Source organism: Notamacropus eugenii, chromosome 5 (assembly GCF_028372415.1).
Source record: "Notamacropus eugenii isolate mMacEug1 chromosome 5, mMacEug1.pri_v2, whole genome shotgun sequence".
NCBI lineage: Eukaryota > Metazoa > Chordata > Mammalia > Diprotodontia > Macropodidae > Notamacropus > Notamacropus eugenii.
The window spans coordinates 313970213-314114391 of NC_092876.1; the positions used below are offsets into that span (position 1 = coordinate 313970213).

The 144179-nt window shown below is 35.8% G+C and overlaps 1 long non-coding RNA gene and 1 pseudogene across 2 annotated transcripts; one reads left to right on the forward strand and one right to left on the reverse strand.

Moving 5' to 3' along the window:
- Positions 1-36870: 36870 nt before the first annotated feature.
- Positions 36871-86725, forward strand: LOC140506327 (heat shock cognate 71 kDa protein-like; annotated as a pseudogene).
- LOC140506329 (uncharacterized) lies at positions 37107-95341 on the reverse strand. 2 transcript variants are annotated; one of them, XR_011967888.1, is made up of 4 exons: positions 95260-95341; positions 80121-80198; positions 56376-56520; positions 37107-37385 (listed from the first exon to the last, which is right to left on the reverse strand). It is a non-coding gene; the product is annotated as an uncharacterized lncRNA (long non-coding RNA). The 2 variants fall into 2 exon arrangements; XR_011967889.1 differs by lacking the exon at positions 37107-37385 and adding an exon at positions 40003-40102.
- Between the last annotated feature and the right edge of the window lie 48838 nt (positions 95342-144179).

A 144179-nucleotide genomic window follows, 5' to 3' on the forward strand; every position in this document is an offset into this window, starting at 1 on the left:
GAACATCACAGAGGAAGTGACAACTGTCTTTGGAGTACAGAATGGGTAGCTTTAAAGCATATGGCTAAGTGTTAAGGAATGTCAAGGGGTACCCTGAATTTATCTTTACGAGTTGCCACATTTTCAAGAAACACTGGACATAGAGTATGTGTATTTGTCCATTTGTTGCCAAAGAAGACCCTGCCATCAGAGAAATGATGACATGACTTGCACTTGACTTTGTTTTGAGTGAAGGAGGGCTGTGCAGGTCACCAGCCTCACTTCTTCTCCAGAGCTATCTGAATCCAGTGACCAGATATTCATCAGGATGACTGGAGATGACCCAGGATGAGGAAATTGGGGTTGTGACTTGCCCAAGGTCACACAGCTAGTGAGTTTCAAGCATCTGAGGTGAGATTTGAACTCAGGTCCTCCTGACTCCTGCATTGGTGCTCTATCCACTGCACCACCTAGCTGCGCACTGAACCTAGAGTGTGAAGGGGACCTTGAACATGTCAAGGATTAAGCCCTGCCTAGGCTGGCATAATTTGTTATTTGTGTCCCAAACTGTACTTCTTATATGTCCTTTGGAGTAAAGGTAGGTGCCAATCAGTCTGCAGTAGGCTGAGAAATTACTTGTACAAAATGGGACCGTTATGGATAAGCAGGTGATCATGGGCTAACAGTTCACAAGGAGAAAGTATACCATTTTTGCCATCCCCTTCTTCCTTGCCTTTTCCCACTATTACTACCCCTTTTCACCTCTCATGCCACACCCCTTTAGGTAGAGATTTGAGTTTCTTCCCCCTTCATTTGTTCTGCTTTATAAATATACAAACCAGTATGAATTGTGAACTCTTCAGGTTCCATGTACATATTTATTCCTCTTATAATAAACCTAGTTTTTATGTAATTTCCTGAAGTTGTGATTGACTATTGTTGTAAGATATTAATAACTGGAGAAACGTTACTCATGGGTATATTGTACAGTATAATAAGAATGATAATTCTAGGCATTTTACTTATTTTACATCATACTAATAAAATTACTAAAAGAGTAGAGAGTGCAGAGCAAGATGGAATAATAAAATTCACCTGAAGAAGTCAAGACACATATGAGAAATAAGGATCAAGATGGGGGAGGGGAGGCAGGACTGCGAAAGAAGAGGACCTATAAGCATTCAACATCAAACTATACAACAAAGCAGCAGTTATAGCAATGATGTGAAACTATATAAAGGAATTGAAAAGTCAATAAGTGGAACAGAATAAATGTAAAATGACCAGAAGAAAATGTAAGCAATAAACTAATGCTTGATAAATCAGAAGATCTTAGCTACTGGAATAAGAATTCACTATTTGGCAAAAATTGTAGGGAAAACTGTAAAGCAGTCTAGTAGAAATTAAATTTATATTGATCCCATACTCTACACCAAGATAAACTTCCATTGGGTTTTCCATCATTATTATTATCATCATTATTATCATCACTATCCTGATCTCACCAGGCATCTACTCATTCCTTAGCTCAAGCAACATTTATAGAGCAATATAGGGCTGTACTGTTAAATGTTTAACTAGAGTTTCAAGGATGAATGAATGTACATGAACTTTTAAGTTTGATCTGTATTAACAAGACTTTTTAAGTCTCAACAATAAACAAAATAACTAAAAGTCCGAATTTGGAGCTATTGCCCAAGAAGCTATGATAAAAAAAAAAAAGACAAATAAAAGATTATATAATATACAAATTAGAGGATCAAGGACAAAACTACCTTTACTTTATTTTTATTTTATTTAGTATTTTATTTTCCCCAGTTACATGCAAAAATTTTTTTAAACATTTGTTTTTAAAACTTCAAGTTCCAAATTCTCTCCCTTTCTCCCTTCCCCCTACCTCCCTCATTCAGAAGGCAAACAACATGATATAGATTATACATGTGTAGTCATGCAAGACATTTACATAATAATCATGTTCTGAAAGAAAACTGTACACCCTGACAAAAAAAACTTCATGAAAAATGAAAAAAGTAAAAAAAAAATTGCTTTGATTTGTATTCAGCGACCATTAGTTTTTTCTCTGGGGATGGATAGCAGTTTTGAACATAAGTCCTTCAGAGTTGTCTTGGATTATTGTATGGCTGAGAACAGCTAAGTCATTTCTAACTGATCATCTTACAAAATTATTGTTACTTTGTACAATATTCTTCTATTTCTGCTCATTCCATTTTGCATTAGTTCATGTAAATTTTCCAGGTTTTTCTGAGAACATCCTGTTCATCATTTCTTACAGCACAACAGTATTGTATTATAATCACATACAATTTGTTCAGCCATTTCCCAATTGATAGGCATCTCCTCATCTTCCAATTCTTTGTTACCATAAAAAAGCTACTAATTTTTACACATGTGGATTCATTTCCTTTTGTTTTTTCATCTCTTTTGGGATACAGACATAGTAATAATAATGCTAAGTCAAAAGGTATGCATGATTTTGTAACTCTTTTGGCAGAGTTCACAACTGCTCTATAGAATAGTTGAATCAGTTCACAACTCCACCAGCAGTGCATTGTCTCATTTTCCCCACATCTCCTCCACTGTCTGTCATTTTTTTTCTGTCCTTTAGCCTATCTAATAGGTATGAAGTAAAACCTCAGAACTGTTTTAATTTGCATTTCTCTAATCAGCAGTGAGCTACAGCATTTTTCATATGGTTATATATAGTTTTGATTGCTTTACCTGAACACTGTTCATATCTTTTGGTAATTTATCAATTGGGGAATGGCTCTTATTTTTATAAATTTGACTCAGTTCTCTATCTGTATGAGAAATCAGGTCTTTATCAGAGAAACTTGCTTCAATTTTTTTTTCACAGTTATTATTGCTAATTGTATTTCCTTTGATGCTATTTCCCCCCATTTATTCTGTTCTCTCTCTCCCTTCACCCTGCCCATATTCAAAAGTTTTTTGCTTCTGACTACCCCATCCCCAAATATGCACTCCCTTCTATCACCTACCCCATCCCATTCTCTTATCCCCTTCTCCTCCTTCTTTCCTATAGGATAAGATAGATTTCCATACCCAATTGAATAAGCCAATTCTGATTAGAGTAAGGTTCAATTACTTCCCCTTATTCCTCCCTCTTCCCATCTCTGTAAAAGCATCTTGTTGCCTCTTTTATGTGAAATAATTGACTCCATTTTACCTCTTCCTTTAACTCTCTCCCAGTACATTCCTCTCTCACCTCTTAATTTTATTTCTTAGATATTATCCCTTCATATTCAACTCACACTTTTGCCCTCTGTCTATATACACTCCTAAGTGAACTAATAATAAGAAAGGTCTTATGAACAAAAAGTATCATCTTACCATGTACGAATATAAACAGTTTAACTTTATTAAATCCCTTTTGATTTCCCTTTCTTGTTTATCTTTTTATGCTTCTCCTGAGTCTTATATTTGAAAGTCAAAATTTCTATTAGCTATAGTCTTTTTCATCAAGAATGCTTAAAAGTTCTCTATTTTACTGAATGTCCATTTTTATCTCCTGAAGGATTATACTTAGTTTTGCTGGGAAGGTAATTCTTGGTTTTCCAATGGGATAGTTCACTATGTTTATTATTTTTTCATTCTTTTGGTTTTGTTTTGTTGTTTCCTGGTTTCTCATAAAATCATTAGATTCTATTTTCTCAATTTTAATTTTTTAAGAAAATATTTTCTCTAGTGAGCTTTAGTGCCTCCTTTTTCATTTTGCTAATTCAGCTATTTAAGGAGCTTTATTTTGTTTTCTTCAGTGAATTTTTGTACCTCTTTTACCATTTGGCTTAGTTTATTTTTTAACATATTATTTCCTTAGTACTGTGTGTGTGTGTGTGTGTGTGTCTCCTTTAACTAAGTTGTTGAAGCATTTCCCATGATTATCTTGCATCACTCTCATTTCTCTTCAAAATTTTCCTTGTACTTCTCTTATTTGTACTTCTCTTATTTTCAAAATCTTTTTTGAGTTCTTTCATGACCTGAGACCAATTCACGTTTTTTCCTGGAGACTGTGGATGTTGGAGCTTTGACTTTGTAATCTTCTGAGTGTGTTTTGATTTTCCTTTTCACCACAGTAACTTTTTTTGGTCAGAATGACTTTCTATTATTTGTTTGTTTTTCCAGTCTATTCCTTGAATTTTGACTCTTTGCTTTTAAGTAGGGCTCTTTTTCCAGGGTGGAAGGCACACTGTCCCAAGCTTGAGGGGTTTTGTGCAGCTGTTTTCAGAAATGCTTCTATGGACCTGTAAGTTTTCAATTCTTCTTAGGTAGTATGAGATAAGGAGAGGTGTTTATTCCTCTCCAGCCCTATGCTCTGATCTTTGAGGGACCATAGTCACTTTTTTGCTCCCCTGGAAGTATAAGAGGAGTACATAATCCACTGTGGCCAAGAGTTCTGGTGTGCTATTGCTCCTCCTCACCCTGGGACTGCCACCCAGAGCTGTGACCCAGATCTGAGTATGGGCAAAGTAAAAGAATCCTGCCTCAGTGCTAGGAAAGAGACCCCTATAATCTCATACTGACCAGTTTCATGACCCCCCTTTTTACTTTCTGTGGGCTGAGAACTCCAGAAGCAGACGCTATTACTGCTGATTCAGTCACTGCCAAGGCCTATTACTGGTTTGCTATGGCTGGGGCTGTGCTTGGGAGGCCTGTGCTGGACTGAGCTCTTCTCTCACCCTGGTGCAACAGACCTTTGCTGCTAATATTCTAAGTTTTCTTGGGCTAGAAAATTGTTAGACTCAATCTTTTTGTGGGTTCCGCTGTTCTAGAATGTGTTCAGAGCCATTATTTAAACATATTGGAAGGTATTTGTTGGAGAGCTCAAGTGAGTCCTTCTGTTTACTCCATCTTGGCTTGTTCTCCTCAAAATTACCTTTAACATCCATGGAAAGTATAACAGTTTATGATTAAACAAAGGATAAAGAGGATCACAGGAGAGAAAGTGGACAATTTTACTTTGGCAAGATTTGAAAAGCTTTTGTAAGAACAAGATGAATGCAGTTAAAATTTGAAGGGAAAAAGTTAACTAAGAAAATGTATTTGAACTTAGTTTCTCTGATAAAGTTTTTAAGTCCAAGACAAAAAAGAATTTATAAAGGAAAAAACCTGACTAAGGTAAAAGAATGTGAATAGGTAGTTTGAAAGGAAAAAAAAAGGAAATCTAAGGTACAAAGAATCACATAAAATTTCTCTAACTCATTAACAATTAAAGAAATGGAAATTAAAGATGGCAGAGTAAAAGCAGGGACCTGCCTGAGTTGTCCCCCCAAATCCTTCAAAATTGTGAAACAGATTTGCAGTCCAAGACAAATTGGAAGACTGAGAGGAAGGGTCACTGGGCTCAGAGAGGAGAGCAGCCCAGCATGGGCCACACTGGCACAGAAAGGACTGGAGCAGTTCACAGGATGCTGAATCACTGACAGCTATAGTGGTTTCCAGATTTCTCAACCCACATCACCAAAGACAGCTTCAAAGGTCAGTGGGAATGCTATCTCATCTAGGCAAGAGAGGAATGTGGTCCAGCTCAAAACCCAGCCCCAGTCTCAGGGTGGCAGCCACTGCTACAGTAGTGACTGCTTCTGGAACTTTTGACCTACAGATGGTGGGGGAATACAGCGGCTCATCTGGCTCCCAGTCCTGGGTGGCAGTTCTGGGGTGAGGAGCACTGGAGTGCCACATCTGGTGGCATTTGTGGAGAGGGAATCCTACATGCTATTCCATGGCAGAAAAGAGTGTTTGTGGTTGCTCACAGACCAGTGTTGGTCAGGAGAGGAGTAAGCACCTCTCCTTTGATCATACCACTTTGGAGGAACTGAGAATTTACAGATCCCTAAAGATATCTCAGAAAACAGGTACACAAAATCCCTGAAACATGCAACAGTACAATCTACATTTAACAAAGACCTCAAAAGTCAAGTAATTGACTAGGAAATAACCAAAAAGGTGAAAACATAAGACTATAGATGGTTACTTTCATGGTAAAAGGGTGTTTTCTTACAATAAGGTAGATCAAAGCATACAACTGGAGGAAGATCAAAGCATACCACCAGAGACAGACAGTAAGGTCAAGGTTCCTGCATCCCAAACCACCATAAACAATATGAAGTGGTTTTAGACCATGGAAAAGATAAAGAAGGAGTTTGAAAATCAAGTAAGAGGAAAAATTGGGAAGAGAAATGAGAGCGATGTAAGAAAATCATGAAAAACAAGTCAACAGCTTGCTAAAAGAGGCTCCCAAAAATGCTAAAGAAAATAACACCTTAAAAATAGACTAAACCAAATGCCAAGAGGTCCAAAAGGCCAATGAGGAGAAGAATGCTTTAAACAGCAGAATTGGCCAAATGGAAAAAGTGGTCTAAAAGCTCACTGAGGAAAGTAATACTTTAAAAATTAGAATGGAACAAAGTGAAAAATCAAGAAATTATAAATAAAAACCAAAAGAATGGAAAAAATAGCAGAAATGTGAAATATCTCATTGGAAAAAGCAACTGACCAGGAAACTAGATCTAGGAGAGATAATTAAAAAAAATATTTTTCTACCTCAAAATCATGATAAAAAAAAGAGCAAGAAATCCTCAAGGAAAACTGCCGTGATACTCTAGAACCAGAGAGCAAAATAGAACTGGAAATAATATACCAATCACCTTCTGAAAGGGATCCCCAAAGGAAAACTCCTAGGAATATTGTGACCAGATTCCAGAGTTCCTGGGTGAAGGGGAAAATATTATAAACAGCTATAAAGCAATAATTCAAGTATTGCGGAAACACAACCAGGATAACACAGGATTTAGCACTTTTTACACTGATGGATTAAAGGATTTGTAATATGATATGCCAGAGGTCAAACACTAAGAATCACCTACCCAGCAAAATTGAGTATAATGCTTCAGGGGGAAAAAATGGAATTTCAATGAAATAGAGGATTTCTAAGCATTTGGGTTGAAAAGACTGGAGCTGAATCGAAAATTTGACTTTCATATGCAAGAATCAATAGAAATATGAAAAGGTGAACAGTAAGGAGATATCATAAATTCATTAAAGTTGAACTGTTTATATTTCTACATGGAAACTCATGAGACCTTTCCCAGTATTAGGGTAGTTAGAGGGAATATAAAGGAATACACACATGTGTATATACATACATACACATACATACATACATATGTGTTATTTATTCATATGTGCATGCATATATGTGAATATTATATATGTATATGTATATGCATATATACATGTATATATTACACATGTATGTGTCTGCATATATAAGTTATATATGCAGACATATATATGCATATACATATGTGTGTATGCATATACACATACATTCATATATGTGGCACAGGATTAATTGAATCTGATGGGAGAATACCTAAAACATAAAATTAAGTATTGAGAGGAATATACTGGAAGAAAGAGAAAGGGAGAGATAAAGTGTAGTAAATTATCTCACATAAAAGAGGCAAGAAAGAGCTTTTAAAATAGAGGAGAAGAAGGGGGTAGGTGAGAGGGAATAAGCCAGATTTACTGTCATGGAATTTGGCTTAAGGAGGGAATAACACACATTCAATTGGGTATGGAAATCTATCATACCCTACAGGAAGACAGGGAGGTAGGGTATAGAAGAGGGAGGATAATAGAAGGGACAGCAGATTGAAGAAAGAGACAATCAGAAGCAAATACTATCGTAGGGGGACAGGTTAAGGGAGAAAATGGAATAAATGGAAGGCAGGACAAGATAGAGGGAAATGTGGTTAGTCTTTCACAGCACTATTGTTATGGAAGTGTTTTGCATGACTACACATGTATGACCTATATTGAATTGTTTGCTTTCTAAATGAAGGTGCATGGAAAGGGCAGAACAGAGAGAATGTGGAAATTAAAACTTTGAAAAAGAATGTTAAAAATTGTTTTTGCATGTAACTGGGAAATAAGTTGTATATGCAATGGAGTGTAGAAATTCATCCTGTCCCTACAGGAAAATAGAAGGGAGAGGGATATATGAAGGGTAGGGGGGTGATAGAGGGGAGGACAGATTGGGGAAAGTGGTGGTTGGGGTGCACATTGTCCTGGGGTGGGGGGAGGTGAGAGATAGGGAGAAAATTTAGAAGTCAAAATCTTGTGGAAGTGAATGTTGAAAACTGAAAATAAATAAGTTATATTAAAAAAATAAATGAAACATAACCAAAAAAAGGAAATTAAAGCATATGAGGTTCCAATTCATACCATCTAGACTGGCAAAGAAGACAACAAAAGAAAAATATAATTGTTGGAGTTATTGCAGGAAAATAGGCACATTAATGCATTGTTGGTTGAAGTGCGATTTGACCCATTTATTCTGGAAAGCAGTTTGGAACTATAACTCAAAAGTCACTAAACTAGGAATATTCTTTGAACTAGTGAAAATACTGACAGATCTATGTTACAAAAAAAATCAAAGAAAGAAAAAGGAATCATCAGTACAAAAAATATTTATAGCAGCTTTTTTTATAATAGGAAGAAAGCAGGGAGGGAAGTAGAAAGGGAAGGAGGACAGGAAAGGAAAAACAGGAAATAAGGAAGAACAGCAGGAAGGAGGGAGGGAAGGAAGGAAAGAAGGAACAAGAGGAGGAAAAGATATAGGGAGAGAAAAAAGAGGAAAAAAGGGAAAGACTGGAAAATACAGAGGCACGCCATCTGTTGAGGTAATAGCTAAACAAATTAAGTTATATGAACATAATAGAGTATTATGCAATAAAAGATGAAATGGATGATTTCAGAGAAAATAGTGAAAGTATGTATGAAACAATGTAGCAGAACATGAGTGGGCTGCAACCAGGTCTAATCAACTTTCAAGAGCCATTACTAAATTTTCAGTGGGAATATTTTCACCTTTTGGGGCAATATCTTAAAATCAGGGCGTTTTTTTTTTGTTGTTGTCTAGACATAAGAAAGTGAAAATAATATAGATTCAACTTAGAAATGTGCTTACATTCACCCATGTTAAACAGTTACTAGTACATTCTTGTATTGCTTGAGGCTGGTTGGTTGTTGTCAATCATTCTGCAAGAGGATCAAAATGATATCACTATGTTAGAATAAGGTACAGTGTGTCCAACTCTGGCTGCTCATACCAATATGATTTTGGGAGACTCTGTGACAAGTTGGGCACAAATAGTACATATTAACTTGCGTAGTGGAATTCTCTCAACTTGCATTCCTCACATTCCTTTTGAGCTATTGCAGTTCTGCTTGACTCATAGGGCACAGTGCCTTCTTTGAGACAGGCATGCCAATCTGGGTAGATCTTTACTAATGTCTCCCATATCTCACAAGTAATTGCAAAGTTCTTCAGAGAGACCTTGAAAGTGTCCCTGTTCTGATTACCATGTGAGCACCTTCTCTGTAAAATACTCTTTTAGGCAAGTATATACTTGATGTTCAAATCATGTCAACAGTCCAGTGGAGTTGTGCTCTCTATGGCAGAGTTAAATGCTTGGCAGTTCACTTAAGAAAGGATTTCAGTGACCAGTACCTTATTTTGCCAGGTAATTTTCAAATCTTCGTAAGACAGCTCAAATGGAAGCTAGTCAGTTTTTTCATAGTGTTAGTAGACTACCTTAAGTTTCAGAGGCATACAACAATGAAGTCAGCACAAAGTCTCTATAGACATTCAGTTTGGTAGATAGCACACTTTCCTTTGGAGCCTACCAAACACTGAGCTAGGTCTGGCAATGCATATATCAATCTCATCATTTTTACGTACATCCCTGGAAAGTATGTTGCCAAGTTAACTGAACTTATCATCTGTAGTCATTTTTTTTTCCATTTGCTGTGACCCGGGGGTAGAGCCAAGATGGCAGAGTAGAAAGATGCCCATACTCTAGCTCTTCCCCCACAGCCCATAAAATACCTGTAAAAAATGACTCTCAACCAATTCTAGAGCATCAGAAGCCATGGAACGACAGAGTGATAGAGATTTCCAGCCCAAGGCATCCTGGAAAGCCCATAGAAAAAGTCTATCACAGGGTGTGGAGTGGAGCACAGTCCAGCTTTGGCCATACAGCACCAGAAGGGGGAGGGCAGAAGCAGTCCTTGGGAGCAGAATCCTTAGCAGCAGCAGTAGTTCTCAGATGCCTCAGCCCACAAGCACCAAAGGCAGCTTCAAAGGTTAGTGAGAGGGCTTTTTCTTCTCAGTGACAAGGGAGCAGAGTTGTGGTAGCAGTAGGAGTGTACATTTGTGGAGCACTCAGCCTAAAGCCCCTGGGAGAATTCAGCAGTTGATCTAAATCTCACCTAGAAGCTTGGCCCAGGAGTAAACTCCTCTCCCTTGATTGTGCCACCTTGGAGGAACTGAGAACTTTCAGGTGCCTAGACCTTACTCTTTTCTTGCCAAAGGATTCAAAAGTCAAGTAACTGGCTGGGAAAATTCTCAACAATAGGGGAAAAATAAGCCTATAGAAGGTTACTTTTTTTGTGAACAAGTATTTTCTTCCATTCTTTTAAGTGAGGAAGAACAATCCATACTGTCAGAGGAAGTAAAGGTTTCTGCATCCAGCACTTCCAAAATAAATATGTAATGGTCTCAGGTCATGGAAGAGTTTGAAAAGCAAGTGAACAGCCTGCTAAAAAACACCCAAAAATGCTGAAGAAAACAACTCCTTTAAAAATAGGCTAACTCAATCAGCAAAAGAGGTCCAAAAAGCCAGTGAGGAGAAGAATGCTTTAAAAAGCAGAATTAACCAAATGGGAAAGAAGGTTCAAAAGCTCACTGAAGAAAATAGTTCTTTAAAAATTGGAATGGAGCAGATAGAAGCTAATGACTTTATGAGAAACCAAGAAATTACAAAACAAAACCAAAAGAATGAAAAATTGGAAGATAATGTGAAACATCTTACTGGAAAAATGACTGAAGTGGAAAAAATCCAGGAGAGACAATTTAAAAATTATGGGACTACCTGAAAGCTATGATCAAAAAAAGAGCCTAGACATTATCTTTCATGAATTTATCAAGGAAAACTGCCCTGATATTCTAGAACCAGAGGGCAAAATAAATATTGAAAGAATCCACTGATCACCTCCTGAAAGATATCCAAAAAATAAACTGCTAGGAATATTGCAGCCAAATTCCAGAGTTCCCAGATCAAGGAGAAAATATTGCAAGCAGCTAGAAATAAACAATTCAAGTATTGTGGAAATGCAATCATGATAATGCAAAGTCTAGCAGCTTCTACATTAAGGGCTTGAAGGACTTGGAATGATATTCCAGAAGTAAAAGGAACTAGGATTAAAACCAAGAATCACCTACCCAACAAAATTGAGTATAATACTTCAGAGCAAAAAATGGTCATTCAATAAAACAGAAAACTTTCGAGCATTCTTGATGAAAACACCAGAACTGAATAGAAAACTGGACTTTCAAACAGAAGAATCGAGAGAAGCATGGAAAGGTAAACAGGAAAGAGAATTCATAAGGGACTTTCTAAAGTTGAACTGTTTACTTTCCTACATGAAAAAATAATATTTTTAACTCCTGAGACATTTCTTAATATGTGGGTAGTTGGAGGAATTATAAACACACACTCATATACATGCACATATATATATGTATACATACATATATATGTATATATACACACACACACACACACATATATATATATGTATATACAGAGAGCACAGGGTGAGGTGAATAAGCAGGGATGATATTTACAAAAATAAAATTAAGGGATGAGAGAGGAATATACTGGGAGGAGAAAGGGAGAAATGGAATGGGGCAAATTATCTCTCAAAAAAGATGCAAGAAAAAGCTTTTTCAATGGAGGAGAAAAGGGAGGAGGTGAGAGAGGAAAAGAGAAGCTTACTCTCTTCACATTTGGCTTAAGGAGCGAATAATATGCTCACTCAATTTGTATGAAAATCTATCTTACACTATAGGAAAGTAGGGGAGAAGGGGACATGTGGGGTAGGGGGATGGTAGGAGGGAGTAACTAGAAGTAAGCACTTTTGCAGAGGGACAAGGTCAAAAGAGAGAGTATAATAAATGGGGGGCGGGATAGGATGGAGGGAAATATATTTAGTTTTATAAAACATGACTATTATGGAAATCTTGCAAAACTATACATGTACAGCCTGTGTTGAATTGCTTGCCTTCTCAGTGAGGATTGGTGGGGAGAGAGGGTAGGGGGATAAGTTGGAACTCAAAGTTTTAGGAGTAAATGTTGAGAATTGTTTTTGCATACATCTGGGAAATAAGAAATACAGGTAATGGTGTATAGAAATCAATCTTGCCATACCAGAAAAGAGAGAAGATGGGGATAAGGGAAGGGAGGGGTATGATAGAAGGGAGGGCATCGAGGGAAGGGTGTAATCAGAATGCAAGTCATTATGGGGAGGAGAGAGGGGAGAGATGGGGAGAAAAATTGGAATGCAAAATTTTGTGGAATGAATGATGAAAACTAAAAATAAATAAATAGACATTTGCTGTGACTCATGGTTCTACATAGGGAGAGTGTGGTGCTCATTGGTGGAGAACCTGTGTTTTCTTGGTATCAATTGTTTCTTGGTATTAATTGTTAGGACAAAGTTAGCACAGAGAATCAATCCATACTTTACTGCCCCTCAGCTTCAGAGGCTGCATTGAGCACACAACCATCTGGGAACAAAGAAGAAAACAAAACAAAACAAACAAACAAAAACGTGCCAGCTCTCCTTTCACTTAAGTCTTGCCTTGAAGTCTTATCAAGTTAAATAGCTACCATCAGTGCAGTAGCTGACCTTGATGCCAATTTAATCTCCATTGGAGGGTTCTGACAACATTGCTGAAAACATCATGCTAAAAAGCATAGGAACAATCACTCAGCCTTGCTTCACTCCATTGGTGACTGAGAAAGCACAAGAGCATCATCCATTATCCAAAAGTCAGCAAAGTTTTCCACCGTGACATACAGTACTGATAAATGTCTCTGGGCAACAACAGTTTGCCATAACTTTCCACAAGCCCTTATGACTGACAGTATCAAAGACCTTGATCATACTGATGAATGTTGTGTACAGACCTTTGTTCTGCTCTTGGCATTTCACCTGGAGTTGTCGGGTAACAAATAGAATATCAATGATTCCTTGGCTGTTTCTGAAGTCACACTAGCTCTCGGGTAGATGAATATTTTCCAGGTTAAGAATCAGGCTATTAAGGAGGACTCTGGCAAGAATCTTGGTAGCAATGACTAAGAAAGAGAACCCTCTCCCTTTCCATAGCTGTCAAAGGACAATCTATTTCCTTTACCTTTATAGAGGTAGACAATGAGGCATTCTTGAAATCCCAAGGATAATCACATAGTGTTTGAACCAGGGAATGAGTTTAGGTCTTGTAACTTCAGGCTAATGTTGATAACAATAATGATGATGATAAGAACAACTGGCAGTCATATGCACCATTAAGGTATGCAAAGATCTTTATAACAATTTTTTTTATTTAAAGCCTGCCCAGGATATGCTGATCACTTGAAATCTCATCACAATGGTGACTGATTCAGTTTTTGATACTCAATACCTTCTCAACTAGCAGCTAGGTGGTACAGTGGATAGAGTTCCAGGTCTGAAGTCAGGAAGTTCATTTTTCCCCCTTCTCTATTTTATTTTACAAATGAGGAAACTGAGGCAAGCAGGGTTAGATATCTGAGGCTGGATATGAACTCAGAAAGATGAGTCTTCACAATTTTATAGACCTTTCAGCATAGTTACAGATTACCCTCCAGAATGGTTAGATCAGCTCACAACTCCATCAACAATGTTTTAATGTCCCTGTTTTCTAATACCCCATCATTTTCCTCCATTTTCCTTTTTTTGTCATATTAGCCAATCTGACAGGTGTGAGATGACATCTTAGAATTGCTTTAATTTGCATTTCTCTAATCAAAAGTGTTTTAGGGCATTTTTTCATACAACTGTAGATACGTGTGATTTCTTTGTCTGAAAATTGCCTGTGTCATTTCCTTTGACCATTTATCAGTTGGGGAATGGCTTATATTTGTTACAAATTTGACTCAGTTCTCTATACACTTGAGAAATGAGAACTTCATCAGAGATACTTGTTGCATTTTTTTTTTCAGTTTTCTGCTTTCCTTATAATTTTGGCTGCATTGGTTTTGTTTATGGAAAAAATGTTTTAATTTTGTAAAACAAAAATTATCCATTTTGCATTTGGTAATGCTCTCTTTAACTTGTTTGGTCCTAAAATATTTCTTTATCCATAAATCTGACAGATAAACTATTCCATGCTCTTAATTTACTTATGGTATCAGCCTTTCTGTGTAGATCATGTACCAATATTGACCTTATCTTGTTATACAATGTGAGATATTGTTTTATACCTAGTTGCTGCCATTTTGTTTTGCAGTTTTCCCAGCAGTTTTTGTCAAATAATGCATTTTTTGCTCCAAAAGTTTGGATCTTTGGATTTGTCATATACTAGATAACTATGACCACCTTCTATAATGTAATTTGTACTTAATCTATTTCACTGATACACCACTATATTTATTAGCTAGTACCAGAATGTTTTTGACATTGATTACCTTTATATCCTTGACCTTTAGTTCTTCCAAATGAATTTTGTTACATTTTTCTAGCTCTATAATATAATTTCAATATTATTGGTATGGTACTGAATAAATGGATTAATTTAGGTAGAAATATTATTTTCCTTATATTGACTTCACTGATGAGTGAACAATTAATGTTTTTCCAGTTGTTTAGATCTTATTTTATTTATATGAAAAGTGTTTTGAAGTTGTATTTATATACTTCCTGGGTTTGTCTTGGCAGGTACACTCCCAAGTACTTTAATTTGTCTACAGTCATTTTAAATGAAATTTTTATTTCTTGCTGCTGGACTTTGTTGGCAATATATAGAAATGTTGATGATTTGCGTGGGTTTATTTTATATTCTGCAATTTTTTCAAAGTTGTTAGTAATATCAAATCTTTTTTGTATATTCTTTTGGATTTTCTAAGTATAGTATTGTATTATCTGCAAAAAGTCATAGTTTTTTTCCTTTTTGTCTATTCTAATACTGTCAATTTCTTTTTCTTCTGCTATTGATATAGCTAACATTTCTAGTACAACAGTAAATAATAGAGGAGATAATGGGCATCACTTCACCCTTGATTGCACTGGAAAGGCTTGTAACTTATCTCCATTGCAAATAATACTTGCTGATGGTTTTAAACAAATATCATTTGTCATTTAAGGTATGCTTATTTATTGCTATGCTTTCTAGCGTTTTTAATAGTAATGAGTGTTGTGTTTTGTCAAAGGCTTTTTCTGCATCTATTAAAATAATCATATGACTTCTGTTGGTTTGTTATTGATATGGTTAATTATGCTTTTTTAATTAATTAGCTTTTCTAATAGTAAACCAGACCTGCAATCCTGGTACAAATTCCACCTGATCATAGTGTATGAGCCATATTATGTATTGCTGTAATTTCTTTGCTAGTATTTTATTTGTTTTTTTTTTTTTTTTGCATCAATATTCATGGGAGAAATAGTGTATAATATTCTGCTTTGGCTCTTTTTGGTTTGGGTATGAGTACCGTATTTGTGCTATAAAAGGAATTTGATAGAACGCTGCCTATATTTCCAAATGGTTTATATAGAATTACAATTAATTGTTCTTTAAATATTTGTGAATCCATCTGGACCTGAGGATTTTTTTATTAGAAGTTCAATTTCTTTTTCTAAGATGTTATTTAAGTATTTTATTTCTTTTGTTAATCTGGATAATTAATATCTTTTCAGATATTCAATTTAGATTGTCAAATTTTTTGGAATATAATTAGGTAAAATAGCTTCTAATAATTGTTTTAATTTCTTTTTCAATGATGGTGAATTCACCTCTTTCTTTTTTGATACGAGTGATTTTTTTTTCTTCTTCTCTTTTTCTAATCCAATTAACCAGTTGGTTACTTATTTAATTGTTTTTTCATAAGATCATTTTATGGTATTATTTATTAGTTCAATGATTTTCTCACTTTCCATTTTATTAATTTCTTCTTTGATTTTCAGGATTCCCAATTTGCTATTTAAATGGAGATTTTAAATTTTTTCTTTCTCTAGTTATTTCTTTGTTTTTAGTTTCATGCACAATTCATTGATCTGCTTTTTCTGTATTTATTGATTTAAGCAATTAAAGATATAATTTTCCCCTAAATATCAGTTTGGCTGTATCCCACAAATTTTGGAAATTTTTCTCATTGTCATTTTCTTTAAAGAAATTATTAACTATTTCTATGATTTGTTCCTTGACCCACTAATTTTTTAGGATTAGATTATCTAGCTATGATTAATTTTTCATATATCTTTCCATTGTCCATTATTGGATTCAATTTTATTGTGGTATGACCTGAAAAAGGATACATTTACCATTTCTGCTTTTCTGTATTTGGTCGTGAGGCTTTTATGACCTACTACTTGGTAATTTTTGTGTGTGTGTGTAGGTGCCATGTGTTGCCAAAAAAATTTCTTTCCTATTACCATTCAGTTTTCTCCACTGAGTTATGATATCTAACTTTTTCAAAATCTTATTTGCCTCCATAACTTCTTTCTTATTTATTTTTGGTTAGATTTATCTAATTCTGAGAGGGGAAAGTTGAGGCTTCTCAGTAGTATAGTTTTATTTTCTATTTCCTCCTGTAACTCATTCAACTTCTTCAAAACTTTAGATGCTGTACCATTTGGCACATGTATGTTAGAATTGATATGACCTCATTGTCTATGGTACCTTTCAGCAAGATATAGTTTCCTTATATTTTTTAAAAAGATCTATTTTTGTTTTTGCTTTGTGTGAGATCATGATTGCCACCCTGCTTTTTTTGTTTAAATTGAAGCATAACTTTACCTTGTGTATGTTTCTCTGCTTCCAATGTACTAGACTCTGGTTTTTAATCGATTCTGCTATACACTTCCATTTTACAGATGAGTTCATCACATTCACATTTATACTTATGATAACTGTGTATTTCTCTCTCCCCAACCCTTTCCCTCCTTACAATTGTTTTCCTTCTGATTTCTGACTCCCCCACTCCACTCTCCCTTTTATCAATCTCCCTGCTTCAATTAATCCTGTCTCTTTTTACTTTCTTATAGGACATTTATCTGTGTCGAACTGAGTTATATGTATGTTATTTCCTCTTTCAGCTAATTTTGATGAGATTAAGGTTTAAACTTTGCCCATCACCCCCTCTTCATTTTCCCCTCTATTATAATAGTTCTCTCATGCTTCTTTTATGTGGGATAATTTACTCCATTCTATCTTCCCTCTCCTTTTTCCATTGCAATCTTCTTTCTCATCTTCCCTTACTTTATTTTGTTTCTTGGGGGGGGGGGGAATCATCTCAATCAAAGTCACCTCATATCCACACCCTCGGTCGACGTATATTCCTTTTAATTGCCATTATAGTAATAAATTTCTAAAAAGTTACAAATATGATCTTGCCCTATAGAAACATAAACAGTTTAACCTTGTTGAATCCCTTATGTTTTCTTTTTCTTGTTTCTTTATTACATTTTTATCTTTCCCTTGAGTCTTGTTTTTGGAGGTAAATTTCTTTTTTATTTATCTCTGGTCTTTTAATTAAGAATGCTTGAAAGGCTTCTATTTCATCAAATATCCTTTTGTTTTCTCATGAAAGATTATTTTCAGTTTTTCTAGGTAGGTGATTTCTTGGTTGTAATCCTAACTCCTTTGCATTTTGATATATCATATTCCACCCCCTTTGGTTGCTCTATATGGAAGCTGCCAAATACTGTGTTATCCTGATTGTAGTTATATGATATTTGAATTGTCTTGTTTTTTTTAGCATCTTAACACTTTTTCCTGGATCTGTGAGCTCTGCATTTTGGCTATGATGTTTCTGGGAATTTTCATTTTGAGATCTCTTTCAAGTGGTGACTAATTAATTCTTTCAATTTCTATTTTGTCTTCTGGTTCTAGAATACCATTGTTAACATCTTGGAAGATGGTGTCCAGGCTTTTTAAAAAAATTTTCATCATGGATTTCAGGTAGTATGCTAATTTTTAAATTATCTCTCTTAAGTGTATATTCTAGATCAGTTGTTTTTCAAATGAGAAATTTCACATTTAATTCTTTTATTTGCTCTTTTGATTTTGTTTTTATTACATGTTGATGTCTCATGGAGTCCATAACTTCCACTCACTCAATTCTATTTTTAAGGAGTTATTTTCTTTGGTAAATTTTTGTTTATCTTTTTCCATGTCATTGACTTGTTCTTGATTCTCTTGGATGACTCTCATTTCTTTTCCCAAATTTTCTTCTTTTTCTCAAATTTGTTTTTTTTAAATTTTTTAAGCTCTTCCAGTTCTTTTTGAGCTTGAGACAAAATGAAATTTTTCCTTGACATGTAGCAATTTTGATAGTTGTCCTCTTCTAAATTTGTGCTTTTATCATCCCTATTACCAGTGATTTTCTATACTCAAGTTCTTTTTTTTATTTGGCTCATTTTTTCTGCTTATTTAGTAACTTGGTGCTTTTATGTGATAGTTGGGCTCTGGTCCTACATTGTCCCAAGCTTTTTGCTAGGGTTCAGGGTATTGCTGTGGGCTTTCACTGGGCTTCATGAACTAGTTGTTTATTTATACTAGGGGGTAGGCTTTCCTTTTGGCTTATACTTGGGATTGAGCTTCCCTGTTGGCTTCCCCAGGGTGTGGATTTTCTCTGCTGACTTGTTCTGGGGTAGGGCCTCCCAGGTAGGTTGCTATGGAAGCAGTCTTTCTGGGGGACATCTGTGGGGATTTTGTTGCTGGTCTGCTCCAGGAGCAGGACCCATGTATTGGGTGGCTACAGAAAAGAGGTCTCTCTTCTGGAAGGCTCTATGGATGGAGTTTTGCTGCTGGAAGGCTTCAAGGGCAGGGAGGGTCAACCTTTTGGCTAGCCTCAAGGCAGGGCCTTATTACTGGTCAGTAATGGGGTGAAGGTGGTTTGTGCTAGGGGTGGGGTCACTGGGGTGGGGCCTTGCTGTTCTGCACTAACTGGTGGCTTTCCTAGGACACTGCTCTTTGCAGGAGGGTGGGGCCTTGCTGGTGGATTGCCCAAGGCTAGAAGTCTTTCTGCAGGCCCCTCGTGGTGAGTCTGCCTGCTATTGGTCTACAGCCTTACTCCCTATCTCACCCCAGTGAGACACATCATTCCTACTATGCCGATAAGCTGCTTCCCTTCTCCTAGATCAAGGTGGTTTTCCAGTTATTTGGGAGTGCTTCATAGGGTTCCTTCCTCACTCTGCCATTTTGGCACCTGAAGTCCAAAGTTGTTCTTAAAACAATAGTGCTGTTGCTGTTCTCCCTGGTTCTGTTCATTTAGCTCTTAATTATTTTATGGCTATTGAAGAAACGTGATTTTGTTTCGCCATCTATATTTATTAGGAAGGTTCTTTACTTCTTGTCTTCCATTCTTATTTTCTTTTTGTTTGATGAGAGAGGCAAGATGGAGGAAAAAATAAATGGTTAAAAAATAAATGTAAACCTATGTCATGATAGAAGAAATTTCTGGTGCAGGAAACCTTATGAAGAAAGATTTAAAAATGTGGAAAAGCACAGGGTATGTTTGAGACAGTTGCTATGATTTCAGCTTTATGAAGTCTTTGTGCTTAAAGAGGATTATTATTAGAAAACAGTTACATAAACATTGTTTAGAGGCAAAGCATTGAGCCCCTTGAACTCCATGATAAACCATTTGGACTTTACTTGGTGAATCTGGGACCATCTTCAGTACAATCAAAGTGTGTGTGTGTGTGTGTGCGTGTGTGTGTGTGTGTGTGTATGTGTAGAGTTAGGGGAGGTAGAGTTAGGGCAACAACTGAAAAAAAAATAACCCCAAAGAAAAAAGTAAACTATCCCACAAAGAGAACCTCTCCCAAAACAAGTCTTATTGACTCTACCTACAAACTAGAGTTGTAGTTAACCACAAAATATATTTTATAAGTAAAATTAACAAGACCTACAGGACAACAGTGAAGGGGAGTTCAGAGTTGATTTCAAAGTTTTTATCCTAAGTGGCTAGAAGGGTGACTGTGTCATATTTACTGTCTCCCATGCACCAAACTATGTTATTATCTTTTCCTCCTCATTCACCTCAGTTGTCATATTACATTGTTATTTTTAAAAGATGATAAGCTTCATGAGAGTAAGGATCCTGTTTTATCTGAACTTTCTATATTCTCCAGGAATTAGTACTACATATAGTAGAGTTTTAATAAATGTTTTTGAATTTAAGTTGAATTAAGAAAGACAAGAAGGATACAAGAAAAGAAGGTGATTTAGGCATTAATGGAATAGATTAGAATAATATGACTCCTCTTGGGTGATATTTGCGTTTTAATGAAATGCTGAAATGCTTTAACCCACAAGAGTGACTAATGGTCTTGGAATAACAGACTATTTGTTTTCAGTTTCTACTGCTCCATCTAAAATGCCCTGATTCGGTGCTAAACTTGAATTTAGGGAGACAGGTATTTAAATCTCACCTCTGATACTTACTAGTTCTGCAGTCATAACTTAACCCATATTTACCTCATTTCCTCATCTGTAAAATGGGAATAATAATACTGATAGCCCCTACATAAAGATTAAATGGTATAATATAGCTAAATCGTCTTACAAACTTGTAAGTGCTATATAAATATCAGCTAATATTAAATATTAAACAACCAACAAGCATCTATCAAGACAAGAATCAGTCTCTCTCTTCTCTGCTTACATTGTTATTATTGTTATAATGCTACATATTACATAATTAAATTTAATGAAATGCAATTCAATGTAATGATATAAGTATTACAATACAATAATTGCTTTCAAATTTTGTTTTTCAAGTATTTGGATCCCGTTTATTACACAGTATTAGTAGCATCAACTGAATGAGAAAATTTGCCGTAACAAAATACACTATAATATAACAAAACAAAATTATGAGTTTAGCAATACTTTCAAATGTTTTGTATTTTATTCAATAAATAAGCATCTATGTTTTGAGAATAATAATAGAAATAAAATTGAAATATTATTTATTCAGTCTAGACAGATAAGGTGGAACAATGGATAGAGTGCTAGGCTTCTTATCAGGAAGACCTGAACCCGAATCCCATGTCATACACCTACTAACTGTGTGACCCTGGGCAAGTTATTTAAACTTTACTTGCCTCATTTTTCTTATCTGTAAAATTTAGATAATAATTGCACTTATTCCCTAAGACTACTGTGAAGATAAAAAGGAAAAAAATTAATAAACTCCTTTGAAAATTTTAAAGCAATACATAAGTGCTAATGGTTATAATAATACTTATTTGTAATATTATTTATAGTTATATAATACTTAAAGTAATAATTATTAGTAGTATAATTTTCTACAAAACATTGACTAATAATTTATTATAGTGTGTAATTAAAAGAGTTTACTGGTACACACAGATTCTAAGATCCCTTGCAATAATTTCACTTTCCTCTAGGGATCCTGTGGACAAATGTTAGGAATCGTTATACTTTGGTACAATACAATAGAAAATAATCAAACCAAAATTTATTAAGTTCCCATGTTCGCGGAGAACTTGTATAGGGGCTAAGGGAAATACAAAATGAAAATAACTTGGTCCCTATACTGCAATAAATTATATGAAATGCAATGTAACAACTGAGGGTGAAACTAAATAAGATAAAATGACAATATGATAGTAAACTAATTATTATATCCATATGCAACTTAGCCAAATACATAGTCAGTTGAGAAGACTTTTAAAGAGCAACTCTAAAGATGGAGACATTTGACATTGAGGCAAATCAATTATTTTATCTCCCCGCCCCCCAAGGTTTATGTGCCTATTATTTTACATATATATGAAACTACCCTCCACTGATGCAGGTTGACCAGTCATATACAACTTAGTCTTATGCAACTTATAGTCTTAGAGAGTTGTTGGGCAAACTATTAGAGGAGATTAATTTGGGCAAGTAAGCCTTTAGGCTCACCTCAACTCACAGCATGTTGAGGGGCTACATACATTGTCACTCTCAAGACCACTCCTAAGACAGAGTATATTTCAAGAGAAGTTGCCAGAAATTAAACCATAGAATTCTCCTGTGATATAAAATCATGCATAAGAAAATTCATAATCCTTTTATTTTCCAAACCCATTAACAATGAAACCTCTGTCTCCAAAGGAAAGGGGAGAATTTATCCCTGTTTCATTCTATAGACAAATACTTCTGTCTCATTCCTTAGGTGCTATCATGAGAGCCACCCAAGAAATACATAGATGGATGAATGATTGATTATATATATAGACAGTTCCCCTGAGTGAATTAGGCAACTAACCAAACTGAACTCAACAGGAGTCCTGATGAATGCTAGGTATTAAAAATATGCACCTCCTTTCTTTGGCTGATTAATTTAACAACTGCCCAGAAATACAAAGTCTAATGACTGTCCAGAAACACAGACAGACAGACAGACAGACAAACAGATGAACAGACACAGACACACACACAGACACACAGACACACACACACACACACACAACAAAAACAAGAACTTAGTTTACTCAGAAGCTCAGACCAATCCATCCACTTATTTATTAAATCTGCATTACTTCTTCATATCCACTCATCTTCCTTTTGTGTGAGTTGACAATTTTCTACCAAGTCTCTAGCTGTGAAGGATGATAATTGGTAGAGATCCTAATATATAGTGCTTGTACAGATGGGAATTATTTGGGTGAGTGTCAATTTTCTTTTACTGAAAGCAATTGAATGACTGAGTCAGAAAGGTAACATTTATTTTGATCAGCACCAACTTCTAACAATGCAGCCCTGTCTCAAAAATAAGATATAGCCAAATTAACTTGAAACTATGTTTGATTTAATGTGTACAATCATGGTGTTTTAATCATAATTGTTGTCATTATTATTTATTGTTGTTGTTATTATTATCCACTGGTTTTCAAAGATTTATCTCCATGGGAGATAAGGCAGGAGGAATTTGACTGAACCAGCTTGGCTGTTTTAACAAGCCAGAAATCATCTAGTCTCAGAGAAAAAATCATTTGATTCAGTCAACTGGGACCTGTTGGAAGAAGAAACTGAAATTGATCAGTCAGTTCTATGAGGTAATTAAGATACTCGCAACTTGTTGGAATTGACTAAATTTTTCAGTTTTTACTCAGGCCCATTCTGTAGACATATCCACAGAGAGACGCTAATAAGATCCAGACCTAGTGGCTCCCACTGAAATGTCCTATTCACTCATTCATATTGCCCTATGCTAGGGAAATGGCTAACTGCTATAGTGAATGAACTTGAATGATAAGCTGAATCAAAGAATGAATTTTGATAGGGATAAATATAAAATCCCACACTTAGGTTCTAAAAATCAACTGCTCAAATATAAGACAAGGAATGCCTGTATAACAGTCTGCATGACTGATTTGGGTAAATTAGTGCTAGTGAGCTTGAGAAAGAGTTTTGAGATTTCTGATGACTGAGTCAACATTCATTCATTAAGATCCTACTCTGTGGCAGGTACTCTTCTAGGCAGAAGGGATTGAAAAACAAAAATAAAACCATCTTTGCCCTTAGGGAATTTACTTTATTGGGAGTGAAAAAAAACAATATGTATATAGATGAGTAAATATGAAAATATACAAAATAAATACAAAGTTGAATTAAGAATGTCTCTGTGTAGTCCATTGTGTTAGAATTAACTCTAAAAAACAAGGGAGGGAGGTAGGGAGGACAGTTTAAAAGTTGGTGGTAAGAGGTAAATGCATTCATGAAATGGAGACAACCTGGGAAAAGGAATGAGGGTAGGAGATAAAATAGAACACACAGGAAATAGCAAATAGTCCACTTTGTGCTTGGAGTGCAAAGAAGAGGCATGTATAATAACCCTGAAAACAGACTCCAGAACCATATAGTTAAGGGGTATTAAATGACTAATAGATGTTGGAGATTTTAACTTAGAGGCAATAGGAAATCGCTGGAATTTCTTAAGTAGAGGGGTGAAATGGTTAGATCTGTGCTTAAAAAATGCCAGATTGGTGGGAATATCCATTTTTAAATGAATTAGCATAAAAATGCTCATATTCACTGTTTAAGTCACTGCTAGCAGTACTACGTATATCAGTCAAAGATAGAGGAAATCACCAATAGGTGTGCCCTGCTGGTAGAACAGTTTTGGACTAGGAATGGAGAATGAAACATAACTTTTTCTTTTCTCCCCATAGCATCAATATGTTGGATTTTTTTTTCCTTGACATTTCTTATTTGTTAAAAAGGAGGGCTTTTGGGTATAAAAGTAGAGTTAGTGAGTAGTGAAATAATGAAATAGATGTGGGAAAAAATAGAACAGCAATAATGCATTTTAAAGGCACATAACATAAAACAGAAGTTCAGGAGACAAAAATAGAGTAATTTTGTTCCTGGGTACTAAATTTAATGTACACCTTTTAAAAAGCAAACTGTGTATAACAGAAGTCCACAGTTTCATTGCAATTGCTTTTTTTTGTTCTTCTTTGGATACTGACCCATTTGTTCCTGTTTAGTATTAAGTTTTTTATTTAAAGAGAAGATAAAATGAAATGAATTAGAGAGAGGAGAGACTGAAAACAGGGAAACCAATTTGGAGGCTATTGCAATGGTCTAGCTTAGAAGTGATAGAAGTCTATATTAGATTGGTGGCCACGTGAGTTGAGAAAAGGGATAGATGCAAGAAATGTGCCAAATATAAGGTTGGAAAACTTAACTTTTTCAGCACAGATAGTGAGACAATGTGAAGAGTCATCAATGAATCCTATTCTTCACTAAGCAGAACCTGTCAAATTTAAATTGTAACACCTTCTAAAATATAGAACTATATCTTAGATATAGTCTATATATTTCTATATACTTTTGGAGCTAACCCTAATAATATGCAATGTTGATGTCTTCTAACACAGTAATAAGCTCCCTATGAGCCAATGGCATGATATTGACAGTCAAAAAATGCTAACATAATCTTAACATTAACATAAACCCAATGTAGAAAGTGATGGAGGTGATAATTCCACCATTTTTTCTGTCAACCACAGTTGGAGTGTCATATCCACTTCTGGACAGGCATTATATTTAAAGAAAGGCATTCATGAGGAGATTAATTAGAAGGTGAAAGGATTCAAAATTGTGCAACATAAAGATTGACTAAATGGATGAGGCCTATTTAAATAGAAAAGGATGAGAATCAATGAGATGTGATAAAAGTATTCTAACATATGAAGGGCTGTCCTGACCTTCAAGAATAGAAGTGGGACTAGTGAGAGGGAGACCCAAAGAGGGAGATTTCTATTCAAAATGAAGAAAAGCTAACAAACAAAAAGAGATTTCTAAAAGTATAATGAAATGCTCAAGGAAGCATGAGAAATCCTTTCTTTCTGGAAATTTTCAAGCAGAGCTTAGATGATTCGTTATCAGAGTGGCGCACAGGAATTACCGATTTTTGTTCAGAACTGAAATTTATGCTGATTTGAAAGTCCTATAAATAGGTAATAGCTACTAGCAAATTCCTTGGATTAATGTTTATGCTGCTTTTGTCAATAAAATAATATGTTCCTTTAATCTGATGTCTGCTTGATTTACTATGACTAAGTTGGAGATAATAAGTTTGAATATTGAAATATATCTGAATTATAATGCCCTAGCTGGGCCAACTTCAGTGGATAGTCTTTTACGGTGGATGGCATTTGAAAAGAGCATTGTATTAGCAGTCAGGAAGACCTGAGTCCAGAGACTACCTAGGACACTTGACTGCCTAGGACACTTAACGAGCCATATGTTTTCAGTCATGTTGTCAATGCTTTCAATGAGGATGAACAAGGCATCAAGGTCAGCTACTGTACTGATGGTAAATTCTTCAGTTTGAAAAGCCTACAAAGCCAAGACCACAGTGGAGGGAGTGGTGGTGCATGATTTTCTGTTTGCAGCCTCTAAAGATGAGATGCAAAAAAGTATGGATCAATTCTCTGCTGCCTGTGCCAATTTTGGCCTAATAATTAACACTAAAAAAATACAGATAATCCATGAGCTATCACCACACCGTCCGTACATGGAACCATCTGTTACAACAAATGGAGAAATTTTGAATGCTGTGGATAAGTTCACTTACCTTGGTAGTGTACTTTCCAGGGATGTACACAATGACAATGAGGTTGATGTAAGCATTGCCAGAGCTAGCTCAGTGTTTGGGAGTCTCTGAAGAAAAGTTTGGGAGAAGAGAGGCATTAGACTGACTGCCACACAGAAGGTCTACAGAAGTGTTGTGCTGACTTCATTGTTGTATGCCTGTGAAACATGGACAGTCTACCAGTGCCATGCCAGGAAACTGAATCATTTCCATTTGAACTGTCTTAGGAAGATTCTGAAGATCACTTGTCAGGATCAGGTACCAGACACTGAGGTCTTTACTTGAACTGAACTGCCAAGCATTCAAACTATGCTTCAAAGAGCTCAACTCTTATGGGTTCTAATGGGTTATTCGAATGCAAAATGTATGCTTGACAAAAAGACTATTTTATGAAGAACTTGCATGGGGCAGGCAATCATATGGTGGTCATAAGAACAGATACAAAGACACTCTCAAGGTCTCTCTCAAAAACTTTGGATTTGAGGACCATTCAACATGGCATACCCACATCAGAAAGGGTACTGTGCTCTATGAGGAAAGGAGAATTGAGACAGCACAAAGGAAAATGTAGGATGTACAAATTTGGAGTATCCACCTCAAATGTTCACACAGACTATCTGTGCCCAGCCTGTGGTAGAGCATTCTGAGCTGGTGTTGGTCTGATTAGCCATGGCTGGACACACTGAAACTTGAGTTTATCATGGTGATGTCATTTTGATCCTCTTCGAGAATGAAGGACAACAACCAAACAACATTGGTTATGTGACACTGGGCAAGTCCCTTAAACATTCTCAGCCTAAATTTCATCATCTGTGAAACTGATATAATAATGCCACTTACATGATAATGTTGTTTGTAAAGTACTTTGTAAATCGTAAAACACTAAATGGGGTTATCAAGCTTTTGTCACATTACAAAAGAAAATGGAAAGAACACTATTGATTTAAGACAATAAATGGTGGTTCCTGATAAAAGGTTCCTAATCCTGAATTAAATCTATCAAGATCTTCCTCCTTTGTTCAGACTCTTGTGTCTATTAAGTATTCACCTAGTCCCTTACCATTAAATCATAATTTATTAATTTTATAATAGCCAACATCTATTGACAGGCATTAATCCAGTTACTTAATGGTAACACATATATAATTCAAGAAACATTTACTGAGCAATTACAATGCTACCCTATGAAATACTGGCATATATATATATGTATATGTTCAAATATTATATGTAACTATATGTGAATGCATTGTATATGTATGTGTATGATTCCTTGCATAGCACTGGTAAATTATATTATTTTTACTCAAAAGGGATCATATTACCTTCGAGTTTCCACAATTTGACACTTAAGCTATCCTGAAAAAAGTAAAAATTTGGATTAGTGTTGTTATGGATGTTAGCTAACTTTACAGGTTAGACATGGTATTCTATAGTATTCCACTAAAACAAGTGCATTTATCATACTTAAATAAGCTGCCATGTCTGATTTTTTAAATTATTTTTACAGAACAGCAAATGATTTGCAGTTCTCTGCAAGAGAACTCTCAAGAGTTAATAACTCAAACTGAGTGAGGCATACGGGTAATTTCATTTGAATAGTCTTTAATTTTTCTGTCTCCCTAAAACCCAGAAAGTGACATCCATTTGCTGGATTAACTGAAGAACTCTGGTTTACGAATAATGCTGACTAATGCTTACATGTGAGGAATCACTGATATAAGTTATTGTGGGATATATTTAGTATTTGGAACTATCAATAAAAAACACTCTTTGGGAAAGTGTGTAGATACTAACTGCTCACTCTTACCATCTAGAACTGTTTCAGGAATATAGCTTATGATCTCTTCGAAGATAGGGCCAATACTTTCTATGTCTTTTTATATGGTATGAGTTCAACAAATGCTTTCTGCAGAGGTAGTTTGTAAGTTGGAAAAGAGACTAATGAGGCTAACATTAAAATTTTACAAAGTGCTTTCCTTCCATCAACCTTGTGACAGAGAAGGGTAGGTATCATATTACTACACAGTTTAGAAGATCCCCTCACAATGAAGTACACAGGAAAAGAGGAATCAATTACCAGTTTCTATCTGTGTCTAGGATAAAGTATCCCATATATAACACAAAAATTATGAAGCAGGATGCAACAGTCTTTGAGCTTATAGTGGTTTGTCACCTTTTAAGGCAAGGGTGGTGATGGGGAGCGTAAGGAGAGAAGCACAATTATAAAAGAGGATATTGGTTCCAGATGATGACAAATACTTGGGTAGTTCTTGTCCCTGTGCTGAATGGCTAGTATTGTTTGACTATTTATCTGTCTTGTTTTACAAAGACATATTCTCTCTGTCTGTCTCTGTATCTGTCTCTGTTTCAGTGTTCTCTACCCATGGTCCCTACCTCTGAATAGAAGGCAGGAAAGCAGGGTGCTACATTTCTGATCAAGTGTCTGATAACAAACTAAAGGCCACATATTTCATATACAATCAACTCTAGCTATTCCTATACAAGCCTAAAGTATTCCAAAATATACATCACTCAAATAGAGAAATATGGTAACAAATCAAACAAATTTGATTTCACTTATATTAAGTTAAAGTTTATAAAGCACCTCTCTCACAACAATGATGTGAAATAGAGAGGTATTACCAGTATGATCATTCTTGTGCTACAGAAGAGGAAACTGAGATTCAGGGCATTTAAGTGATTTGTCTTGGATCATACAGTTCCTGATTGAGAAGGGATGTGAACACAAGAATACTAATGATGACTGAAAAAATAGAATTTTAAAAGTTTCATTTCTAAATTGAGCAGTAAACCTTATGTTGAGAAAGCTTCAGAGTGACTTTGGGAATTTTGGATGTTATTTTAAACTGTGAATATTCCTTTGTTTCCATTGCTCATGCAAAGTGTTATTTATCTACAAGTTTGTAAATAATTGTAGTGAGTGAACTGAAGCTACATCATTTTTGATATCTTTTTTGTCTGATTATAATTTAAATATTTCCCCACAGGCTATTAAAGGTGTTAATTGATAGTCTTTGTTCTTCTGAAGTATATAAAAATGCTTCTGTGAACTTTACTGTTTGGGAAAGACAATTCACTCAAAATTCTAGCTCAGGTCTCTTGTCCCTGAAATACTGCAATAAAGCTTTGTTCTTGAAAAATCTGTTGTTTTGAATTTATTTTTATAATAGTTTGGATTTATTTTCTTACTGCAATGTCATGTTGCTTTGCAGATAGGAGTTGTGCCTGAGGTCAGCAGACAAAGAAATGCCAGAGACCAGGTTTTTGTAGAGAAGGGGAGAGCAGCCTGTGGCTCAGAGCCAATACAGAGAACATAAGTGCATGTCATAATATGGCTTGATGAGATATGAGGTTTGTGCTGTACCCCTTGTAAACACTGTAAATTATATGACATGGTTATATTTGGCAGAACATTCATAATTTGAATGACTATTAGATGAGGACTGGTTTTGTGGATATGTGTGATAGAATCATCAATTTAGGACTAGAAAGCAACACAAAGGACGTTCAGTGATATGACTGTGAAAAGTGCTTTTTAGAACGAAGTTATATAAACATCAAAATGGAAGAAAAGCAAATTATTTGAATCTAACCTCAAAGGTATTATCAAAAATTGGGCACAGAATGGAGAAAATTGGGATATGCACTGGCTTTTGTCGTCTCTTTTCTCTGGTCAATAAGTCAACCTCTGCAGGTATTGTTTTCTTCATCATTAATAACTCCTTGTTCAAGGATGGTTTTGAAATTGAAATCCAAGAGCTCTTGATGTGTGTACATTTTCATGAATGTAGATAGCAAACCATCTATGTCTCCTTATGCTTTATGATTTTGTGTTTGTCTTCCCATAAATCATTTATTAAAAAAAATTCTACCCAATTCTCTGAAGATCATCTTGGAGCTCTTTTGATATATTTTATTTTAGATTCATTTCTATTGATATCATTTTTATAGTATCAGCATTTTACAATGTATCCTTCATTCTCTCCTTCTCAGAAAATTGTCCCTTATGATAAAGAATAAAAACAGAGGAAAAACCAATTCAGGAAATTTAACCCACAAATTAAAAAAAATCTGATATCATATTCAGAGTTCCATACACATAATCCCCAATCTTGACAAAAATTAGGAAGCAAGAGTGCCTTCTTATAGCTCTTCTTTGTGGCTAAACATGACGATTATTATTTGACAGCATTGTTTCAATTGTTTTACTATGTTTGATCTTTCCATTTATTGTCATTATTAATATTATTTCTCTACTTCTGTTTAATTCACATTGTATTAGTTCATGGAAGTTTTCCTCAGTTTCTTTCTATTCATTACATTCATCATTTCTTACATTCCAGTAACATTCTAATACATTAATGAACCATACTTTGGTAATTCATTCCCCAGTCAATAGGCATCTATAATCTTTGGCAACCAGTTTATCACAACTATCATTTAATATTTTATTAATACCAGTGTAGTCCTTAATATGACCTCACTTTTTGTTCAGTGTTTGGGCTACTTCTTTTTTGGTCCTACTTTCTTTTGTCAGTCCTTGATGTTTTTGTTACAATATTTGTATGAAAGGCAATGCTAACATAAACACAAATTGTCAAGGGTCTTTGCATAATGAGTTTTGGACATTTTCCTATTTCTCTGGATGATTTTGACGCTTTGACTGCTTTACAATGAATTGAAATGAAGATAGATTATTTCACAATAAGATATATGGGCCCTAGACTCAGGAATATTCTGAGAAAGAGGAGAATAGTTCTCAGTTGGTAAAAGCCTCATTTTATAAAAAAAGACCCTCCTAACACTTAGGGGACCATTATAAATAGTTATTGGGTAAGCAATCATACATGATAATCCCCGCCAAAGGAGTTGTTGTTCCCTTCTTGATAACAAGAATAATCAACGTTATTCCATTTTTTCCTCATACTATAAAGTGCAGCTAGTGTCACAAGTTAGTCAAAGTCTTAACACTCTTTAAATAGAATTTGAGGTGGAACTCATATTTTCACCAGGGAACCAAATGTTCCTTGCTAATACATAAGTAGCAGTTTCAAAATAATTTGAAGGCATTTCTCAATCTGTATGCTAATTTCTAATTTAGAAAGACAGAATTAAAGTTTTTAAAAAATTATTTTTTTTTATAGCAAAAGGCTATAACACTTATATTACATCCCAAGAGGTGATGTGCTGAAGGGTCCACTTGTTTAAAGACAATTGTGTGAGAAAAGCAGTAGAGTAGAACTGGAAGCGAAAAAGGTCTAAGTCTGAATTGTATCTCAGACTCTTGCTAGCTATGTGACTTTGGGCAAATCACTTAGCCTCTTTCAGCATCAGGTTTCTCACCTGTAAAATGGGGTTAATAATAGTACCTATTTAAGAGGATTGTCATGACAATCAAAGGAGATAAGATACAAGATACAGTAAACTCTGAAATCCTTAAAGCACTATGAATAATCAGATATTATTAATGTTTTTGTTGTGATTATTATCACTATTTTCTCTTTGGTTTATTAGTGTCTGAAATTTGCACTATTAGTGGCTTTGAGATAGGGCATTGAAGGCCTTACATGTTAATTATGTTGCGTTGGAGGACTACTACATGAAGTAGTTAGCCACTCTACTTTTGTATAGCTTGGTTGAACAGATTAGCCTTCCTGTAAAGAAGGTGCTAGGAATCTATTCAATAAGATGGCAAACTTTTAATGGAAAAGAAAGTAGCAAGAGAGATCTACAGTATGGATTGAAGCCTCAGGCAGAACACCATCCAAGGAGAACCTGAATAGAGTGAAAGCACTGTTTTCCTTGGAAATAGTAGGAATGTGGGAGTAGATTGCCAATTCTATGGGCTCATTGATTAGGAGTATGAGGATAGCAAAAAAAAGGAGTAGTCATAGATACAACCCAGGTAAAGACTGGAATTATACCTCTCTTAAGGGTAAAGTTTTAAAATATTTGTTGTTCATGACTAATGTGGAAATATGTTTAATATGATTGTACATGTATAGCCTACATCAGATTGCATGCCAGCTTGAGAAGGGAGGAGGAAAAATTTAGAATTCAAAATCTTGTAAAAGTGAATGTTTAAAATTAAAAATAAATTAATTAATCTAAAACATTTGCTGTTACATTCTTTTCTTGTGCCCTTAGTAGTTATCTACTTTCATTATTTCTAGTTCAGTCCTGTGGGTACCACAAAGAAATATTACACAAGCCATTTCTCTTTTTATATTTAATTTAATTTTTAATTTATGGAATAAAACAAACATTTCCCTAACAGTATAATTTTTAAAAAAGATGATTGTATGTGAAACTGCAAATCTAATAAACTTGCTAATCCTTTCCTACATATAATAAAGTTATCATGCAATTTTTTCCCCTTTTTTCTTCCCTCCTCCTTCACCTTTCCCCGAGAGATGTCCTTAGAAAAACATGGAGAGACTCGCACAAAATAATGAAGTTCAACCTAGTCATCCATGACTACCAGATGCCTAGTTTTGTGTGAATTACATAATGTGGGACTGTCTCATGCACAGAGCACCTCTGCTATCTCTCTGGGAGCAGAAGACTGTGCATAGCCAGAAGATGAAATATAATGGAAGTGCTTTGGAGAGATATTGAAGCATTTATAGGAATGCTGTGACTATTTCTAGTCTGCTAAGCTCATCATCAGGGGAAGCCTCTTTGATTAGCATGAGTGGAAATGGGGGTATTTTCACAAAGTACTAGTTGACGCAGAGCCTCTACCATGTCTCCTTACCTCTTCTGTTGATGGCTCTCTACTCTTGATTTGATTCCTTTACTGATGGTGTTCAGACATAGATCTCTTCTATTTTTGATATAAAACAATGCTTCAGAACCAATAGAGTACTATTTCAAGTACTATCCATTAGGAAGTTACACCTAACGGATATCCATATGAATCTGTTACTACCATGCAAAGGAGGTTGGCACAATTTCATTTGGATTGCCATAACCCCAGAAATGAGCATAAATTGATATTTAATCTTTAATATTGGCATAGAAAAAGTCAGTGAGAAAATTCCTGCTATCTTATGGGAATTTATTCAAAAAATGGGGAAAATGTGCTCCAGAGTATTGTAGATAATGCTGCTGATACTGCTAACACTTAGCTAATAACATGTCCCTTGGTGAACATGTGAGTGAACAAATTTATGAATAAGCATATAACCTCCAGGAACAAATACAAAATCCTCTGTTTGGCATTCAAAGTCTTTCATCATCTAGCCCCTTCATACCTTTCCAGTGTTCTTATACGTTGCTCCCCAACATGTACTCTGATCCAGTGACACTGGCCTTCTTGCTGTTCTTGAGCAAGACATTCCAACTCTCAGCTCTGAGGCAGTTTCTGTCTGTCCTTCATTCCTGGAATGTTCTCCCTTTTCATCCCCTCTTGTTTCTGACCACTGGCTTCCCTGGCTTTCTTTAAGGCCCAACTAAAATTCCTGGAAGACTTTCCCAACTTTTCTTAATTCTATTGTCTTTTTTCCTCTGATTTTACCCCATCTATCTTATTTTTGGCTTATTTGTACATAGTTGTCTGTATGTTGTCTCCCTCATTAGATAGTAAGATCCTTGAGGACAGGGATTGTATTTTCCTTCTTTTTGCAGTGTCTCCTGTATAGTCAGTGCTTAACACTTATTGACTGACTTTCCAGTAAAATCTGTAAGCTAAGTAACCGAATTAGAAATTTGGAGCTGGAAGGGAATTTAGTGAACACCAAAACCAAACTGGCTCGTTTTATACATGAGGAAAGTGAGGCTAATAGAAATTGAGAAATTTGTACAGGTCACAAAAGTAGTAAGAAGTGGATGTGGGACTTGAACCTATATCCCCTGACTACAAATTCATCACTCTACCCGCCTTGTTCTATTCTGCCTCTAGATTGTGATTGTGTGTGTGTGTGTGTGTGTGTGTGTTTTAGAGAGGAAGCAATGAGGGTTAAGTGACTTGTCCAGGGTCACACAACTAGTAAGTGTCTGAGACTAGATTTGAACTCGGGTCCCCTGACTCCAGGGCTGATGTTTTATCAGCTGCACCACTTAGCTGCCCCTTGTCTCTGGACTTTGGGAAGATTCCATCTAGAAAGTATAACCCATTAAGACTTAGTTCAGAAATTCAGTTCATTCTTCTCTTCATCTTGGTTCTCTCTATTCTTTCTTGAAAAGAAAAAAATATTTATGTTTTGAAAGACTTATAAGATGAACAAAGCAGAAGAGACTAGTAGAATGTGTCCCAGTCTAAAATTGAGTAGATGAAGCCCTAGTTCAGATTCTGCCACTTGTCATTGTGTCATTGTGGATATGCCTTTGATCTGATGACAGTGAGATCACTGATAATTGGCAGGGTCTTCAATATTATAAGATTCACCCAGAAGTTCCATGAAGCCAGCCATTTCTTAAAATTCACCTGAAACCCCAACCATTATATATTACTGGGCCCTATAGAATGGCTCAAGGAAGCCTACAAATTCTGACTATGGGATGAATTTCCAGGCTTAGCAATGAGTTTTACTTACCATGCAATGCAGAAAATAATGAGGGCCTCCAGAGGATCCACAACCGCTCCTTAACTACATAAAATACTAAATCATCATAAATACATACACTTCTACCTAGTACCAGGTTTCCCTAAGGAAGAGGGTGTTTTTGGAGCACTATAAACTTGTGTAACCTTGCATGTAGACAGCATTTTAATCCCCTTTGTTATGCTAGGAAAACTATACCATCTAACACAAGCTAAATCTGCAAGGTTTCTCATTTAATAGAGACCCAATAAGAGCCATTGGAGGTTTAACGGGGTAGCCCAGAAGGATAAATGTTGTGGTCAAATGAGTTGAACTGAAACATTGCACAAGAGAGAAGACAGCTCTTGGTTGGGATTTGTTTGTTTGTTTGTTTAATTATTATTGTTTTTCAATTCTTGTGGTTGCTTTGTTTTGTTTTGTTTTCCTAGAACTCTAACTGAACACTTTTTCAAATTTGTTGGCATACCAAATTGATGAACTGCGTTGTCTCCTATGATCTTTTGCACTATGATTTTGTCAATTTCTAATTCCCGAGGATGCCCAGTTCCCCTTTCCAACTGCCTATCATAAATGCTTCCTGACATCCTACCCATCCTTCAAAGTCTAACCCAAATCGTGTGTTTTTCATGAAGTCTTACCTGAATCTTTCATAGAAAACTTATCCCCCTTTGATTTCTTTCTTCCTCTTTATTTTAATTTACTTAAAGCTATTATTGTTGCCTTTCATTTTTATACCAATTTGTCCTCCAGTTCTACCCACCCTCCCTATCAAAGTCATTCATATCCAAGAAAAAAATATTTGGTAAACCTAGATATCACAGGGAGCATTTCTGGTGCCCTATAACTGCCCTACCTCACCCCCTCCCTCCATCTCTCTACATAAGACAGATGTGCTTTGTTATACATTATCCAAACTGATTGTTCAATATGATTGATGAAAGTTTAATTGCCTTTTTTGGTGTTGTTATAATGTACATCTTTGCAAATTTCATTTTCTTGGTTCTACTTTCTTCCCTGTATCACTTCATAAAAACCTTCTATTTTTTCTGAATTCCTTATATTTATCATTTCTTATATGTCAATAACATCCTATTATATTCATTTTATCACAATTTATTCAGTCATGCCTCAATTGTACACCCATTTTTGCAGCTTATTTTTGATATTGTTGTTACCACAAAGATTTCTACTATGAATTTTTTGTATTAATATGTGTATATACACATGTAGGTATTTGTATATTTGATCTACCTATAAAGGTGAATATGCATATCTAGGTATTATAACAGCAAGCACCCTGACACACATCCAGGATGACCTGCTGGCACAGGTTCTTAGATCTGCTTTTCTAAGGAAAATAATTTAAAAGGGGGTCAATAATCTGCTTTAATTCCATTCATCAACAGAGAAAATACAAGCAGAGAAATAAAGACCACCAGACAGAGCTTCTGTCTAACCATAAGCAATACAGACAGCACAGATCAACAGACAGATCCAACAGTCTGACCATAACATACATACATAGTTACCAGAAAGAGAGGCACCAACAACTGGATTTTCAAAGCGGGGTAAGGGGTTGGGGGGGACTCCTCAAAGCCTACCCAGAGTGTCATCTTGCACACTAATGCTCTTCCAAAGAGGAAACCTCAAAACAAAATCTCACCTCAGAGTACATACAGACTTTTCAGAGCCAGAAAGCTTCACGGTCCTCATGTTTCAGTGCCTAATTAACAAAAGGTGTGAAAACCTTCAAGCAAGAAAACCTGCCTATAAGCAAACTTTCCCTTTAAACAAATTCCTCCCCCAATGTGCTCCATGTGAGGTTTATTAACGGGCGGGGAAGATTAACTCCCATTAACATCAATGCCATTAACATTACAGGTATATATATACATGGAGATGTATAGATACACACACATATAGATATACATATATATATGTAAATACATACACATGCATTAAAATGTATACACACATTTCTTCTAATTGCTTCTCCACCTTTAAACAGGAGGCAGAAGAAAGGGGCATTTCTCCTCCCTCCTCTCCTCCTCCCCTTCCCTTGCCTCCCACCTCCAAAGCCTGGCATCCACCCAGCTGCTCTCACTGAATCACATCCTCTTTTACTGGAAGAAACAGTTTTTGATTGACCCAGGGCTCCTCAGGCCCTAATCCATAACTAGTAAGTATCTGAGACAGGATTTGAATTCATATACTTTAGAATCCAAGTCCTCTGCTTTATCTAGTATACCTCAAAGTATGATTTATCATAGCTCAAAGGGTATAAACAGTTTTGTGAATTTTCTCTCATAATCTTAAATTATCTCTATACCTGTTTGGATCAATTCATAGTTCTATCAAATATACATCATTAGTGGACCAGTATTCCCACAGTCCTGGTAATATTTTTAAAATGTTACCTTTTTATTATTTTTGCCAATTTGATGATGATTTTCTCTCATTTCTCCTAGCAATCCTCACAAATTATTCTGTATTATTCTTACTTGCATATACGCTTTCTCCTCGCTACTTGATTGAAATCTTCCCTGAGGTGAGGAATGATGTCCAATTTATCTTGTTATCATCCTCATGTTCTTACCTGTTGGATACATTTAAGAAAAAAAAGTATTGAGCAAACAATTTTTGAATGAAGACATTGAATAAGCCCCTAGTGTGTGCTAGGCTCGGTGCCAAGTGTTTTGCGGACTGTTCTCCACCCTTGGCAAGCTCACAACCTAGTAGAAGAAACAAAACTATCAGAGGTATAGCAATGAGAAAGCCACACAGGAAAATATCTTACAGGCAGCTTTGTAAGTGTCCAGAAAATGGATGGATCACTTGGAGGTGTGATGAAATAGACCTTTAAGAATGAGTACAGTGTAGTTAGATGTATAAGATGTGTAACTGCAAAAGCATTACAGATAAAAGAGAACAGTTTTCAATGAAGGTAGAGAGGACATTCTTTCTTTAGGATATTTGTGAAATAATGAGGAAATCACCTTTACTCTATTGAACAGTTGATTAAAAGCATATATGTGAGGATAGAGCGTTGAGAGGGGGTAGGTAAAAGTCTTGACTATCTAGTTTGACAACTTGCCTTTTATTTGGAAATAGGTGCTTCTCCACATAGAGTGAGGTGCTTTTGAAAGTCTGAGGAGCCAAATCTGTCTCCCTTAATACCTTGCCCAGTTATTCCTTTAAGTCCCTTTTACCTAAGAGGTCAAAAGGGTTGTCACCAGTTGTCCTGCTCTATCTAGTTTTGCCACAGGACTCCAAATGTCCCTTAAGAAGAGAGTGAGGCTGATGACTTTGCACAGGCCTGCCTCACTTAATTTCAATTCACTTGTAAGACTAGACATCACTTTCCCCATGTGATGTCATTTGTCCTTTTGGAGACTGAAGGATGAACAACAAGAGGCCAACATTAGTTTGGCACATTATTTTGTTAACACATCAGGTATTACTAGTTTATCTGATAGACCCCCTGCAACGAATGTCACTAGTAGAAAGCAGATCTCAAAGAGAGTAGAATGTTATGGGCCCATGGGGTGGAATGGGGGTAAAGGAGAAGAAGAATGCTATTTAATTGCAGCTGAAGTATTAAATCAATACGATAGGGATACCTAGGTTTCAGTGGATTAAGAGTGGGTTAAGCACCAGACTAGGAGTTAGGAAGAACTAAGCTTGAATCTTGCCTCAGCATTTTTTTTTATTTAATACAACTGGCCCATATAAGAATAAAACACTTTGTTAGCATTATGTTCTAATTCCCTGAAATGTTTCATATGGGAAGCCCTGAACCTGTGCAAGAAAACACAGAAGTGAGTAGTAATTTCCCAAGTCAAAACTGTGAAGGACAGCATTGTAAGGCTGAAGATAAATGTTAATAATGAAATTACTAAAGAAAGGTTATCAGGTGGGGCAAGGGTCAGAGTAAATAAGAATGCCAAGCCAAAGATAGGAAGGTGGTGGTATTCCCTGACATCAATCAAACTCAGTCTTTGTGATGGCAAGCAAAGTAGGATCTTCTGCTTTTTTTGTTGTTGTTTAGTGTGATGAAGTGCCTCTGACTGAATTTTGTGTTTATCAAACATGAGTCTTTACTAGGAGTAAAGTACAGAAACGAGTTTCTTTAAATAGAAACAGTATATGTATTTATATTGTTAATTATTTTAATGTGACTAAAGAAGATCTTCCCCACACATTAGTGGGCCTGGGAAGATTTGTAGGAAGGCCCAGGTTTCTGAAGAGGCTCTGGTTCTCAAGGGTTGTGATGCCTTTTGGCTCTAAAAAATGTATAAATACTCTAAGGGTGAAGTTTTACTTTGGAACTTATTCTTTGGAAGTGTCTGTTTGGCCAGGTGAGACGCTGGGAAGTCACTTAACAGCCTCTTAGACTCTGAAAACCCAGATGTTGGTGCTTCTCTCTCTGGTAACTATTTATGCATCTAATGGTTGGACAGTTGGATCTGTCTATTGATTTATGATGTATGTATTGCTTATGTCAGACAGTTGGATGCTTTGTATGTTGAGCTGTATTTCTCTGTGTTTTCTCTGAAGTTCAGGGTGCTGACTTTTTCCCCTGAATTCAATGAATGATACATGTGCTTGATTAAAGTGATTGTTGACCCTGTCAAAAGTTGCCTTTACTTTTAGAAAAGCAGATCTAAAAACCTATGATAGCAGGCCACCTGTGTATGTTGAGGTGCTTACTTTTACAGTCTTTAAGTATTAAATAGTATTTTTGATGACCAGAAGTGTAGGGCCAGAGTATCAGTAAGAGACAGGGTCATCCTTTCATACACATCTCAACTTCCCTCCCTCCAGGAAAGAAAACAATCTCATAACTCCCTTCATAAAAATTCAGACCTCTCTAGGCTGAAAAACAAATTATGTGTATAAGGAAACCAGTTCAGTCTCTGGTTGTTCCCCTTTCCATTGAGTCCCCTCTCAGATTAAAGGACAATTCTTTCCTTCTTGGCTGTCCACTCCATATCCTCTCTTATCTTTTTTGGAATTCCTTGCATCAAGCCATATACCACTTAGAAGATAAGCACTAAGGAGTTTTCAGATATTCTCAGTGTGAAGACTGCAATAGAGAATCAATTAGAGAGTAAAAGGATTGCCTTTATAAAGTCTAAATGACTTGCCCAGGGTTAGACAGCTAGTGTCAAAAGGGGAGTATGGAAGACAAATCATCCTGATGCTGGCATCATATTACCTCTTATAATTTGCTTCAACTACAAGCAGGCTTGCAGTCTCTCCTTAATTTTTCCAACATTGCTATCCAAGCCACTTAATCTCTTCAGCCTGAATCTGAAATGGAATAATAATAGCACTCATTCCTAGGGTTGTTGTGAAGATAAACTGAAATAATATTTGTAAAGTATTTCACAAACCTGAAGTCCTACATAGATGCTATCATCATCACACTGTTACTGTGACGATAGTGAGAGTGATGATGACAATCATGAACCCAGAATTCTAAGGGGAAAGAGGAAGTAACTGGCCACATACAGTGAGTCTAAAAAGGGGAAATATGAACATACTTAAGATGAATTTCATTTATTTCATAATTTTCATTTGATTGGCCATCTCTAAGACCTTCCAAACCTTCTTTCACTTGGAGTTAGAAAGTGGAGGTTTCATTTTCATTACCATTAAAAATACCTTTTGAAAGGAAATTACTTAATGCTTGGGGTTTGGATGGGGGAGTTCAAATAATGTTGATCAATAAGGATTACCTAATATTACAGGAACATAGATCTAAGAGTTGGATGGAATCCATTTAGTCTAACATTGTCATTTTATAGATAATGAAAATATGATCCAGAGAAGTGAGGTGAGTTGCCCACAGTTTTAGATATATTAAGTAGAAGGGATTCACTTTGCACTTACAACCTGTATTTCCAAATTCAGGAAACTCCATAGCATCAGATATGTATTCATAAGAAGTCACCTCCACATGAAGCATGTACTTCATCCTCTATTTCAAGATATCCATCGTGTATCCCATAATATTTTCAGTGTGGAGAGAAAAGAGAGTTTTCTCATATTTTAGAGAAAGATTATGTTGTGATATTAGTACTAATAATGTTTGATAATGCCTTAAATCATAGAATTTCAAACACCTTCTTATCAATTCCCTCACTGTCTTCTCAAAATCTCTGTAAGTCATCTAGAAAGGAAAGTATCATTGCCCTTATGTAACAGGTTTGAAAACTGAGACACATGGATATTAATTGATATTTCCAAGGTTGCATTGTGAGTCAGGATGAGATAAGAGAAAATATATAAAGAAATGAGGTATGTATGTTTTATAACATTAAGAATTAACCTCATTTCTTTACTTCCATCATGAATTATAATGAGAGGTACTAAAACGCATTAATTTAGAAATAAAATTTTTGAACCATTCATTCATCTTGAGGCAAAACAGCAAATAGTCACTTATGTCTCAGAGAATTTAAACTCTTTTAACATTACACACAGTTCTGAACATGGGTGGATACTTACAGGAAGGGAAAGAACTTTTAAGTGGGCTCTTTTCTTAATTCCACATAATAAGCATCTTGTAATAATCCAACTCTCCTGGAGTGGAAGGATTCTTTGATTTCATTTATTAAGAGCATTCATTAAAACAGTTTTCTCTACCCAATTGTCACAGAATTACTAGTCCTGATACCTAAAGCATTATAGTAGTTAACCAGACAGAAAGGTTGGGGGGTGGAAAGGAGAAGAAATTTTTTTTTTACATTCTGAGTTGGATCTTTGACTTCAAATTTCAGGTTAATGAGATCTTGGCTATGCGTGTGCAGGACTAATTTATGCTTCTGATTTGATTCAATCAGCTTGTGCCATACACAAAGAAGAGTCTACATGATCTACTAGGAGAGGGTAAAAAAAACAAAAAAAAATGCTAAGAACCAAGAGTCAATAGGTCTGGGCAGTAATTCCAACTCTGCTGCTAACTAGCTTTGCGATCTTAAGCTATTCAACCACTCTGCACTCAATTTTCTTATATGTCAAATAGGGTTAATAATAGAGTTGGAAATGACTCAGAGTTTTAAAGTTTGAAGGGACCTTAGCGGTATTCTCATCCAACTACCTCTGAAAGATTTTTTCCTGGTAGAAAACCTTTGAATGCATCCAGTGTTTGTTCTGAGGCCTGGCCAGGCTAACTGCATAGAAGTTCATAACTAGTGAATTTGTCCATTGGAGATTAATCATTTGGTCATAGCGACTTATAAAATAGTCAAAAGTAGAAAATCATCTTCATCCTCTGAAGCTCCCATCTACTTATACATTAATGATGGCAGCATGGAGAAAAAAAGAGAAGGGTATATTAAAAATCACAGTTTTAGTTTTCCTACAACCATTAACTTTAATATGCTAAATGTGAAATTTCTATCCAATGAGCTACATGACTGAAGGAAATAAGCCAAATAATATTGATCTTCTTAAGAGTAATTGAAATAAGGAACCACTATTTTAAATAGCCAATTAAAAATATTTATAGACCTTCTTCAGAATGACGAATAAACACATTGGTTATTTTAGATTCATCTTGCTCCCTAAGGCAACAAGAAAGATTACTTTATTTAGTGACCTTGAATTTTACTTCTTATGGGCAAAGACCTCATAAGAGTAGAGAATGTTTTGATCTTTGTTATTGTATCTGAAATACCTAACATATGGTAAGAGATTAACAAATGCTTCTTAATTAAGAACAATAGTTCTCAAACTTTATGGTCAAAGGACACCTTTATACTCTTTAACAATATTGATAACCCTCCCCCAGGAGTTTTTATATTGTATCTACTAATACTTATTTTATTAGAAAGCAAATTTTTTTTACTATTTTTATGAAAATAGTTTTGACCTTGTGCACTTCTCCGACAGGACCTTGGGCATCCTTGGACCACATTTTAAAAACCATTGCCCTAGAAGGTAATTGAAGTTTCTGTTTGTTTCTCTGTTTTGTTTTATTTTTGTCAATATTTGTTGCAAAGAATGGAGAGAAATAGATAAATCCTATAAAGAACTTCACAAATTCTTCTTACTTTAAAACTGATTAAACACATGCTTTGACACTTGCTAACTTCAACGAAAATGTGACATAAGGAAAGATCATAAAACTGGATGGAAAATATGATTTGAGATTAAGAGATAAAAGAGGACAAATGTCAATTTTTCAGAATACTTATATTTTACCTTCCAAGAAAACATATCAGGAAGAAAACTGGAAGACTCTAGAAACAGTAAGCACTAACAACATCAGAGAGGATGCAATTGAATATATAATAACAAGCAATCTATGTAGTATGGAGGCAGCTATGTGACCCAGTGGATAGAGCACTGGGCCTGGCATTAGGAACATCTTGCTGTGTGAACTTGAGCAAGTCTCTTAACTTCTGTTTGTTTTAATGCGTAAAAAAGAAGTGTCAAACCACTCCAGTATCTTTGCCAAGAAAAGAGTCTTATAATAGGTGGCACTTGAACTGAATCTTGAAGGAAACCATGGATTTCAAGAGGTAGATATTGGGAAGGAGTGCATGCTATGATTAAGGGGACAGACATGAATCATGATGTGTTAGAAATATGAAGGTCAGCTTGACTTCATTATATATGATATTGTGAGGAATAGCATGAAAAAAAAAGACTGAAAAGTAAGATATGAAATGATATTAAAAGTTTTCTTGTAGGTTTTTTGGGGAAAATATCCCTCAAGTTCAACAGATAGTTTTCCCTATGGAATTCCTTTTTTAGGACAATCAAATCAATTTGTAGCTCTTTCTATTTAATTCTGACATCATAACCCCAGTAAGTTCTATTACTTTACAAGCAGTGGACTTCACAGCTTTAGCTTGGGAGAGAAGCCATTCTTCTCTTCTCAACAGCTTTTGAAGCTCATTTTTAGTTTGGGCTTAACTCATTTTGTCCTAGTCAATCCATCAATCAACAAACAATTATTAAGAACCCACTATATGTCAGACACTGTGCTCAAAGGTAGAAACACAAAGATGAAAGGGAAATAGTACCTGCTCTTAAGGAGTTTATGTTCTAATGAGGAATACAACATGAACATACATACACAGAAATATAATATGTACAAATTTTTTTTAACATTAGCTTTTTTTTTTTTTTTTTTGAGTAGGCACACTAGTAACTGATGGTGGAGGGAAGGGAACCAGGACAAATAGATGAGAGAGAGAGAGAGAGAGAGAGAGAGAGAGAGAGAGAGAGAGAGAGAGAGAGAGAGAGAGAGAGAGAGAGAGAGAGAGGAGGGGAGAGGAGAGGGAAGGGGAGGGGAGGGGAGAGGAAGGGAGAGGAGAGGGGAGGGGAGGGGAGAGGAGAGGAGAGGAAGGGAGGGGAGAGGAGAGGAGAGGAAGGGAGAGGAGAGGAAGGGAGGGGAGGGGAGAGGAGAGGAGAGGAAGGGAGGGGAGAGGAGAGGAGAGGAAGGGAGAGGAGAGGAAAGGAGAAACATAGAGACAGAGACAGACACAGACAAAGATAGACAAGATGGCAGGCTAAGCTCTGTATTAAATGTTAAGGATACAAATATGTACAAGCAAGACAATTTTTACCCTCCAGGAATTTATAATCTAATGGAGGAAGACAAAACATAATAGCAACCTGAAAATAGAATGGGAGGGAAAGGATACACTTGAGAAACAAAGGAGTTGTTGAGGAGAGGAAGTCCATAAAGTCAAGTCATAAATAAAGTGAAAATTGTTGAAGATCCTCCTGAAATATTAATTTAGACAGACAATCACCCCCATGAGAACAGGGTCTCAGGAAAGAGGATTTTGTGTTGTAGTGTGTGTGTGTGTGTGTGTGTGTGTGTGTGTGTGTGTGTGTGTGTGTGTGTGTGTGTGTGTGTGTTCGTTCAGGATATAAAGACAACCAAAAAGATAGGCATCTGGATAGCTGACTTTTGAATAAAGTGGAGAAATATAGTTGCAGTGCTGCCTAAAAGAGTGGTTCAAGTAAACAGGCAGATAGAAAGGTTCCAAGTAGGTGGTGGTATCTGAGGTAGGCTGTAAGAGACTCTAGGGATTCTAAGAGGCTCCAGGCCTAAGTGACAAGCAGTCAGTACAAAGACAGTAGAGAAAGATGGAGAATCATGTGCACCAGTATGTATGCCAGTATAGCTGTACCAAAGCAAGTCTAGAAGAGAGGAATGTGTAAGAAGAATGAAAAAGTAGGAAAGGGTAATGTGAAAAGATGAAATGCCAAACAAAGGATGTTGTATTTATAGGGAGTCATGAAATTTATTTAATGAGAGATGGGGGTGAGGAAGTAGGAAATAACATGCCCAGACCTTCACTTTATTGTCTTTTGTAGAATTTCACTTTTTTCTAGTTCATTAAAAATATGATATATTGCTTTTAATTACTTATTCTTTACATTACTTCCTTTCCCATATTTTTCCAAACAAATTTTGAACCCCTCGTGGCCTAGGATTATGTATACTATTTCTCAGTCTTCCATGGACATTAGCTTTGTATTATACTTAGAATGAGTGTATAATATGTAACAAAGGACTGGTCAACTAGGGTCCAGTCCTTGGAGCATGCCTCTATTTGAACAGTCCCCCATTACACATGAACGTGTTGACTGATTCACTCAGGACCTATGGTCAATGTAGAATGTATAAGTTGTGAACCAGAAAATCACCCAACCTCTCTGAAGTGTAACCCACGTTCCCCAAACCTTATCTGCTATCAACTTTTTCACAGTCTGCACAGTGTGTCATCTTCATTACAACTGAAATTTTTGCCAAGTTTGGAGGTGTTCTCTGGCTTAAGTTAGAAGGTAAATAAAGCTGACATAAGTATGCTTTTCCTTCTTACCTAAAGGAGCATGAGACCCCCTATCTGGTTTCTTATAGTCAGGATCAAAAGTCCAATTCTTCCCAGTGTTTTGAATTATTTTGGTTTTCTTATTATGGTATTCTTGCATTCCCAAACAGAGGCCTGAAGCTCAAGGGCAAAGGCTCTAGCTGCAATTTTTCTTGTGTGCACTTGCATAGTTGTAGGCACTCACTATATACTTGTTAACTAATTGATTACCTGAAACTAACTGCATTACAAGATTCCTCATGGATCTCTCTGAATGAACTCAGCTTTCTGTAAGTTTATTGGTGGTTAGCACTTCAGTTTTCAAAGTTTCTTTTTACATTTTTTTTCCTTTTCAACTCCCCATCCCACAATTACTACAGCTGTTATGTATTACATTGATGGGACCTACGGTGGCTTTTCTGTTGAATATTGAGCCCTTCCCCCACACTATTATAATTATAACTATTATAATTATTATTTTTGCTTTGTCGTGATAGTAGGTATTGGCATTTTCCCAGTTTGCTAAACAGTCCAGGAGGGGTTTGAGAAATTGCTTTGTTCAATACCATGGCTGAATTATTCAGAGCTTCTGCCAGCACTAGGCTGTTTTTAGGAGATATTGCTTTTCTCCACCTTCCCTTTCCAATTCAGTCTTTTTCACCAGAAAAGCAAGAAGAACAGATGGGGTGGTGGTTCCACTGGCAATGCATCCTTCTCTCCCTCTATTTTGCTTCGGCTGATCTTGGAAGATCAGGAACAAGCAATTTGGGGGCCAAATTTCTCATTTGAAGTGTAATTTTATTGTTCAATCTCTTAACTTTGACCTTGTTACTATTTTTGGCCATGAGGCTGTGTGATTTGAGTTTGGATATGTGTAACTCTATCTGTCTGCCTGACTGGCTCCATCTCCGTCTATACATTTCTCTGTGTGTGTGTGTCTCTCATTCTCTCCTTTACTCCTTTCTTTTCCTCATCTTTCCGCTCCTCTCTCTTGAAATTAAATGACTGACTGACATACAAGAAATTGATGTTGGGGGAAGTAAGTTGGTGTGTTGTGATAGACTCAAATAAAACATGTGTGATTTAGGTAGACAGACCTGTCAAGGCAGAAAACTAGTTGGTAGAGATTTAATTGCTGTCAGGATGGAAGGAAAGATCTAAAATAAGCAGGCGTCGAACTGGCTTAGACATAGCATATTATTGCCTATATTGCCTGCTTTATGTGAAAAGTGGAGCATGGCCCAGTCAGTGGACTAAGAGACTGCCTTAAAAGTCAGAAGTTAATTATTAGAGACCTCGAAGTTGGAAAGCACTTTATACCAATCTACCCATCCATACTTGAAGTAGAATTCCTTTGACAATGTACTTGACAAGTCATCATCCTATCTTTAGCAAAGACCTTCAAGGAGGAGGGAACCTACACCTGATCAAGGCAATCCATTCTTACTATTGGATACTTCTGACTGTTAGGGAGTTTATTTTTACCTCAAGCTCAAATATGCCTCTTTTTCACCTTCAGCCAATTGATTCTACTTCTGACTTCTGAATCTACGTATAAAACAGGATAATCCCTAACCAAGGTGAAAGCCTGTCCGGTACCTGAAGAGAATCATCATGACCCCAATAAACTTGTTTTCTCCAAGTTACATATCTCCATTTGTTTCAATCGAGATATATCATATGAACCTGCATCCCATTGCTGTCCTTCTCTTGAGGTTCAATCAATCAATAACATTTATTAAGTAACTGTTATGGGCCAGACATAATGTTATGTGCTGCATATGATGATGATGATGATGATGATGATGATGATGCAAATAAAAAGATGAGGCCCTCATACTTGCAAGAAATTAATTTTCCTGGAAGTATGGGTAAGTGAGTATGAGTGTGGGGATAGATGATACAATATTTTCACAAATAAGTATATAGTATATATATATGTGTATATATATATATACATACATACATACATACAGATACATGCATACACACTGATGAAGGAGGGCACTAATAAATGGAGGAATCAGGAAAAGTCAAGAGAAGAAGTTGGCAGTCATATTAATTCAGCCTTGAAGGAAGCTGGGGGTTCCAAAAGGTAGATGTGAGGAGATCTAGCAACCTAGACATGGGAAATAGCCTGTGCAAGTGGAGGCAAGGGATAGAATGGCCTGTGCATACTAGGAACAATGAATAGTTAGATTTGACTGGCATTTATAGCATGTGATAGGCAGTAATATGTAATTAGTCAGAAAATAGAGGCTAGAGTCAAGTTGTGAAAGGCTTTAAATGCCAAGCCAAACAGTTTTATTCCTACCTAAGGATGAGAGTCAATGAAACTTCTTGAGCAGAGGAAGAATGCGGTCATATTAATAATTAGGATTTTTACTATCCAACTTATTAATGTCCTTCTCAAATGTCGTTCCCAGAGCTTAACACAATACTTCATAAGTGTCCTGACCAGGGCAGAATGAAGCAGGACTATCAACTCCATATTCCTAAATCCTATGCCTCTAAATGAAATCTAAGATCATTGAGAATGGCCAGTCAAGTGCTCAGTACACATGCAACTGGGAAAATCTAGTAGTGGGTCTTCCTCCTCTTTATAGGATGATGCAGCAACCATAACAATAACTTAAAAGGTTTTTACATATACATTTCTTCTCACTTTTGTATCTCTAAACCTACTGTGTTTGAAATAATCACCTATTTATATTTGGGAAAACTAGGTGGGAGAACGGATAGAGTGCCATGTCTGGAGTCAGGAAATCTGGCATTTTAACTGTGTGACTCTAGACAAGTTGCTTAACTCTATTTGCCTCAATTGCCTCATCAGTAAAATGAGCTAGAGAAGGAAATGGCAAACTACTGCAGTATCTTTATGAAGAAAACCCTAAATGGGGACATGAAGAGTTAGACACAACTGAACAACAACTCTGATTATATTTATTCCCTTTACAACAAGAATAACTAACATTTATAGAATGCTTTAAAATTTTCCAAGTACATTATATACGTTATCTTATTTGATACTTCCAACAACCCTGAGGGAAAGTTATAAAAGTGTTATTGTTATCTATGCTTTACAGATTGGGAACCTGAACTTCAGAGAGACTAGGGGATCTTTTCCATGTCCCTACAGCGAATAACATTTGGAGCCAGAATTAAAACCAGTGTGAGTCCTAACCTGACTCCAGTTTCAATATTCTTTCCTCTCTATCTCTCTGGAAATTTCTTGATCAAAGAGATGGTTTTTGGCCTGGATTTTGAAGGCTAGGTAGGCTTTGGATAAGTGGAGAGAAACAGGAAGGAAGAGAGCCTGAGAGACACAGATGTAGGGACACACATGAAATGAATCCCTTCAAGGTGTTTTGCATTTTGAAATTCAATGAGAATTTTCTGCTGGCTTGTATCCAGCCTGCTGATCCTCCTCTGTTCTCAGCATCTTTACACTCCCAATCATGTAGATGAAAACAGATACATTCTGTTTAGCTTTGTGCAGAGATTTTGTTCTTCAGCTGCTAGAGTTGTGCTTCCTGTTCTGACTCGGCAGTTGGAAGTTTTTTAGGAGAAAGAAGGGAGGAGAAAGGGGAATTAAAGAAGAAGAAGATGATGGAATAACTATTCCTGCCACTGTGTTTTCTCTTTCCACCTTCCTACAACACTTGACCTTGGGAACAGAGACACTATAACTTTTATTCTTTCTATTGCCCTACACAATCAATAATTGTTCAGTGTTGATGCATGTGGTGGTCAGAGTGACACTTTTGATATGGTGAAGGACATATATATATATATATATATATATATATATATATATATATATATACTTGGAGGTATTTGTAGCGCATGCTTACATACAAGTTAGTAATGACATATGGGTTTTAAGCACATATTTAAGGGAAGAAAAGGATAAACTAGAACACTTGTAGAGGAAACCAAAAACAATTTTGAAGGGAGTGACCAGTATATCTTTTGAGGATTGGTTGAAGGAACTAAGGATGATTGGTGTTAAAATAAAGAAGAGAAGGAAAACATGATAGCTGTCTTTGTAGGACACTTGTAGGACTGTCACATGAAAGAGAGATTAGATATTTTACTTGGCCCCAAAAGGCAGAACTAAGGTTAATGGAGTATGATGCTGACAAAAAGGCCCATTAGACACTTGGTACTGGTTATCTTGGGATATACTGACATCTTAAACTCAACATATCTAAAATTGAACTCAACATCTCTCCCCAAAAAACCTCTTCCTAAATTTCCTGTTACTGTCATAGCTACCACTATCCTCCCAGTCACTTAGGCTCACAACCATGGTGTCATCCTCAACTCTCACTCCCTTTCAGTAGTCATACAATCTGCTACCATTTCCTGTTGATTGTATCTTTCTAATACCTCTTGTATCTATCCCCTTCTCTTCTCTGACACTGCCACTACTGTAGTCCCAGACATCTCATTCTTGGGCTATTGCAACAATATTCTGATGTGTTTTCTTGCCCCAACTCTATTCCCATTCTAGTCTATTCTCCGCTCAGATGTCAAAACGATCTTTTTTTTTAATTTTTAAAAATTATTTTATTTGTTATCAGTTTTCTACAATCACTTCCATATATCTTAGATTTTTTCCCCTCTCTCCCCACTCCCTCCCCAAGATGGTGTGCAGTCTTATATAGATTCTACACATACATTCTTATTAAATACATTTTCACCTTAGTCATGTTGCACAGAAGAATTAAAATGAATGGGAGAAACCATAAAACAAAACAAAACAAAATATAACACAAGAGAAAATGGTCTGCTTCATTCTACGATCCAATTTCATAGTTCTGTCTCTGGATATGGAAGGCATTTGGCCTCAAGAATCCATTGGGAATTTTTTAGATCCTTGCATTGCTATGAAGGACTAAGTCTACCAGAAAAATTCCTTGCACACTGTGGCTGTTCCTGTGTACAAAGTTCTTTCTCCTGGTTCTACTCCTTTCACTCAGCATCAGTTCATATATGTCCTTCCCGGCCTCTCTGAAGTCTTCCTGTTCATCATTTCTTATATCATAATAGTATTCCATTACATTCATATACCATTATTTATTCAGCCATTCCCCAATTGATGGACATCCCCTTGATTTCCAGTTTTTGACCTCCACAAAGAGAGCTGCTATAAATATTTTTGTACATGTGGGACCCTTTCCCATTTTTATGATCTCTTTGGCATACAGATCTAGAAGTGATATTGCTGGGTCAAAGGATATGCACATTTTTGTAGCCCTTTGGGCATAGTTCCAAATTGCTATCCATAATGGTTGGATCAGTTCACAGCTCCACCAGCAATGAATTAGGATAATTTTTGATGAACTAATTAAAAGTAAAGTAAGCAGAGCCAGACAAACCATATACACAATTACTATGCTAATGTAAATGAAAAGAACAACAAAATTTGAAAACTAATGATATAAAACAATAATGACCAAACTTGACTCCAGACAACAGAATAAAAATGTACCTCCTCCATCTTTCAGAACCAGGGTACCACATAAAGTAGAATACTGCATATATTCTATGAACTCTTAAAACATATATTGCTTATTGTTAGGTATTTTATATTTTTATTTAATATAATATAATAAAATTTATACTATAATATTTAATGTTATAAATATATGTAAATAATATGTATGTATGTATTTATTTAATATGCTGCTTAGTTTTACTGAACTGGTTTTTTACCCTCTTTTTTATTCTCTCTTATTTATTCAAATCCAGCTATAAGAGCTATTTCTATGAAAGTTTGGAGGGGCGTGATAGATACATTGGGAAATGTAAGTTATATAAAACAACCAATAATAGTTATTTTTTTGTGAAATACAAAACGTTAATCCAGTTAAATTAGTGAAATTTTAGACAAGAGTTGAGCAGAGAAATATTTTATGGGAATATTGGTGGGGTCTTTTTTAGGCACTCCAGGATATCTAATGAAATTGTGCTGACCAAATTAGGATGTTCAGTATGCAGTGGAGTGGGTAGACTCATTAGCAAGCAAGGTATTAGAGACTGATCTCAGCAGTAGCAAATATAAAAGAGATCCAATGTAAGTCAACAAGTGTTCATGCAATCTGGTGATGCATGGCAAAATGGAGAGGTTAAAAGGGTCTAGCAGAGGGTAGTCAAACTCTCCTTAAAGGAACTGAAGTCTAAGATCAGAACTCTAAACCCATAATGATTGGGAGAAGAGAAAGAGTCAAGATCTAAGTCCTAGAAGAAAAGGGAATAATAAGCAAGGAATTGAATTAGAGATTCAGACATAAGGGGGTAAAGGCAGGGGCCCAATTACTGGAACAGGAGTTTAATCTCAGATGAATAACCAATACCCAGTTATTATTCCAGGTACAAAGTCAGATTAGTAGCTAGTATTTAGAGTGCCAAGAAAAGCAGAGCTTCCCAAGTTATAAATAGATTCAAGAATCCCTATAGCTCTCTTCTCTTAGCACTATTATTAGAGAAATACTTAGGAAGGACAAGAATTAAATGAAACATATTTAAACAATGACAATTATGGAATGGCCAGTGCAGAAGTGTGGGGAAGGTCAGATCCAGATGAATTCCCTGACTGATGAGGGTAAATTGTCTGAGTTTTCCTAGACATGTCCCTTACAAGGATGTTTTTCTGTATGCTTTTCTCATGGAAAGTAACCCCTGAGACCATGAAACACGTATATTAAGTTCTTGAATGATCATTAGATCCTAATGAGAAAAATGTCTTTCATGTATAGTTCGGCCTATGCTAGTAAATATTTAGCAACTGACTCTACTCTTCCCCAAAAAGACACATGATATACTTTAAAGTTGTCCTGCATTATCAATATTTTAACCACAATTTTCTTAAATCTACAAATCAATGAAACAGTAAATCAAGTCCTGATTGGTAGTATTTTCAAAGCATAAATGCTCACTTTGAAAATTTACAATAAGTTCAAGTCTGATTTAAGCTGGTTCTACCACACCCCTCTGTAGTCCAGGCTATATTTCTTTTTTTTTTTTTTTCTTTTGAATTCTCAGTTTTATTGGTATATAATCATTTACAGTGGTTTCTGATAATACTTTTTGTTTCTCCCAGGTTTGTTGTGATTTTATCTTGTTCATTTTCAATTTTGTTTTTTTTTAATTTTAATTATTTTTTAATGTTTAACGATCACTGCCATACAATTGAGATTTTATCTCCCCCACATCTATCCCCCGCTACTCCCCTCCCTCCCCACGACTGCATACAGTTCTGTATAGGTTCTACATATACTTTCCTATTGAGTACATTTTCACTATAGTCATGCTATGTAGTCGGACTAAAATAAATGAAAGAAATCATATAACAAATCAAAACATGATACACAAAAACATACACATACACAAATATGATCTGCTACATTCTGCGAATGACTTCCATATTTCTTTCTCTGAGTGTGGAAGGCATTTTGCCTTAGAGAACCACCATTGGGATTTTATTATTTTTTTTTAAGAGATTCTGCTTCATAATCCTAAGAGTGCTATGGTTTTTACTGATGTTTTTATTACTTTGAGAACCTCAAATATGATACTTTGTCCAGAGACTGGAATGGGGTTCTTGAGTCTGGTATGGAACTGTCTACTTGCAGTGGTTAAGAGACCCTAACATTATGAACTGAAGATTTTCAAGTAGAGGTAATTATATTACTGATTCCTTAAATTATCCATATGGGTGGCTATTTCCTATATCCCAAATGATTTATGATCTTAGTGGCTTGTGTGTTCACTCCAGGGATGCAGATGACAACTATCCATCCCTGCCCATACTGTGCATCTCTCACTTCTGTCCTCCCATTAATTGATGAGAGGAATTCCATTCAAAGTCCCAGAGATGTCCCTTTATTGCCCCTAACTTTCCAGGCTGCCCAGTTGCCGTCCATTACCCTGTAACCAACATGTCTTCCTTTCACATGCTTCTGAGATAATATCATTTAATTCTGTTCGCTTTCCAAGAGCCTCATCCATTATGTTGAAGTCTCCTCCCTTTCATCATAGACTTCCTTGTTTCTTCTGTGTTAGATTATTGTTTAATTCTTCACAAACTGATCTGCCATACAGAAATATTGGTAGGTTATAAGAAACTCCTATAAAAGTTTATGGAAGACTATCTGTTTTTTTTTTGTTTTATATACTCCAGCCAATCTCTTGAGCCTCACCTTATAGCTTTTCTAGCTTTCTTTCCTAAACTGAACTTCTATTTCTCTAAAACACCTTGTACTTTTTTATCTCCAAGCCTTTGCTCATGTTGTTCCTTCTGCCTCTTGAAATCCTACCCACCCATCCAGGCCTGTCAAATGTAATGTATTTCATGAACCCTTCCCTTAAAACCTTACCCAGAGTTTCCTTCCTTCTATGACCTCTCCTAACTGTATCTTCCTTGTGACACTTACAATTCATAACCTTGTTTATTTATTTATTAACGCATTTATTTATTTATTTATATTCTTGTCTTATTTCTCTTTATATTCTTTATATTTCTTTATATTCTTGTCTTATTTCTCTATTTATATTCTTGTATTTATATAAATTTATTTATTTTCTTGTCTTATTTTTCTACTAGATAATAAGATAAGAGACTAAGTTATTCATCACTTCAGCTCTTATAGTGACAAGAATAGTGTCTTGTTTATTGTAGACACCCATTAAATATTAGTGGAATGAGCATACGTATTTAGAAACGTCCTCCAGCTTTATTAACGTCTTTCTCTGTCTTCCTTTTCTAGATCAGTATTAAATGAGTAGTGATAGTATATTGCCAAGAGGAAAAGCAAATATTCACAGTACAGGAAAAAACAAGCAACTATTTAAAAAAAAAACTCATTCAAATTAAATTCAGCAGCATTTATTTAGTCCTTTTGACATATCTAGGTCCTAGGGAATTTTTAAAAAGTAACAATTCTTGATCTTAAAGAATTCATATTTTTTTAAGAGGAAACTACATTAATAAAAAATTAAATATATTCAATATATTTTCAGGAGAGATAATCCTAGCAATTGAGTACTCAGGATGGACTTCCTGTAGGAAGTGATACTTGAACTAAGCTTTGACTGAAATTGTGATTCTATGAGATAGAAGTAGAGAGAGAATGAATTCTAGACATGGGAGGACAACCTATGCAAAGATCCTTGGGTTCAATCCCTTTCTTAAATTTCAGAACTGAAAGATACAAGGGGGTTATCTAGTTCAAATTTCTCATTTTACAGATGAATAAACTGAGGTTCACACAGATTAAGTAACCTGTGCAATACCACTCAGCTAATTAGGGACAGAGACTCAGCATTATTCATCACTGTGTATTTTTAAGGAAACAGTCCCCACATGACCAGTTTTTAGAAGTTCAGATCAAAATATTTTAGAGTATCCTTCATTCATAAATGTTAAGCAAGATAAAAAGAATTATACTTAAAGATACTATTATAAGGGAATTGTTACTAAGGAAACTTCAAAATATGTAAATATACAAGGAGGGATATTTATAAACAAGGAATTATGACATTCTGGTCTGATATTTTTCATTAGATTTTTTCAAAAATGGAAGAATTTTATTAGAACCGACAATCTACCATTATTTTCAGTTTATAATAAATGATAACCTAGTATTGCAAGCCAACAGTTAATGATAAAGAGCCATTCTATGACCTTCATATGAAGGCAGAGATTGTATATATCAATCTTTTGTTTAAATAGGAGTGAAAAGTTTTCCTCCCCCTCATTATGCCCTAATTAGTAGCTGACTCCATTATGTGGGTTTCAAGAAATCTCTTGTTGGATCCCAAATGGAATAAGATTAGAACAGTTGTACCCAGTATTTCTATAGCAGTGTTATGTTCAGTAGAGCCTATACTTAAGTGAAAGACAATAAGGCATAGTGGATAGGAGACTGACTCTGAAGTAAGAAAAGTCTGAATTCTTCTGAACCATGACTCTGGGAAAGTCATTTAATCTTTTAATGTTCCCAGTCTTGCTAACAATGTAAGCAGTAGAGTAGATATTATTATGCATTGGTAGAGGGAGCTTCCTTCTGGGAGTTCCTTATAGCGATGAAAATACAGACCCAATCTCAAAAATTTATATAATACTTCATAGTTTCAAAGTTCTCTTCTGTTGTAATCTCCTTTTCCCATGACCTCCATTAAGTAAATTGGACAATTATTATCAATCCTTCTTTTACATGGGTAAACTGAGATTTGATGGCAAATCAGTAATGTAGTCAAAGATCTCCAATATTCAGACTTTTCATCAACTGTTCTTTCTATTACATATTTAAATATTTTATCTTTTTTCCTGACTTCTGTTATTATATAGACACAGTTTCAACAGTTCAATAATTAGGAATGTAAATGAGAGGTCCATAAAACTCTCAATACTGGTGCCATTAATAACTAAATTATTAATTCAAGAAAAGGTAAGGGAAAGAGAGAAACTGAAAATTCAGAGTAGGAAAATGTTATTTCAACTAACAGGCATTTCACATTTTCTCAAGGGTATCAAAAAAAACACAAAACTTTACCACAATTAACTTATTTTTGCTTTCCTCAAAGAATAAACAGAAAGACAATCACACCCATACTAATTCCTCTCCGATCAAGAACATATCATTTGCCATTTGGGAATCTTTCTGATTAACCTTGAGAAGAAAAACTAAAATGTAAATATGTGTCTCAAAATAAGATACACAACATTCGAAACTCACCCCCAAACAAAAGCTGGCATCCCAGTGGGAGTGGACATAGGTAGGTAGAGTTCTCTTTCACCATGACAACGACCTCTTGGCAGGTTACAGTCTGTCCTGAGGGAGCCACTCATTTTCTGGCAACCTGGTAGGCATCCATAGTGACCTGGGTGGTTGGTTATTTAATGGAAATTAGAAGATAACAGAGAAGTTATTCTTTTGAGAATTACTGTGCGTACCTGGAATCCCCATATGGCCAATGCTGAGGAGGGTCAGGCCAAGCTGAGAATTAGATGGAAGATCGCCAAATCCAGGTTTGGGCCCTCATAATTCAGTAGGTGGCACACTTAATCCTCTGTCTTGATTAAATACATAAATGATCTTTGAAGAAGTAATTTAAATTTACTATGGTCTATGATTCAGTAAGGTATTATCATTCTCAGTAACCAAAGTCTAACGTTTATTTTGTTTCTATATTGAGACATACTGCTTCTTCAAAAAAAAAAAAAAGAAAAAAAATTGTGCAAAAAATAGACCATTTGTCAACTGTCCAGATGTTTTATCCAGATGTTTGACAAGTATACTTTGTATATTTAACCATTTTTGTCAGTTTTCCTCTGGCAGTTGAGAGACATGTAGACATAACCAGAAAGCCATAATCTTACAATCTGTGGAATCTTTTAGACAGTACATCACCTCTTCCAAAATTGTTGCTTTGACTGCTTTAAACCTCAGTGATATTCACTTCTTTTTAACATTCTAGCTCACTTATTTTACGTACTACACAATTTAGCATAGAATTATACACTGTCATACTTTTTTTTTCTGTTGTTTCTCTAAGTCAAGTCTAATTTGCCCAAACTGTTCTTTAGGACTCTTAAGTTTAGGGACTATGTTTTATGTTCCTAGAGAAACATTTATTAAGTCCCTTTGTGTGTGTGTATGTATGTAGGTATATGTATGCATACACATATACATATATGTGTATACACAAATATATATACATATGTATATATACAATCTGATAAATTACAATGAATTAACAACTGGTTCATGTCAAAATGTTTAAATACTATTTTGCAAATGTTCTACAGTGCAATATAAAGGAAAGATGGGTGAGTTTGGAATCAGAGGAACTCCGTTATAAAATTAGAGGGTTCAACTAGAGGATCTCTACAATCCCTTCAGTCCCAAATTCAGTCTTTAATCTTATAAACACTGTAAATGAGACACATCACTCAATTTTTCAAACATTGCTGGCCACAAAATTCAACTTGGTTATTAGTAATAACTAAGCTGTGTGATATAGAAAATGAATGGACCTCTCAATGGATGAAAATCAAACAGATGGAGAAACACAAGGATAGCTGTGAGGATCTTGGCAAACTGAGCTTCTACCACATCTCTGACCTTGTAAAGGTATATTTGAATACATGACCCTGATTGCTATAGTTGAAAGCTCCCATGCTTATTGATGCTTGTATCCTTAGCACCATTACCAGAATCTATCTATTTTTATCTGAATCTATCTTTTCACCAGCTACCTATCTAATAGTGAACAGAAACTCGCTTCATCAGGGACACCCAAACTTGGGCACAGGGCCCTTTACATTGGTACTAGAGAGGAAACAAAAACAAACACGTATAGAGTGAAAGGAAGACACTAGAAGAGGAGAGATTGAGAACTGAGGAATTTTATTTCTCTACTTGAATTTTCCCTAACTTCTTTCTCTGGCTAAAATCTTTTATTATGGTTCCATCTATGCATTTTGCACACTGCCCTCAGATTAACTTTCCCAACACATGGAACTTTTGGTCTTCATTTTTTTTTTTCATAAAGGAACCCCTGAAGCAAGGGGTGACATCATCAAACTCCTTAACCTGATACTCAAGACCTTCTAATATTTAGCCTAAACTGCCTCTCTAAGTTGTTGTTGCTATTTTCCTCTGTTGTCTTGGTAGAATCCTTTCTTTCTCAAATTTGTCTATACTGGCCCTGAATATACCTAATAATTTCCTAAGTGTGCTTTTTATCTAAGTTATTCCCTGGGCCTGGAATGTTTTCTCCCTTCTTCCTATCTGAAGCTTATCCTTCATCTGTTTTGAAGCCTAATCTTTCATCTAAATATAGGACCCTAGTTCAAATCCTACTTCCCCTATGGAGTCTTTCCTGAACATCCCAGCCAAACTGATCTGTATATATCTACTGAACTCCCATTGCTCGTTATTTAGATTACCGTAGGCAGGAAATCATCAAGTAATATGAGGCACTTACTATGTGCCAGGGACTGATTAAGAGCTGGAGTTACAAAGCCAAGCAAAAAGAAATGGAATCTTTGTTCCCAATGAGCATACATTTTAATGGCGGAGGATAACATATAAAAGATGGTTTAAAAGTACTGGTCAGGGGAGAATGGGGTATAGTGGCTAAGTCCACTGAGCTGAACTGGAAATGGAATGAAGTTTGATCAGTCTGGTTCCCTAAAATAGAGGTCCTAGAAGGAACTCACCAATGAGAGAAGGGGGGACAACAAGATGGAAGGATATTCTAGAAGGCAGCTGAGTCTAAGATCTATGTCTAAGATCATATAATCAGAAGATTCAGGAGGGGAGTAAAATAATTTATCTTACATTAGTAGATAGAGCATCAGATGCAGACAGCAAAAATACATGAGCTTGGGTCCCAGTTAGGTCACTTACTAGCTATATATTCATGGGCAAATCACTTTACCCCTCTGTATCACCATTTACATCTATAAAATGGGAATATTAGTTCCTATGTATCTACATAAGCAAACATCTTCTGTAAACTGTATAGTGCCATGAGCTATTCTTAGCTTTTTAACATGTGTGATTCTTATCATATCAGCTAATTTGTGAACTCCTAGGGAACAGCGAACACAGCTTCCAGATTATATTCTCCATGGTACCCTGACCAGTGCTGGGCATAGAATAGGTATTCAATAAATGGTTATTGAGTTTATCTCAAAGAAAAAATAAACATGAGCCAGAAAAATGAAGGATGTTATAAGTATAAATACTGAAAGCAGCATTTCACTTGTATTGACAGCAATAACCCATTGCTTGTGAGTAGAGTAGCTGACAAAGTATGTGCCTATTAAGCCTTTGCCTATCACTGTTAGAGTGGCAAACTACCATTTTTGTGCACACTCTCTTTCCATGTTCCCTATGAAATGGTTCAGTGTTGTTCCCATTGTTTTACAAATGAGGAAATGGTGGCATTGACCAGAGCACTTGGGAAAAAAAATGTGCTCCCTATAATGCCCAAGGCGGTGAAAAGGCTAATACTTCATTTAAGTGTGTCAGAAGCTCCAGCTTAGCCCAGCGATGCAAGTTAGCCACAGACACTGCAGTGGAAGAAGTGTAGACTTGGAGTAGAAAGCTTGCCCTCAAAGAAATTATATTCTCTTTGATTGTACATGTATCTGCTAAATTATGACAAATTTATATTGAAAAATATTAAAATGGCGAATAAGCTGTCTGATGAGTTGTGTGGCCATGAACAAGTGACTTTTATAGGATGATAGAATTATAGATTTTGATTGGGAAAAGACCTGAAGACCTCATCTAGTTCATCCTGCTCCTTTTCCCAGATTTTACAGAAGAAACTAAGACCCAGAGAAGATAAGTGACTTGTTCAAAGACATACATGACTTGAAAAAGACAGAATTTGATCTGATGTCATATAACCCTTAACCAGCCCTGTTTTATTCTGTACCATATCCTGAAGTCTCTTATTATAGTTCCATCTCTCCATTTTGCACACTGGCACCAGATTAATATTCCTAACATGGAACTTTGGTCTTTGTTTCTCCTTAGAGGAAGGACAAGGTCAAATTCCTTAGCCTAGGACTCAAGGGTCTCTACTATTTGACCCAAACTAGCTTTCCAAGTTTATTTCACTGTATTGTTTCCTTATCTACAAAATGGACTGGTAACAATACCTGTCTCATGGGATTATGTTGAGGGCTAAATGAGATAATGTATGTTACGGGTATGAAAACCTTAAAACTCTATATAAATGGTTCCTATCTTTATTTTGATCTGTGTGTTGTTATAGAACATTGAAAGGCATGGAACCACATGATTGCTGTTTCTTGAACAAAGTTAAGAGGGGCTCTTATCTACCCCCTCCAGAGAGGCAGGGAAGGATTTTTAAAATCCCAGCTGATGTTCATGCATCCTTTCACTGAAAGCTCTCCAGGGATAGTGGCTCCATCAGTTCCCTTGGTACATATTTTACTGTCTCACAACTTTCCTAGCTTATTAGTTTTTCCTTTCACTGAAACTAACCCCCTTCTGAGGCAATCAAAACTCATTTTCTCTTCAGGTTCTCTGTTGGGAAAGGACTTGCTATGTATTATAATGGATTATGCAGTCAATGAAACATAAACGTTAAAAAATATATGTATATACATATATGTATGATATAAAAAACACCAGCACCAAGTAAGTAGAGTTTATGAAAAGCTAGAGCTCCAGAACAAAGCTCCCTGGTTTTGAAAATTAACTTTTCTTTCGTAGACATTAAAAGAAAGAAAGGAAAGTAACTGTCTCTAGGGAGGTTAGTGTGGGGTTCTCCATCATGACTTTCATTTTTCTGTATTGGCTTTTCTAAAATAAAGAAATAGGCCCTAGTAGAAAGAAGAAACGGATCAATGGAGAGAAATCACTTTTCAGTCTAGCTTCTGAATTAAAGACATTAGACCAAATCAGTAATACTATAAGCAAAGGGAATCTTCTCCATTCCCTTATAAGTGATAAAGTCAGTTGGAATTTTCTCTGGTTTCACATTTTTTTCAAGCTGTTAAAAGGTTAAACTTTTATTGGGAAAACTATATTTAATTCTAAACATGGAACATATATCTTTGACTCTGTTGCTTCCACAAAAATGAACTCCTTTTGCTGCTCTAAGCTTACAAGTAAAGCACTAGTTTTCGTCCAGTTTTTAGAAGCATAACACAGAGGAAAACACTTGCTGACTACAGTAAAGACTTACCACACTTCTATCACCTCCAATCAAGTAACCAATAGGGCACTAGACTTGGAGTCTATGAAGTCAGGAAGATCTTTTTATACACTGCAGAAGGTACTTACTAACTCTGTCTCCCTAGCTTAGGCACTTAATCTTAACTTGCCTCAATATTTCTTCATCTATAAAATGGGGTGGGGAGGACATTAAATTCAACAGACTCTAAGGTTCCCTCCAATTCTTAATTTATGATCCTAGGAGCTTTAAAATATATGGGGAGATTTTGCATTCAGTATAAAGTGAGGCACATAGAGTATAGAAAAAAAAATCTTCCACACAAACAAAACAAAACTCCAGATCCATGGCATTTAAATTTGATTTTGAATGAAACAAATCCTCACTCACTTTAATCTCTCAAATCAAATAGTAATGGCAGTGTCTACTGTTTGTAAAGCACTTTACAAACATTATCCCATTTTACTGTCACAACAAACCTGGAAGGTAAGTACTATTATGAAGCCCTTAACAGAGATGAGAAAACTGAAGGAGGCAGTGATTGACTTGTTCAGAGTCAACATGACAGCTAGATGGCATAGAGAACTGAGCCTGGAGCCAGGAAGACCCAAGTTCAAATCCAGCCTCAGACTAGCTGTCTGAACCTGGATAAGTCACTTAACCTTGTAGGTCTCAGTTTTCTCATGTATAAAATGAACTGAAGAAGAAAATGTCAAACTACTAAAGTATCTTTGTCAAGAAAATCCCAAATGGGATCACAAAGAATCAGACATGACTGAAATGATTGAACAACAAGCAGAGTCACACAGGTAAGAAGCTTCTTAGACCAGGTTTAAACTTAGATCTTTCTAGCATCAGATCTAGCACTCTATCTACCACAGTCACTAAAACTGAATATCTATCTAATATTCACTTAGTGGTCACCACAAAGTGAGATACTTCAAAGGGAAAAGAGAAAGTAATATTTTCATTCTGGAGGAATCTTTAATGAACTTAAAGAGGGGAGTTTAGGGACATGCTCCCCTTCACTATTACACTTGAATTGAAAATAGGGCATTTTGTTTCAACTTCTTTCTCCTATATTAACAAATTATGTAGAATTTTTATCATATTAAAGAACGATAAGAATATTCCTTTAAAAAGCAAGCATTGTAACATTGGGAATACATAATCACTTAGCAGTTCCACTACTCCCAGCAAACTAGTTCATCTCCTTCCCCAAACTATAACTACTCTCTCTGCTGCTCCCTCGACTGGTGTGTTAATAAGCATTTATTAAGTATTTAATATGTGCCAGGCATTGCACTAAGTATTGGGAGTACAAAGAATGGCAAAAGGCAGTTCTTGTCCTGGAGATCACATTCTGTAGGGAATGAGATCATACAAGCAACTCTGTACATACATGTTATATACAGTGTGAATAGTAGAAAAACTCAGAGGAAAGAAACCAGTATTGGGGGAAGGTAAAGAGCACTGAGAAAAACTTTTTGCAGAAGGAGTTTGAGCTGACTCTTGAAGGAAGCCAGGGAAACAGAAGGAAGAGGTAGGAAGGGATAGTATTCTAAGTGTGGGAGAACAATCAATAAAGAGGCACAAAATTGGGAGTGTGATCTCTCCCAACTTCTTGGGAAGGAGAAACGGGGCAGTCATTCAATATGGAGAGGGCACAATAATGTACAGCTATGCCTCTAGGGGCCTGGGCCGCAGTTTCTGGAGTTTACTGGCTTCTATTTTGCCTCAGTCTATTGCAGGAACTTGGGCTTCTCCAAACAGTAGTTGGAATATTGTCCTAACCACTGGGGCTCAGCAAGACAGAAGCAAAGCTAGTCTGGTCTTGCCAGTTTCCCACAGGTAGGGAAAAGATTACTGTCTCTCCATCCCTACCTAACCATAGTTCAGATACACTAGGTCTTCCTCAGTCACTTTAGTACCTACAACCTTTTCTTGCTTCTTTGCAGTGTTCTCTTTTTCTCCAGCTAACCACTCCAGTCTCCAGAAATATCAAATTAAATGTCATTATCTGGGAAATACTGCCTGGAGAAATCTGGGATTCAAATTCATTCAGGCCCCTCTTCCAGATGATAAGACAGCTACATAAGAAATTACTAGAGAAAAATACAAAGATAGACTATAATCAGGGTCAAAGTATATGGTACCAACTATATAAGGTATAGCAGCAGCTCAGGGAAGAGAGAGATTAATGTGGGGTGAAAAATTGGGGAAGTGTGCAGGGTGTCTATATGTGTGTAAGAAGAAGGGGCAGCGTGGAATACAGTTGCATTTGGACCTGAGAGAATGGGTAAGTTTTGAACCGGGGAGAGGAGGAAAAGGGGGGTAATTTAAATAGGAAGTACAACATAAGCAAAAGTACAAGAGAGTAAACAAATGGAATATGAATGGTTTGTATAGGGTACCTGATATATGTATAATATATATATATTTTTAAATTACTCTTCCTGAAGTAAAGGGTGCATTAGGAAGTCATGAAAAACTAATATAGAAAGGTATTGGGTAACGATTGTCTTATTTGTGCAGACTGGCACTGAGGCACTGTAGCTGGGCCAAGAGGGGATAGGACACTGAGCCACTACTGCTTTGGAGCTCTGGCATGAGATCTGGTCAGGTAATCTACCTCCAGGTAGAGTTATTAGTCTTCTTCACATCTTTAAGTACCCTATCCTTGCACCTTGCAGAATCATTTTACTTGTGTTTCAAAGCTAAGGCCTCTGTAAAAGGGGAAATTTAAAAAAAAGGCAAATACAGTATGGATTAGGCATGGGACATGTGATTTATTCCTACACACTCAAGAATAAGCAAAGAATTTATAAGCACATGTAGTAACTTAACTACTGGCATAATTTCCTAGGAAGATAATATTTAAACTTCATCAGGACATAAAACAGTTTGTAGGATCGTCAATGAGGCACTTTACATTTCTCCTCTACTCTATACCTTCAAACTACTTTGAAACCAAATCTTCTCCAAACCCTGTGAAATATTACAACTGTAATTGTAACAGTAATGTCAAAAGGAAAAAAAAAAAGTATTAAGAAACTAATATTACTTTACACATAATACTCTTCTATCCTGAACTTCTTTAAAATCACATTTTTTAAACTATTAGGAGTAAGATTATTATAATTTATTTACTGTTTATCATGTTTTAATATTTACAAAGCAAGAATAATATTGCTTTGGCCTCCCACCCTACTGGGCTTTTGATGTCTTGCATTCTTCTTTGACGGTCATTATCAATAAGTAGGCCATATGAGGGATTCATAGAAGAATACATGTTCTCTGCTCTCAAAGGTTTTGTAATTCTTTGGGGTTGAGAGAAATATATACATATAGCATATCTTCTGTGGTTACTATCCCAAATAGCAATCTGGGTCTCCTGAGCTCTTTTGCCACTTCTGCTCTCAAGGTTCCAGGGGATTCTGAGAGTACAGAGAATAATTTTTAATTCTATAACTCATGAGCCCCTACTGATGTACTTCCTGATTACCAGGTGAATTCAATTAATCAGTATGATATCTACCTTTTAGAATAGGGTATTTAGTAAGTTTGTTTATATGAAGACATGTTAAAAAAACAGTCTCCTCAAAATTCATGACATGTCCTCCCAAAAGTGAATAGACTCAAACTTAGAGTGGAAAAAGTGAGACTCATAGATCCATGTGGCTAATGTCCTTTTCTCCCTCGTGTGGGGTCCTCAAGAAATCTCTTTTAAATATAGTGTAACTTTCTGATGAAATCCTTGCAGTCCTGCAGAAATCTCTCTTAGTTCATCTAGGTTGTGCCTGACTTCTGATGCTGAAAGTGCCATCACCTGCTATTGTTCAAGGATGCTGTTAGGATATTGATTAAGCGGCAAATCATTTGACCTTCTAAAGTTCCCAAGGAGGTGGAGGAGAAAGAGGCTTTCTCCTGCCCTTCCTCCAAGGGATTTCCATTCAGAGTCTTGTCTGGGCTATTCATTCCTCTGTACTGCCAGATGTTGGAATCCCCTAGGCTCCAAACTCTTCTGCCATTTTATATAAAATGCTCAGGTCTTGACTGAGATTCTAGAGTCAATCCAAATCCATCTCCTTCACAGTATCACTCCATTTCATCCAATGGATTTCAAAGACTTCTTCCACCTACTGTAATGCTTTGATCAAATGACTCAAAAGAGATACCTAGTTAATACTTCAGATTGACTGACTGACAGAAAAGAACTCTCATCTGACAAAGGAAGATCTTTTTAGAGAAACAACAAAGAGAAGTAGAATGAGTGCTGGACATGAAGTCAACAGATACCTGTCCCCAAGACTTGTAAGTCATGGTTATAAACTCTATTTCTCTATCTGTAAAATGGCAACAGTTATCTCATAGGGTTGTTAGGAAGGTCAAATTAAATAATTCATATAAAGCATTATAAAAATGTCAATTATTTTTCTACGAAGATGAAATAACAGGAAAAAAATGTAGAAAGGAGGATAGCAAAGCAAACTTGAGAATCAGTAAGTTGGTAAGCTGAGGCAAAAAAAAATAATAATAAAAAGCAAGAAAGCACTGAATGATATGGTTCAAAAGGAACATAAAAGAATCCTCCCGGTGATTTTAGGGAGATAATCATAGAAGACGCTAAACTTTATTTGTACAAACTTAATCTTATAGGTATATTTAATCAAGTAGAATGTGTCCCATGCCACTATAATGAATCGAGACTATAATCTGAGAAATAAAATAAAAAATGATCATAACAATTGTTCGAAATTTGTGCGTGTGCGTGTGTGTGTGTGTGTATCTAAAGAGCTAAAAAAGGGGATAAATCGTTCAGATTTTAGGGTATATCATGATGCAATATTAGGTAATAATTGAAATTCTTTTAAACTTTACTACATCATTGAACTGATTCTCATGGTGCAGCAACTGGACAAAGTCAATTCAATAAGTGAGGCCAATCACCAAGCATTTGTTAAGTAACTACTATGTGCCAGGTATTGTGCCAAGAACTGGGGTTCTGTGTTAAAAGTGCTGAACTTGGAGTCAGGAAGACCTGAATGCACATCCTGTCTCTGACACTTTAAAGCTGTATGACTCTGGGCAAGTCATTGAATTTCTCTCAATATCAGCTTTTTCAACTGTAAAATAGACATTAAAAAATATAACTTAGCTCATAATGTTGTTGGGGTGATCAGATAAGATATCCTGTGTAAAGAGATTTTTAAACCTTGAAGCTCTGTATAAATGTCAGTTGCTGTTGCTTTTTTGACATGATATTGTACCTTCTGAAAGTAATGTGCTACAAGTAGACATTTTGTAACATGACAAAGGGACCCAGAATGTATATCTACACTTACTGCATTAGTCTTAAGTTTGAAACACAAAATGATTCAGCAGAAAATTGACCTTTGACACATTTTCCCTGGCTGCCACTCATGCCTGAAATGCTCTCCCTCCTCATCTCTATGTCCTGGCTTCCTTGATTCTCCTCAAAGCTCAGTTAAAATCCCACTTGCTACAGGAAGTTTTTCCTGATCCATCTCAGTTCCACTGCCTTTCTTCTGTTGATTATTTCAAATTTATCCTGTGTAAAGCTTGTCTGTATGTAGTTAATTGCATAATGTATCACCTACCATGAACTTCTTAAGAACAGGGACTATCATTTGCTTTTCTTTGTATCCTTAGCAATTGGCACAGTTCCTGGCACATAGTAGGTACTTAAGAAATGCTTACTGACTGACTGGCATATATCATTTATATACCAGTAGTCTAATGGTAATTTATAGAAACTGTAAAAGGTCAGAAAAATGTTATCTGATTATGATTTGGAGTGGCCAATAGGGGCTCTTAGGTTTTTAGCTACCAAAGCTTTGAAGACTTGCAACTCATAAATAAAACTCATAATAAAATATAATCTTTTACATTTCTATAATGTCTTGGTTATTTTGGCTTTATCACACAAACTAATTCACTTGAACTTTGGCAAATATCTCTATGTGATAAATAGGATTCGTATTTCACTATTATTTTTTTTTACCTCGTGATTCCACTGCTGTAGGGAGTTCCTCAACGAGGAAACTCCTTCCACCTATGCAAATAAATGATTCTTCTTCAATGCAGAATCTTAGCAAGTTACTTGAGGACAGGAATAGGTTAAATGGGTTGACTAGAATTGTATAGCCTTTATCTATCAGAAATAGGATTTGAAGGCAGTCCTTCTGACCCAAAGACCAGGTTTCTTTCCACTAGGTCATTTTGCATTGTATCATTTTATTACTGAGAAAGAAAACTCCAATATAAGCTAATATACTTGCCGAAGGTCACCTATTGTGTGAAGTGAATCCCAGATCCAGAAACTCATGGTTTCTCTTTACTGTCAGTTCAACTTGAATCTCAAAGTGCCTGTCAATGCATTTTTCTACCATGACAGGTAGAACCAGGCTTTCTATCCGCTCAGAAAAATCATAATTTTATAACCAGCAATGATTTGGAAACCAATTTCTATGCAGATTTATAATAATGAACTCTTTGTATGTGAACATTTTTCTCTGATAGCTCCACTATTGAAGACTAGTTTCCTTCCTCTTTCTCCCTCCCACCTCCATTGTTTTCACCTGAAAAGCAAAACACAGTTATTTTGGTTATTGGAAGACTCTTACATCTGAAATGATTTTTTTATCTGCAATTAACATTCTATGAATGCTAATGATTAAAAATATATTTAATTGTAATTAATGCCACATTGTGGACTGAACATCATAAGAAGTGTGTGTGAGTATGTGTGTGTGTAAATCATCATAAGGATTCATTTATAGAACTGAATATACTTGTTATTTTATATTTTGGGCTTATTATGTATATTTTGTTCAAATATATGAGAATCAAGCACTGTTTCATAGTTTTATAACTTCTGAAATTCTGTGCTTTTAGAGTCACTCATTTTTGGGGGGAAAGTTGGTCTAATATTGGTTTTCCCCTCAGCAATAACTCATTCTAATTTTATAATAATAACTGGCCCCAATTTCAATGAAAGATTACGATACATTTACCCTTTCCCAATTATGTTGCTTTCTTTCCGCTTCTTGGTATCTCTTTTTTGTTAATCAGTAACCTTTTATTAAATAGTTAATATTATTTTTTAAGCTGAAGCCTAATCCTACAATGATTACACTAACTCCAGTACTTGTATCTGTGCGGGATCAGAAGAAATTATACCTGCCTGGAGGAGTATGTCGTTCATCTGGACATACCCAAAGAAACTATGGGTAATATTCATAGCTGCTATCCATCCAAGACCCATCTGGCTATAGTTCATCCCTGTAGTAATTCATATATTTCAATTAATTCCACTAGAATGCATGGGTTTAACCTTTTGACTGCATAGTGGCGTAAAGATCATGTTTACATATTTTAACTGCTAAATAATGAAGGAGAAGGGGAGCTTCTCCACCTCTCTAAACTTTGGAATTAACCCTATGAACCAAAAGTACATTAAAACCATTGTAAAAAATGTAAAGCATACACTCTATTGAAGGTAAGTGAAGTAGGGTCATCTTTCTTCTACCTCTATGGTAGTCAGATTCAGTATTTTAAGCAGCAGAGAAAAAAAATCACTTAATTGAACATTTTGTTATTTTTTTCTAGCTTTATAAAATAAGTTTTTGGTAGTTTGATTGGTCTGGCACTGAAAAAGTAAATTAATTTAGATGAAATTGTCATTTTTATCATATTAGCTTGGCCTACTACTTGCAACTGAACTGATGTTTTTCTGATTATTTAGATCTTACTTTATTTGTGTGAAAAATGTTTTATAATTGTGTTCATATAGTTCCTGGGTTTGTTTTGGCAGATAGACTCCCAAATATTTTATAATGTCTATAGTACCTTTAAATGGATCTTTCTACCTTTCATGCAGATAGGCTGAAAATTATCACAACCTGGTGGAAACACACCTTAATTGATGGAAAAGTACTTAAAAGTTATTAGGACAAAAGGAGAATTTGAAACTTGATATTTAAAATTATAACATGGTAATAAATTATATTTGTGCAGATTGGATTCAAAATTAAAACATTTGAAAATTTTTTCTAATACTTCAGGTACTATCATTCTTCTTAATTATATATCATCAGCTATTTGACTTTCTCCAAATACTAAAGATATTTAAAAGAATATACTATATTTTTTCTTCCATTAACAATTTGTAATTTGTTATTATTTTCTTGTTGTGCTTTTAATTTTTTTTTTGCATCTACATTGACTTCTATGGACTTCAAGGCTTAAATACTAATAGATTTTGATCAATAACTAAACCAAGACATTGTCTATTCTAACTCTCTCATTTTACAGACTGCGATAAGGAGAGCCAGAAAAATTAAGTGTCTTGACCAAGGTCATATTAAAAATAAGTAATAGTCAAAATTTGAACATAACTTCTTTATCCATTCTCCTTAGCATATAAACAATCTACTTCTCAACAAAGTTAAAATATTACTGTCAGATAACTGTCAAGTTAAGTATGTCAGTTAAAAATAAATTTAGAGGCAACTAGGTGGCATAGCGGATAGAACACCAATTCCGGAATCAGGAGGACCTGACTTCAAATTTGGCCTTAGACACTTAGTAGCTGTGTGACCCTGGCAAAATCACTTATCCTCAATTAGCTCAAAAAATCATATTCAACTTTTAATTACTAGTAATTAGTCTAAACACATATTTATTCAGACTTTCGACATCTAATAGAAAGATTATTAATTTAGAAGTCCAAAGCTCTTTCTGTTTCCCCTTTTATTCTACTTCTAACTATGATTATATTACTTTGGGCAAATCACTACATATTTTTGAATATAAATTTCCTCATTGACACAATGGTTATCAATATCTGCTGTACTTAATTCATAAAATTGTTGCAAAGGTATCATTACTAAAAAATTGAAATATACTTTGAATTCCTATATCATCTGAATTAGTTCAATAATTATTGTATATTCTTTAATAACAGCAATAATCTGTTATACTTCATATTATCTCCCAAGCAAGGACAAAAATGTTACTCTCAATAAGCACTTATTTAATTAGTCAGTTAAAAATGGCTGAATAAATGCCTCCCAGAATGCCAGAACAATTTTTGTATATAGTAGACCATTTGTATTTAACGTTGTAGTTGAATTGAATTTAAGGGATTTGAATTTTAGAGAAGTCTAGAAAACTAAACTGTTATAATCCAAAGAAATAGATTGCTAATAATAACAGTTATATAATAATAACCATCATGGAAGATTAGTTGGTAATTTTGGCTAAGTAATGGGCTATGTTTCTTATAATATGAAGGATCATAGATATAGATTTAGAAGATATTTCAGAGACCATTTTCAATAGTGTGCTGATAAATATTAAAAAAAACAAAAACAACAGCTCCCTCCCCCCTGACAAAAGATTTATTAGGTATCTACTATGTGACTGACTCTCTGCTAAACTCTGGAAATACAAAGAAAGGTGTCTTACCATATGATGAATTTCTGGAGCTCATGAAATTTGTGGAATCAGGAAGTGATAAATAAGATTAACTCTCCAGAAAAGAAAAGGAAAAAATAAAAGGATTCTGGACACATTTTAAATTCAATCTGCATTAATTAATATTTTCTACATTACTTTCTTAAATCTAGACAATGAATGCAATAATAAATTAAGTTTCAGTTTGTAGCATTTGCTAATTTCTTAGATATGCATTCTCACACTGAAAATTTAACAAGCAGCTGTTCCAAACTAGTACAAACTAACTACAGAACACTGGTGTCTCTACTCCAATCCTGTTATTTTACAAATAACAAAATTGAAGTCTAGGGAAGGTAAATGAATTGTCCAAAGTCACTAGTAATATGCATCTGAAATAGTGTTTTAATATAGGTTTTGTGATTACTAAAGCAGTCCTCTTTTCACTCCAACATACTTCCTTCAAGTGTGTTTGGTATGGTACTGCGCAGGCAGTACCCTGAAAATTGCTGCCTATTCCACCTAAAGAGAAGTAAGGCTATAAGTCCATTGAACTTTTGTCATTTTTACAGGGTTTTAAGTATCAACAGTCAAAGTATCTTTCAAAAGGAACTTCATCCTTTCAGCTCATTCAGCTGAAAAGATCTTGTTCTTGCACTACAACAAGGCCAAGGTAATAAAAGATTATGAAGGATGCACAAAATTTCAGATTTGAAATGTGATACAGAGTGCCAACTGAGACCCCTTACTGCTGGAATGACTCTAGGTGAAAATGGCCATGTTTCAGAGGTAGGGAACCACTTTGAGTGCCACTGAAGTTAGTAGAGAAACATTTTCCATTTCCTTAACAGGAGAATTGCCGAAATGGATTTTCTTAAGTGAAAGACTGCCACCCCTAAATCCTTTTAAGTATGTCCTAGCTCCCAGAAGACAGGTTGGAAATTGCTCCCAGGAACCAGACACCTATTTCAAAGTATAATATTCAGTGAACCCTTCAGAATCTTCTTAATAATGAAACCCTTGTATGTTAACATGAAGCTAATAGAGGTGATATATTGATAATATTCCTACTGAAATATGAACTGATCTTCCTAACCAAGTGTCTCTAAGTAAAAAAATGCACAATCTCTGCCAAGGCTAATTAACAGAGGCATGAATTTAACTTGTTCTATTGTTTCCAAGTTAATCTTAATAGTAGAACTTAAACTGCCCACTGAATTTCTATTTTCTTGGCCTCCCCTTGTGGGTACTAAGAAAATTGGGTCCCCAAGTAATGGGAGAGTTGCTTGGGCAATAGTTTTACCTATGATTAGATTTCAAAGAAAAAATGCCAAAATAAAAGCAGCCCTAAGTTAAGACAAGCAACACTTTTTCAGACTAGTTGTAGGAAAAGGATGATTCAGACAGAGGCAGTAAAGACAGAAAAAAATATCCCTTAAATGAAGGAAAAAAATATCATTTGTGAGGAAAACAGAAAGGAAACAAAATGCAAAGGGAAAGAGAATAATAGGAATCTGTGCAGGAAGGTGGAGAAATATGTGACAACAAAAGTAAAGAAAAAGGGAGGGAATTTGGAATGCAAAATTTAAAAATGTATGTTAAAAATAAGCAAATAATAAACTTTTTTTTAAAGCAAGAAGTGAGGGTAGAAGGAACACTGATTCTATGTGGCTGGGATGCTTCTCACAATCCAAGGAATTAGAGAGAGAATTTATAACAGCCATTAGGAGAAGACATCTGAGTAAAGGAGAAAGAGACTAGTTCCTAGGGTTTGGAAATCCTTACAACCAGGGTAGAAATTGGCTAGTTTAGCAGGTATTTATCTGGACTGTGGTAGAAAATATCCCAAAAGTTATCAAACTGGATGACTGCTATCTACTTCTAATGTTTTATGTGGAAATTCATATCTACTTCAAAAAAAAAAATCCAGAATGGAACTCTGTGAATTTTTAAGAATTTAAAAGGTCAGTGAAGGTCTTAGGGAAGTAGTTGGTATTATCTTCACTGTTGTCAATTGAAGGTAAGGGTTTTATAAGCAAATTGAGGATATGGCAAGGAAATATGATTTTGGTGAAGAACATGTTAGATGAAAAGAATAGTTTTCCCAAACTATGTAATAAAATTCAATAATACTATATTCTTGACTAGATATGGTATGTCCCCAACATGGATTGGGAAATACATATTTGTACTTATCAGATGAAGAGGGCTATGTAGAATGGGAGTGGGATAACTGAGGTAGGGAGACTAATTAGGAGGCTATTACAATAGTCCAAGTGAGAGATGATATGGGACTGAACTCAGATAGTGGCCATGTGGGTGATTAGAAGAGAACAAATGGGAAAAACATTGGACATATAAACTTACAAAACAAAATGATTTGTAGGGAATTAGATTCCAAGATAAGTGATAAAATGGTAAAAAGCCACCTCCATTCCTACAGTGAGTTCAAATGATCAAGTCTGGACAAACTAAATAGTAAGTTACAGAAATAATCACGTCGTATGCATCCTGATGAACTATTGGTAATATTTGGAGGCAAAAATGTGTCAAATAGATAAAGAATAACAATATCTGATCTAGGTAAAAGTCCAAGTTTTCAGTTTCTGTCTTCAGTTCCTTACAAATTATTCAAAAATAGGGTATTATTGAATAAATAAAGTATGATTAAAATGATGGTTTGTGAACACTTAGAAAGTGAAACTATTGACAAAGAAGCAGAATAGGTTCTAAAAGGCCAATATAATCCAAACTTACCTCATTTCCTTTTTTGACAGCATTTCTAATTAACCAACCAACATTAATTAACTCCATGCTATATCCCAGAGACTGTGCAACATACTGAAGACACAAAGAAAGGAAATCAATCAATCAGTCAACCAGTAAATGAATAAATGGGTAGATAGATGAATAAATAGATAAATAGATGAATGAATTAATGAATAGTTAAATCAATAAATGGATGAATGAATGAATACATAAACAAAAATTTCAAAGACCCTGCTTTCAAAGAGCACACCATCAAATGGGGGAGACAACATACACATAGTTATGTAGAAATAAGCTACTTAAAAGATAGATTTTGAGTAGTATCAGACAGAAGGCACTAAGGTTAGAAGAACTGAGAAAGGCTTATTACAAAAATGAGCACTTTAAGACTTGAAGGAAAGCAGAGAAACAAGGGAGCAGAGATGAGGATGAAGACAATTCCAGGTGGGTGGGGTGGGGGGCAACCAGTTAAAATGCTCTGAGTTTTGTGTGAAGAACTAGAAGAAGTCCTATGTTATTATATTATAGAGTACATGTGGAAATTTAAGGTAAAGGAAGACTGGAAAGGAAGGAAGAGGAGAAGAGGACAAGTTTTGAATGACTTTCAAATTCACACCAAGATTTAACATTTTATTCTAAAAACAATAAGGAGCCACTGAATTTTATTGAATGAGGATGGGGGTTGACATGGTAAGATCTGCATATTAGGAAGATCAATTTGATAGCTGAATGAAGGTTAGATTTGAGTGGAAAGAAACTTAAGGCAGAGAGATCAATCTGCTTCTGCAACAGTCCAGGCATGAAGTGATAAAGGCCTATACCAAGGTGACTGTAATGTTAGAGGAGAAAAAGGATCATATACAAGAGATGTTAACCTAGTAGAAACTATAGGACTTAACAGCTGATTGTATATGGGCAAGTAAGAGAGTATGAGGAGTAAAACATTATGCCTAAATTGTAACAGGTTTATTGAGAGGATGATCATAGTCTTGAGAAGAATATGGAAGTTAGAAAGAAAAAAAAAGTTGAGAGGGAAAGATAATGAGTTTTGTTTTCGATGTGTTGAGTTTAAATGCCTACAGCACACACACAGTTTGACAAGTCAAATAGAAAACTGAAGATATGAAATGTGAGGTCTCCAAAGGAGTTAAGACTAGATAACTAGATGTGAAAATCATCAGATTACAGATAATAATAAAATCCAGAGGAACCAAATGAGATCATCAAGTGAAATAGTATAGATAGAGAAGAAAAGGAAAAGTCCTGAGGATCCCCCAGTTAGTGGGAATGATGTGTCCTCCAGAAAAGAAGACAAAGAAGTAGATAAGAAGTGAACCATTACTGAACAGTGTAATGAAGACCTAGAGGAGAGAGTACCAAGGTGAAGAAGGTGACTGACTTGAGAACTCAAGAAGGATGAGGATTGAGAAAATCCAATTAAATTTGGCTAATGACAACAGCTAACATTTATATGGTGACTACTGTATTCCAGGTATTATGCTAACCCCTTTACAAATATTAACTCATTTAACTTACATAAAAATCCTCAGAAGTGGCTGCTATTATTGTTCATATTTTATAGGTAAGGAAACTAAAGCAAATAGAGGTCAAATGACTTGCCTGGGGTCACAAAACTAGCAATCTTCTGGGACTTTGACTTGGGTCTTCCTTATTTCAGTCTTGACACTCTATCTGCTTCATCAGGTAGAGATCATTATCTTAGATTATAAAGTATCAGTCATCACCGCCATCTAATATTTGTTAAAAAGTAGAGGTAAGTCAATGGTACAAACTAGATCAGAGAGAATCAGAAAGAATGGATTTAATCACCAGTGTTTGATAAAGTGGTAAAAGCAAACTACTTAGAAAAGAACTCCCAATTTGACAAAACAAAGAAACAAAAAAGAACCTACTATTGGGAAAGATGGAAAGAAGTCGGGCAGAATCGTAATTCAAAACCATGTGGAAAAATACTCCAAATCAGTAAAAACAGAAAAAAGAAAAGAAAAAAAGAAATACCTCAAATTTCACCTCATGATGTGTAAATTGACATAGATTTAAAAAAATGAAAATAGTCAATGTGAGAGGAAGTGTGAAATGATAGGCACACTGGTACATTGGTGGTGAACTATCAATTAACACAACCACATTGTAAAGCAATTTGGAATCATGCAAACAAAGTGAGTAAAATGTTCATACTTTTTAACTGAGAGATTCCATTAAGAAGCTTATATCTCAAGGAGCCTATTGATAAGAACAAAGTCTCCATATACATCACAATATTTATAGCAACATTTTTCATGATATCAAAAAAATTGAAAAAAAAAATAGATGCCCACTAGTTAGGGAATAGCTAATAAATAAATTGTACATTAATAGAATAAAATATCACTGTGTTTTAATAAATGACAAAAGTAATGATTATAGAAATGCATGAATAAATCCATATAACAGAGTGAAGTAAGCATACCTATGAAAACAATTTACAAGAACAACCATAAAAAATAAATGTTTAAGAATTATAAAGAACAAGCATATTTTGAAAGAAATGACATGAGAAGACACTGTCACTTCACCTTTTTGCAGAGAGGGAAGTCTGTGAGAGTTACATATTGCATACATGTTTATACTTTCTCAATGTATCAATTGCTCATGTTGTTTTTTTCACTCTCTAAATTTTCCTTTTATTTTAAAAATTCTATTTGTTGTGGGAAATAGATCTTTGGGAAGAGGAAGAGGGTTAGGAATATTAGGAAAAATGGCAATTTAAAAATTCATCAATAAATATTTTAAAATTTTAAAACAGTGAGGTCATTGGTGAATTTGAAGAGTTCTAGTTCTTAAAAATCAGGAAAATTCCACAGTTAAGTGATATGAACCAGAAGATGTCCGAGTAATTTTTAAGTAACAATAAGGAGTCAGCAAATCAATGTATTTAAAAAAGCACATCTTTTGTTTAATGAATGTCTTGAACATGTTTTATCCCCCCCCCCCCCCAAAAAAAAAGAAAGAGAAATTGTTCTGATAAATTAGAAACTCATCTACATACATTATTAAAGACATGGTAGGTAGTTTTCACTTTTATGTTTTATTTCCAATCAAAGAACAGAAAAATAATTCTGGCTTATCATTTACTTAAGATGAGCACATCACATAACTAGTTAGAGTATGCAAAATGAAGCTGAAACATCATCTCTCACCCTCTTGTTAACTAGTTAGTTCCTGCTCTATTCACAAATTCCAGCTTGAGAAATCAGCTTTAGCTCTGACTTTTATTGCCTAGCATCCTGGTTTCTGTGATATAGATCTTCCCCTTCTTCTATCTGTTTTTTGATTTGTGAATCATTACCCTCACCATCTCCTTCTATAAAATTCCTATGAGTTTCTCTGAAAAACAACATTAAATCAAGACTCTAAATGAATTTTGGAGCAACAGAACACGCAAAAAATGGAGTGAAACAATTTTACAGCTTAAGAAAACTTAGAAGGATTTCAAGAACCTTTTACCTTACTTTGGTAAAAGGGGAGCACAATCCAGTGCAGAGGGTGTCCAGGAAAACCAGTGGGAAGTTCTTAGCCACAGTATAAATCAACAACTCAGTCATTGCTTAGCAGACCAGCTGTGAAGCTTCCAGACCCACTGCAGAAGGCAAATTGCTAGCCCTGGAACCCTAGCACAGTAGGCATGTCTAGGCTAGGCTACCCCAACCACAGAGGGCAAGCACTTAAGGTCTTGTAGCAGAAAGCCAGTGACCAGGTCAGTAGCCTGCAGCATAAGAAGTTTAGGACATTGTCCCCTGTACCACAGGAGCAGAGCTCAATTTTAAAAGCCACAAAAAAAGGCTGAAAAATGAGTGAGAAGAAGAAAAAAGCCCTGACCATAGAGAGTTACTGTGGCAACAGTGAAGACCAAAACAGTAACTCAGAAGAGGACAATGATGTCAAAATACATACTTGTTAAGCCTCAAAGGGGAATGTGAATTGATCTCAAGCCCAAAAGGTTCTCTTGGAAGAGCTGAAAAAGGATTTTAAAAATCATGTGAAAGAGATAGAAGTAAATTTTGGAAAAGAAATAAGAGTTATGAAAGAGACTTATGAAAAAAGAGTCAACAGTTTGGAAAAGGAAGCACAAAAATTGACTTAAGGAAACAATTCCTTAAAAAAAAATAAAATTGGCTCAATGGGGGAAAAGTCCACTGAAGAAAAGAATTCTTTTAAAAGTAGAATTCACCAAATAGAAAAGGAGGCAGGAAAGCTAACTGAAGAAAGTAATTCCTTAAAAATTAGAATTGTGGAAGTGGAAGCTAATGACTCTATGAAACATTCAGAATCAGTCAAACAAAATAGAAAGAATTTTAAAAAAAAGAAAATATGAAATACCTCATTGGAAAAACAACTGACCTGGAAAATAGATGCAGGAGAGATCATTTAAAAATTATTGGACTACCTGAAGGCCATGATCAAAAAGTATCTTTCAAAAATTATCAAGGAAAACTACCCTGAGGTGTTAGAACAAGAGGGTAAAATAGTCATTGAAAGAATCCATTGATCATCTCTATAAAGAGGTCTCAAAATGAAAACTCTGAAGAATATTGTAGCCAAATTCCTGAATTATCAGGTCAAAGAGGAAATACTGCAAGCAGCCAGGAAGAAACAATTCGAGTATTATGGAGCCACAGTCAGGATTACACAGGACTTAACAGTTTTTGCATTAAAGGATCAGAGAGCTTGGAATATGATATTCTGGAAGATAAAGGAGTTTGAATTACAGGCAAGAATAGACTATTCAGCAAAACTAAGCATAATTTTCCAGGGGAAAAATGTATGTTCAGCAAAATAGGGGACTTTCAAACTTTCCTGATGAAAAGGCCAGAGCTGAGCAGATAATTAGATCTTCAAATACAAGACACAAAAGAAGCATAAAAAGGGAAACAGGAAAGAAAAAGAAACACGTTATTCAATTAGAATAAACTGTTTATATCTCTACATGGGAAGATGATACTTATAACTTTTGAGAACTGTATCTCTATTAGGGCAATTAGAAAGAGTATACATAAAGGGTGTGGGTATAGGTTGACTTTGATGTACTGATATAAAAACACCAATTAAGGGTTAAAAATGATTGCACTGGGAGAAAGCGAAGGGAAGGTAGAATAGGGTAAATTATATCTCATGAAATGGGGCAAAATGCCTATTGTAGTAGGGGAAAAGAAGGGGGTGAACATTGTTTGAATATTCCTCTCAACAGATTTGGCCCAAAGAGTGAACACCATACACATTCAGTTAAGTATAGATATTTATCTTACCCTATAGGGAAGTAGGAGAGGAAAGGGTAAAAAAGAGAAGGGAGGATTGATAGAAGGGAGTGCAAGTTGAGGGAAGTAGGTGTCAGAAGTAAAATTCCTATGTACTCATTTAACATATGTAACTAAAACCTATATAAGATTGCTGAAATTACTATTTTGGGTTCACTGATTTGTTTACATACAGGGATGCCTATATCCTAAACATAATAAACCAATCTTTTACATGTTATGTGTCATTGGCTATATAATTGGTGGCAGTACTTATCAATGAAACAGGCAGTTTTTCCATTTTGGTCATATATAATCTAAGTGAACATTTTTTTGGGGGAGTTAGGAAAGAGTCCTCAGAATTTGGGAATCATTTCCACTCAGTATACATAAATATCAGCTAGGCTTTTGACAAGGTCTCTCATGATATATTTTTGAATATAATGTAGAGCCATAGTCTAGATGATGGGACAATTCAGAGAATTTAGAATTCTTTTAATAGCAGGACCCAATTTTAGGAGAAAATTTTTTTTTTTTTATATATCAACTGAGAAAGTTATCTCTCGTGGAATGAACCCAGACTCTTTCCTTGTCCATCTTTTGGTATGTGTGGGTTTGTGTGTATAAACACTTGTATATATAATAGGTGTATTTATGTACATATGTGTATGCAAATGTATGTACATATGAATAATTAGTATGCTAGGAAATCTTAATGACCTAAGCATATAGGTTGAAATTTAATAAGATGATATATAATAAAATGTAAATATTTAAAACTGCATTATTTGTTAAAAACCAACTTAAAATACACATAATGGGGAAGACATAATTAGACAAGATTTCATGTGAATAAATCATGGGTATTTCAGTGGACTCTAAGATCAATAAAAGTGAATATTATCACCAGGATGAAAAAATGTTTCTAGAGGAGAAGACTCAGCTAGTATAGCTGTACTGTACTCTATCTACAGTGTTGTGTTTAATTCTGGGTATCACATTTTATGAAGGATATTGATAAGATGAGGATAATTCAGGAGAGGGCAACTAGGTAGTAAGGAGACTCAAAATCATATTATATAAGAATTGACTCAAGAAGGAATATTTAGCCTAGAAAAAGGAGTTAATTGGGGATTTGTAGGAGGGGCTGGAAAAGTATATAGTCAACATCTTCAAGAATTTGAAGGCTTGTAATATGAAAGAGATAAGACTTACTGTGTTTGGCTATGATTCAATAAGCAAGTTTCATTACATGATCAATGATGTTCCTTCCAACTCCAGGATACTGTGATTCTGAAAAAAAAGAAAAATAATGAGTTTATCATCCTCTGTCCTCTCCCAGCATCTTTTGACAAATTGTTTTTTTTAGAACCTAAATTGTTTCTTCCTGTTACCTAGCAAGCTCTAAGGTTACCTCTCCTTCATTTCCAGTTGACATGTTCAGAGAATGCCAATTAACTCTAAAATTAGCATAAGCCAAACGTAATTAGAAAAATATAGCAATCAGAAACCAAAAGACGTTTCAGATTAGAAACAAATACAAATGAGCTTTGGGTTATCCATTTATTTGATTGAACCATACCAGTGCTGTACTCTATTAGCAGAGATAACCTACCGGCAATGATATACAACTTATTTATGTTCTTATTTACAGATTTCTGGATTCTCTCTTGTTATATGTACTGGAAAGGGATATAAGTTAGAGTTAGATGGGACTTTGGAGATTATTTAGTCTAACCCAAGTGGTTACATGACTTGCCTATGGTCAACTAGTTTATAAATTTGAAAGGTAGTATTTTAATTCAAGTACTCTACCTCTAATTAAATTACTTTATTTCATAGTATCTTTTCTCTCAGTACGGTTGTTGTTCAGGCATTTTCAGTTGTGTTCAACTCTTTGTGACCTTATTTGGAATTTTCTGGCCAAAGACACTGGAGTGGTTTGCCATTTTCTTCTCCAGCTCATGTTACAGATGAGGTGAGGGAGGTAGATAGGGTTAAGTGACTTGCCCAGGGTCACATAGCTAGTAACTGTCTGAGGCCCAATTTGAACTCAGGAAGATGAATCTTCCTAACTCCAGGTTTGTCCCTCTATCTACTGCACCAGTCATGTAACCTCTATGAGTCTTGGAGTGATCATATACAAATGTAATATGCACAATAATATTTTACTACCTTGCAAGGTTAAGAGAAGCAAATTAAATATTTATGCAAACTGTTGTAACAATACATTGCTATAATTTATTATTGCATGTTGTCTATATATGTACATGAGATGTGGACTGATATAGTAAGTGTAGACAAGAAGACCTGTATTCAGGTCCTACCTCTGACAAATACCGGATGTATGACCCTGGACTAATCAACGTCCTACTCAATACAGAAGTCAGGAAGTGTGTTTAGGAGGAAGGAAAATGAATTATGCTTTGGACACACTAAGCTTGAGGTATCTATAGAACACTCGGTTTGAAATAACTGACAGCAGTCTTTTGAGTTGGACTTAGAGTAGAGGAAAGAAATAAATGATGGATACACAGATCTGTGAGTCATCTGCACAAAGATGATAGTTTAATTCATGGAAACTGTTGAAAGAACTAAGAAAAAAGAGAGAAGAGGAGAGGACCCAGGACAGATCCCTGGATTAAATTCATGCGTAAAAATCAGGAAATGGAGGCTGATCCTACAAAGTAATCCAAGAAGGATCAGACTGAAAGGCAAGAAGAAAGTCATGACTGAAAAGTGTAATGAAAATCAGGGAAGAAGTATGCAGAAAGAAGGGTTTCATCAGTGAGGTCAGATGTACGGGTGTGTGTGTGGGGGGAGGTCAGGGAGTTTAGTAATAATCATCAGTTGATGACCTTGAATGGTACCATTTTAATCAAATATTGAATACAGAAACCAGAATACAGGTATTCAAGAAATGAACAGGAGTTGAGAAAATGGAGGGAAAAAAAATTAAACACACATTCGCACATTTTTCCCCTAAAAGTTAATATCCTAAAAGGAGGCTATTTATAGGATAATAGCTTGAAGGGATAGTAATGTCAAATAATTTTTAAATTATTATTATGAGGATATGTCAGCATGTTTGTAGGAAATAAAGAAACAGTCATTTAGCAATGAGAAGTTGAAAATTAGATACAGACTAGGATGACAGAAGGGAAAAACTCATAGAAGAGAAAATATAAGAAGTCATGGGATAAATATTACAAATAAAGGGATATTGCAGAGGAGAAGATACACATCATACCGAGTATAAAAATAAGAAGACTGTGTTGTGGTGATGCAGAAGGTAATTTCACAAATGGAATTGAGTGGTAGAGGTAGAAAGAGGAGGAAGGAAAGAGGAGCACTTAAAGCAAAGGAGAAATGAAGGTAAAAAGCAAGGGGAGCCAGATTTTTGCCTAATTTATGATCCTAGGATCATAGAATTTGGGATGGAGAGAAACCTTGAGATCATCTAGTCTAACATTCTTGTACTGTAGAAAAAGAAACTGAGACACAAAGAGATTAAAATCACACATGTACTAAGTATCAGAGAAAAGATTAGTTCTGTAACCCATGACATCAAATCCAGTGCTCCGTGTACTGAACCACATTACCTATCAAGATATTTATTTAAAATGGTTAGTTAATTTGGTACTTTTTTCTATTTCACAGTTCCCCAGGAATAAAGTACTCAATAACAATACAAGCAAACTCAATGTGCAAATTATTACAATATTAAAACATATATATATACATATATACCTGTGTATAGTTTTCCAGATCATTATATTATATCATGATAACTATGTCATCTATACACATTTCCTCACATTAATCTGCAAATATATACTATTAGGACATTGAATATCTTATAAATAATGCAACATAATTATTTAAATACTCACAAAATGATTAACTATTTAAAAAGGACTTGGTCCCAAGTTCCTCCATGATCTTAAGCTCAATCATTCTTTCAAAAGCCAGCTTCCAGATAGAATCTACACTTAACAGAGGCCAAGGTCATTATCATAGGATTATAGATCTGGATCTATTAGAGACCTTAGGGATCATCTAGCCCAAGGGCCTCATTTATCAAATGAAGAAAGTCCAGGGAGGTGTCAACCCAGTTAGTTCTGTGAATATGCCATCTTTCTCAGAGACAGGAGATAGAGTGTTTTTCAATTGGTTGGTAGAAGGGTTTCAGAGAAGTAAGCATATCTAAAGAGGGGAATGGGATTGTGAGTAGTAAGTAGTACTTCATTTTCTATTGGGTGAAAGGTGGACATCTGAAAGCTCCTCCTAAATTCTCCATTTAAGAAGGGTACTGAGGGCAGCAATCTCATCATTTCCCACTAGGTTGCACCCTTCCAGGTTTCATCAGACCCTATACCCACCATCCATATATGCACTGTTAGCTTCCTTTCTAGTGTAGCCTTTCCTCACTAGATTGTGAGCTTCTTGAGGGCAGGGACTATCTTTTTCCTTTCTCTGTATTTCCAGTGTTCAGCAGAGTGTTTTGCACAACGATGGAGTTTCAGAAATGTTTATTGATTGATTCAATTTCTTCATCTATAAAATGAGAATAACAATACTTACCTGTAAAGAGTTTCCATCACATAGCAAGTAGTTAATCAATGATTGCTGTGAGATCGTGTATTTGAAGCACTTTGCAAATCTTGAGATTACTTATTAGTTGATGTTGCTTCTGCTATTATCATTATCATAATCACTGCCATGACTATTTTACAGATGAGGACACATGAAAAATTCACTTATGTTTAATTGTATGGCTAGTAATGAATATAATGGAATTTAAGCTGTCATCTCCTGATAGCAAGTTTCACCCTCTGTTCTATTTATAGGATTCGGTCCTACATATAGGGTGGTTACCAGTAAAAACAAATTCATCATGCTTTAGGTTGAGATTGGACTAGATGACTTTGAAATTTTATTCAACTTTTAACTTCAAATCTTATGCTCTTGGACCTGAACCTTTACTTAGAAGCATAAGCATTTCAATTATAAGCTCCATTTATGTTTTTCATTTTTACATTCTCTCCCCTTTAAAAAAAAATCTGTACAAAAAGTATTCGGTCTATGTATGGACTGACTGGCTGTCTCAAAAACCGTATGACTTTTGTGTTCTTTTGCTTCTAGCTGCTGTGGCTTTCCAGGAAGTATAGATGTTACCTATGTCTGAAGTCTGGATAACTTAACATCTACCCACTCTGAGTCTGCATACCAGGTCTGTTGTCTCAAAACACAAGTGCCCATTTTCTTCATTATTTCACGTAAGACTTTCTATGTTTTTCTAAGAATATAAAGCTCATCATTTCTTATAGTGCAGTAGTATTCCATCGCAATCCCATAACACAACTTATTCAGCCATTCTCTAGTTGATGGGCATTCTTGCAGTTTCCAGTTTTTGCCACCACAAAGAGAGCTGCAATACATTTTAGAAAATATGTTTTTTTTGCTACTCAGCGTAGCAGCAGCCCTTCTTTCTCCACAGTGGTCAGCTACAACCCCAACTCCCTAGCAACCATGTCAAAGGGACCTACAGTTGGCATTGATCTTGGCACCACTTACTCCTGTATGGGAGTCTTCCAACATGGGAAAGTGGATATCATTGCTAATGACTAAGGAAACAGGACCACCCCCAACTATGTTGCCTTCACCGACAGAATGTTTAATTGGTGATGCTGCAAAGAATCAAGTTGCAATGAAACCCACCAACATAGTTTTTGATGCCAAACATATGATTGGGCACAGATTTGATGATGCAGTTGTACAGTCAGACATGAAGCACTGGCCTTTTATGGTGGTGAATGGCACAAGCAGGCCTAAGGTCCAAGTGGAGTACAAAGGAGAGACCAAAAGTTTCTATCCAGAAGAAGTGTCTTCTATGGTCTTGACCAAGATGAAAGAAATTGCTGAAGCTTACCTTGGGAAGACTGTCACAAATGCTGTTGTCACAGTACCAGCCTATTTCAATGATTCCCAACATCAGGCCACTAAAAATGCTGGAACCATCGCTGGTCTCAATGTGCTCCAAATCATCAATGAGCCAACTGCTGCAGCTATTGCTTATGACTTAGACAAAAAGATTGGTGCTGAGAGAAATGCGTTGATCTTTGACCTTGCAAGTGGTACTTCCTACGTCTCCATTCTTACCATTGAAGATAGCATCTTTGAGGTCAAGTCCACGGCTGGGGACACCCACTTGGGTGGGGAGGACTTTGACAACTGAATGGTCAACCATTTCATTGCGGGGTTCAAACGTAAGCATAAGAAGGATATCAGTGAGAACAAGAGGGCTGTTTGCCATCTTTGCACAGCTTGTGAACGTGCAAAACACACCCTCTCTTCTAGTACCCAGGCCAGTATTGAGATTGACTCCCTCTATGAAAGTATGGACTTCTGTACATCTATCACTCGAGCCAGTTTCTAAGAGCTGAATGCTGATATCTTCCATGGTACACTGGACCCTGTGGAAAAGGCCTTAAGAGATGCCAAGCTAGATAAATCATAGATTCATGACATTGTCCTGGTAGGTGGTTCCACTCGAATTCCCAAAAATCCAAAAGCTTTTGCAAGACTTCTTCGATGGCAAGGAACTCAACAAGAGTATCAATCCTGATGAGGCTGTTGCTTATGGTGCAGCTGTCCAGGCTGCCATTTTGTCTGGAGATAAATCTGAGAATGTGCAGGACTTGTTACTGTTGGATGCCACTCCTCTTTCCCTTGGAATTGAAACTGCTGGTGGAGTTATGACTCTTCTGATCAAATACAATACCACCATCCCTACCAAGCAGACCCAGACATTTACCACCTATTTGGACAACCAACCTGGTGTGCTTATTCAGGTTGATGAAGGTGAGAGGGCAATGACAAAGGATAACAACCTGCTTGGCAAATTTGAGCTCACAGGAACTCCCCCCGCCCCCCCCCAGCACCCAGAGGTGTTACTCAGATTGAAGTAACATTTGACATTGATGTAAATGGCATTCCCAATGTTTCTGCTGGGGATGAGATCACAGGCAAGGAGAACAAGAATACCATCACCAATGATAAAGAATGTCTGAGCAAGGAAGACACTGAACATATGGTCCAAGAGGCTGAGAAATACAAGGCTGAGGATGAGAAGCAGAGAGACAAGGTGTCTTCCAAGAATTCTCTTGAATCTTATGCTTTCAACATGAAGGCTACCATGGAGGATTAAAAACCACAAGGCAAAATTGATGATGAAGACAAACAGAGGATCCATGACAAATGTAATGGAATAATCAACCGGCTGGATGAGAACCGGACTTCTGAGAAGGAAGAATTTGAGAATCAGCAGAAGGAGTTGGAGAAGGTCTGCAACCCCATCATTACCAAGCTGTACCAGAGTGCAGGGGGCATGCCTGGTGGATTCCCAGGGGGTGGAGCAGCCCCAACTGGAGGTGCTTCTTCTGGGCCCACCATTGATGAGGTAGACTAAACAACAGAAGGAAGAGCATTCCACACAGCTTTTTCAAAAATTGAAGGACTCAAAATTTGTAGCCAAGGCAGTAGCAGTTTAAAAGTTACATTTAAGCTACTGTGTAAATCTGGACATTCTGAATACTTGAATGCATGCAGAGGGAGAGAAGTGAACATTGCACTTTATCAGTACTGTAAACAAGCAGAAATACAATTCTTGTCCTGGAGAATAAAAATTATTTAAAACTGGCACCATAAGAAAAAAAGAAAATATGTTTTTTCCCTTTTTTCCCCTAATATTCCCTGCAAATAGACTAAATGGTAGTATTGCTGAGTCAAAGGGTGTAGACAGTTAATTAACCCTTTGATCATAATTCTATATTGCTCTCCAAAATGGTTGGGTCAGTTCACAGTTAAGTTTGTATAGAGTACATATATATATATATATATATATATATATATATATATATATATATGTATGTATGTATATATGTATGTATATATATATAATATATACATACATACACACGTGTATATGTCTGTATATGTATGCATGTGGGGGGGTGGGCATGGGTGTGTTGTGTCCAATGGTACCCATTTAGGGTGGGGAGAAGGGAAGACAAAAAGAAATTTCCATGATAATTTTATTACATATTTAAAAGGAATAGCAAGTTGTACAAAATGGATTGGCAGTTTCATGTGTAATCATCCTTTTTTATTATACTGTATTATGTAAATGCTTGTTTTATTCCACAAATTAAAAATAAAGAAACCCCACAAGTTCCTTCTCCTGATCACAAGAAAATATCTACTTTATGTGACACTAAATATATGCAAGGTAGTGGTATATAAATACGAGGAGAATCACACACTTTTACATGGAACCAAATTATAAGAAAACCAAAAGGCAATGTTAAGATTTATAGTGAGTGTGAAATAGTATGCTATAGCATATTAGCAACAGTGACTCATACCTGAGAAGCAGCATACAAATCATTATAAAAGGCACAAGCAATAGGAAAATGATGTGCATTGCTCAATAATAAGGAAAGATAATAATAGATGGATGGTCTGAATGAGTTATTAAAAAGAACCAGAGGTAAATTTCCAGTACATTGGGTGGATTCTCTGGGAAGAATTCATTGAAGAAGAGTCAAAAATTATACAAAATGTAAAAGTCCAAAAGGACTTTTGGCTTTATGATGGAGAGAGCATATGCACTTCTGAAATCAGATATCCATTAAAGGGTCAGAGTGACATGACACTAAATCATTAGTGTGACATAGACTTTTTTTCACTGAATTTGTCAATTACTAAGTTAGTCAAATTAACCAATTTTAAGCAGCATGTAGATGCAGCTTTAGTTTAACACTTGTCAACATTTGGTTTACATTATATAGAGTGAAGAGGAAATTTAGAGAAAGCAGAAACTTAATTTTCCCAGGAACAGCAACAAAACACCTTCTGTTTTGTGAGAAATCCTTTGAAATAACAATTAAAAAATATTTGAAGTCTCCTGCCTTGTCATTCATAAGCAGTGGAAAACAGAGCACATGTTTGTGTTGGTTCACTTTTAAAAATTTCCTATGAGAGCACAATCTTAGAAAATATACCGATTTGTGATTGACTTTTTCTCAGGGTTTTTTCCCTGGATATGTGACATGATTTTGACACATGATGCTTAAAAATAGCACTATTTAAGTAACAATTCCTAGAACCATCATTTCTTAAAACAGTCAGATTCAATATTCAAAGAGACTTCTTGGAACTAAAATCAGAGTGATGAAAGGGGGAATGTGACATATGTGCCTTTCCTCAAAACAAGACACTAGATTCATACTAGCCAGAAATTATTCCTGTGAAGATCAACTTTCAAGGCTCCTCTCCTGACAACAACTGATAATACATGGCTAATTACCTTCTCCAGGATCAGTCTTAAGCAAAATCCTGAAGCCCTCAAAATTTGAATTTCAGAGTCTGCCAGGATCCTTCTTTCCTACCAACCCCATTCCCTCATTTTTGTTCATCTGAATTAACTAATAAGTGAATTCTTAGCTGATAAGAATTTAAGGTGAGATTTCTTTCTAAGGGAATTTGCATTCTATAAAGGATTTTGAAACATCTAAAAGTTTTAAAACAAAGTAGCTCACATCATAGAATACTACCTGATAGAGTGCTATTTGGGGGCAGAAATCCAATTGTTATAAAAATTCTCAAATCTACCTCAGCAATTTCTTTCATCTTTATTCCCACTGCTAGTGCAATATTTCATTACTTTTTCCTTATACTAACACAATTTCCTATTCATAGGTCTTCATAACATAAACCCTAGCAATAATAATAATAATTAATAATAATAATTATTATTATTTATATCTCATTTTCAGATATGTTTTGTGTATGCTAATTCATTCCTGGAATCTACCTAACTCTGTTTTGCCTCTCTGATGTAAGTCTTTCTCAAGGCATCATGATGCAGTGATTAGGACATGGATTTGGTCTGAACCGTAGCTCTGTTATTAACTCCCTGTGTGACTTTGGGTAAGTCACATGCCTTGTCTTGGTCTTTTTCCATATCTATAAAATAAGTAATTTGAACTAGAGGTTCCAGACCTAAATGTCTTCTAATCCATGCTACTTTTATAACTATCTTATCCTCATAGTTTGTCCATTCCCGGTACTTAATGTCTTCTGAAAAAGAAAAAAAAAAAAAAAAGAACAGAGGTCACTCAGAATGTGTAAGATTCAACTATCTTCCCTAAGGCAAAAGCTGGTCTTATAGTTCTATTATAGGTCTTTTTTTTTGCTGGTAAAAAATACTTCATGAGGTAAGGAGGGAATATTAGGATTTTACTTCAACATAGTATGTTAGACCAGGGCTTAATGCATAGTGAGCGTTAGTAGTTCTCTTTCTGTCTGTGTCTCTCTCTTTTTGTCTTTCTCTCTCTCATTGATCTACCACCCTTGACCCTATATACAAGAAACCCTTTTCTCTCATTACTGTTCTGTCCCTTTAGTCACTGACTATACAAAAACCCAGCTCTCTTTCCAAGTTCCTTCACTTACATACAGCCTCATCTTTCAACAGCAAATGATTAAACTGTAGCTCCAAGGCTACTTTAGAACACTTTTAAATTTTTTTTTATTGGATGTAAAACAAATATTTTCACAAGTTTTTGAGTCCCAAATTCTTTCTCCTTCTACTCACTCCTACTTGAGGAGGCAAGCAATTTGATACAGATTATACATGTGCAGTCATGCAAACATTTCCAAATTACCCACATTGCAAAAACAAAAAAAACACAAACCAAAAAAGATCAAAAAACCACACAAGAACAGTAAAGTAAAAAAAATGCATTCAAGCCTGATCAGTTGCTGAAAATAACTATCATTCACAGTTCATCATTATACAACATTGCTATTACTGTGTATAACATTTTCTTGGCTCTGCTCAGTTCACTTTGCATTAGTTCATGTAAATTTTCCCAGGTTTCTCTAAAAGTATCCTACTTGTCATTTCTTATTTCACAGTAGTATTCCATCATTTATTCATTCCCCAATTGATGAGCATGTCCTCGATTTCCAATTCTTTGGCATGACAAAAAGAACTGCATAAAAATTTTGTGTACCTATCGATCTTTTTTCCTTTTTCTTTGATCTTTTTGGGGTACAGACCCAGTAGTGATATTTTTGGATCAAAGAGTATTATGCACAGTTTTATAGTCCTTTGGCCATAGTTCCAAACTGTTCTCCAGAATGACTGAATCAGTTCACAACTCCACCAACAGTACATCAGTGTCCCTATTTTTCCATATCCCCTTCTTTTCTACCCTATTAGCCAATCTGATAGATGTGGGTTAGTGCCTCAGAATTGTTTTAGGACATTCTTTAAGATTCCAGTGAAATACCAAGCAGTTTTCTGACCCTGTAACCTCAAGTATGGAGATGATCCCATTTTGATTCCATATAATTCCCAGATCCTGGCACCAGTTAGCTACCTCCTCTTCAATTTTTTCCTAATATGACTCTTGTCCTTCTTTCTATGCCAAACAACAACAACAAAGAAAGGATGGAAGGAAAGAAATAAGGAAGACAAGAAAGAAAGGAGAGAACAATGAAGGGAGGAAGGAGAAAGAAAAAGGTAAAAAATATTTTTTGTAGAAGTTTTAAACTTTTAAATAAACAACAGCAAGACTTTTATGTTCAAGAAATTTATCAGTTCCTTTTAAAAATGTTGCTATAATATACATAATTTCAAGAGAATCCTGAGTTTTCTTATGTCATATTTTTTGACTACAGCATTTATACCTGGAAGGGATCTCAGAGGTTATCTAATCCAATTCTCTCATTTCACAGAGTAAGAAAAATAAGATCCAGGAGAAAAAATAAATCTCCAAGATCACATAGGTAGTAATTAGGAGAGCATAGGTTTGAACTTAAGTCATCTGAATCCAAATCTAGATCCCATTCTTCCTCAACCCTAGGATTTTAAGTAAATATTGAAAATAAGATTGTATGATTGTATGTAAGATATATTTGATATAAAAGTAACATTTTTATGTGAGGTGGTATTAAATAGAATAAAGAGCACTTGAATAGGGTGAAATAGGTGTCTATATTTCAATCCCCCCCATAGCTATTATGTATATAACCTTAAGTAAATCACTTAACTTCTATAAACCTCAGTTTCTTCATCTGAAATATGGGGATAATAAAAATACACAACTTTTGCAGGGCTCAAAATAGGTTATGTATGTAAGATATTTTTAAAACACATAGATATTTCAACTATTATTATTGTATCCAGGAATCCTTTTACTAAATTAGGAATAAACAGTCCAGTTCTTCTTTCTTGGTCTCACACACACACACACACACACACACACACACACACACACACACAAATATTCTGTCTCTACTTTTGATAGAGGGAATAAATCTTCTCCTTTATCCTCTATTCAGTTTTTGGTCTATAAAGACCTGACTTTTAACCTCATATCTGGAAACTTGAACAGCTGGCTTTCCACTGAAACTAGAAAAAAAAAATCCATTATTCTCAATTAATGGCATTACTTTTGGATTTCTTTTGGCTGTATTATGAATGGCTAGTCCCCTAGTCTCCAGACTGGTTGTTGACATACATGAGGAAGAAAAACGATTATCTATTCTATTATGACTGGGAATTCACAAAGAGGAGAGGTGTTTACCAACACCTGCACTCTGTAATTCTAGTGTTCAAAAGCAATTATGAATATTATTGTTATTTTGCATTTATATAGCACTTCCTTATTTGCCAAGAGCTTACAATTGTGTATTTTATTAGTTCTTTCTTCCAAGAGCCCTATGAAGTATGTGAGCATTATTGGCCTTATTTTACAGATTAAACATCTGAGGCAATTAAGAAGTTGAAGGAAGTTTCAATTTATTTTCAGCTTTGGAAGAAAAGTTGCCCATATGAAATAATTCCTTTTTTGAAAGAGTGAAAAGTTTCATTTTCTTGCCCCATCTGGAATTTTGTGGAAATAAAAATCAGCTAGGATTAGGAAGAGCTCAAAATGGGTGATAATCGGAGGGGTGCAAGAGAAAACAACCTCAAAGGTTGACCTTGTATCTTTTAAGTTAACAAAACTTATGAAGAAAAATAAACTTAGAAAAGATACATCTGGATGTGTCCACCGGGAAGTCTGGTGATCATTTCAAATTTAAGATGTTCAATGCACAACTCATCATCTCTCTCCCTCCACCACTAAAATTTCCCTTCCAAATAGCCCTGTTTACATTTAGAGATGTCATTTTCACAGCCTCTATGTCATCCCTGACTCTTAATTCTCCCTTTTCCCTCACAACTTACCACTTTCAGCAAGTGTTGTTAATTCTACCTTAAAAAAAGTTCTAGCATTTTGTCCCATTCTCTCCACACAGCTACTACCCTAATCTATATTATTGTAATAGCTTCCTAATTTGTCTCCCTCTTTCCAGTTTCTCTTCTCTAATTCAACCTTGACTCAGCTAATGAAATAATCTTTCTGAAGCACAGAATGGATCATGCTATTTCCTTATTTAAAAATAATCAGTGACTTTCTATTGCCTCAAAGACAAAATATAAATTTCTCAGTCCAGCCTTTGAAAACCCTTGAACAGTTTCATTCTAGTCTATCTTTTCAGAAGCTTCATATTGTTCCACTTTGTGAACTTCATGATTCAGTGAATCTGGACTACTGACTGTTTCTCAATCTTGGTTTTTCAAGTGCTGTTTCTGTACAGCATCTCTTACTCCTGGAATATTCTCCCTTCTCATCTGTCTTTTAAGGACCATTTCAGGTTCCGTTTCCTAGGGAAGGCTTTCCTAAGCCTATAAATTCTAAGTATTTTCTCCCTTCTAGAATGACACTTCTATTTACTTATCTGTTTATATGTTCTATCGCTGAATATAATGTAAGCATCCTGAGACCACAGACAATTTTGCATTTTTGCCTTTATCTGAAGCCATTGCATTGTGGATATATAGTAGTAGATCTGTAATATTTAATTTCAACTATAATTAAAGTGAAAATATCAAAGAAATAGGTATGTATATGTGTATACACACATGTGAAAATGTTGATTACTCTTTCCTCCTTCATACTCTTCTCTTAAAGTTTTCAGGATGTTATTTTGCCTGGTTTTCCTTCTATCTATTTGACTGTTCCTTCTCTTTCTCTCCTTTGTCATAGCCTCCTCTAGATCATGACCTCTAATCAAAGGTATCCCTCAGGGTTCCTTCCTGGGACTTTTCACCCTCTATACTACTTCATTTGGTGATCTCATCAGCTCCCTATGACGATGATTCTCAGATCTACCTTTCCTGTCTCAGTCTCTCTGTTGACCTTCAATCTCACATCTCCAACTGTCTTTCAGATATCTCAAACTAGATTTCCAGTAGAAATGTGAAACTCAATATGTCCCAAACAGAACTCATTATCTTAACCCAACTCCCCTCCTATCTTCCCTCTTACTGTAGAGGGAAACATCACAACCTAGTAGTCATCCTGGATTCCTCATCATCTCTTACCCCTTACATCCAAGCTGTTGCCAAGGACTATTGATTTAACCTTTGTATAATCTCTCAAATATTCCTTCTTCTCTCCTCTAACACTATCACAACTCTGGTGCAGGCCCTCATCATTGTCTGGATTTTTGCCACTGAATTCTGGTGGATCTGCCTGCTTCAAGTGTCTTCTTACTCTAATCCATTTATAGCCACTAAAATGATTTTGCAAAAGCACAGATCCTATCATGTCACTCCCTAATCAAAAACTCTAGTGACTTCCTATTGCCTCATGAACTGTATCAATAAGCACCCCAACATACACAGGGGGACCTGTAATCACAGGTTCTTAGATCTGCATTCATAAAAGGAAAGGCAACTCTTGAGGGGTTAACAATCACTTTAATCAAGCACATGTATCAATCCTTTAGTCATGCACATATATCACCTAGTTCAGGGCAGTAAACACCCTGAAACCCAAAGTAATCAACAGACATAGCTTCCTCTGTCTGACCATAATTCAATAGACAGGTACAGCTGTCTGACCAGTTACCATAGAGGGAAGCACTACATCTGGGTTCTCAAAGCCAGGGGGCTCCTTAAAGTGACTTCCCAGAGTCCTTATCTGGCCAAACAAACACTTCCAATCAGTAAACTCCAAGTGAAAACTCACCCTTAGAGTGTCTGTACACTTTTCAGAGCCAGAGGCATAACCCTCTGACCCAGGGCTTCAATAGAAAAAACAAAAGGTACTTGGCACCCTCCTACAAAACAACTCCCCTAGTCAAGCTTCCTGTAGTGGACAGGCCCATCAATGGGTGGGAAAGATCCTCCCAAATTGCATTATTCAATCAGAGCCACTTTTAATAAAACAAAAACAGCAAAAGATTCTTATTTGATTGTCATTAAATGAGCAAAAAAAATGCTCTATTTGTCATTCAAAGCCCTTTATAACTTAGCCTATTCCTGTCTTTTCAGCCTTCTTTCACCTTCATCTCTGAAGTATGGTTTTTTATCAAAGGATTCTTTGATCCTTGTTGTTCCAAGAATGAGACATTCTATCTCTTGGCTCTGAGCATTCTTTCTGACTATTCCCCATGCCTGGAATGTTATCCCTTCTCCACACTTACTACTGACCATCAAAAGTGACACTGGTGACCTTGCACAGCTCTCCCTCATTCAAAACAAAATCAAGTGCCAGTCATGTCATCATTTCTCTGATGTTATGGTCTTCTTTGAAAAGGAAGGAGGAGCACAATCTGTGAGCAGACCAAGCTTCCTGAGTGGGGACTCAGCTAGCTGGAAAGCTTAGTTCCTCCTCTCCCTTCTGTCTGTCTCTTCTCTTCCTTCTCCTCTTCAAAGGAAGGTAAATTTTGATGACCAGAGGCTGCCCAGTTAACTTGGGGTATACTGGCTAGATTTTTTCTTCCTTTCTTCCTTCCTTCCTTCCTTTCTATCTTTCTTCCTTCCTTCCTTTCTTTCTCTCTCTCTTTCTCTCTCTCTTTCTTTCTTTCTTTCTTTCTTTCTCCTTCTTTCTTTCTTTTCCTTCCTTCCTTCCTTCCTTCCTTCCTTCCTTCCTTCCTTCCTTCCTTCCTTCCTTCCTTCTTTCCCTCCTTCTTTCCTTTCTTTTCTTAAAACCATAAACCCAGTGCACTCTGAAGCCCACAGATTGGACAACAATAGGTCCCTGTCCAAGCTCTACTTAACGCCTGGCTTAGAGTGATTATCAATAGTAACAGTTTGTCTTTCCTTCCCAGCATGATTTAGTTTTTTTTTCTTTTGCTCAAAGGGGTCATTCCCTGACTACTTCTTAAAGAGGCCTATTCACTGAATCAGCGTTACCTCCCTCTAAGTGAGTACCTGAAAAGGCCTTACCCTAAAAAGGCCAAGGTCTCCCATTGCATCCTGGGCCATCTCTAGTCATCCTGATAAATATCTGGTCACTGGACCAGATGGCTCAGGAGGAGAAAGTGAGGCTGGTGACCTTGCACAGTCCTCCTCACTCAAAACAAAGTCAAGTGCAAGTCATGTCATCATTTCTCTGATGTCATAATCTTCTTTGAAAATGAAGGATGAACACAACTAACCATTCTGGTTTCCTTTAAGTCCCAACTAAAATCTTCCCTTCTATGCAAAGAACTCCCCTTGCCTTCCCTTTGTTAATTATTTACTATTTATCCTATGTGTAGCTCACTTTGTACATATTTGTTTGAATGTTGTTTCCCCCATCAGTTTGTAAGATCCTTGAGGACAGGGCTGCCTTTTGTCTTTTTTTTTTGTATCCCCAACATGTAGCACAGTGTCTGGCACATGGTATGTATTTGTTAAATATATAGATATATAGATATAGATATAGATATGGACAGATAGATGTAGATATTTATATTGATATGTGTGTTAGATATATATATGTCATAATATAATATGTAAAATGCATGTATGTATGTGTATGGATGTGTGTGTATATATGTATCTATCCATACATACATACATACACTCTGAATCAAAGGAAAACTGTTCAACATTATAGTAAAACAAGTCTATGTTTCAACCAGTGATGCTACAGAGGCCAAAGTTGATCAGTTCTATGAAGATCTATAACATCTTCTAGAAATTATGCCCCCAAAAGAGGTCACATTTTTCATAGGGGATAGAATGCTAAAGTAGAAAATTAAACAATAATTACAATAATAGGCAAGTTTGGCCTTTGGAGTACAAGAGGAAGCATGGGAGAGACTAATGGGATTTTGTCGAGGTAATTCACTGGTCATAGCAAACACTCTTCTTCAATAATCCAGAAGGCAACTCATGTATATCAACAGATGGTCAATCAGACCAATTATTTTGTAGCCAAAGGTGGATAAGCTCGATACAGTCAATTAAAGCAAGACTTAGAGCTGACTGTTGCTCAGAACATGAGCTTCTTATCATAAAAATCAGACTTAAATTGAAGAAAGCAGAGAAAACCATCAGACAATATGGGTATGATTTATGTAATATCCCTTGTAAGATAGAAGTGATGAATAGAAGGGCAGAGTCAAGATGATGGAGTAAAGGCAGAGACTCCCCTAACATCCTATAATTCCCCTCTAAAAAGCTTTAAAATAACACCAGCTAAAAGCTCTAAAGTGGCAGAACCAACAAAAAGACAAGTTGAAGTAGTTTTTCAACCCAAGACAACCTTATAGGTTGACAGGAAAGGTGTGTCTCATTGAGGTGAGAGTGAAGCTCAGCACAGCACAGGTCAATTCAAGCAAGCCAGCAGAAGGCATTGAAGATAACTGAATCAGTGGCAATGGCTTCCAGACCTCTTAGCCCAAAGCAGTAAAGGGGGAAGAGGAGTAACAACCTAACAACCAGCCAGAAAGAGAATACAGGTGACCATTTGCTGGCACTGGATACAGGATTCTCCTACAATGCATGTATGTGTTTCTGGGTTGCCATCTAAGGAAAAAGAGGAGTGCTAGCAAAGCAGGGCCCTAGTCACAGTTCCAAGGTAGAAAAGAGTGCATACAGCTGCTCATAAACCAAAGCACAGGCCAAGAGAGTAGTGACCACACCACTGCTTAGAGCATATCATCTTGAAAACCAAAACTCTGTAGACCCCCAGATATAGCTCTGTAAACAGAATATGAAAAACCTGAAGCTTGGGAAAGTGTTCCTTCCACCTAAGGAACAGAGCCCAACTTTAACACAAAGTTAAATGTCAGGAAATAGTTGCAAAAATAAACAAACAACAATAAAAGGAAGTTCACTTAGAACAATAAAAGAAAGTTGGACAGAGACAATGAGAGAGATGGTCAAAAGACAAACTCAGAAGACAACCAAATTGTCTTCAAAGACTCAAAGAAAATTTTGAATTAGCCTCAGTCCCCTAAAAGAAGAATTCCTGAAAGAAATATAAAAGGCTTTTTAAAATCAAATAAGAGTGATAGAGGAAAAAACAGGGTGGGAGAAGGATGAGAGAGATATAAGAAAATCATGAGAAAAGACTCAGCTTGGTAAAGGATACACACACACACACACACACACACACACACACACACAATATTGAAGAAAATAACACCTTAAAAAACTGAATTGTCCAAATGGCAAAGAGACACAAAAATCTACTGAAGAGAACTCAAAAAAAAAAAAAATACAAAAACTCACTGAAGAAAATAACTCCTTAAAAAGCAAAGGCCTATAAAATCTCACTGACAAAAAAAAATCCATTAAAAATTAGAATTGAGCAAATGGAAGCTAATGAGTCCATGAGACAACAAAAAACAGTCAAAGAAATCAAAACCATGAAAAGATAAAAGAAAATATGAAATATTTCATTGGTAAAACAACTGACCTGGAAAATAGAGAAAGGAGAGATAATTTAAGAGTTATTGGATTACTGAAACTCATAACAAAACAAAAGACTAGACATCATATTTCAAGTAATTATTATGATAAACTGCTCTGATATCCTAGAACCAGAGGGTACAACAGAAATTGACAGAGATCTTAAAATGAAAATTCCCAGGTCAAGAAGAAAACATCGCAAGAAGCCTAAAAGAAACAATTCAAAAATCGTGAAATCTCAGTCAGGTTAGTCCAAGATATAGCAACATACATTAAAAATATGATATTCTGGAGAACACAAGAGATAGAATTACAACTAAGAATCATTAACCCAGAAAAAAATTAATATAATCCTTCACAGAAAAAGGACATTTAATTAAATTGAGGGTTTCAAGGTCTTCATCACCTCTCATCAGGACTACTGCAATAACCTCCTAATTAGTCATCCTTCTGTTAGTGTCCTCTTTTTCCAGTCCACCTTCCATGTACTTTCCTATTTGAAGTTCCTAAAACATGAGTCTGATTATGCCATTTCTCTGCTCAAGAATCTTCAGTGGTTTCTTTTTCCACTAGGATAAAATACAAACCCCTCTCTTTGCTTTTTAAAGTAATATCTGGCTCCAACCTTATCTTTTCAGACTGATTTCACATTATGTCCTCTTCATGAGGTCTAGGATACACTGAAATTTACCTACTTGCTTTTTCCTGGGACATAGCTTTCATTTCTCCCACCTCTCTGTGTTTGAATGTTCCCTATGGCTGCAAAAAATTCCTTCATGCCTGCCTCATCTTAGAATCTGTATCTCCCTTTAAGATTCAATGTGACCTAATACATGTGACTTTTCCCAAACTCCTCTGTTCTTGGTAGTCAGGTACCCATGCTAAGACCATTCCTTTCCAGAGCTAAGGCCCAGCAAGTAAAGTATACCCTGAGCTTGGCATAACAACAATTATTTTTGTTCATCCTTTGGATGAATTTAGCCACAGTAAAATCCCAGAATTGTTTCACACTGGCATCAGGCAGTCCCAGATCTTGAATAAATACCTGGAGAAACCATGCTTTGGTCATGAAACCCTGCTATCAAACAAACTTGTCTGATTGTTGCTGTTACCACTCATTGTCAGGGCTCAGTTCACTGTGCAGCCATTGATATATATATATATATATATATATTAAGATTTGCCCACACTAAAAGTGGGTCTCCTCATTATCAAAGGAAGCCTCAACATGTTTATCTCGTTTCTCTCCTCCCAATGGAATAAAGAAAGCTTTTTGCTTATAATCAATGGTATATCTTTGGTTTTATTTTTATTTTTCAAAGTTAACTATGATTCTAATAACCTGTGTGAGTTTTTTGGTATTTTTTAGACTTAGTAATGGTTGCAAAACTTTTGTGTCTCTTTGGTCATTTGTTTTCAGGGTTGACAATACTTTCCCCAAAATTGTTTGTTTATTTAGTATATGTTTTGTATTAAATCATTAATGTATGGTCCCTATCAACTTTGAGTAAAATGATAGAACATAAGTTGTTTGAGGACAAGGACTCTTTTTGTCCTTGTATCCCTTGAACACAGTAAAGGTTTAATAAATGGCTATTAAAATGAATGAAATTGGAATGGAAAGTGACAGAGAAATAAGTGTTAATTTTTTATATGGTTTCAGTGAAAGTTAGGAATTTTTTAAAGACTGTTGATATCCTGCTTCTCCATCTAATATGCTACTACTTACGTATATGTGTATATACCTATATATGTATAGATATACACACATATATGCACATATACATGTACACATAGCTATATGCATGTATATATGTATATACATGTTTACATATATATATATATATATATTTCTATTAGCTTATTTTACTGAGAGTAGCACCTAGATTAAATTCATTGACATTCAATGTAGCATTGATATTCAAATTACGTAGGTGAGGAAAAACACAGTGGCTATCTTGGAAGAGCTTATAGAAAGACCAATATTGAGAAAAGGGACAGTTGTGTTGGGAACAGATATCTGAAACAATCTCCTTTTTGATAGTGACTTCATTTTGGACAGGCAATGTGGTACAGTAGCAAGCACATTGGCTCTGGGGCCAGAGGACCTAGGTTCAAATCCTTTCTCTGATGCTTAATATGTAATTGGCTTAGACCTGAGCCTAAGTTTTCTTACCTGTAAAACAGAAGTTTGGATGAGATGGACTCTGAAGTGAAGTTTACTCTCATCACATTTGGCTCAAGGAAGGAATAACATGCACCCTCAATTTGGTATGAAAACCTGTCTTACACTACAGGAAAGTAGAGAAGGGGATAAGCAGGGTTGGGGGATGATGGAAGGGAGGGCAAATGCGAGGAGGGAGCAATTAGAAGTAAATACTCTTGGGAAGGGGCAAGGTCAAAAGAGAGAATAGAAGAAATGGAGGGCAGGATAGGATGGAGAGAATTATAGTTAGTCTTATACAACATGACTCTTATGGAAGTCATTTGCAAAACTACACATATATGGCCTATATTGAATTATTTGCCTTCTCAGTGCAAATGGGTGGGGAGGGAGGAATGAAAAGAAGTTGGAACCCAAAGTTTTAGGAACAAATGTTGAGAATTGTTTTTGTACACAACTGGGAAATAAGAAATACAGGTAATGGGGTATAGAAATTTATCTTGTCCTACAAGACAAGAGAGAAGAAGGGGATAAGGGAAGGGAGGGGTGTTAGAAGGAGGGCAGATAGGTGGAAGGGATAATCAGAATGTTGGCATTTTGGGGTGGGGGAGGAGAGAGATTGGGAGAAAATTTGGAACTCAAAATTTTGTGGAAATGAATGTTGAAAACTTAAAAAAAAAACTTCCCATGGACTCTTGAAGAAAAACACCTTCCACATCCATAGAAAGAGCTATGGAATTGTATCTCAGACAGAAATAGAACATTTTCTTTTGTATTGTGATGTTTTCTTTTGTTTTTTGGTTTCTCCCATTCATTTTAATTCTTCTGTACAACATATATTTAATAAGAAAGTATGTGTAGAGCTTATGTAAGATTGTATGCCATCTCAGGGAGGGAGTGGGAAGGGAGGGAGAAATGAAGGGGAGGGAGAGGAAAAAATCTAAGATATATGAAAGTGATTGCCAAACACTGAAAACGCATAAAATAATTTAATTTAAAAAATAAATAAAATAAAATTCATTCCTGAAAAAAATCCCACTCCAAATTCCTCCCCCACCCTAAACACTTACATATTTACACAACACATATACATAAATCAATTTCTATTACTGAATTCCTTAGCACACCATCAAGAAATTTAAAATCATACTCCAATAGTTCCATCTGGCTTCCCCGTTTCTTTGTATTGCTTTCTAAATTGGTTTCTAATCAGTGAAATACATGTAAGGGATGCAAATCTGTCTCAGACTGGACCTGCTTTGGGGTGTAGTCTGTATAAGGATATTTTATATGGCTTCTTCAGTCCTTATCCCATCTTTGACAATGATGAGTTAGATTCCCAGAGTGTGACTTCTATGTCTCCCCCTAGGGATCTAAGAGTAGCCTTGGGATGGGTTAGTTTTTATTCTCTGCCTCTCAGTTTGAGCCCTTATTTGTCATGTCCTCCTCAATACTAATTTCTAGGGATTCAATGCCCAGTGTCATTTAATCTATTAACGTCTATTAAATTTTTCAAAATGATATTTTCTGAGGATATAAGGCAAGAACATAAGGACGATGATATCTCCTTTCTTCAGTGCTTTGAGAGATAGCATGGTATGGTGGAAAGAATCAAAGTATTTTGGTTTGTAAGTTGACTCATGCTTATGTGTTGCTGGATACTGGGCAAACCACTTAAATTATCTGAAGCCTCAGGTTTTTCATTTGTAAAATGGGATGGTTGAACTAGATATAAAAGGCCTTTCCTAGCTTATGAGAGATATAGGGACAAGGAGATGGAGAGAAACAGAAAGAGAGGTACATGGAAGGAACAGAGAGGAAGAGAGAGAGAAAGGGAGATATACAGAAAAACAGACAGACAGACACACACACACACACACACACAAACACAAATCAAAATAACACCTACCTAAAGTTTAAAAGTGTATGCACTGTTTCATAGATCTAACCTTTTGTTTCTGTGACTTCATAAGAAATAATTTTGATGCCCACTCATAAAAAAAGTGTTGCACTTCGTCTAAATTACTATTTTAAAGATAAATTAACTGTCAATACAAAGGAGCCTTTTTGGGTGGTATGTGGAGAACAACAAGCACAGAAAAGGAGAGCAGCAATGGCAGAACAGAAACACTGAGATAAAATGTTAGTGGAAAGAAGAAAAAATCATATTTTCTAGAGTCCCAAGCTCATGCATAGCCAAAGTTAATTGAAATTGAGTACAAATTTTAACTGAAGACATTCTGTCTTCACCAAATGGAACCCTCTGATACAGTATGTGCACAAGAAGTATGTGCACTTATTGAGGAATAAGTTCTCTAGCTCTTTTACCCCAAACTTAGCTAATTGAATTCACAATCCAAAGTTCACTTTAAGGTGTTATCAGTCAGGAAAGCAGCATGGTGGAGAGAAAAGAGGACTAGAATAAGAGTCAAGAAATTTGACTGTCATGTTAGCTATGCAATTATGAGGAAGCCATTCAAGTCATTGTGAATTTCAGCTTTCTCATCTGTCAAATTCAACTTAATTCAATAAGAATTTATTATGTGTTTACTATGTGCCCAGCACCTTCCTAAACCCTAGTGATACAAAGTCAAAATCAAAATCATACCTGTCCCTAAGAAACTTCTATTCTACAGAGTATTATGGTACTTGTTCTCCCTATACTAAAAGGCTTGTAAGAATCAAATGAAATAATGAATGCAGACATCATTTGTCAAGTATAATATGATGTTAAAATTTCTGACAAACCAGCCCATGTCAGACAACTTGTCTGAATGTGGATGGAAGGATCATATTAATTAGAGACATTCATTATCACGTGTTCACCAGGATTCATTATACCTGACATTTCTTTGACAACTGGGAGAAAACTGTATTGACAGACCTTCCTTGAGCATAATTACTCAAAAAGTACCATCCTAAATCAATTAGTGGTGGAGTTTAGCCTCACTTTTGTGGTAGTTTAATAATACTCAGAAAAGTAAATACCCAGAATACTTAGATGCTGATTGCAACAGTAATAGGAAGAGAAAAAAAACAGTAATACCTCCTTTAGATAGATGCTTGGGATAGAAACAGAGTGAACAAGAACTTGGAGATTGCTAATGGCATATTAATTTCATTTGATTGTTTCATTGCCCGTAGTGACAATAATTTGTACCCTCATAGGATAATTTTTATCTCTCTTTTGCATATCTATGCTAGATACTGATGGATACAATCTACCATGATGAAGGACACATCTACCTTGATGAGATCATAGATATATTTGAGTATCTAAGATTTGTATAAGCTTATATTATATACATACATATATATAGATACATAACATACATATACATATATATGTGTATATATATTTATAGGTATATATGTGTGCATATATGTATATACACACACATGCATACACATACATACATTCTTTGGTTATCTGAGCAAGGGTCTATTATAGAGTGAATGTGATGATTGCTAACCTGAATGGTATTATTTGTTAAGACTGCAGTAATTTTATATGAAAAGTATTTGGGGAACTGTATAAGAAAAAAAGTACTTTTCTAATCCTTTCTGTGATTAATCGCATGTGAATATACATATACCCATTTACATTGCACCCTTCCATTTTCTTAGGGTTCAGACTTCTATGAACTTGAGGCATATAGAACATAGCTAGAAAATGACTTACAGTGGCAAGTAGCTGTAATACATTTTGAGAACTTTATTCGCTTAATGAGGTAATGTTATTTTTAAGTTCTCACTAAGATAGTTATCACTTTTTAATGGTTAATTAAATAATTAAATGAATGATTAGATAGACAGATAGATGGAGAAATGGATAGATAGATAGATAGACAAATAAACAAAGCAGAGTTTGGCAGATGAACTCACCTTTATCTCAGAGCCTTTTTGCCTGTTTGCTCCCTTGTTCCCAGTTCAAAAGAAGAGCCCAAGTTGGGGTCCAGGCTCTACCTCCCTCAGCTTCCTCACGGTCAGAATCTAGAGGATCTAGTTGAGTCTAGGACCCTGGATAAATAGGTAATAATTAAATTAAGGAAGGCACAAGAATGAAAGGAATTGGGAAGGGCTTCCTTCAGAAGATGAAATTTTAGTTGGGACTTGCAGGAAGTCAAGGAAGCCAGTAGATGGAGATAAGGAGCGAGAGCATTCCAGACATGAGCGATAACCAGAGAAAATGTCAAGAGTTCTTGGCTAGATGGACAGATGTATCATCTTGTTTAAGGAACAGCAAAGAGCCAATGACAAGGATAGAGGATAAACAGGTAGTTAAGTGTAAGAAGACTAAGAAAGGGAATGTGGTGTGGCTAGACTATGAAGGGCTTTGAATGCTAAACAAGGGATTTTGTATTTGATCCTAGACTCATCCATCCAGTCCAACTATCCATTATTTCCCTCATTCACCCCCTCTCCACATCTTCCTCTTACCTCCTTCACTAGATTGCACCCTCACCCTAATGATTCCCTCTCTTCCCTCACTCACAAATCTTTTAAGTACTTAACTCGCATTCTCCATTCTTATACTTTCACACACTAACCTTATACAAACTTGTTGTCCTCACACATACATGAATAAGCACATACAGAGTGACTATATCACATCTGTATTGGTGTGGAAGTACACACACATAGGGTATAGGTACCCATTCAGACGTACACCTATAGTGGGACACTTCGAGAAAATGTGCTCATATGGAGGTCATACAAATAATGAGCATGCATGATAGAGGCAGCTGCATCTAAGAGTGACACACTCCTGATGTCTCAGGGCTACTCATTTTTCTGGTGCTCTCTTTGCACTGCTTAGTCATGTTGTCTCTGACAGGTGTAATTTGCATCATTTATGTTCTTATTATACATATACTTACCAAGTATTGCTTCTGGCTGGGCATTTGCAGAGCTGGAGCTGATACTTGGTGGTGCTATTCTAGGCCCATAGTCACTGCTGGCCTCTACCAGACATGGTTCTTCTGGGCATATGGTTGGAAAACTTCTCTCTGCTTTCAGATTCTGGCTTTAATTACAATATGCAGCTAAGATATTACAGTTATTCCTTCCACATCATGGGGGCTTAGGGACACAGTGCCCCATGATCTGGAAATTTTGGGCCCTAGCTTTGTAAAAGAGAAGTCTGAGTATTTTTTTTTCATTTTCTTTTATGGGATGTTTACAGTACCTTGTTGTAAAATTTAGGTTGATATTATGCAGTACTATACAGATACTTTATGTATTTCTGAGTTTCTAAGCTTTTTCCTGTATCATCTGCTGGCCTTTCCATATTGTCTGCGGCTTCCACAAAAATCTCCCCAAATTCCCATTTAATTTCTTATGCTGACATGTGATATATCAAAACAGTGAAGGGGAAAATCAGAATGTGGAAGTGATAATCTGTACAAGTTTTTCTTTTTTAAAACCTCTTCTCTACGACAAGAATGAAGTCTGCTGTCTCTCCTTTAAACTCAAACCCGGAGGTTTAAGGCTCATCTTAAAATTTTTTAGAATGGGAGACCTTACATGAACCCAGTTATCAGACTAAAGAAAAACAAACAAACAAATAAAAATAAATCCTTTGTTACTCCTCCTCCACGCCCCCAAAGAAGAGATTTTTCAGTTCTCAGAACTTTGGTCATGGTCAGCTGTTTTTATTGTAAACCTTTCCCTCTTTCTAAAAGAAAATTCTCTGACTCCAGCATCCAAGCCTTTTTGGATCACAGACATGACCAGCTGTCTCTGTAGTTCTATATGGTATTCAGTCTGAAATTCAACCTTTTTCTTCTTGCTCACCAGATGCAACCATCACTGATTTAAGGAAAAAAAGGTTTTATGTATCTCACTTAATAACTAGAGTTCCTTAAAACTGTTTTAGTGGCTACCTTTTTAAATAATTGCCAATTTTATCATTTACTTTCTGTGACTCAGGCTTCCTTGTTTTATCTACTCCAAAAAACTCTTTTGCCTCTCCAGCAAATGAATGGGAGAAGGAAAGGCAAATAACAACAAGAAAAGCCCAATCTGACAACTTTTGGGGTACCATCTTCACCTCAATCCTGTCTTGCAAATTACTGCTTTTATTATACGTATGTAACTTGCCAAAAGTAAAAAAAAAACCCAATAAAAACAAAACAAAACAAAACAACAAAAAACCCCCTCCCTACTGAAATCTACTAAGATTACTCTGTGATAGAGCATATTGTGTTTCTGACTAAAAAAAAAAAAAAAATCCTCAATCTCATTTGATTTTTAAAGTCTTTTTAAAGTTCTTTTATGAATTATTTTTAGGCAGATAACCATTTGATTTTACTCTTTGGGAAAGGAGAGGCCTTTTCTGCTTCAATATCCTCCTCTGAAGATGAACCCTAATCTTCTCTATTGCCATAGTAACTTTCTATGGTTGGGTTCTTTTTCCTTAGCCTGCTAGTTTTTTAAAAATTTTAACAGCTTATTATTGTAATTACCTCTAGTCCTGGAGTATGGGAAATGGTGCCTCTGGCCTCAGATCCTCCTTCTGTTCTCTCCTATAGCTTGGAATCAAAACCAAGAGCTATGTCCTGCTCTAAGTGCCCAGAGCCAGCGCCATCCCTGTCCCACTGCTACTATACTCACTGGATGTGTGCTGGTTCCTTCTCGCCCACGGCCACATCTCAGCAGCACAGCTGGGTTCCCATAATCTGCCCCTGTTCACACACCTGACTCCCCACATTGTCCAGGGAGTGTAAATTCTTGTGGCTGGGGACAAGGCTACATCCCAACCTAGGTAGCCCCAAGGTTCAGGGTTTGTTGTTTCAGTGGAATTAGCCTGGAGGTAAGCAAACTTCACAGGGATCAAATCCTCTGCATTGATCCCAAGGGAACCACTGTTCTGCCCCAACTTATGTTTATTTTTACTGCTCTACATTCACCCCAAGGGTCTATTTTGTCTTATTTGTGGAGGAAATCTGAAAAGGTTGGAATTTTCTGACCTATTCCACCATCTTCCTATAATTCGCTTTCTTGACATGTTTTAAAACACTTATTTCACCAGAAATTCAGTAAGAAAAATGCCTTTTTCTTTTTACAGTTTCCTGTTTACCACTTCTATAATCGTATTTGTTTGAATATATTTTCAAGAGTTTGGGAAAAGATATTTGAGCTGCAAAAGCTCTGTCATAATCTTTGACTTTAACTTAACAGAGGAAACCAAGGATCAAAATATCAAACTTATTTCCCCTCCAAAGTTTATTTAGCTGGTGTCCTTGCCTCAGGTTTCTGTACACTCATCTCTCTTACACAGAGCTGTCAAATCATCTTCCTCAAACTCTGTTCTCATCTTGTCTCTCTCACACCAGGGAACTTAAATGGCTTCCTATTCAACAAATCTAAACTCTTCAACCTGGCATCTCACAACTGGCACCTTCTTAGCTAATTACTGGAGTAACTCAAATGGAACCATTATTTGAATTCTTATTAATCTAAATGTCCATGGTGTGTCTCTGATAATGTTTCATTTGGTAACTATGAAGACATTATTTTTTTTTTAATTTGGAATGAAACAGTCTCTTTACTTTCTTAGCCAAACTACATATAGCTGCCAAAATAATCTTCCTTAGGCACAGGTGTGACCATGTTGCCCCCAGACTGATCAGAAATCTTCAGTGGCTCTTGATTAGTTCTACAACAAATATGAAAATATGTGTATGCACATATATGTATTATACGTATGTACATAATATGCATATATGTGTGTATATGTGTATATTTTTTCAATCTGACCTAACCAAGATGGTTTCCCAGATGTTCTCTCATATGAATGTCATTTCCTATCTCACTGCATTTGTGTAGACTGTCTTTTAAGCCTAGAATGAACTTTCTCCTTAGCTTTGTTTTTCACAATCCTGTATTGTGTCAAAAATCTACTCAGGGACTTCCTCCTTTATGTATCTTTCCCTGATCCCAAAGGAAAAAGATGCAGACATCTTAAACTCAACATATCCAAAAATGAATTTATCTTATCTATAAAGTCCTTCTCTTCCTAACTTTCCCATTGATAATGAGGGTATCACTATTCTCCCAGTCACCCAACCCCACAACTCAGGTGTCCTATTTGATTGCTCTCACTCTCCATATATATTTAATTGTCAGGTACTATTGTTATTTTATCTTTTAAATATCCCTGATGAATATAATCCTTTCTTCTCTGACTCTATAGCCACCTTAGTTTAGACCCTTAAAGCCTCCTGTCCTGATTATTTCAATAGACTGATAGTTGGTCTCTTTTCCTCAAATATTTTCCTACTCCAATCTATCCTACAATCAGCTGTCAAAATGGTCTTCCTGTAGGATAGGTCTTAGCATGTCATCATCCTGAACATATTCAATACATTCCAATGGCTTTCTTTCACCTTCAGCATCAAGCATAAAATTATCTGACTATTAAAATTTCAAAGCAAAGTACATGTCCATTAATTCATTTCATTCTCCCAATAATGTGAAATCACTGGATCCAGTATTTGCTGTTTCTTTTGTAGTATAGTAGAAAGAATGTTAACTTCAGAGTCAGAGCACCTGAGTTGAAATTCTGCCTTTGTGATACCTCTGGGACTTTGGGCAAGTTTTTTGGGTCTCAGTTCCTCATTAGCAAAAAAGAGAGGGGGAAAAGTGTAAAAGGAGGGTTGGACTCAAGATAGCTAAGGTTCCTTTTAATTCTAAATCTATGACCCTATGAACCTCTGATTTAGATATGGGGAGTCAATTATCTTACTATGTTCAAGCAGCTGGAAATGTGAGGACCAGATAATACTACCCAAAGAAACTCAGTGTTGTCAAAGTATTTATTTTTGTAAGGAATTTGTAAATGAAGTTTCCTAATAAGTTTGATCTATTTATTGTGGGATGTGACTTGATTTGGAATTTTTTATTGCCAAAACCTTTCTTCTTATAGAGGATAGAGAGACCTAATGGGACATTGTTAATATGATGAAAGACATCTGTTGTTTAAGTTTCTTCAAATAAGATTATCCCCATGGTGATTTAATTGACTGCAACTACTGGAAAAAAAATATATTGTCTTCTTTTATTAAATTAAAATTTTAATGTCTTTTTTATTGCCTAAAATTATCTTTAAATTCTTCCTCTTCACAATCCCAAAGAATTCTCTTATATAAAACAAATTTTAAACAGAGGAAGAGAAAAAAAAGAAAACTGATTAATATTTTAAAAAACAAACAAACTCTGATACTAAATTCAGTGTTCCACATCTGTAGACCCCAGCACCAGCACCTCTGCAAAGGTATAGGGAAAATGTCTTCTCATATGTCCTTTTTGAGACTAATATTGTTTTTTGTAATTTTGCAATGTGCAGGAACAAAGGAGCTAGCTCACCTATAAAAGAGAGCCAAGAGAGCATTCTCATTCTTTTCCCTTTTTTATTCAAGCTTTCTAATCTATCTTCTCTTCTATCCCATCATCATCTCCACAGCTATATTAGAGGATTTTTCCCTTTCTCCAAGAAGGAAGAACTTTATGGGGGCTATGTATGCTTTCTTAACACAGGTCAGAGACCAGGGACTTGAGGGTGGACTTTTCCAGTTCTGAAGATGATAGTACCCAAGGTGATGCCATATCAGTCAAGGGCACTCATACCCTTGATATAGCCCATGGAATAGTTGGATATATGCTTGAACTTGTGGTTCTAAGGGGAGTTTATGGATAGTGCTTCTGAAACCTAACCCCATAATAGAGGAAGGAAGATTTTTATTCTGCAATGCCAGGATCTAGCACTTTTGTCAAAGAAGGGCTATTTCTTGGGAAGCACTAATCTTAGGGGTTGCTTAGTGATCAATTCCAAATTCAAAAGTTTCACAGTCTATTGCTTTTTTTTTTCTTTTCAGGGCAGGGGGGTGTTCCTAGATATTATGCTTTTTGGAAAGAAGAAAGTATTGTATGGGAACCTGTAGCAGGGCTAGAGATTCATCAGAAAATCAAGCTACTGCCCTAATCCTTAAGTTCAGTTTGCTTTTGAAGGGAATCTAAGACATGGACTGGCACAGAGTTGGAAGAACTTTAAGATGGTGGAAAAGTAGGACCCAACTGAGAAGAATTGCTTTAATTCTTTTTGATTTACTGTGAGTGTTTTATGTATTTTGCAAATATGAGTCCTGTCTATATCTTCTATATTTTCTATGAGATGAAATACAATCAGTCAATCAGTTAACAAGTTTGTTGAATACCTACTATGTGCCAAGCATTGTACTAAGTACTTGATATGCAAATACAAACAAAAAGAAAGACTCCCTGTTCTCAAGGTACATTCTACTGAGGAAAGATTTTGATCCTTTGGGGAAAAAAGGGGAAATCTAAAGGGAGAAAAAACCAAATAATTTTAATATATAATATTTTCTAACAACTCTCAGAGGACAGATATGTCAGCACACACACAAAAAAAGTCTTAAAACCTCATGTGTACTTGCCGCAGACAGCCCTTACCCTGAATGTTCCTTTAGTGCTTCTTAATTCCTCCTCACAGCTAACAGGATGTGACATTTTTTTCAAAATATGTATCTGATTGCTGTGACTGTGGGATATGAATTGGAAGAGTTTCCATGAGAACTATTAAACAGGCTAAGAAAGGTGCTCAATTCAGCAAGCCAACATCACTTGGGCTTGCCCAGTGATGCCATTAACTACAATGACAAGAGAAAGAAAGTCTCATTATGTCCTTAGTTATGTAATTACTTCAGGCCATATGTAAAAGGTGGAAAAAAAAGAGCAAGTCACACATTCCATGTTGGGATTTTGTTTCATTTTGGGGGTTTGTTTTCTCCAAATTGATTTCAGTTATGCCTATAGAGAGATACTGAGTTAAATGTCTTAGATAGGACCTTCTAGGTCCTTGGGTGTAGCCTTTTGACTCAGTCCAAGTTTTATTTGTGGAATTTGAATTTAGTTAAAGGGCCATACTTGAGGACCTAGAGGACCACATGTGGCCTAAAGGCCTCAGGTTCCCCACTTCTGTTTTATCCAAATGCATGTTTTTTACACTAATCAATACAGCAACAATTTTTAAACTGTTTTTGAAATCTTTGTTGAATGTCTTCCAAATTTCTGGGCACTGAGGAAATCAGAGAATCCTGTAGAGTAGAAGGCTTAGGGACAGGGCTTTGGAAGTAAAGAGGGGTGTGCCTAGGGCATGGGACATATGAATATGGAAACATAATCATTAATAGAAGACATGAATTTGTTTAGCCACCAAGTGTCTTTATAAAGGATTAATTCAGTTGCTGGTTTTTGTTTTAGTGAACATATTGTAGCACCAACATGCTAGGAATATGTCCACATAATTCTGAATCACAAAACATAGCAGACTGTCCAGATGGAAGACAGAACCAAAACATTTATTTAAATACCAGAAAACCAAATCCATCATAGTAACAAAAAAATCTATACACAATAACTATGCAGGGGGCACCACCAACCCCAAGCCTTCCCATTACTAGGGCTTTCCCACAAATGAACAATCATAGCTCCCTTTCTGCTTCCTCTTTCCCTCAGCTGTAACTGCTGTGTCCAATTTCCTCTCATCTCTGCTCCACCCTTCCTGCTCCACTCCCATGCTCCATCAATTTGGAAAGCTCCTCCCACTACAGACTCATGTGTCTCAGGCTTCCAGGTGACTCAAGCAGGTCACATGGGTCTATCAAGAGATGGGAAAAATTTTCCCATTATGCAAAACTACATTAACAATATGCATATAAATTAGCTTCAATCTCAAGCCTAGAGCAACGGCTTTCATATAGATAGATATGTGTGTATGTATGTTCATATACATGCATATTGTGTGTGTATATATAAATATGAATATATATGTATATATAAAACATGTACATGATACATACAATTTGATATGACTGTCCAGTGATATTATGGAATCATACATGCCAGCTTCATAGGCTGTCAAGGTTAGAGGTGGTTTCTGAGATAATCTAACTTTGGGTTCTTCAATTTTGGGGGCATCATAGATTCCTTTGTCTGAAGATGCTTATGGACCTCTTTCAGAATGTTTTAAAATGCATAAAGTGAAATCCATAGCATTGCAAAAGAAATAAATTGTATTGAAAGCTATTTTTTTTTTAAAATTCAAAGACAGTAAATTAAGAACATCTGTTCTATGCTAACCTCTTCATTTTCTGGATCAAGACACTGAGATCTTGAGGGCGTAAATCACTTGTCTGAAGTCACATAGTGTTGGTACTAGTATTCAAATACAGGTACTATGCTTTCCAGGCTGGTGTTTCTCTCATTTTATTTAAAAAAAATGGAATTGGAGGTGAATTCATTACGGAGATGAATAACATTAAGTAAACAATTTGACTTGAATTTTTCACATTTTAATATGTTTGAGGAGCTTTTGGTTGTAACCATATCCAACAAAAGTTTTAAATTGCTTCAGTATATAAATGTAATGCATTGTTTTATCTAGGCTAGAAAATGACTTTAAAGGTCAGCCACACTTTTGGAAAAGTAGCATTAATAAAACAGCAACACCTTTTTTTATCTTATGAATGTCTCATTCTTTAATCTCTGCCAAATGACCCTTCCTTTATTTTTCATCTAAGGCAAAAGCAAACTTTCAAACCATCCTGTCAGACTAATCATAAATTCTGAGAAAATAGGGTCCAATTCATGAACAATTTCCAGCACTCCCAAGGGAGTAGCAGATTTAATTGTGAGCCAAGCAATGGCAGCCTCTTCTCAAAAACCATCCAAACACAATGAGGCTGCAGCAGGAAGCTCAGGCAACTTTATTAATCAGTGCCGTTTCTGCTTAATGCGCCGTTAAGTGTCTTTGTTAAATAACATTGCCTCTCTGGTGCTCATCATGATCTTAGATGATTAAAAAGCATTTGGATAATATCTGTAATAAAATTAGGCTCCCTGAATTATGAATACCACTGAGTACTGGGGACCTAAATGAGACAGAAGTTTCCAACTGTCAAATTAAGTAGAGAAAATAAAAGGAAAATAAAGTCGAGTTGCCCCAGAGAAATGCAGTAGACATATTCCATCTTGTCATTTCTTCAAGCTTCTTACTTTATCTCTACAGACAGATGTTGACAACTGCCCTTTGTTGGCAACCTTTGAAATGTATCTTGGGAGTGTTGTTGAGTGGAAGGGATAGTTAAAGAGCATGTATCCATCGAAAACTGAATTTTCCATTTTGCCTAATTTATCATGACAATAATCTCATGGGAGATGATTGGACTTTGGCCTATTATGTGTGCTTTTCATTTAGCTGATTCACAAAGGATACTTTCTTTGAGCAAGTAGGCCTTCACCTTGTTGGAATAACAGCTCCATAAACACAAAGTAGCTTTTCCTTTAGTAATGTAGTCTATTCATTCCACTGGACAATGTCTAGGGTGATACCTGCAATTAGTTGTTGGAGACCTCATTTTCTCATGTCTGGGAAGTATTCTTTCTAATAATAGTTACTGAACTCAGGGTCAAATTCAGTCAGATCTGCTTCCTTAATGATGTAGAACTTGCCATCCTAGCCATTGCTGGAATACAAAGAAATTTTGAAACCTACAAAACTCCAGTTACTTCTTGTTTTGCTTTGATGGCACCATATTGGTGAGGTAACTGAGGATGAAGAATAAGAGAGGTCTAAAGAAGGTAGAGTATTAATGCTATGGTCATTTTCATTGTCCTTTATTTTCACATCTCTCAGAGGCCCAAACCTGGATTTCCTTTAGTTCTGGTGCTAATTTACAAGGCCTGTTTATTTACTGTACTAGACCAGAGATTCATGTTCTAATATTGTTTTTTGCCACAGATTTACCAAAGACCTTGAACATGTTGCTTAGTCTATCTCCATCTACATTTCTTCTCTAATTTGGTGGTATGATACAGTGGAGTGTAAGAATCAGGAAAACATGAGTTTCAAGATACAACTTTGACATAAATTGGTTGTGTGGCACAGTGGACAGAGCACTGGGCCTGGGGTCAGAAGGATGAGTTAAAATCTGGCCTCAGATAGAAACCATGTGACTCTGTGCAATTAATTTCACTTCTACCCCAGTTTCCTTGACTGCCACACGAAGATAATAATAGCACCTATTTCCTGGGGCTATTGTGAGAATCAAATGAGATAGCATTGAAAATGTTTAGCACAGTGCCTCACTTGTAGTGGGTACTATTACTAAATGCTTCTGTGTCCTTTTTTTTTTTTTTTTAATATGACAACAAGCAAGTCTAAATGATCCAAGTAACTCACAAAAACTATGAATTTCAAAGTAGGTGCTGATTTTCATTGGTTGAGGGATCTTCTTCACTGGGAGTCTATTAAACAAACAAAAAAATTACCAATCTAGTAAAAGAAAAATAATAAAATTATTCCTACCCTAGCTACCTCATTGGAGTTTTTGTGACAATCAAATGAGATATACCTAGATGTGCAAATATGAATTATGGGTATTTTAAAACTAAAATTAATATCTCACATTTTATGTCATTGTAAGATTCTTTCTTCACAACATTTGAGAAATATTTGTTGACTAACACTTAACTTGATTTGACAACATCTCTTCTAGGTAACTAATGAAAAATATTTATTTTCCCATTTTATAGAAGATATAATTGAGGCTGAGAAAAGAAGGAATTTTTGTTTATTTATTTGTTTTGCAAGAGTCACACAATCAGTAAATATCAGAAATTATATTGAAGTTCAGGTTTCTTCCAAAGACAAGTCAAAAGACTTGCACTAAAATTTAACTGAATAAAATTCCAAAAAAAAAAGAATATTATTGATTTATAAATCAACATCAAAGTTAAGGGATACCTTTAGTGGGAGTCACAAGGCTTGGTTCTCAGCCCTGTTCCTTTCAATATTTTATCAATGATTTGAATAAAAAAAAATTCAGAGAGAGCATATCTATGAAAAATTTGGATCGTGTAAACATAGGATAAACAACTAAAACAGTGCATGATGACTCAGTATCAAACAAACCAGGGTTGCCATTAAACTAGCACAGTGAATGAAGGCTACAGATAAAATTTCAATCTAATTCAATTAAGCAAACATTTATTGAGTACATAAGTCTTCTATTGAGTACACACAGTAGGGTGGGAGAGACATGATTGGACAAAATTTCACCTGAGAAAAAAGTGAGGATTTTAGTTCTCTACAAGTTAATGTTAGCTTTGAAAAATATGTGGTTGTCAAAGAGACTAAGGTGATCTTAAATTGAATGTTTTCCACCTCTATAACTCTGTAGCTGTAGTGAACTCCATGCATGGAAACTCATTTCAGTGCTATAGATTGACAAACCACCTACAATTTAGTCTTATAGTTCCTAGGTGGGATTAAGAGATTATCTGGCTTTCCCATGGTCACACAGCTGTCATGTATCAAATCGGGACTTAAACACATATCTTTCTGACTCTCTAGTAACATACATTTTGTATTTTGTGATTTCAGGTTACATTAATACAAGAACAATGTCTAGAATGATGTAGGTGATTGTCCCATTTTACTCTGCCATGATCAGAACATTGTAAAATAATGTATTGTACTTTACACATCATATTTTATGTTGTAGTTTCTTTCTTTTCTTTTTTTTTTTTTTTTGAGGAGGGGAAGGGGGAATCACTTAATTTTCAGCTTCTTCCACAAATATAAAAATGTCAAGAAATACTTAATTAGATTTCTGAATAAAATCATTTCACTTTCCATTTTTCCATTTCACTTGGAAGAAGGGCCAAGAAGGGGAAAACTTTGTTCTTCCACTCCCTTGGTGGCTCCTCACCCCCCCAATCTCATACCTTTCTCCCTATATGAGTATGAGAAAAGCCTAGAACAAAGAGGTGTGGGTGGGGAGAAATAGGGTTTGTGCTGGGACAATATCCTACTCTAGATACTAGGATTTCAGAATGAGTGGGTTTCTGCTGCAGGGTAAAAAAGGGCACCAAGATTCCCCTTCTTTGTTCCTAAGGCTTGCTCTGGTCCCTATTCTTTTGCAGAAGAGAAATCAAGAAAACCATTAAAAAAAAAAAAAACCAACAAAAAAAACCTTTCAAAAACATCCAGGAGAAACAGGACCATGTGAGTAGGAGGGAGAGATAACTATGGGTCCTTGCCATTTATTTCCTCCCCTGCTGCTTCCTGGAAGAGAGAATGGGCAGCAGTTCTGGGTCCCTGTCTTCACTTTTACCCTCTTCTGAGAGTTTATTGTCCTCCATAGGAATAATCTGGTGCCTCCCAGTGACAGGCACAATGGTCAGTGTGACACTTCAGGTAGAAGTCCCTGGAGGCTGAACTGGGAAGTCACCTAGCCTGAGTATGGGCTGACAGGACAGTTTCAAGTTGGCCAGTAGCATAGCAATTTCATGTCATGGTTTCAGGCCACTATTTCCACAACATTGTACTCCTCCTTAGCATATGATGTAGTTTCATTTATTTCATTTCTTGAAACAGGACTCTGGAAAACTAGCTTTGATCAAGCTCACTGTGGTTCAAAAGGAGCTACTTGACCAGGCCTTAAACTCAAATCATTCTGGCTCTCAAAGATTGCCCAATAATAGGTCCCAGCCCAAGCTTCGCTCAGCCATTGTTTGGGTTTTGATGGCTCAGAGTGAGAGTACATAGCAATTATTTCTGTTCTGGGCAGAAATCCTGAGGGTCTTCCCCTCCCAGATTTTTTTTTTTTTTTTAGTAGAAAAACTAGAATATCTTTTGTCTCATTTCTTACCTAGACTTAAATCAATGAATCACTGAAAGGGTGTTGCCTCAGACAAACTGAAACCCTAAAATGGGTTTCAGTGAATCCGGGGACATTGCTAGTTGTCTTATATCTTGCTATTAGACTCAGATGACTCTGGAGTAGAGTGGAGTTGATGACTTTGCACATCCCTGCCTCACTTAAATCCAATTAACTTGCAAGACATCACCTTCCTATGCTATTAGTCATCCTTGAGAATGAACAACAAACAACAAACAGATAAGGGACATTAACAAGGTAGACTACATTCAGAAAAAAATATATTATGGAGTGGACTAAAAGAAGACATAAGAAGATCATCTGGAATAAATTAAAGGACTGTTATTAATGAATGCTTATGCCAAAGAAGATTTTGAGAATGAAAGTAGGAACTGATTGCTATGCTCAACTATTTGAAATGACATCTGGAAGATATAGGCTTCAAAAAGAAAAAGAACTAGAAACATAGTAGAAATAATTGGAAAGTAGATAAATGTTACATAAAAGAAATAACTTTTTTATTTATTAGAATGATCTGATAATGTAACAGTCTTAGGTTGTCATGAGTTCCCTAACATTGAAGGTGCTTGGTTAAAGCTGTTTGATCACATTTATAATGTTGTACTGAGGAGCTTAATCTCCTCAATTGATAAGACAACCAATGAAATTAAATAACTTTTGAAGTGTCTTCTAGCTCTAGAATTATTTAAGCACATTATTTGAGAAGTATTCCTTTACTTTTCAAATTTCTTTCTTTCAGAAGAATCATAGAATTATTAACTTCAGGTTGGAAGAAAGCTTATAATATATCTCATCCAACTCCCTCTTTATACAGATGAGGAAAGAGTTACACATTAGAGCTATTAGGAGCCATTCACAGTTTAGTGGAAAATTTCTTTTCCAGTAGGAATGCTAACTTGAAGAAAGGCACTGAAGTAATGGGAATTTTTATGGAAAAGAAGAGAGATGGATAAAGATGAAAAATTTGCATTTGACTTAGGGAAGAGGGGGCCTTTTTATTCTTGTGTTCTCAGCATGAGAATAATAGATTTGTAACTGCAATGGTTTGGGTTCCAGAATTAAACTATTGAATGCAGAATGAAGAATTAAGAGATTTCCAAAGACATAATTTGCCATTGTCAAAGTTGTGCTAAAGGTCACTCATGTTGAGACAGTTCAACACCTATCTAGGAAATGAAGAGCAGGGAGGGTCTTGGCTATGCCCCTGATTTCCCAGGCTCTGGGTTCTGCCTATAAAAGTGTATATATCATCATTAATCTCACTGAGATTATGAAAAATCCTAGCAGATAGATTGTTTGCAGGATTCGTATATCAGATGTTATAATCAGTAACATATATATATGGATATATATACATATATACATATACATACACATATATATACACGTAAATACATACATATACATATATATATATACATATGTATATATGGATGCAAGCCCTAAACTTACTCCTACAAGGAATCTGAGAATAACCACTGATAACACACACCACTATATTGGGGAAGATTTATAATATTTAAAGCATAACTAAATAAGGAAGTCAGGTTAGGACAAAACTTGGAATGATTTAAGGGAGAAAACGCCTAGTTACATCATCTGATTCAGTCCTTGTTTACATCTTGGGATTATTGAAATCCTTTCCATCTCCACATATGTATATCTCATCTCAACAACAGAATTATAATCTTCTTGAAGGCAGGAAATAAATCTATAATCCAAACTGCAAACCCATGACTGGAGTGGTTTTCTTGAAAGATAGATCTGTGATCTGCACTGTGACTTTTTCTGTATAATATGATGACTGATCATATATAGCTGAGTGCTAAATCATATGTGATTGATAGATAGATAGTAGATAAAAAGACAAATAGAATATTTATTGATACTTTACTATGTGCCAGGCACTGTGCTAAGTGTTAGGAATTAAAATACAAAGAAAAAGAAAGCCCTTAATGAAAACACACACACACACACACACACACACACACACACACACACACACACACACACATATATATATATATATATGCACACATATAAAGTCCTTAATTAACATATATTCTATTGGGGTGAAGAAAAATGCATAAAAGGGAACTGAGGGGTGAGGGAACTATTACTGTGAGGAAAATGTCAAGAATTATTCCTGATAGTCATGGACTGAGCCAGATTTAGAATGAGAATGACTGGCACTTCATCAAACAGATGTTCTTGAAGAGACTATGGAGGTGGAGGTATTGCTTATGTGATAAAGCTCCTGGGGCAGAAGTAGAGTAGCCTAGGGAATACAAATTGAGTCAGTTTTTGGAGGGAGAATGACTGACAGAGGCCCTTCATCAAATGGAGTTTCCAGAAATGAATTCACCAATTAGAGGAGGAGACTGAAGTGATTGGGATATTGCCAACGTGAAAAAGCTGTTGGTGGAGGCTGTCTTAGAATGAAGATCTCAAGAGGTATTGACTGAGAGAAAGGTAAGGTGAAGATTTTAAATGAAATCAAGTCTCAAACACAAAAACTTCCCCATCATGTTTCCTTGACTTCCAGTACTTCCAGTCTTGGAAATTTCTGAGAATTGATTCCTCCTTGGTAAGATTGTCTGTCACCTCTCTCCTTGGTCAAGATGAAATCTTATCTTGCTCTCTGTTTGAGAGTTAATTTACCCTTGTGTATTCTTGAACATATTCAAATCTGTATAACTTCTCCAATTTCTGTTTGCTTCTTGAAGAGTTTTACTTGCTGTTCTGATGGTCTTTTGTGTAACCAGATTTTGGTGAGAAGCTAATCTGTTGAGTTTACTAGGGACTACTCTCTTCCTTAAGTGAGATCAGGGGAACAGATTCATTGAGAATTCAAACTCATAGTCTCAGACTACAGATAAGTGAATAGTAACAAATCAGATAGATCTAAGTCTATCCCTAGTATAGTTCTTTTCAATGAAGCTTATGTTTTCATTATGAAGAAAAAATTTATAAAACTTCTGAAAGAAATTATATTGGATATTTCAATATAGAATTAAAGCTCCTTTCTTGGAGACAGGCTAAATTCCATAGCCTCACTGATCCTGGATCCTCCTTGCCCATCCTTCTGGCTGTGTCCACAGAACCTTCAAATGTTCATGGCTCCCCTTGCTCTTGATTTGTCTCTCAAAGTTTTCATTCAAAGTGTGACTTCAACAAACTGAAGTAAGTCCCTTTTCTAATCACACAGTATTCAGGCTCAATGTTCTCAGGTCCCCTCACCTATACACAGCATAGTTCACAGGGCTGTTCCTGAGGAGAACTGCCCCAGGCTTGGAAATCAGTGGCATTCTATGTTTTCTACTTATTTATATTCTACATAATATTGAGTATAACATTAAGCACAAAGCAAATACTTAATGACAGCTTCTCGGTGTATTTGAGGTTGGCTGATGTGAACTGATTCTGCTCCTTACCAGCTGTGTGACCTCTTGCAAGTGACTTCATCTATGTGAGTCATTTTCTTCAGCTGAAAAAGGAGATCCTGTGCCTTCATTGGAAAAATCTAAGGGCAAAAATCAGGACTCCAGCATTTCTAACTGAATAAACTACTTAATATTTCAAATTATTTAGGAATCCTTCTGCTGATCAGCTGTTTAGCATTTAAAACCTTAGTTTTTGATAAAGGAGAAAAAAAGAACACAAGATGAAAATACCCCAGGTGTAGGTCCTTCCACCCGTTATAAAATGCAAGAAATTGGAAGAAAACAAGCCATAGAAGTTTATTATTTCCAGATGCTTTTCTGTATTCTTGCATCTTGAAATTACTTTCATTTTCAAATGCCAAGGTGCCAAATGATCAGCAGCATAATACCAACTAGATATTTTATTGAATGTTTCTTTAAAATGAAACTTTAAGTTTGAACATCCAAGCTGTTTCTGTTTGAAACTATTCCACCAGTTTATGAGCAATGGATAAACAGCAGGATTTTGTTTTCTTCTTTTTTTCTTTCTTTCTCATTAAGAAAAAACCCACCAAATACCAAACTTTCTAAATATACAACTGGAGAGATGCAATTGAACAATTTCCCTTCTTTTCAAAGATAATAATTCCAGATAGATGTGCATTGTGAATATAAGTGTTTATGACATTCAGAATAATCTACTTGTTTCATAAAATTTCAATTGCTTGTCAGGGAACATATTTATCTAATCATATAATTTATTAAGAAAGTAGAAAACAAAAGAGAACTGCTATTTGCTTACATAAAAAGCAGAAATATCTCTCTGCATCAAGACCATAATCACTTCAGACCAGGAATCTCTCTCTAATGGAGTAGCTGGGCTATGCGTTATGAGAGAGAAAAATTATCTTTCATGCTGTCATCTTAAGCCAGTTCACAAATATATACTGAATGCCTTCTATGTGCTGAGCAATATGCTAAGGGCTGATTAAGCTTCAGAGGTTAAACTTTATTAAATATCTTTTCTGAAATGTTCATCCACTGTATGAATGAATCTACATCCTTATATTACCATGTTGTACCACTGTATGAATGAATCTACATCCTTATATTACCATGTTGTACCACTGTATGAATGAATCTACATCCTTATATTACCATGTTGTACCACTGTATGAATGAATCTACATCCTTATATTACCATGTTGTACCACTTCTTTGAGGAAAAGTTTTCATGTTTTTACTCTTTGGTCAAAGTCCATTGTCCATTACTTCATATTTGACTTATCTCCAAACCTTTTGCTAAATACTCCACTGTCCTCTGCATTCTTCCATTGGTTTTAAAAACAAACAAACAAGGATTCTGAGGGTGCTTTAAGGGACCCTGAGGATCACTTATTCAATCCCTTCATTTTAATAATAGAGCAAATTGATGACTACAAAGGTTACGGGACTTGTCCAAAGCCATAGTGTCCTTTGGATTAGAACTAGCAGGGTATAAAATTTGTGACATGGAATCCTTGACGCCATACCACACTACCTACCCTAGTTCTCCAGAAAGAAGGAACAGCTAGACTTTTGTTTTTGTTTGAGGCCAAATAAACACTCAGTTGGAAGCTAATTTACATTTGAATTGTTTAGTGTTATGAATCTTCTCAGAAGAATTGTTAGATACTAGATAGAGAGATGGATTTGGAGACAGGAAAAAATGGCTCATCTTACCTCTGACATATACTGGCTATGTGACCTTGGACAAATCATTTCATTTCTCAGTGGCTCAAGATTATAAGTTTCAAAAAAGCTGTGGATTCACATTGTCAGAGTTTCCAACTCATGAAATCATAGCTCATAAAGGGAACTGATGAGGTCTATAAAACGTAGAATATTGAGAGTAAAGAGAAGAGGATTCATGACAAAAACCTTATGCAACATTGAAAGCTGAGAGAACAACATAGAGAAGTAGGAAAAAGCATTAATATAGCACATGCTAAGTACCAGGCACTTTACTAAGTGTTTTATAAATATTATCATATGTTATGTTCAACCCTGTGAAGTGGGTGCTGTTATTATCTCTGATTTTACAGCTGAGGAACTAAGGAAATAGGGATTAAATGATTTGCCAGTGTTATACAGGCAGTGCCTAGTGTCTGACACTGGATTTGAACTTAGATTTTTCTGACTCTAGGCTCAATACTTTATCTACATATAGCTGCCTTCAATAAATAGATGGCATAATATAGATGATGCTCAAGAAGAGGAGACAGGAGCAGCCAGACACGTAAGAGAGAGACATAACAAAGTAATGTTTTAGAGACTGAAAGAAGATATTAGGGTGGTCAAAAGAGCCTAATAACTTCAGAAAGCTCCAGAAAGATTGCTAATAAGAAAAAAAATCATCAGATTTGAAATTAAAAGATAACTGATAACTTTGGAAATATTTGAGTGATGAAATTGAAAGCAATTCATAAAGGTTTGAAGAAGTCAATGACAGAAGTAGAAGTAATGTGAGTTAACAAATGTCTTTGTGTTGAGGTTTGGGTTCTTGGGACCCTAAAATGCCCCTCTAATATAGGCTGGGTCCTGCCCTAATGAATTTGACTCAAGCCTTCTTTCAGCCAAAGAAAAACAAAATTTATTAAAGATCCACCATATTGGCCATACTCTTAAGAAATCTGAGCATTTGTAATGCTAATGCCAGTGGGCCAGACTGAATCTGATCATTTTCATGGAGGCAAGATAGATCTTATATACAAAAAGATTGTGGGAGGGATCTAGGGTTGGTCATAGTCTGAGGTAACTGGAGGAGGGATTTAGGAAGAATCTTGATGGGAATGGTCTGTAGACTGGGGTAAGTGGAGTAGATACTCCAGGAACCAAGAGAATTGGATTAAGGGTGGGAAGTAGCTGAAGGCTACCTGGAGATAACAGAGAATGGAAGGCTAGGCTAGGTTAAAGAAAACAGAGATTAGGGTTTATTGCAAATGGAAGGTTTATGGCCAGATTCAAGGAGAGTTCAAGGGGGCTCCCAGAGCCTATACCCCATTGCTTGTACTTTGACTATGAAAAGGAGGAGAGAGAAATAGCTTTAGGGGACAGTAGTATCAAATGAGCTTTGTGTGTATGTGTTTACAAGTCTGTGCATGTGTTTGTGTTTGTGTGTGTGTTTGTGTGTGTGTTTACGAGAGTGTTTCATGAAGGGAATAGCTTAGCTATGTTTGTTAGCATCAGGGAAGGAGCCTGAAAAGATTGAAAATGAAAGACAGAAATGACTGTAGGCACAATATGTTGGGTGTAATAGGAAGATCAAACATATAAGTAGAGAGGTCTACCCTTATGAAGGGAAAGGCCTCCAAGACTGGAGCAAAGGTGTACTGGCTGTGTGAGAATATAAATATATTGAGATGTGGAGCAGTGGAAATGAGCATATTCATACTAGAGAGTCCCAATTTCTTGGTATAATGTGGAGTGAGGTCATTTGCTAAGAGTAATAGGGTACTGGGGCAGAGGATCCTAAGTAGCTTTAGTGGACAGTTAAAGTTTCGGGGATTATTAAGAAAATCAGGCAGGAAAGAGTCAAAAGACAACAGTGTAATAATGAGAAATTCAGTTGAGGTTAGATAACATGAATTTGTTATTCAACTAGAAGGCATGGTTTGTAACTCTTTCAATTATATTTTACCTTTGGATTAGGGCTAGAAAAGGTAGGTTTTAGGAATGAACAAGGTTTCATAGGATAACAGATGTAGAACTAGAAGAGGCTTTAAAGGCCAATGGGTGAAAGCCTTTCATTTGACAGATGAGGAAATGGAGGTAGAGAGAGTTTAATTGACTTATTCAGGGTCAAGGAGATAGTGTCTGAGGCAGTATTTGAACTCAGATATGACAAGGGACAAGGGATTCAAAACAAAGAGAAAAATGTATAGGATAAGGTCTCTGAAGAGAGGAAAGTGAGGAAAGACTATAAGTGATAAATTGTGAAAATCAAGAGAGATGAAGGGTTTAGAAATCTTAGAGAGGACAAAGAATCAGTGTAATAGAAGTAAGGGACAGTAAGAAAAGGGAGGTTGGGCTTCATAATATCAGAAGCTTGTTGATCACGAAATCAGCAATTTAAAGTTATAGTTAAGAAGGTGGTAGTTATGGGTGATAATGTCATCTAAGATATGACTACCCCATGAATGGCCAAGGAGAAATGAAGATGTAAGTCATAGGAGTTGAGGATATTGGTGAAGTGGTTGGTGAAAATATTTGGGGGAATATCAAAAAGATGATCTCATGCATGCAAAGAAGTGTCATATAAAAGGAATAGTGTGAACCAGCTGCTGAATGAACTCACTGAAAAAGATTGGAGAGTGAAGTAGATGCAAATATATCAAATCAATTAGATCCTTAACATGATAATAGAGAAAGATGAAATGAACCTGAAAGAAGAATTTGTAGAGTAATAATAGCAGGACATCTGGAAGTGGATATAGAAACTAATGAACAAGACAACTCTTTATGCTGACCCAACATTTCAGAGACATGAAAAACAGACCAATTCATACTGGAGATGGTGACCAGTGATTCAGTATCTTTCAGGAGAGACAGGTTTCTATTAATGACAGTGCTAAAAAGAAAAATTCACTATTTTGGAACAAGTTCAAGACCCACATAACAGATGAAATTTGCCTACAGTGCTCCAATTATCTATTTCTTAACTCTTCCCCTTTTCTTTTTCTTTTCCTTAGGATACCTCATAGCCTCTTGCATTGCAAGCCTTTTTTTTTTAACCTTTTGCCTCTCAGCTCTAGTACCATTCATTCATTTCCAGGCATTGTTCAGTAAATCACTGTGGTCCATCTCCCAAGAGCACTAAATGGTATGTATTATAATGGACTGGGAATTGAAACATTTTGCTCTATGTGAAAGAGAATTCAGGTATTGCGGAGTAGTGAGAGATTTTTGTTTGCCTTTTTCTATGAGAACAGTTGGCCTTCTCAGATCTGTTGAAATCACAACATGGTAGGGACTCATCTACTCTGTCTTCACATAAAAATAGACAGGAATGCTTTTTCAAAGACAAAATTTCTGTTCACTCACCATGGTTAGACTTAGGTTATTTTCAATGCAATGTGAAAGATACTGGGTTATCATTAATTATTTTTAAAGAAATTATTTTTAAAAATATTTGTTCTTTATAATTAATTAGTTCTTTTTTCTTCAGAACTCTTAAATCCTCAGAACTCCAAGTTTATTGCTGTTCCTTTTGGTTCTTTTTACCCCCTTGAAACTAATAACTACATTATCCAAATGAAAAAGAAACATGACACCACAAGTAGCCAATTCTGACTGTGCTGACATTCTTCAGAAAACAATGATAATGCACATCCCTTCAAAAATTTTTCCCCCACTACTGGAAAATAATATTAACTCCATTTTTGTGTAACCTGAAAAGATAGTCTCTATCAGTGCTACAGGACCAAAAACATGGATCCAATTAGCTAATTAGTGAACTGAGAATTGTGGTACTTGACAACGAAGAAAAGAATATAGTGTAAGACAGGGAGAAAGTTCAGAGAAATGCCTTCATACTATGGGGAATAAAAGTACTTTGGAAGGAGGGCTTGTGTTTTTGTTTCCAGTTAAGAGTTAAGTTAAAATGCCAACTATTCCCAAAGGTTGTCTAACATTTCTATTAACTTATTTTAATCTTATTTAATATTTTACTTTTCATCAATTACATGTAAAAAAAGTTTTAGCATTCTTCCCCACCAAATATTGAGTTTCAAATTCTCTCCCTCTCCCCCCACCATTGAGAAGGCAAGCAATTTGACATTAGACATACATGTGAACTCATGCAAAACACATTTCCATGTAAGACATTCTGTGAAAGAAAATATAAGACAAAAAAACATAAGAAAGATAATGTAAAGAAAAAGTATATTTGATCTGCATTCAGGCTCTACCTGTTCTTTCTCTGGGGATGGACAGCACCTTTCATCATAAGTCACACAGAATTGTTTTAGATTATTGTTTTGCTGAGAATAGCTAAGTGATTCGTGGTAGATCATCATACAATATTGCTGTTAACATGTACAATATTCTTCTGGTTCTGCTCATTTCACTTTGCGTCAGTTCATGTAAGTTCTTTGCATGTTTTTCTGAGAGCATCCTGCTCATCATTTCTTCAATGGAATAGTATTCCATCACAATCATATGCAACATCTTATTCAATCACTTTTAAATTGGTGGACATCTCTCAATTTCCAATCTGTTGCCACCACTAAAAGAGCTGCTAGACATACATACATACATACATACATGCATGCATGCATGCATGCATACATACATACATACATACATACATATATATATATATGTATATATATATATATATATATATATATATATATATATATATATATATATATATATATATATATATATTTAGTACACATAGGTCCTTTTCCTTTTTTTTAATCTCTTTGGGATACAGACCTAGCAATGGTAATGCTTGGTCAAAGGGTATGCATGGTTTTGTACCTTTTTGGGCATAGTTCTGAAATACTCTCCAAAATGGTTGAATCACTATTATAACTTCACCAATAGTAATTAGTGTTTTAATTTTCCCAAAATTCGTCATTTTCCTTTTCTGTTGTATTAACCAATCTGACACCTGTGAAGTAGTAGCTCATAGCTGCTTTAATTTGTACTTCTCTCATCAACAGTGTTTTATAGCATGTTTATATGCCTATAGATAGCTTTGATAACTTTATTTGAAAACTTCCTTTTGATCATTTATCAGCTGAGGGATAGCTCTTATTTCTACAAATTTGACTCAGTTTTCTACGTGTTTGAGAAATAAAGTCTTAATCAAAGAAACTATAAAAAGTTTTTCACAGTAATAATTACCAACTATGTACTTGCTCCATCCTATTTTCCCCATTTATTGTACTCTTTCCTTTGACTCTGTCCATCCTCAAAAGTGTTTTGCTTCTGACTTTTACCTCCCCCAAACTGTCCTTTCTTCTATCAGCTCCACCTCCCTACTTCTCTTTTGGTCTTCCCTTCCTACTTTCCTGTACACTTAGTTGTGTGTAGAAATCTATCTTATCTTTCCTGTATGATAAGATAGATTTCTACAGACAGCTAAGTGTACATGTTATACCTTCTCTGAGCCAATCCTGATGAAAGTAAGCCTCATGTGGACCCCTCTCTACTTCCTCCATTTCCCTTTCCACTGTAAAATCTCCTTCAGGTCTCTTTTATGTCATATAATTTATCCCATTCTACCTCTCCCTTCCTTTTTCTCCCAGTGCATTCTTATTTCTCATCTCATAATTTAATTTTTTTTACATAATCATACCATCAGATTTAACTCACATCTCTGCTTTCTATCTATGTATATATTCCTTCTGACCGTCCAATTAATGAGATAGTATTTAGGAGTTAAAATATCATTTTCCCATGTAGGAATATAAACAGTTTTACCTTATGGATTCCCTTATGATTTCTCTTTGTTATTTACCTTTCTTATGTATCTTTTTCCATCTTGTTTTTGAAAATCAAAGTTTTTATTCAGCTGTGATTTTTTCATCAGGAATGCTTGAAAGTTCTCCATTTCATTGACTATCCATTTTCCCCCCAAAAGATGATTTTCAGTTTTGCTGGGTAGGTAATTCTTTCAGGAGGTGATTAGTGGATTCTTTCAATTTCTATTTTACCCTCTAGTTCTAGAATACCAGAACAGTTTTCCTTGATAATTTCTTGAAAATATCTAGTTTTCTTGTTTGTTTATTTTTTTTTTAATCATAACTTCTAGGTAGTCCAGTAATTCTTAAATTATCTCTCCTGGGCCTATTTTAAAGGCCAGTTGTTTTTTCAAGGAGCTACTGTATTTTGTCTTCATTTGGCTTTGTTTAATTATTTCTTGATTCCTCATAAAGTCATTAGCTTCTACTTGCCCAATTTTAACTTTTAAGGAATTATTTTTTTCAGTGAGCTTTTGTACTTCCTTTTCCAATTGACCAATTCTACTATTTAAGGAATTCTCTTCACTTAATTTTTGTTTTTTTTTTTTTTTTTCATTTGACCAGTTCTGCTTTTCACGGCATTCTTCACTTTATTGGATTGTTTGCCTCTTTTACCATTTGACCTATTCTGTTTTGGAAGGTGTTATTTTCTTCTTTATTGTCTGTGTGTGTGTGTGTGTGGGGGAGGGGTCTCCTTTTCCAAACTCGACTCATTTGTCATGATTTTCTTGCATCATTCTCATTTTCCTTCCCAGTTTTCCCTCTACCTGTGTAACTTGGCTTTCAACATCCTTTTTAAGCTCTTACATGACCTGAGACTAATTCATATTTTTCTTGGAGACTTTGGATGTAGGAGCTCTGAATTTTTCATCTTCTTTTGAGTGTGTTCTTTGATCTTCCCTATCACCATTGTAACTTTCTATGGTCAGAATTTTTTCTGTTGTTTGCTCATTTTCCAGCCTATTTCTTGACTTTTAACTTTATGCTAAGATGGGGCTCTGCTCTCCAATTGGAGGGGGCACTGTCCCAAGCTTCAGGTTTTTTTTTTTTTTATTTTTAAATTTTTTTGTGTAGCTCCCTTCAGAAGTAATTTTGGAAATCTGTAAGTCTTTGGCTTTTTCAAGGTGATATGATCTAGGGACAGGTGTGTTTATTACTTGCCTATACTGTACATGACTTTGTGGGCAACAACACTCTTTTCAATCATGGAAGTGTGAAAATCATCCCTGTTCACCTGTGGCCACAAGCTCTGTTGTACTAGTGCTCTTCCTCACATTGAGACTAAGACCAAGCACTGTGTCCCAGATCCAAGTATAGGCAATGCAACAGGGACCTGGTCCTGGTACCAGCAAAAGAATCCTTGTAAATCACCTTCTGACCCGTTGTCTGATCCACTTAAGTCTGTGGGCTGAGAGGTCTGGAAATCACCACTGCTGCCACTGATTCAGTTGCCCCAAGGTCTGCCCCTGGTATGACCAGGCCCTGTCAGAGCTGGTGCAGCCTGAGCTGGATTGTACTGCTCTCTCACACTGGTGCAACAGATCTTTCCCATGCACATTCTAATTTATCTTGAATGAGAAAATGGTTTCATTCCATCTTTTTGTGGGTTCTGTCACTCTAGAATTTGTTTTCAGTCATTAATTAAAGGTATTTGGAGGAATTTAGGAGAGAATTCAAGTGAGTTCCTGCCTTTACTTGTCATCATTGCTCTACCTCTATTGATGCTTCAAAGCAAGAATTGACAACCTAAGCTGTACATATAAAATATGGCCAGTAGGATGATAGGTAATGATTTACAGAGTGGTTCCTACTATCACATCCTACTATAGTTTGTTTTTAAAGTTATGCCCATCTCATGTGCACACAAATACACATCATTGTGCAAGTCAATGGGGTTCATGTTTACTCTCCTCCAGTAGGAGAACCTTAATACTCCATTTTTAAAAGTTATGGATACCTAATTTGAAGGGGCAAGTTTGCAGAGGTGGCAAGAAAGCATATATTAAAATATGTCCAAATCCTGCTTCAAGATGAATGTGGCCAACCACATTTATAGGCTGACAGATTGAGTTTTGGAATATAATAAAAGTAACATATATACATAATATATATTAAATATGATATATAATAATATAATATAAGTAAATATAATAATATAATAAAAGTAATTTATCCCAGATTTAGTTAGCATAACATTAGAAGATAAGGATAAAATTTGTGTTAAAGGTTTTTCAAATTAGACTGAAAGAGGTGCTCTGGCAATTAGCATGGTACATGAAAAGACATGAAATTAAAAGATACTTGCTCCTTGGAGGGAAATATATGACTAATCTGGCAAACATACTAAAAACCAGAGATGTCACCTTGGCAACAAAGTCCCATATAGTCAAAGCTATGTTTTTTCCAGTAGCAATGTATGACTGTGAGAGTTGAACTATAAGGAAAGCTGAGTATCACAGAGGTGATACTTTCTAATTGTGGTGCTAGAGAAAATATTTGAGAGTCCTTTGATCAGCAAGGACATCAAATCTGTCAATACTTAATGCAATTAATTCAGACTATTTAACTGAAGGTCAAATACTGAAGCTAAAGCCTAAATATTTTCACTACATAAGGAGAAGATGAAACTTATTGGATAAGAGCCTGATTGAAGGCAAAAATAAAAAGGGATAACAGAAGATCTTATGGATAGATAGTGTCATGGAAGCAATGAACATGTACTTGGACATTCTGGAGATAGTGGAGGATAGAAGAATCTGGTGTGCTATATGGTCCAAGAGGATCATGGAAAGTTGGACTCAATGACTGAACAACTAGGAAAACAACATGAAAAACAATTTCTAGGTCTGGATTCAGAGGACTATGCTAAGGTTCTGTTTTTGCCACTTTTTACCTGTGTGACCTTAGAAAAGTTGCTTCACCTCTCTGGTTTTATCCATAAAGGAATGGGTTTGGAATCAGTGATTTCTAAGGTTTCCTCTAGTTCTAGATTAGCCTTATGAATCTTAGGTTCATAACACTATGTAAGTCAGAATATAATTTCATCAAAAATATTACCACATGGGTTTATAAGGGACTTTGTATCAGAATAGTACCAAAGCACTTGGACAAACACAATAAACATACGTTACATGTCTGCTATATTATAGGCCTCACACTTTGTCATGTAATTGCAAATTACCAATTAAAAATGAAAAAAAAAAGAAATATTAAAAAAACAAACAAAAAAAGGGGTATATAACTCCACAGGAAGCTTTTTCTGTGAAAAGAAACAAACAAGTAAATGAGTAGGTTAATGTGTTATCTATGAAGGTAGAAACATGGTACAAGAAATCATTTAGGTGTCACAGTGGATAGACTACTAGTTCTGGAGTCAGGAACACCTGAGCTCAATTTGAACTTCAAACATTTAATAGCCGTGTGACTCTAGAAAAGTCACTTAGCTTCTGTCTGCCCCAGTTTCCTTTTATGTAAATTGGAATAATAATAGTACCTACACCCAGGGTTGATGTGATAATGAAATGAGATATTAACAAATTATAAAACCTTAAAATATCATATAAATGCTAGTTATTGTTATTTCTTTTGTGTTTAATTGCACACACATATGATAATTGAATGAGTAAGATTAATAATTAAAAAAAACAAACCTTAATTCGAGTCCTGAGTCTCTCACTAGCTATGTGATCTTGGGCTAAAATTTTCCCTTTATAAGTCATAACTTCCTTATTCATTAAATGGAAATAATATGAATACTATATATCTTACAGGGCACAAAGCACAGAACAGTCATTTGTAATTCTTTAAACAAAGAAACAAACACAGCAAGCAAATCTTTCAAGTCAATACACATAAGCTATTTTATGTATGGAACAATACTAAACACTATATAGATGGAATTAAATAGTGTCTGTCTTTAAGAAATTCAAATTCAACAGAATTTTTTCATGCTCTACTATATGCAAGTGTAAAGGTAATTTAAATGGGAAAATCTTTCCCATTCATTAATAGGCCCATGTGACCTGTCTGGGTGACATGGAAGTCTGAGTCACATGGAGCTTGTGGTGGGAGGAGTTTGCTGAACTGGTGGAGCAGGAAGGGTAGAACAGGAAGAGGTGGAGCTAGAGCAGAGCTGAGGGGAAATTAGTGACAGAGCAGTCAGAACTGAACTATGTAGGCAAGCCCGCACCTGGTTATGAGAGAGTAGGGTTTTTTTTAATTTTTTATTTAAGGGACCTGTTTGTGATTTGTTTAAGGGAATAGATTTGTGGGAAGTCTAACAGAGGGAAGGTTTGGGGATGGTGCTGTTCTCTGCATTGTTATTGTGTATAATTTTTTTGTTACTATGATGGATTTGGCTTTCTGGTGTTGGGCTTCAGCTTTCTGGCGTCTGGAAAAATATTTTGGTTCTATCTTCCACGTGGAGAGTCTGTTGTATTTCTTGATTCAAAATTGCACCAGGATATTCATGGCCACTGTAGATGCTGTGAATATTACATTGGCACTATAGTAAAATATTTTCATAGTCACTGAAATTAATAATCTAAGATTGTACTCTTTGTGAGGCAAAATAAAAAAATAAGAAGTCAATAGAATTTTTTTCCATTTTTAGCTAATTATTAAGTTCTAATTATTGTAGAATCAATAGGACTATGTCCCAGCATAATGATATGAAGGGGAAAACACTTTACTTCTTCATTGCCTTCCTCTACTGGTCTATGCCACCCAGGAGCAGTGACATCCTGAAAGTCTTGACTCCATGGAACCCTCTCCTGAGGTTACCTTTACTGATCCCCATGGAGGTGAGGGAAAAGAATCAGACTTTCTGGGAGATGACCATCCGCCTCTCTAGACTTGATTCCACTGGTGGTCAGATTATCCTGTGCATTGAAAATTGACCTACCTCAATGCACAATTTCTTTTCTTTTTTAATTTTTTGGAAGGGGGAAAGCAAGGCAATTGGAAATAAATGACTTGCCCAAGGTCACACAGTTAATAAACGTCAAGTGTCTGAGGCTGCATTTGAACTCAGATCTTCTTGACTCCAAGGCCAGTGCTCTATTCACTATGCTACCTAACTGCCCCTGAATGTACAGTTTCTTTTTGTCTCAGATGAAATAATCCCTCTTCATGATTTTGTTTTTACTTTAAATCTAAAAGAATGCAGAATGAATTTTCTGTTATATTCATGTGTCTTGTTTTAAAAAATAAATCTGTACACATAGACTTGAAAGAAACCCAAACAGCTATATAAATCCATAATGTATGTGAATAGTGAATACGGCACATTGAATAGAGATAGTCTCTTCCTCAGGAAGATTTGGACTTAGGACCTACCTCTCACACTTAATGCCCAGATTATTCTGGACAAGTAACCTCATTTATTAGTGTCCTAGGCAACTCTCCAAAAGTAAGTTACAGAGTAAGCATTGAACGGCTTTGGTAGAGAAACCTATTCTTTGGGACTTCCTTTCTCTGATCCATCATAGAGCTGGTCTCCCCAAAAGGGTTTGTGCAGATTGGACATATTCTTACTGTCCAAACACAGACATATGTGTGTATACACTGCTGTTGTTCTTGTTTGTCCTTGTTCTTGGCAAGGGCCATGACATTGGGGAGGTGATGTCATGACATTGGGGAGGTGATGCCATGACATGTAAGTGAATTGGATTTAAGTAAGGTAGGATTATACAGCATATGTGGATATATAGTTGTGTGTGTGTGTGTGTGTGTGTGTGTGTGTGTGTGTGTGTGAGTGTGTGTGTATGAAACCCAGGGGTAAATGTTTTTTAGTGACAGTTTGAGACACAGAAAGAAAATATTGAAAGTGTAACTATTTTAAAATTCTTTGTCACAATACATGCACAAAAGGGATGGAGAGCAATTGTGCATCAAGAGTATAAGAACCCCTCAAAAGACCTGCTTCTATCCTAATTAAAGACCAGCTATCTGTGTGATACTGCCTTTTCCTCTGGCTAAACATATACTTCTCTTACCTCTATAAAGGCAGCTGGTGGCACAGTGGATAGAGTGCTGGGTCTGGAACCAGGGAGACCTAAATTCAAAGGTCAGACACTCACTAGCTGTGTAACCCTGGGCAAATAACTTAGCCATCATCTGCCTTAATTTCCTCAACCATATAATGGGGATAATAATACCAACCACAAAATGGGGATAATAATACCATTATTAGAATGGTTTTGTGGATTAGATAAAATATATGTAATATATATTTTACTGAGCACATAGTTCCTGGCACATAGTGATCACTATATAAATATTTATTCCCTCCTCCTTCCCTTATCTTGTTCACAATTAGCTCTGTGTGTAAAGGAGAGTAGGGAATAAATGTTCTACCCAGCAGTCAGAGCTCCTCTTTATTTCAGATGTCTTAGTTCCAGTCTTGATAAGTGCCTGATCTCTTGGACTCGGAGACTTTTCTTTGAGCTACCTTCAGTATGTCTTTGAGCCTTCTTGCCTTAGGTGAATTCTCTATATTAGACTTATTTTTTGCTGTGACCTATGGAACATCCTGATACTTTCAGTCCTTACATGTTTTTTCTGTTACTTGCCAAATCTACCAGACCCCTCCCGTCCAACTCTTACTTTGTCATATCAAAGATGTGGCATAAATAACCTTTGGAACTTTTGTATATTTTGTTAATAAATAAAAACTGGACAATTGCTAGTTGAAGTAGGAATATGTGAGTGTGTATATACACACACACACGTATGCATACATATGCATACACACAAATGTACATGTGTATATACCTATATATGCACACGTTTAACACACACATATGTACATGTGTGTGTGCACATACACGTATTTAAAGACTTCTGGCTTACAGAAAAGCAAAGGAAAACAAATAGATGTATATACAGATATGGTAACCAGTAGTCAATCAGTCCAAGGTAGTGTCTAATTCAGTTCAATTCATAGCACTCTAGCTTTAGAGATGAAAGGGATTATAGAGGCAATCTAGCCCAAATCCCTTAATCTCAGGTGAGAAAACAAAGGACAAACGACGACTCAGTATCACTCAGATAATAAGATACAGAGCCAAGAGCTGAACCCAAGTCTTCAGTCTGAAAAGTCTATTTTCTTTCCACCATACCATACCAGCAAGCCAATTAGATAAATCTTTATGAAAATCTGATTAGAGATTCCAAGAGCTCACAAGGGTTTTAGAACCAGCAGCAAGGTTAAAGATGGTCTAGTCAAATTATCTCATTTTACTGATGAGAAAAGAGAGGCCACAAAGCTTGTGTGATTCCCCCAAGATCACACAACAAGATAGTTCCAGAGATAATTTTTGTAACATTTATCCGGTTTGCTTTTTCCATAAAACACTGTTGTTTATTTAGAAATGGGTATCCAAGGTGATAAATATCTGAGCAAAGCACGGGAAGTTGTCTTTGTTTAATCCCATGCATGCCTCCTCAGTGGATTGGACAATGATATTCTCCAGAAATGTTGTCTTTAAGGTTCCAGGGGTGAGCAGGGGAGATCACAGAAGTTTTGCCATTTAAATAGGAAGAGGTTAAGGACAAGGAACCATAGCTTTGGTAATCAAGTAGAGGGTGATGCTTTCCTGAACATTCACCTTAACTGGAGGGTTTTTGTGTCAATGCAACAATAGAGAAAGACCTATGGTATTTTGTTAGAGAATAACTATCAGAAACCTGGTCTTTAATTATTCACCAGCCCTAGGGGATACTTCCAATGTTAGGATAAAAATAAACTTCTGTCAGCAGCAAGCCTTCACTCCAGCAGAGTTGGGGCAGGGGAAGCCTTGCATTTATCTCCATGGCAGGCTGTAAAATGTACTCTGGAATAGATCTAAGGAAACAGGGCTGTGATCAGACCACTGCCTTGGGGCACATTTTCTTTAAGCAACAAACTCCTCTTTAATAGATCACATGCCATTGTTCTAAGGTTTAAAATACTGAGAATTGCTACTGAATACCTGGTTCTTCCAACAGTTCTGCTCTGTAAGTCCTCAGAGAATCTTTCTTTCCCACAAATGAGAGAATTCATGTAGGCCACATCTGTACAGACATTATCTGGAGAATCCGAGTGCTGATTGACCTTGTAGGCTCATTTGGGGTAGCAACTTGCCTGCAGGCAGCTGATTGACTTAAATGTCTAGGACACACAGTGCGTATTTGCTTATTGAAATGTTCTGCAGATGGAGGCCTGATAACTTCCCTTTATAGCCCAATTCCTGGATTTTATCATCAAGAAATTATTTAATCCTTGCCTTAACATTTTCCTTACATCCAACTATTCAAGTGGAAAGGGCACTCTATTCCCAGTTCTGCCACTAAATAGCCAAGAATCCTTGAGCAAGTCACTTCTTTAAGGGTGCTTTTCCTTATCTGTAAAAAAAAAAAAAAAAATGATGAGATTGGCCCAGATCATCCTACAGTCTCTTTTTGCCAATAATAATTTGTAAACTATGATTTTATGATTGATTGAAATATCTTGTTTTTAAGCTAACCATTTTTTTTTTCTTTTGGATCCTTGTGGGCATAGAAAACAACTGATTTACATCTCCATTAAAGCTTTTCCTTCTCCAGTCAAATCTTCCCCATTCTTTTTCATCTTTCCTCATAAATATAGATCTTTTTTTTCCCTAGAATTTCTCCATGGTTTTTCTATTTCCTTTCCAAAGGGCAGTGATCTAGAATTTTTAAGTATCCAAATAATGAAAAAAATATATTATCTCACTTTTGAAAAATTTTATTTTAATGTATTTTAGAATGATAGAGACTATTTCCTCCATAGCATTAAAGTTCTAAATTTTTTAGTCAATCAACAGTCATCTGAGACTCAGTTGTTTTGTTTTGTTTTTTTTCTAATCACATCTATAATGTGTTTAACCAGTCCCTCAATTTTTCATTCCGTCATTGATTTTCTGTGTCTAAGTATTTCATCAAGGTTCTCATAGTCAGAGGATCCTCGACCCCACTCCCTATCAGACTCATCAGATTCTTGACAATTTTTCCCCTTCTCATAAACACAGAGCTAAGCCTCATATCTTTCCAGAGAATGTGAGCTTACAATTACACACAGTTACCACAAGTACCTATATATGAGGATGAAGCCTCCTTTACTGGGATTCAGAATCTGTTCTAGCCCTTTAACATTTTGCTGTAACGGACTAGAGAAGACTTGAATTTGAAGAGATAAAAGGATAGTTTGATTTACCCTTCCTTTTATTCTTTATCCCATCTTTAATCCCTTTCGTTTGATCAAGACTTCAGTACAAATCCTGTGAATGGGAACTGTCTAGATCCCTCTGAATTTGCCTGCAATTCTCATTCATCTTTACTCTGTCCAGCCAAGTCCAGAGGCAAGACTTCTAGGAGTCCTGAACAAAAGCAAAGTAGGCAGATGCCTAGGATGTAACATACAGGAGAGGTACAATAAGAGACATTGTAACATTATTCTTTTAAAAGGGTACATATTTTAACACCAGAAAAGTTTTCTCTCTTTAGCCTGTAAGAATATATATATATATATATGACAAGTCAAATCATAGTGAAAAAGGTGCATGACTTCCCAGTATCATATGCAGCATAATTTTCAACTTTTCTTGGGAGAAGGAAGGCCTATTTTATTCTGCTACAGGTTAAGTTTTGAGATTGTGAAATGATTCTACTTCTGCCCATCAGAACAATATTTCTAAGCCTGGCCTATAAGTGATCAATCAACAAACACTTATTAAGCACCTACTACATTCAGAACTTTATCATATGCTAGGGACACAAATATAAAAATGAAATAGTACATACTCTTATGCTTCTTTCCACTGGGGGACATAACAAGTAAATGAGTAAACAGATCAAAGATAGAGAATAAAAACAAATTGATGAAAAGTAATTAGGAAGGGACAGTGAGGTGGTGCAGTAGATAGAGTACTGGCTCCAGAGATAGCAAGATTCATCTTCTTGAGTTCGCATATGACTGCAGACACTTACCAGCTGTGTGACATTGGGTAAGTCACTTAATCTCGTCTGCCTCAGTTTCTTCATCTGTAAGATGAGTTGGAGAAGGAAATGGCAAGCCACTTTAGTAACTTCACCAAGAAAACCCCAAATGGGGCAGAAAAGACTGAATAACACTAATTACAGAGAGTGGCGGGCTCTAGAAGTAGGGGGATCAATAAAGGTTGATAGAAGGTGAAGCTTGAGACGTATCTTGAAGGAAAAGGGGGATTCTTTGAGCCACGTGAGAAATGAGTTCATGCCAGGCATGGAGACAGTGCAAAGACTTTTGATAAACTGCCCTATTCTTCCATCATGATCAGCAGGTTATTCATCCACACATATGGCCCATGGATTTCCTCCCTGGAACAAAGCAATATTTTTTTTAACTAATTTAAAGTTGTTTCCAATATATTTTTTACCATTTCAGTATATGGGGAGGGCAATGGGATTAGGTTCATATCTTAGCTTTATTTCTTGGCTGGGTTCATATCTTAGCTGTGGTAGAGAGGCACAGCCTCAGTTCCAAGTCCAAAACCCTGTTTAGGTCCCAAATACTCTGTCTTCACATGGGTTTTCCACTGTGCTGGCTAGGTGCACCATCCAGCCTGCAAACACCATGATTCAAACTCCTTGCTGGTGAGCATTGCCAGTGGTACCTACAACTAAGAAGAGGAAATGAAACAGAACAGAAACACCCTCAGATCCATTTCTTAGAGCCCAGGTAAGAGAGAGGGAGAAAAAATGAAGGGAATCTTTCCCCTCTCATCAGTTCTGTTCACATTGCCAGCCCATATTGTGAATGAACTGCTAACATTGCGCTCTGGGTTTAGAAGGAAGATATGCCCAGGAAAGAGAGGCAGAAGAAACAGCAGAATGAGAAGAGTCTGATATGACTTATCTGTTGTCAGCAATACAAAGATCTAAGACAACCCCAAAGGACCAATGATGAAGCATACTATTCACCGCTAAAGAAAGAACTGATAGTGTTTGAATACAGATGGAAGTATGCTATCTTTCACTTTCATTCTTTTTTCTTTTGTTTGAGTTTTCTTGAACAAAAATGACTAATATGGAAATGTTTTACATGATTACACATATATAACATAGATCTGATTGATTACTGTTTCTGGGAGAGAAGGATAGAATTTGGAATTCAAAACTTAAAAAATAGTTGAAAATTGTTTTAACATGTAATTGGGGAAAAATAAAATATCATATATTAAAAAAAATAAAGACTCAGTCTGTTCCAGTTACAGAACCAAACAAAGCAGGTTATAGCCACTCAAATGAAAGATTACACAGAGACTTCCATATTTGGCAATCAGGACATGCTCCAAAGGTGCCTCATGGAGACTCCACATTAAACAATCTGATGCCCAGATTAACCTCAATTATATTTAGAAAATGCTTTGCAAGCTTTAAAATGTTATATAAATAGTATATGCTTATATATATATACATATAATGTATATTTTGTAAATAGTAATAATACTATTCTAATACTATATATACTATAATAATACTAGGTATACTAGTACATATTATACACATATGCATATGTGCATTTATATTTTGTGTTTATGTATTTACACATAAACATGTCTCCGTATGCATATTTAAATGTGTTTTATGTTGTATATAATGAAATATATAAAACATATACACCTACATTCACATAAATATATGTTATGTACATAACTTATACCCATGCATATATAAACATGTGTGGCAAAAATTATTTGTTGATATTTAGCCAACACATCTGAATATCTCCTTTTTTAAAGAGAAAATAAACAAACATATAATGAAACCAAAACATAATCTGTTGTGACAGCAGAAACACTTTACTGGTTTTACTCCAATTATCTCCAAAGGTTTATGGAAACAGTATAGAGACACATCCTTAAGTTTAGAGAATACATTAAAATCTGTTCAGGTAATTGCAATGTGTGTGAGTTCAAGATAAGAAATAATAAACCAGAGAATTTAAAACAAGTAACTTTTTTTCTTAAATAGCTATTCAGATCTCAGCTTACAAAATAGCAGACTTGCCATCATCTAGTTGTGTAAGTCCCTGAGTACTAATATAAAATGAATATAGGGAAGAGTAGGAAAAACACAAAATCACCATCAAAAAACAAAACACAAAAATGCTTCAGTTGACTTTTAAAGAACAAAAATCTCAGCCACAAAGCACACAGCATTTCTGTTCCAAGTAGCAAGCAGATCTTGCTGGCAAAAATTGTACTTCATTTAAGTCAGAGGTACCAAATTAGTCTGGAACCTTTAGCTGGTAGATGTCCAAGGCCCTTGCCACTGGCCCTTTTAGTAACTGCATTCAGCCTTCTTTCTGTGATTGATCTCTTAATATATTATTGCTTCTAGTTGGTGATGATAAGACTGAGGAAATTATAAAGGAAAAGTCTCAGATCACCAGATCTCAACTTATTTCATTATCAGCACAATTTCATCACCCATTAATTCAAACCAAAAGACCAGATGAGCATCTGAATCTGGCACAACCATATCAATAAAAAGACCTTGGTTTTTATATAAACAAGATCTTATGTGAATCAGTCAATCAGTCATTAAAATTTTTTTAAGCAACTATTAGGTGGCAAGCCTTGGGAATACAAATACAAAAAAGAAAGACAGTCCCTACTCTCAAGAAACTTATAATATAATATGGGCAAGACAATACATAAAAAGAGACTGAAAAGAAGGGGAGGGCAGAGGGGAAGTGGATCCTACATGACATGGAAACTAAAGAAATGTAGCTAGGTGGGAAATAAAGAAAGAGTCTGATCTGAGTGAATTCTTTAAATGAAGATCTGAGTTCCAGGGCTAATGTGATCTTGCAAGATGATAACATGCATGATGCATGATGGAGAAGACCAGAAAAGTACATCTGGGTGGGAAACGACAAGATATCTGGTTTAGGTTGCCTCCTAAAAAGCAGGTTTTGGGAGGAACTCTTGGTTTAATCCTCCATTCAGAGGACTGCAGTTCAGAAGGTACTGAAGTAAATTCCAAGACAGATGTGATCTTGTAGTATAAACTGGCGTAACTTGTATATTTAAGTGCCATTTTAAAAAAAATTAGCATATTGATTTATTTAGCAAAAATAACAATAGCTCATATTCCTATACCTAGATGTCTATAAAGTTTGCAAAGTGCTTTTCAATGACCTATGATGTAGGCAGTACAAGTATTATTAGCTACATTTTACAAATGAGGAAGTTGAGGAATCTTAAAAGTTAAGTGATGTTCCTATGGGCATGCAATTGGTCAGAATCAGAGTCAGGATTTAAAGCCAAATCTTCAAATGACATGTATAGCATTCCTTTCAAAATACCATCAATGCTTCTCAGAAAGTCAGAAAGCAGATTATCCATCAAGTACACAAATACTCCAAAGGATGAGCAATATCATTGATTCAAGGTTATATATCAAATGGCTGCCCCTCCTGTGAAATTCTTTTCCATATTCTAAGTCTACCACAGGTATGTATTTGAAGGGGTTTGGGGGGACAGTTCAAGGAAGTCCCTGCCCTCTTGGCTCCACCCTCAACCTAATCTAGTTTTTCTTTTAAAAAGTAGTAAGAATATCCTTATGATTTGGTAGGTTCAGGAGACCAATAGTTAAGTTTGTTGATATCACTTCATCGTTGCTTCAGTACAAAGCATCCATGAGAGATTTTGCCCTATGTAGATAATGGTCACTAAAAATAAGTTTTAAAAGCAGTGACTCTAAGCAAATTATAGAGATACGGAACCCACAAAATGACAGAGTGAAACAAAACTCCAGCCCAAGACAACCTGGAAGAGCAGCAGGAAGTGTCTATAACATTGGATTGGGAATGGAGTATAGTGTGGTATGGGCTGGAGCAGGCCTTGGGGCTAAATCCTTAGCAGCTGTGGCAGCTTCCAGACTTCTCAACCCACCAACACCAAAGACCGCAAAGAAGGTCAGTGGAAAAACTCTGTTGGACCTGGGTGAAAGAGAAGCATGGTCTGGCTCTGGGTGGGATCTGGTCCCAGCCCCAGGGTGGGAGAGGTGGTGGCTGCAGGGACAGAGACAAAGCAACAACAGCAGCAACTGCTGCCAGAGCTCTGAACCCACAGACAGTGGGGATTGAGTAGCTGATAGAAAACCCCTGAGTCTTGGGACAATGCATCCATCACAACCCCAACGTCTACTAGAAGCAGAGACTTACCTTGACAAAGAGTTAGAAAGTCAAGTATTTGACTGGGAAGATGAGCAGACAGTGTAAAAAACACTCTGACTAGAAAATCTTACTTTGGCGACAAACAAAATGAAAACATACAACCGGAACACAACAAAGTCAAAGCTCCTACATCCAAAGCCTCCAAAACAATATGAGTTGGTCTCAGGACATGGAAACCTCAAAAAGGATTCTGAAAATCAAGTAAGAGAAGTAGAGGAAAAATTGGGAAGAGAAGTGAGAGTGGCGTAAGAAAACCATGAAAAATGAGTCAGCAGTTTGCTAAAAGAGAACCACCCCCACCCCCCAAAAATGCTGAAGAAAATAACATGCTAAAAATAGACTAATCCAAAAGGCAAAATGGATCCAAAAAGCCAATGAGGAGAAGAATGCCTTAAAAAGCAGAATTTGTCAAATGATGAAGGAAGTCCAAAAGCTCACTGAAGATAAGTTCTTTCAAAAGGAGAATGGAACAAATGGAAACTAATGACTCCATAAGAAATCAAGAAACTATAAACCAGAACCAAAAGAAAAAAATAGAGGGCAATATGAAATGTCTCATTGGAAACACTACTGACTTTGAAAATAGATCCAGGACAGATAATATAATAATTACTGGACTATCTGAAAGCCATGATCAAAAAAAGAGTCGAGACATAATCTTTCAAGAAATTATCAAGGAAAACTGCCCTGATATTCCAGAACCTGAAAGTAAAATAGAAATTGAAAGAATTAAGCTATCACCTCCTAAAAGAGATCCTAAAAAAGAAACCTCTTAGGAATAGTATAGCCAAATTCCAGAGTTCCCAGCACAAAGAGAAAATATTGCAAGCAGTTGGAAAGAAACAATTAAAGTAGCGTGGAAATACAAGCAGGATAATACACTATCTAGCAGCTTCTACATTAAGGGATTGATGGCTTGGAATATGATATTCCGGAGATCAGAGGAGATCAGATTAAGACCCATTCACCAGTACCCAGCAAAACTGAGTATAATCCTTCAGAAGAAAAAAATGGACATTCAATGAAGTATTCAAATGAAAAACATTTCAAGCATTCTTGGTGAAAAGACCAGAGCTGAATAAAAAAGATGACTTTCAAATACAAGAATCAAGAGGAACATGAAAAGGTAAGCAGGAAAGAGAAATTAAAAGGGACTTATTAAAGTTGAACTGCTTACATTCCTACATGGAAAAATGATATTTGTAATTGACCTTTCTCAGTATTAGGGTAGTTAGAGGAAAGATAGATAGATAGATAGATAGATAGATAGATAGATAGATAGATAGATAGATAGATAGATAGATCATAAATGGATGGCACAGGGTAAATAGAATATAAAGGGATGACATCTAGGAAATAAAATTAAGTGGTGAGAGAGGAATATATTGGGAGAAGGAGAAAGGGAGAGATGGAATGGGGTAAATTATCTCACATAAAAGAAACAAGAAAATGGTTTCACAAAGGAGGGGAAGAGGGGAAAAGTGAACCTTACTCTCATGGGATCTGACTTAAGGAGGGAATAACATACACACACAATTGGGTATCTTACCCCACGGGAAAGTAACAGGTAAAGGGGTGGGGGATGATAGAAGGGAGGGTAGATTGTGGGAGGGGGTATTCAAAAGCAAACACTTATGAAAAGGTACAGGGGCAAAGGAGTGGGTGGCAGGATAGGATGGAGGGAAATATAGCTTTTGCAACATGACTATTATGGAAGTGTTTTGCATAACTATACATGTATAACCTATATGAAACTGCTTGCTTTCTCAATGAGGGTGAGTGGGGAGGGAAGAAGGAAGACAATTGGAAACTAAAAATTTTTTTAAAAATGTTAAAAATTATTTTTACATGCAACTGGGAAACAAAGGGGTATAGAAATCTATCTTGCACTACAAGATAGTAAGGGGGAAGGGCATAAGAGGGAGATAGAAAGAAGGGCAGACTGGAGGAAGGGGTAATCAGAATGCATGCCATCTTGGGGTGGGGGAGGGGAGAAAATTTGGAACTCAAAAATCTTGTGGAAATGAATGTTAAAAACTAAAAATTAATTACTTAAATAAATAAAAAAATAGACTAATTTGCATGGCAGCAGGGATTAGGATATTGCTCCTATTACATTCCATACTTTAGTGGTAAGATTTTTAAAGTCTTAATCTAGAGAACATTACATTATTTAAATTAGTTTCTGCTTATTACTAGTCAACCTTAACCTTAAGTAATCAAGAAGTCTGATATAAGCAGTGTTAAAAGATAAGTGAGATTATAATTTAAGGGATGTAACAGTGCCTGGCACATAGAAGATTCTGTATAAACGCTTATTCCTTTTCTTTCCTTTCCCCTCCCTGCCTTAAGGGAGAAACAGAAAGACTA